The following is a 144,179-nucleotide window of genomic DNA, read 5'->3' on the forward strand; positions in this document are numbered from 1 at the left end:
CGGCAAGTGTCACTTACGATCATGTAAGCGATGTTATCGCATACAGTCACTGAATTAAAATGTATGTAATTTCGATCGAATGACAATATGGGGTCGACAAATCAGTTTGCGACGCTCGTATAATCACTCACAACAGCGAGCTGATTAAATCCCGTATTATTTAATCAAAATATAACTTTTCCGTGTGGCAGGGCTGCTTAACTTACTATTTACACTCAACTACTTCACTTCTCCCTTTGGGCTCGAGCTGCCTAAGAACAAATATAACCTATTTTGTATACAATAATACTATTACCTTAATACAGTTAAGATTCCAGTATAAATGCGGTAAAGGCAACAAAATAACATTAGTATAAATAAAAACATTAGCACAAACAACGCACTTTTAATAATCACACACACTTGTTATTTACTTTCCAGTAAAAACTAAAATATTACCACGCATATTTACAAATGTCGACGCAATAGCAAACGGTTAACGACGAAGAACAAATTCTATTCTATCACGAGATTAAAAAAAAAAGCGACTGCAGCACTCTATTTGCGTCTTACATGCCAAGAAATCCCGTAAATAAGTTGTTTCCAACCTGTTGATCGTATCCATACGTTCCACAAGAGCCATCACGAAAACATTTGAACACGAACTTCAAGAAGTCTCTCTTTGTCGAGAGAGAGGCCATCGACCAGCGTTATCATTGACTAGTTGTCACACACGTCACTCAAACCGTAGCAGGACTTGTTTCGCGAGTCCACGTAAATGGCGTAGTATGAAGCAAAAAAAAAAAAAAAATTATTTGAGATTGCGGTGACGACAAAAAAAACGACGGGTAGGAGGACCAAAAGAAACACACACACACACACACACACACACACGCACGCACACGCACGCACGCACACACACACACACACACACACACACACACACACACACACACACACACACACACACACACACACACACACACACACACGAGCAGCAGCATTGTGTGGGACGAGAGGCTTAACATTGTCGACCCATCTCTTGCTTGTGTGCGCTCCCTGCGGCGATGACTTGGTTTTTTTTTCGGTTCCTTTCCCTTCTGAAATGTCTCAGCGTTCCTTTTCAGACAGTCAGCAGCTCACACACAACGTAAATTTACCAGAATCGGAGCCCGTACGAGGGAAGAAGATGTCGCATTGGAAATAGGGAGCTGGTTCATTCGGAAAGTGTGGGGAGCTGAGGGACTGCGCGTAGTCCCGCGGCTCCCCCCTTTAATATACGTGCTTAAAAAGTATATTAATGTCGTCTAAACGCGCGCGAACACCACCGAGCCTCTCGAAAAGAAACTTTTTTTTTTGTTCACGTCGATATGCGTCGATAGCACAACTTTTTTCACGTAGTTGCACCATGGCCTTCCTTCCTCCGACATTGAGACGTAACCACTCGGAGCGCTACGGCCTTATTTCCATCAGGTGTTGCCCGTTCCCGGGCAGCTTAATTCTCTCCTCGGCCACACCTCCTTTCCCCGTCTTTCCTTTCCTCCCAACATTCCTCAGTAACCAGGGCAAGGGGAATCCTCCGGCGCGGGAAAGGGGGGGAAAGAGGACCAAGGACATTATGAAAAAGGTTATTTATTTTTTTTTTTTTTAATTTTAATATGCCTACAACTTTTAAATTAAAGTGAATTTCGAGGAAAAAAAATCACTAAGTTACTACTTTCAGTGCGCTCCGGTTCGTTTCAAATTAAGAAACAGTAAAAACTTCGTCGCACGGCCCCTTTTATAGTAAGAAATAGTTCATTTACGTATGTTTTATTATGCTCGTATTTCACCTTTTATTCTTAATTAGGGATCCACGTTTCCGGTAAATGCCGATAAGTCCGGAATTGAAGATAACTTTGAAAAATAAAAACACAAGCGTCCCCTTAAATATATTCTTGTCTAGAGTTTTAGTTTCCCTTGACTAAAAAAAAACATCCCGTACTGAGACTTGAACTAAGCTGTTCCGCCCCCCCCCCCCCACCCCCCTCCCCCTTGATTAGGTCTTTTTCCTGTACCGGGATGTTTTCCGAGAATTCCGGTCACGAGTGTGTACCCTGAAGGTTGGGGAATCCCACAACAGCGTCCTTTTTTGTTCAACATAATTCCCGACAAACTCCAACTTTTGTCACTATTTAAATAAAACAACACATCCAAAAGACAAAATTTTAGAGAAAACGTTTAGATATTTATGCTGGCAATCATTACAACTTGTACCACCTGCTTCCAATAACTAAATTGTCAAAGAAATAGCAAACGCTGGAGAGGAGGCCACATTCTCTCCATCGTTCGCTCTGCTAAGGTGAAAAGAAGTGGCAGAAGCCCGCCCCCCCCCCCCCCCCCCCCCAATAAATGTTGCCCCTGTAACCAGCTCTAAACTTTTCAAAAAGAAAAAAAAATATATTTGGAACCGTTATTTTGCGACTGTCACGATCCCTAGCAGCCAGAAATCTCAATCAACACTATGGGCTGTGGAAACCCGGCCAGCTCGACAATCCACCTGCCTTCTGTTCGGAGTTCGCCGGCCTTTCTTGAAAGTTTTACTTTATTTGGCTATTCAGGATGCTTACGCTTTTTTGTGTTATCTTCCTCTGTGAAAACCAGAGAATACCGAAGCTCGTAGCCTGCTTGGTCTCCGCGGGGAACGAACTAAAAAAGCCATTGTTGACTGGCCCGCCGTTCGTCGAGGCGAACGTCGTTCGTCGACGTTCGTCGAGGATATTTTCGCTGAGATAATTTCCCGGAAAGCCTTCGTGGTCTTCGCGAAAAATGGCTGATTGGGTGCGGGGTAGGAGCCAGAGCAGACTCGTCAGTTCATTTGCTTCAGTGTTGTGCAAAAAAACAAGCTCCCCCCAAACGTGCATTAAAACCAGTTTGAATTTCATCCGATCAAAGTGAAACGAATGTCGTCGCCAAAGTAGAGGGGACATGCTGTGTTACTTGAGTTCTTTCTCAAATAAACTCTGCTCGGATTATACTTTTCATAAAATTTCATTCGCCATAAACAAGAAGAAAAAAAAATAAAAAAGCCGCACTTTATACTTCACCAGTGTCCGGAAATTGCGCCTACACAGGCTGCCGTGGCCCACTGACGAGAAAACCTTAGCCCAGCGCAGTCGGGCAATGCTGACGTACACTTTGAAAACCAGGGACGCGCGCTATAAACCGCTTTGTTCGAGTTTGCCGCTAAAAAGGTCTATAAGTAAAGCATCTGACACATGCATCCTGGATGTTTTATCTGCTACCAGGACTTTTAGCAACAGTCAGTTTCAGTTGCTAGATAAAGGTGGTGTTTGGCACTAGGCTTTGCTGATTAGGTTAATATTCCTTACGAAGTTTTTGCGCTTGTAACTATCACTAGCAAGTGAATTACCGCTAACATTTCCTAAAATCCTTGTAGCACACAGTTAATTAACTGTGTGCTACAAGGATTTTTGTCGTGCACTTCTTCCTGCTATAGTTCTGAGCAAAAGCAAACAGTCACATTGTACGAAGTGTTTTTCTTAAGCTTTACAGATTCGTTTAAAAAGTAAAACATGAAAGCTACACCTGCGCGGTTTGATGAGGTATGTTATAAGGCCAGGGGATGTATTATTGGTGGGTAATCGTAAAGATCATTCTTCTGAATAAGTATAATTTGTTGATTAACTTTTTAATTTGTGAAAATAAACATATGGTTCCAAATAAAAACTTGTTAACCATGATCGAAGGCCACTAAATCAACTCGTTTAGGAACATATAAGACAAAGGCAGGATTTTACGGCTTTCTGAAAAAACGCTCAGTTTGGACGCGTTTCTATGTTTCGGTTTCTTACCGGAGCGCATCTGCCCCCGCGGTCCTGCAGCCTGGTGGTCGTGGCGCGAAGCCACCCCCTCGCCTCCCTCGTAGGATAGAGAGAAGTAGGGCGCTCATGTGTTTCGCGTCTCAGCCACTGGGAATAAGGACCCCGGGCACAGAGATGCGCACCGATAAGAGACCGAAACCTATATACGCGTCCAAATGAAGTGTTTTTACGGAACGCCCTAAGATGCTGCCCTTGCGTTATATGCCCCTAAAAAGAGTTGATTTAGTGGTCTTCGAGCGTGCTCAGCATGTTTCTAATTGGAACCATATGTCTATTTTCCAAAATTACAAAGTTAATTATCAAATTTTACTTAATTAGCTAACTGATCGTTACAAATAGCCCCTGATACTATGTCCCCCTGGTTGTATAACTCACCTGGACCAACCGCCTAGGTGTAGCTTTCACGGCCTTTTTTAAACAAATTTGTAAATTTTAAAACAATACCCTGTATAAAATAACCAATGCAGTATTGGAAAGGTATCATTTGCATTTATTGGGTTATTACAAGAGTCCAAACTTTAGAGCCGTAGAAAATTATTGCTACGGCTATACTTCCCCCGCATATGGCCAACAGTCTTTCAATTTCGTAAAAACCTTTGCTGGTGTTTTACAATAAACAGTGTAGATAAAAAAGCAGTAGCTATTGACGACTCCATTATTATAGCGACCACCTGTGAATAATTCGCACACTGTAAAGAAGAAGGAAAGAAGAATATGAGACAAGATTTTGTTTTGTTTCAAAACATGCAGATATGAATTTCACATTACGAATCTTTTTTTTTTCATATTTTTGTTGCAATCATGTTAGAAGAATATATTTTGTTGAATTATACTCTCGAGCTTGGTCCACCTTTCTATAATCAACATGCGATATTTGCCCAATGTCAAACGATGCAAATTTACGCTTCCAATTCACGTGGAAAGATGTGGTGAGTTGTAAATAGTTCATATTTAATTTCGTAGATATCGCGCTGCGTAGTGGATGTTTTTGTTTCTAGACTTCAGCTCAATGCTACACGGGAGATCGCAGGCCCATGACTTCACGCGAAGTTAACTGGTTATTCATTAAAAATTTAATTGCCTTAAATGGTATCCGTAAGCGCACTGCACGTGGCCAGTGAGTAGCTATATTAATCGCAGTTATCAAAGTGAAGTTCTTCAGTGGGGAACGGCTCATGTAGGATGCTGAGTGTGTAAGTTGAATTTAACGTTTGGCTCGAACTGACGGTGACGTTTGATTCCATGGTATGAAATTTTAAAACAAAAATCATAAATCTGCTACAAGTGCCCACACTCTACGAGTGTCATGCATCTGCAGACCAAAGACGCAGCACAGGGATTTGTTGCTGTGACCAAATTAAATTATCATTTTAAATGTAAAATAGCTTTCAAGTGAACTTCACCAGTGTGGCGTGTGTCTGAGAATCAAATCATTCGGGGTTTCGTTTTAAAAAGGCGGAGACCTTAAACTTAAGCTTAATGTGCCACTTTTTAAGATATTCAAAAGAGTAGAAAAGAAGCAAGAGCAAGGAAGAGGGCAGAGCAGTTTAGATAGAAACCACTCAGGAACACCTGGACGGGTCGAGACAAGCAGAATGTGCTTAAAGTAGAGGTGGAGAAAGTGAGTGATATTAAGCCATGGCTGGAAGGCTCCCAAGAGAAGCCGAAATCAGAAGCGGATGATGGGGCGTCGTGACAGCATCTTCCTCTATACGCGTTTTAAAGTGCCTATCTCCCATCCTCTACCCCCAAAAAAAAACGCATGTTTTTTTTTGGACAACTAACACCGGCCTGTTTAGTTGTCCAAAAAGGAGGGTAGCGGATCCTTGGAGAAACAGCCCCTTTATGAGAAAAAGAAAAACACAATAAATCACAAAAAATGGCACAAGAATAATCAGAACATACAGACGCGCCAAAAACGAGCCCAGTAGTACCGCCGCATTATTTAACGTTTTTCTGGTTCTCTGCATTTATGTATATAAATACGTCCAACCTTGACAAGGTCTTTACAAAGGCGCCAAAGAAGACATTGACAAGAAGGATACACTGGTGCGTGGCCACAGCTGGGTATGATGGCTGTGCTCCTGCTGAAGAGTACTAGGGTGGATTTAGTGCAGTTTTGGGGCGTTTTTTTATGATATCTTCTTAGGCGTGCAATCGTATGCTCAAAAGAAGCATATAAGGATTGCTGCGAATTCGCCGAGTGAATTTTGTTATTAGCTTTTGTCATAATTGCTGACATTGACAGGTATTAAAAAAAGTTTTGAGTATTTCAGAGAAGCGCACAGGAAGGAAACTGGTGCATACTTTTTTTCCTACCAAAAATCCCCGTTTTTGTGAATGGGCACCAAAGGTACCACATCCAAATTCTTTTAACGAAATGGAAGACTCCGGGTTGAAAGGAAGGTTTATAATATGCTCCCAAAACGCAAAAGAGGCAACTCGCCGCAGCGCTTAACCATGAAATTCGGTATGCTGTCAGCACAACTTGAAGGCTAGCTTTGACTTTAGTTCTCTAAGCGCGTTGAGGTTAGGGTCTGAAGTTCTGAACGTAGTGGCAATAAAACGTGTATTAAAAAAAGCCCCAGATTTTGTTTTGAATTACATGCAAAAAAATATGTATACAAAGCAGTCAGTCGCTTTTTAGTGAGGGAGGGAAAAAATGGAAATGGGGTATTTTATTTTAATTACAAAATATTTGTTCTATGAAAGCCGTGAAAGGTTCACTAGTACGGTTTGTGCAGGTGAAATATACGGACAGGGGCACACAATATAGGAAAATATCCGTCACGATTAGTCGGATAATTACAAAAAGATATATGTTAATAATCTTTTTTTTAATTATTTAAAACAAACATATGGTTCCGACTAGACACTTGTTCAGCGTCATCCAAAAACACTAGATCAGTCAATATTAGAATGACTGGGATCTTGTGGTTTGCGTGGGGGCGCGCTAAATTTTCCATTCGTGCGACAGGCGCGATGCTGGCGATCACAAAACACGGGTGAAGAGATTATCATACGAGTTTTTGGATGTTCCCCTGACCGTACAACTCACACTGACCACAGTAGTGTCCCTTTCAAGGCTTTTTTTAAAGAAATCTTAACAAATTAAAACCTTACACCCCGTATATGCATATATTAGTTCCAGCCCTCAGTGTACAGCATTTGGTATGACCCTGATGCGGTGTCCAATGACCCGCCATATCTTGCCTGTCGTGTCGAAGAAGTCATTCTTCACGCACACATGTCTTATTTTCGTCATTCTTGTCCAGCTCGCTTGCCCCTTTGCATTTAATTGCATTATAATTATAACATGTCTTATGTTTTACAACGATTGAGTTTCTATTAATAAATCGGGTGCGTGGGCTAAAAAACGGCATTTTATTTAATGGTCCTGGGACCCGAAGACGAGGTTAGCGCCTTAAAATAAACGAAGTTACAATACTCCTTGGTGCTTTTAAAGTTATTTCCTAGTCTTAAATATTAAGTTTCACTTCTTAGTAATTTTCCAAATGTTAGGTTCATATGCAGCTTATCAACTGCGTGCTAGGCTATTCAAATGAACATTCAGTACATCCATGAGCCCCAAAACTTTTATGCCGAGTTGATTGCATCTTTACTGATGAGCTTATTATGTCAAAAATAATGACGTGATGTTACAGTTAAAATTTGTATTTGTTTCAATTGAACTATAATGATGAAACTTTTTCGAAACTTAACGTTGATTCAAAAGAATATATTTGAGCATGCCAGTAATAAGATATAAAATGAGAAGCCATTAAGTTTTTTTTAAAAGGTGAGCGATATTAAAGTGTAATACACGCAAACTTACGGTTACTATATCCAGGAGTTCTTAGTATAGTGCACCGTTTCTGATCCGTGAAGATCATCCTTGTGCCATGAAACTCTATATTAAAATAAAAATAGTTGTAAATGCATAGAAATGTGTACTACGTGCATTAATCTTGAATTAGTTTTCCATACTGTCATTCCGATAAATCCTGGCTTCCGCTCTATACGTAGCATTGTGTCCAGTGGCAGTACGTGGTTCGAACGCTTGAGTAATGGCTCTGAAGAGGAAATTTTGCTTTGTTACTCTGCAACATCGCAGGTATGCGCTTGTTTGACAGAAACCGTTTATCTCACAATAAGACTAAGGTTCTTGGGGGGTCACAATTGTGAAAGTACGAACGCATGGCATGCCTAAAGTAACCTTAATATTAGGGACCATAGCACACTATAGCATTTCTTCTAACAATATTGATCGTCTAAAGGAGGCATGCTTGGGAGAAGAGCGTGTTGGTTTAAGTCATGAATGAAGAAAGAATAAAACAATTGAAACAGGGACAACACAACCACATATTTAAACTAGCAACAGACGAGTAAACTTTCAAACAGCGAGCAGCCGACTATACCCAGTAGGAGTAGGGGAGAGAAGGGGGAGAGAAGGAAAGAAAATTTTATCCGGTGGGCTGAACACAATTCAGCCCACCGGATAAAATCCATTGCCTCAAAGTTCGACACGAATGTTGTCTTCTCGTGCCGCACGTGTCTTAAACAACTATGTCAACAAGTAAACAACAACCGGATTCCGATTGGCTGCACCGTCAAACACGAAAAGAAATTCATTCAATGCAAAGAGAAGAAAGTCTACTCCATCCGCTTGAGCTGCGGCCATCAATACATAGGACAAACCGGCAGATGCACCAATCACAGACTCCGCGAACATCACAACGAAGTTTCTAAGGCCTCTCCAGATTCTTATCATCCCATAGTCATACATGCCCGTTCGTGTTCGCGTTGTCATCCCCTCTTTGATGACACAAAAATCCTGGGGGGGGGGGGGGGGGGGGGGGGCATGACAGCAGATTCGGCAGGGAAATCATAGAATCATTCGCGATGACCACAGCAAAAAACAACGTGTCTAACCCTTCCCTCCTGCTGACGAAAACTGAGGTTGAATTTTTAAAATCCGAGATAACCCTACCACCCTGACTTGAACTTCGCGTTTCTTTTCTTTCCTTCTCTCCCCCTTCTTTCCCTACTCCTACTGGGTATAGTCGGCTGCTCGCTGTTTGAAAGTTTACTCGTCTGTTGCTAGTTGAAAGATGGGGTTGTGTTGTCCCTGTTTTAATTGTTTTATTCTTTCTTCATCCATGACATAAAGGAGGTAATATCAAGAACCAGGAGATTGCTAAACGTGAGAAATTCGGACTCATTTTGGTTATGAAGCAAAGTCAAGTAGTCGCAATATAATTGATTCAATGTAAGAGCCATATCAAGGAATCGAATATGGCGTAGGATATACAAAAGAAAATTTACAGGTTTTTTTTCACCGCATCGCCGAACGCTCATTCTCCGCCCAAAGTGTAGCGCTAAAGATAACAACCAGATGCCAAAGTTTCAGTCCGATCTGATACCGTAATCAGAAGTTATAAGTGATTTTCTGAAAATTTCAATGGGAAAATGGCGGTCGACGGACTTTTCGAATACATGGGGCTCTATGGGCACCAGAAACCGACAACAGGTAAAAATGGGCTCCATTTTTGCATTGAAGTTTTCAGAAAATCACTTATAACTTTTGAATAAGGTATCAAATCGGGCTGAAACTTTGGCATCTGGTTGTAACCTCTAGCACTACCTTTGAATGGAGAATGAGCGTTCCGCGATACCTAGTTTTTTTTTTTTTTTTGCGGTGAAAAAAAACCCTGTAAATGTTCTTTTGTGACACCCTGTACATATATAGGTGCTGCCTTTCTACACTTTAGTGACTGTCAGAAATAAGCACAATGTCGTTTTCTAGGAATCGTCCGTTGGCTTCATCGCAACCTTGTAAATATTTAGACCTGAAAAATGCCAGGGAATGTTTTTCAGGAGAGTGGTAGACGATGAAAAGGCAAAATGTGAACATCAGGAGCTCCATCTTGTTACAAAGCAGCCGTCAAATCGCGCGAAAAACGGTGTGAAATGTTTTTTCTTTCACATTCAGTGAATACGTATGAGGATTGATTTTTGACGTTCTTAGCCTGCGAAGTACTCGTTAGTTTATCACTCCAAGCAATAACAATTGTTAAATAGATGAAAGAAGAACGAGTAGCAAAAACAAACGACCCCGTGCCAACAATATGCCGCCAATATTAGGCATTGCCACAGGCTGGGGTTTGCAAAGCGCAGGGCAAGTGCTCAGTTCAAGACATTGTTAGAGTTCAGTGCATGTTTCCGCTAATGCAGAAATCTCGGGGAGTCTACGCCGCCATACGTTCTCCGCAACAAGTTCTTTTTTTTTGGAGCAATGTAAATTCATCCGTTGCTATATTACTTTAAATTGTTAAAGTCTTGACATATATCCGAAGAAAATTGCAGCGCGATACTTGAAGAGAGCGATTTTTGCGTACCGTCTAAGGTGGGTTCGAGGGATTTTTTACACGCTGTACAACTTTTGTTACAATTAACGAAATTAAGTTGCTAAGCGTTATTTTTCAATAAAGTTAGGCTGTGTGCAGCTGGTGACACACTAAGAATGTAGCAACAAAGGGCCCTCAAAGGAATCCTTATTACTTCGCCAGACAAGCACTTTCACTAATCTTTCACGTCATTGGCTTCAATGCTTTACGAATAAACGTTTTTTTTCAATATGGCAGCACACACCTGCTTCTTGGAGTGATTTTCTCGTTGTTGACCTACCTGGGTTCATCAAGTAATGCCTCTTAGAAGATAAGGCCTGCGGTGTTTTCTGCAAACTTCATCACTAGTGCATGCACGCAGCGCTGCCTAGCTTGCGTTAGGCTGGCTGACTGCGTGTCGTGCAGCGGCTCACAAGTAGCGCAACGCTAGCACGCAGTGACGCCCGACGCACGCGGTTGACGCTTTTCACACTAGTCGAGTTCAAGCGTGTCTGTCACTCAAGTGTGTTGGGGAGTCACTAACGGTAATGTGATGCGCATGCCTTGTCTTTGGTGATATTGGTTAAAGTCACAAAGTCGTAATGGGATCAGTCTTTTTTTTCTGCCCTAGCCTTTGTGTGACGACATGAGAAATTAGAGGTTGTGTCTCTGTCAAAATGTTCAGTCTGCCATTTGGTCGAGGAAGTAGGTCTAGTGAAAGACGTGACTACGGTTGACACGCTTTGTCTGTGCCCATGGCTTTCCTTCGTTCGTTTCCTACCTGCCCCTGACAAAAGTTATGTCGCTACATTTTAGCGATATGAGCGCTTCTTCGCGGATGATTCTCCTAGGGTGTGGTCAAAACTCCTCTTGCACAACCATCAATGCGTGAGATTCTTGACTGACGACTCCGCCTTGGTGCCTCACCGGACTTCGTCAACTCTTCTGTTGACTTTATTAAATGAAGGACGCTCACTTAACGTTGTCTTTAAAGTAGAAATTATTCATCTGTGAAAAGTGGCGCCGTCGCAAGATTCTTCATTGCGTTCAGTTGCCTGGCAAGTCAGAAACGCAATGATTGGCTTGCCTCAGGGATGGACAGTATTTCAAATACAAGTATTTGAAATACGTATTTCAAATACTTTGTGTATTTTGCATTTGTATTTAATTACAAATTGGGTGATGTATTTCACGTGTCTATTTAAATACTAACACGTGGGTATTTCAAATACAATTGTAATTAAATACAATTTTGTGGGCGAAAATACATCCCTCAAATTTATTGTCACGACTCATTTTGCTCATCCCAAGACGTGTCCAAAGCTGCTCTTTCTTCATCTCAACGCCAACGTCAACAACAAACCAAGAAACTCTTCACCTCTTCATACACCAGTCCTGCGGTAGTTCGCATCTCGCTCACTGCGGGCGCCCGGGCACGCCGGGCGCCCGCGGCATTTCCCTCTATTACGTTGAATAAATGTTATTGCCAAAGTTACAATTCTTGTTTTTATGCATGGGGTTGTAAGACATAGTCTCCATCCTTTATTCGGTCATGGGGCTTTTTTTCTTTTTCTCCTCCGGCTTTATTTTAAAGGCACTGTCCAGAGCAGGAAAAAAATTACGTTCTGTACGGAATGCAGTGTCTCTCAACCAAGCACAAGCGTTTAGTGACTTTGTGATTACGATGCTAGTCCAGGGCAAGAATAGTGACGAAATCGACGTTCACAGGCAGACTGGCTAAATAAGTGCCTGTGACAACTTGCGATGCTTTCCAGCCTGATTTCCATCCATATTTTTTCCTGGAACATTCTAAATGCGAGGGTCGTCCAGATTTTCGTAACTGGTGCGAGTTGCAACAATAAAAAATTCTCTAGCTGGTGCTGCGCGTTTTGGTCGTCTCAGTTCTTTGTTGGTCTATATTAAAATGTAATTGACAAAAAAAGCTGCTTGAAGCTCTGTAGTTTTTCCACCTATTACGTCTAAGCTGATTGCATTTTTTGTGTGATTATATTTCTATTACGTAACTAGAGCCTCGCACACTAACTCCCGAGTGTGCGATGCAAAATTAAAATGAGATACCCAGAAACCCGTTGCAGGTGCCCTGAAGTCGCTGACGCAAATTTTGAGGAATGTATTTGGAGGAGACCAAATACATATGGTTGTATTTGTATCTTGTACTTAAATGCTTTTTTAGAAATGTAATTAGATTTGTAATTAAATTTTTGACGAAGTATTTTGTATTTGTATTTCGATACATATTTGCATGTATTTTGCCCATCCCTGGCTTGCCTATAACAGTGACATATGAGGGCCTCGTGCGACGGCTTGCGACAGTGATACAACTGTATTCCTCTGTAAACCTTTGACGACCTGAGGCAGAACATTTTCCCGGCACTCTTTTCAGTATCATGCGAAGTCATGCAGATACATTTGCCTCTTTGCGACAATGTCGTCCTGCTTGATCAGCAGCGAGCTTCAAACCATTTGCTGGTGCCTAAAACTAACGTTATCAATGTCGCCCTCTCGCGGTGCAGACGACGCCGTATTTTCGCAACAGTGGAGGTACTTGAAGGGGGCGTGTTACACCTGTTAACGGAGTACGCACCGCATTCTTAGCCTGTTCTTGACAATAGTATGCGCAGTAACAAAACTAGCGGGGAACGTGTCAAAAGCCGCTTTCCCCAGGAAACTGCCGAGCGTGGGACATCTTTTCTTAAACGACGTGGCTCTTCATTTATGCCACAATGCCAGATAGGCTTGCGATGATTCGCTTCCCGCGACTAAATTTTTTAGATAGGACATTCAGTGCTCTTTTGCTAAAATTGCAGCTTGGGCTAGTTGAATAAACATATTGCTGACTTCACAGCGCACAAATATAGCACACACACTGGTATTTTAGATAACTACACAACGCGGGATGTATATTGCCGCCCGCAGGGTCGATAAAGAAACGCTCGGTCACGGACTTCTAGAGGATTCGCGTTCATTCTCGCACCAGACGTAACTTTTCTCCTGCTTTCTTGTTCTCGAAAGTGTCAGTTCATCCTCGCCCCGAGCGCGCGACGCTCGAACTTTCTTTGCCGAACTTTCAAGATAGTGACGCACGGTAGATAAGCAGCTGCCCGCGACCTTGTCGAGTCAGTCTCCTTAGCGCTCTGTAGTGCCACCGAATCACCACCCGCTTTTCTGCTGCCTCGACGCTTTTTCGTCACTTATTGTTGTTTGGCACAAGTTCGCCAATGGACCTTTTCCGAGAAGCGTTCTGCGCACGCGCGAGCGCCCGATGCCAAGCGGCGGAAGTCGGAACGAAAAATCGAGGAAATTCGGAAGGAGGCTGTATATCAGCGAGCAGAACACGTAACTGAAGCATATATATAATTGTGTTACACAAAAAACGAACGTCGACGGAAAGGAAAACACGACGTTTTGGTGGACGCCATGGATGCTCCTCTTTAAAGTCGCGTTGGGCAGGCGCCGCTGCTCAGAGAGCGAAGAAACTGGTAGCGTAGCTCCCATTATCGATTGGTAGCACAGGTAGGTCACTTCCTCGATTTTTAGTTCGTGCAGCCACCGCCTGGTGCCGTCGGTATGTGAAAAAGGTCCATTACCTTTATCCTTCAGTTCACTGTTCGGCTTCTCGTCACCTCCATTCATGACAATATTGCGTGTTTCTCTAAAATACTAGTGTGTGTTATGTTTGTGCAATATGAAAACAGTAGTATGCAATTTCGCGTTCAGTTTCGGTATCTAAATGTTCACCTCGGCTTAAATTGAATAGAAAATAACGGGGAATGTGATTGAACTGTTTTGATTATTACAACATGCAACAGGTCCCGAAATGATATGTGCAAGCTCCAGGTTTATCTCCAAACAACAAAAAATGTGACGAATAACTTTTTAAAATATTTTTTGCGGATTTTTTTGGCGGAGTTCGCTCTGCGTGTTGCATCAAAACAGTGGCTTTTGCGCCGGTCGCAAAGTAACTGAGCAGCAGGACGAAATTTGTCGGTTGTTTGGCGAATGTGTGCTCCGTGGAGTCTATTCTTATATAGGCATATTTTTGTAGTCTACTTTTTTGATTATCACTCTGCACTTTTAACCTGACGTTCGCAGCTGTTGATAAAGTTATCATGAAAGATTAATTTTCATAGTCTAAGCGCTCATCATCAAACTTTTTACAGCCGTTGTTGTAACGCCATCTATATTAAATATTTTATCCCTTGTTTGCACCCCGGCCCATGGAACTGAATACATTAGGAACTACTACATATACAATCTTAAATTGCGAAATGTCGCAGGACCTTGCTTTTTTCACGTATTTATTATAATATATTGAGTAGAAGTAGTCGACAAACACGCAAACAGCAAAGACGCAGAACTGCAAAATTCCGTTAGATTTTTTTTTTGTGCGGATTTTTGCTTGGGAACTTTTGTTCTGTGGACATTTCGACCCAGACCATATTTACCTGGACTATTTTGACCGAGATACTTTTTCCCCGGAGCTGTTTTGTCGTGATCTCGCCTAATATATCTACAGCATTTGTAAACAAGTACGCAATTTCTGCGCAATTTGCTTATGCCTAAAGCCTGATCCAGATGGTGTGATTTCGCTTGAGATTTTACAGCTGCCACGTTGGACAGTGCAGCGTCCAAGACGCGTTACTTTGCCGCTGGAGTGGCGTCGAGTCTCGAAATTGCAAGCAAAATCGCACCACGTAAATCAGGCGTAATTTTGCGTTTTTCAGAACAAGTTCGATTCCACTCTGAAGTAAATGTTTAGCACTTATCCTAGTCTAGCATTGCTTGAACTCGGTCGTGGTGCGAGTAAACTCATTAAAGTAAACTTACAGAAACAGGTAATAACTTTTATGATAGCCTTTCCCTTGGATCTCACATCAGCAGGAGTACTGGGTCTTACATTATGGCGAATCCTATTTTCTGTAACAATTGTACGCGCAGTGTGCACACTGCCCCTGCTTCGTGGAATAGCACAGCGGCTGCACATACGAAAGAGAGAGCAGTTATAGCACTACGGTGTATAAGCGATCTACCTTAATTTGGCTGCTTTGTGGTTTTGAGCCTAAAATAACAAACTAACACATAACTGCGGTTAAGAACAACATATTTATGAAATTGGTGTTTATTAACGTTCTTTAATTGCTATAGACTCGGCCGTTTAATTTCTCAGAAAATAAAGAAGGCCGGTAAAACACACAGGGAATAAATAATATAATAAACTTGCTTTTTGGATCCTGTTTTGAGAATATTGAGCTGCCCGTCAGGTTTTGGGTCTCTGTTCGGATAGTATGTAATCATGCATAGTCGAGAACTGTCTTCTTCCAACGAGGAGTACACCAGTACAAGACTGCCGTACAGGAGGCCCTGAAAATGCGTCCCTAGTAATTACTTCACGAATTATAATGTATAATAGAATAAACGTTAAAAGGCAAATATTGAAAGGGACATCTTTGCTCTGATATCTTGGGCGTGCAAATTACGCATACAGTGTTTTGAACGGTTCCTATTTAACGGACTAAGTTACCTGAGGAAAATCTTGATACTTTTGAAGCAGTCGATGTCTTTCATGAAGTGGCACCTTAAAGATAACAAAAAAAAATACGTGAAGTTGTTATTAACGTTCATTTTTATAGAGACTACGGATTAGTTCCACCTAGCCGGACAACCGTATGTGCATCTATTTACCTCTACAGCGCTGCCCAAATATTAAGCAGAACAAACTGTGGTAAACACCCACGTTATTTACAATGTTTGTATTGTGAGACAAGATAATAGTTGCTTTAACCTCCTGAGACCAGAAAATACAACATTTGTCCAATATATGGAACAAAGAATCTAAACCCACAGACAGTCTTTTCGTTCTTGAAACCCAATGCTCAACATTGTAGACATCTGGTGGCGCCATCTGTGAAGGTGCGTGAAAATCAATTCACAGGCGGGAGCGGTAGGGGCTTCCAAACTAGCGGTTTTCACTTCGAGTGCGTACTGCGGTGGCGGCCGAAAAAGTATGTTTTTGTTACTGTTTTTTCGGTTTTGGTGCTTCTTCCCTTTGGATGTCATTGTTAACTAACTACTTAGGGCACACGCCGCTATACAATGTTGGTCTCCAGTTGTCTTTGTTTTACTCTGACATTCTTGAGATTGCGATTTCCACTAGACGGGATAATGGGACGCAGTGAGAAGTTTGCCTGCCTGACGTAACATTCTATTGCTCCCGTGCGAGCCGCAAAAAAAAAAAAAAAAAAAAAAAGACCAGCTTTTGCACGTTTTACGCTGGATGTTAATATTTTGGGTTCGTTTAGGAGATCGAACACGCATCAGTGAAGAAGCTGCTGACCAAATACTTGAGAAAAGTTTGCAATGACAGACGTCTGACATCGAGTTGTCAGACAGTGATGATGGCACCGTTGAATACGATCCTCTGTTGGTTCCTGCTGAAGATGAGCCGGTTTTGCAGAGGGCAGCAACAGTGACGAATATTAGCCACAGGCTACTTCTGCTACAAAAAAGAGACTATCTTTGTGTAAAGTCAGTCAGATGTGAAATTTATCTGCTATGAAGATACATATTAAGAAAATATACGTATGAAAATTTGCTTGTTCTACGTTGAGAGCTGTTTGCAACCTAATATTAAGGGCGAGATGGTTAAAACATTGCGCCCACCTCTAATTGGTGTTCAACTTTTTTTACGTATTGAGGAATGGTTTTGTTTTCTTTTTCTGACCGCTGTTTTTTTTTGCCATACTGCTAGCTTTGCCACACGTTGTTGCCTTTACAAGGTAATTTGCTGTGTGATCGAAAGGTTTGGTACATATTTCTAAGAGCTCTTAGAGTGTGGCTTTCAGTTCTCTTTTGTCTTGGGTACCGGATTTCCAAGCCGTTCCAAATGACGTGGGAGAGGGAACTGACTGGAGTACATATGAATATTTTCAGCAGTATTTCACTGACGAAATATATGCAATGATGTCAATGGCTATGAACACGAAATAAGTCGCTGAGACAGGAACGAGCCTTAACACCTCTGCTGATGAATTGAATGTTTTTTTCGGCATCTCAGCCGCTGTGGATTGTGTGGGTTATCTTCAGGTAAAAATTTATAGTATGAAAAGAATGAGGGTGCCACTCATCGCAAGTAGTGTGTAGCGCGACAGGTAATTTCAGCTCAGATCACCACTAAAAGTTGTGAACGACCTCAACATATCTGATGAAGAAAAATATCGGGACAGGCTTGGGAGGGTTCGGCCTCTAATTGCGGAGGTGCTGAAAGGTTGCCATAAACTCCCTCGTGAGGAACAGGCAAGCATAGACGAACAGATGATACAGTTTTGTGGCAGAACGCAACTAAGGCAGTTTCTACCAGGAAAGGAAAACCTTGAATGACTAAAAAACTTTGTTTTAGCAAGTCCGAGCGTTCTGATTCTTGATTCCAAGATTTATCAAGAGAAAAATCCCTTCCATGTCCGGGCAGTTCCGGGATTGCAAAATCGGCTGTCGTGAGGCATGCACAAAGTCTTGCACCTGGTACTAGGCTCTTCTTCGACCAGTACTTTACGTACCCAGCGCTTTTAGATAAACTCGTTGAAAAGGACATAGCGGGCACGGGTACTTTGATGGACAACCGCCTACCCAAGGGGGTGAAGCTATCGTCAGAAGGGCAGCTTAAAGCCAGAGGACGGGGGACCTCAAAGATGCTGGTTTGCAGTGGTGACCAACAGATTATCGTGCAATGGTATGACAACAAACCAGTGGCAATAATGCCACCCGTGCATGGGAAAGAACTCGAGGACATCTGCCCAAGTGGTCTGCGAAAGAAAAAAATATACACTAATGCTTCTAGGCCGCACATTATACAAGTCTACAACGTGAACATGGGGGTGTGGACATGACAAACAGGATGATCAGCTACTACCGAACAAAGGCACGAGTAAAAAAATTGACCATCAGAGTCATTTTTCGTATATGTTTGAAATGGCTCTTAGTAACGCGTAGATCCTCTATACGAAAGGCATGAAGACAATGCAAAACAGGTAAAAGGGCGTGTTGAAGTTCCTGGATTTTCGCGTTTTTGTTGGTGAAGTGCTTGTTACACAAGGTAGTCAGAAGGGCACCGACGAGGGCGATGCAGACTGGTGTCCACCAACAAAACAGGCACGCCTTTCCCCGGCCGAGAGCAGAGCCAAAACTCGGGGGCACATGCCGAGGTTTGCCGATGTTTCGAACGCTGCGCGTTGCATGCTAGAAGGGTGCAGTATAAAAACTATGTTCTTTCGCACGAAGTACTAGCCTTTATTTTGGATAACAAAAGAAAGGCGCTGTTTTGAGATGGCTCACTCGACCAAGTAGAACTTTCCTTGCTCTGAAGCGTTTTGTGAAAATATGTTTTTGTGACAAAAAGCTAATGAACATCTTTTTTGGGTATTTGTTATTTATATTACACATTTGATGCAATATATCATCAATATCTCGTTGTTAGACACTCAAGCGTGGGACGCTATATCAAGGCTCGTCCCCTGAAAATACCTCTAGCCATATGCATGTTAAGACCGAATGTTGAATTTATGGGACAATAATGTGCATCGGTTCTAATTACTATGTTGCAATGAAATAATTTCTATGTGTTTCTTATTACATATAAAGCTATCCCTGTAAATTTAATAAGAATCCGCAATAAAAAGTTTTCCAAGGTCTCAGGAGAAATTTACCGGAACCTGTAAAACGTGTCTTAAACGATAGGAACGGAGCTTACAAGCTGGAATGTTCCGTATTATGACTACGGTAGTTCACTAAATGTAATTTTCAAAGCAACCGACCAGGCAAATAACAATAATTAGAGAAGACCACTCACCTTATCATCAGAACTTTCTGGGTTAGGTTCTTCAGCTTCCGTTGGATTGTCGTCAGTAACCTTGAATGGTAGATTTGAAGAGTTAAGTTAAAGACAATAAGAAACCCTGTAAACTCGCACTCTTGAAGAATTGTGTCAAACAGAATAAAATGTGTATAAAAATACGGAGTAAACAAAACCAGAAACCATTAAACCTTGAATAAAATATATTTTATGTTAAGTAGCTTACTTAAAAAAATAAAACAGACAATTATTTTACATCTGAGGTACAGTGGGATTCACAACCAAATGGCGTTTTAAAACTTTAGAAATGTTTGATCTGTTCGATTTGAATCTCTCGCGGAGATTCGTAACGCTCGAAAAGGGCTCGCTCAAATTGGTTCGATGTCTGCCATTTGTTTGGCGATAAAAACGGCGATTAGTTAAACGCAGCTTTGAACCCCAAAGGGACGACCAAACTATTTTTGTTTTTTATTTGAAAGTTAAAATTTAATCAAAATAAAAGTTTGAAAGTCTAGTGTAGGGCCAATTTAGCCGTCGGACGAGATGTGAGGAAAAGGTGGTGGAATGCGATGCAGAGAGCCTAGATTTCAGAGTGGGTAAAATTCAAACCCTGAAGCGCGTTTCTAATATAATGGCGAAAACCTATCACTCATGGTCGCAACTGCGCGTGCGTTGAGTTGCCGCGGTGCTAGGAAGAAAGCGGGTGAAGAAGCGGAGATGCTTGCAGGCGATCAAAGCTTTTTGTCTCCTCGCAGCTCGTATCGCAAATGCGATACGTGACCCGATCGAGCAGTTGGAAACACAGTAATCTAGGCGCACTAATGCGACGTCACTTGTGCTGCTGCCATCTAGCGGGGGCTGTGCGAGACTCATAAGCGCAGCGGCACCAAGTTCAACTCTCCGCTTTACTACTGTTGTAGACATATGCGGTTATTGTGGCTATTATTATATATGGTTGTGAGCATATGCGGTGTGGCTCTGTAAAATAAAAAATGCGGCTGGTTTGGATAAATTTCTACCAAAACCTACCAAAACCGCGACTGGTTTGGAGAAATTTGTTCCAAGCGTTTGGTAATTTCGAAGACGATCATTTTACGACTAACAAAAGTGTGTTTTCAGATGAGTTCGGCCCATCATGTCCGGTGATCACTTTGAGTTTTGACGAAAAAGAAATCATTTGTCGACTCAGTGCCCAACAAAACAAACTTTTGTTTTGCAAAAGAAAAATCTTGTTTAGGCCCAAATAAATCTTAGCAGGCCCTCAGTCCGAAGTGCTCTGTGCGGATTTTGTGTTGTTGGCATTTTGCGCACCTCCCCCAAGACAACTGCTGTTCCTACGGGTCTAGAAATGTTTACTGACGAATTACGCGTAGGGAAGATGAACTCAAAGTATTTACCACAAAGTTACAACGTCGTTAGCTTGAGCAAAAAACAGAAAATGCAAACATGGACCTTTTGCACGATAGTGCTTAAATATTGATAATGTTTTTCTTCGTATTTATAAATGAGAGGACTTTTCAAACATTAGCAGAGTATTTCCCTACATTTTTTTCATATTTTCGCTTGATATTGTTGTCTGGCTAGTAGGACAAATTTACGGAGAAACTCATGGGACGATTTGACTAGCTACTGACTATTTTAAAGGTTAATTTAAAAAGACCAGCTTTGATTTTTTTCTCTTCAAAATTAACCTTAATGGTATGTACTAACAAAATCTACAAACAAATTGTTGCATTATTTGTGTGTCTTTGACATTATAACGCCGGAAATCTGGCCAAATTCAGGCTACCGCTGTGCGTCAATCGGACGTATACATACCCATAGCTGACAAACACACTATTCTTACTTATTGTAAAAAAAAAAATCACGGGAATGGTTACAAATAAACAAAGTGACAGCACAGTGCCGGACGATGGTTCTAAGGTCGAAATTCATAATGTCTTTTTGTTGAAAATAGTGTGCCGAAGCCGAAGCAATCGAGAAGCGCTATCATGCCGCATGCTTCGCAGGGCCTGTCTTCAATAGCCGGCGAGTAGCGTCTTCGGGCACACCATGTAAGGAAAGGGACCCTCCGCTTTCCACAAGTTCATCTTAGACCTTTGCAGGGCGGTACCGTTATTTGACTGGGCCGAACCCGCGGCGCCTACGCTTGGCGATGAAGCCGCCATTGGGACGGGTCTTAAAACACAAAAATGTTTGTTTCAGTGTACAGCTAGCGGAACGTAAAGAGCGTTCACTTTTAAGCTGATGGTCTGGAAGAACCTACGTGATTTTTGATATTTCTGTACATCGCCACGTGATCACGCTCCCGCTAATACCCACACAAAGCAAGCGGACTAGGTGATCAGAAAGAGAAGGCTGACAGTGCTGTACGAGTGTAGCTCATACCGCACTGTCAGCTAAAGGGACGTCGCAACGATATTCAGCTGGTATGTTTTCACTTTACATGACCTTACGATCTCTAGTGGGACCCAAGTATACTCGCACGCAACGCCCCTGAAAAATAAATTTCTATTTTGCGGTGTAATTGTAAGTATAAAAGCGAACATTTTCTTTCAATGTCTCCCTCTCAAAACGTGATAACGTAGCTCAGAGGTACCACTGTTGGCATAGTACCCCGAGGGTCGATATTGAAATGCAGATGATAGATTGAGCCCGAGCATTCCGTGAATATTCTGTTTGGGCTCGACAAACATTTGGGTAGTGGCTCCTGTCCAATCGCCGCAATGACGACAATACATGAACCCTAACATTGTCTGTAACTTGGCAAGAGTTCTTTGCATTGACAATTCCCACGCGTGGCTATGATGAACATTTGCGGAATATAATCGGCTTCAGATCACGTGACCGCTTGTTCTGGCTGTGAGTTGAGGGGTGAACGCTGCTTGTTTTTAATGCGAAAGGATTAGCTATCCCCAGGAGCGGAGCCGGCGGCATCTGTAACCACGAAAGAAACGCGAAAGAAGTGCACATTCTTCCATTGGCTGAACAAAACGGCTCCTAGGTAGCCATTGGCGGCTACTTCATGAGAGCGTGCGCTCGGCAGTAGTATAACCTCGGCAGTAGTATAACGTGGGTGTCCACGCCAGTACACCACAGACGAACTAAGAAAGGGGAAGAACGACATTCATGCTTTCGCGTTTACAACTTATAAGGAGTGCTAAGGTGTCCCCGGAATGTTTTGTTTTAATTGTTTCTGCGGCTACCTTTGCGTAGGAAGAAGAACTAGGATATAAATATCAGGGATTAATTTTTAAGCGGTATTTACACAAATAATAAATATTCTTGCACCGCCCCTTTAAGGGCGAATGGTGAATAGACGCATGCGGCACTCACGGACTACGATCACGATGATTCTGCCGGATGATCACCGAGAAAAAAAAATGAAAGCCGCTTACAACTCCCTGTAACGCCGAATTAGAGCGCAGCTCTTGAGGAGGAGGAGGGAAGGGCACGGGGGGGGGGTAAACTAACCAGGGGGGGGTCACGTGACCTTGGGGGTCACGTGACCCCCAATGCCGATGATGTCATCACTGACGTTACTGATGACGTCATCCGTGACGATGACGATGCGGGTACCGATGACGTCATTAGTGACGTCACTGATGGCTTCACCAGTGATGATGACGATGACGATGCGAATGTCGGTGACGTCATCAGTGACGTCGCTGATGACGTCATCAGTGATGATGACGATGACGATGCGGATGCCGGTGACGACATCAGTGACGTCACTGATGACGTCATCAGTGATGATGACGATGACGATGCGGATGCCGGTGACGTCGTCAGTGATGATGACGATGATGATGTGGATGCCAGTGACGTCATCAGTGATGATGACGATGACAATGTGGATGCCGGTGACGTCATCAGTGATGATGACGATGACGATGTGGATGCCGGTGACATCAGTGATGATGACGATGACGATGGCGATGCCGGTGACGTCATCAGTGATGATGACGATGACGATGCGGATGCCGGTGACGTCATCAGTGATGATGACGATGTGGATGCCGGTGACGTCATCAGTGATGATGACGATGACGATGTGGATGCCGGTGACGTCATCAGTGATGATGACGATGACGATGGGGATGCCGGTGACGTCATCAGTGATGATGACGATGACGATGTGGATGCCGGTGACGTCATCAGTAATGATGACGATGACGATGCGGAGGCCGGTGACGTCATCAGTGATGATGACGATGACGATGTGGATGCCGGTGACGTCATCAGTGATGATGACGATGACGATGTGGATGCTGGTGACGTCATCAGTGATGATGACGATGACGATGTGGATGCCGGTGACGTCATCAGTGACGATGACGTCATCGGGGGGTCACGCGACATCGGCGGGGGGTCACGTGACCTCGGGGGGTCACGTGACCTCGAGGAGGGGGTCACGTGACCTTGAGGAGGGGGTCACGTGACCTCAGGGGAGTCACGTGACCTCGGGGGGGGGGGGTCACGTGACCCCCCACGAGGTCACGTGACCCCGGTGGGGGGGCTCGCGCGGTGCATTATGGGACATTTCCCATGATGCACCGCGCGGTTACGCCGACGGCGACGGCGACGCCGACGGCGACGGCGACGGCGACGGCGACGCCGCTCAAGCCGGAAACGGGCCCCTAAGAGCTGCGCTCTAAAAAGCAGCTAAAGTGTTCGTTTTAGAGCGCAGCTCTTAGGGGCCCGTTCCCGGCTTGAGCGGCGTCGCCGTCGCCGTCGCCGTTGGCGTAACCAACGTCATCCCAAGGTCACTTGACCCCCAAGGTCTCCCCAAGGTCACGTGACCCCTCCCCAATGCTCACGTGACCCCAAAGGTCACGTGACCCCAAGGTCACGTGACTTCCCAAGGTCACCGCAAGGTCACGTGACACCCAGGGTCACGTGACCCCCAAGGTCACGTGACACCCAAAGTCACGTGACACCCAAAGTCACGTGACCCCCTATGACATCGTCGGTGACGTCACTGATGACGTCACCGGCATCCGCATCGTCATCGTCATCATCACTGATGACGTCACCGGCATCCGCATTGTCATCGTCATCATCACTGATGATGTCACCGGCATCCGCATCGTCATCGTCATCATCACTGATGACGTCACCGGCATCCGCATCGTCATTGTCATCATCACTGATGACGTCATCAGTGACGTCACTGATGACGTCACCGGTATCCGCATCGTCATCGTCATCATCACTGATGACGTCACCGGCATCCGCATCGTCATCGTCATCATCACTGATGACGTCACCGGCATCAGCATCGTCATCGTCATCATCACTGATGATGTCACCGGCATCCGCATCGTCATCGTCATCGTCGCTGATGACGTCATCAGGGACGTCACTGATGACGTCACCGGCATCCGCATCGTCGTTGTCATCATCACTGATGACGTCATCAGTGACGTCACTGATGACGTCATCGGTATCCGTATCGTCATCGTTACTGATGACGTCATCGGCATCGTCACGTGACCCCCACCCAAGGTCACTTGACCCCCCAGTACCCTTCCCTCCTCCTCCTCAAGAGCTGCGCTCTAATTCGGCGTTACAGGGAGTTGTAAACGGCTTTGACATTTTATGTCTGTTATCGTGTTAAAAATACAAAAAGTATTTTTTTTTTTATTAAATTTTTTTTTTATCTTGGAGTTTTGCAGCCCACCGTTACGGCGGCTTTATTTCCTAGCAGAGGCCTGCAAACTCCGGTGTTTTCTTTATAAAGACTGATGCTTTTGTAAATATAAAAAAAAACAAAGGATTGATATTTACTGATATTTACTAGTTAAAAATTAAGCTGCGGGAAAATTTTGCGTCCTGCTTGTCGCGTACTCCTCTGCTCTACGACGAGACTCCCGCGGGGGGAGCTGAGATGTCTATGCAACGCAGCAGGTGCCCTCGGGTGGTGTCGGATATCCCCGGCACGGGGCCGTTACTCCTCGGGTCACGAGTCCAATTCGAGAAGATATTGATGAAGAGGAGAAAAGAGCGTGCGGGGACTTCAGAGCGCCGAGCTCTGGTTGCAATGATTAGTGGGTAGACCTAAAGCTACCTGCCTTCGTCTTCACTGCACTGATTGAGCGCGTTAGAACGCGGAACGCCGGCGTCTGGCGTTTGCCTTCGCATTTGAACGCATTCGACAAGTGCAGTGGAGACAACGGCAGCTAGCTTTACATCTAACATAGCCTCCTCTAGAGGCCCGTAGCTCTCAAGTTTTCAGCAGCGCTCCGGGTGAACAAAATAGAATTTTTGGCTCGCGTTTCGAACATGCGTCAATACGCTTCCCCACTACAATTTTTTATACTCCGTTCCATTACAAGTGCCAGCCTAGCAGACGCTACAAGAGCGAGCTCCGAGCTTTCAGTGTCCCTGCCAAGCACCCGCGCTCGTGCAGTGCGAGCATCGTTCAGGGGAACATGCTTTAGGAAGTACAGCTTCGGCTTCGCTATCAAGTAAAGTGAAACATACGGGCTCACGGAAGCTATGAAAGAGAGCAATAAAATAATAAAGCTGAGAACGCTGAGACCGCGAGTTGCAGAATTCTTTTTTTATTTTATTTTTATTTTCATATGTTTTATTATTGCGCGTCCACAGAGGCTGACAGATTCTTGCATTCGAACGTAGCAGGTGCAAAATCGAACGCTACAGCGCCGCCTGGATGGTGCTACCTAGAGCACTATATAGCTCCTACGGAGCAGAGTAGCGCAATCCTTTGAACCCCGTGTTTTGCCGACAACATGGCCGACAGAGCGGCTCGGCGCGAGTCACGTGGTACTCAGGGTTCCAGGAGGCAGCCCGCCCTATGGGAGAATACATGGAGATCGACATAACACGGCTGATTAAACAACTAACGGCGAGTTCACATTTTTCAAAACTAGCCTGTCGTGAAGTTAGTAAAGCCCTAAACACTTTATCAAAGTTTTAATAATATCGGATCAGTGTGCAAATTTTGAGAAGGCAATTTCCAAGGCAATGGCGTTTGAAGCAGACGATTTTTGCTCGCAGCGGAGATGGGCTTTTCGGGTTGGCCGGAGCGGGTCACGTGAATGATGTGACGTCGCCGTGTCGTCTGCTGCATGATGCCGCTCAGGCAATTTTTTTAAAAAAAGTTACGTCCTTGTATGGCACAAAACTTATCGCATATTATTCTAAAATGTTTCATTATTATGTCAAAAATGATTTCCATTCCGCACATCCCCACAAAACTGAAGAAACAACGATTTTCTCACGTTCTCCATGCATTTCTGACCGCAGTTGGAACCTCCGGGCGTTCGCCGCTAGTCGCCGAGAGACGGCGTTCTAGATTGCGCTACTCTGCTCCGAAGGAGCTATATAGTGCTCTAGTGCTACCAGCATAACATGGTCGCGTCTTGCGGACGCGCTCGTTCCCTCTGCCCGAGAGCAACGGGTCTATACTCACAAAGCAGGGCAGTTCCACGACGGAGCCATAGAGTGCTCGGTCGCAGATTTGGGGCGCGAGGATCTGGTAGCACAGAGCACTTCCCGGGGAACTGGAGGTTAGCGGACAGCTTTTGCAGCGGCGAGGGCCCGAAACAGAAGCGGTAGCGGGAGGAACGCGAGGAGCACCAGAGGACGTTCCATCGCCCGCGGGAGAGGTGTGTTTCGGCGTCTCGCCGCAGAGGGGCGCCCGACACGTGGCTCTCTTCTCATCCGTCGTCTGCCGCTGCACCTTATCAATTTCGGCGGCCGCTTCATGTGGCGATCAGCCAGGCTTCGTCAGTGTGTAGGAGGCTATGTATCTACCTACTAATCAATCCAACAAGAGCTGGGTGTTCTGACATTCCCGCGCTTTCTAGTCTTTTGTTCTCTCAGTTTTTGCTCGCATAGACCGACATCAGTGAACATTCCACGCAGGCGTAACGCCTCTATAACTGAAGCTCATATAGGAGGCAGGCGCGAGCTCGCGAGACAGCTCCTGCCGCTTCATGCTCTGCTCGCGCAGACGCTGAGTGGGGTTATTCCTCGTGCAGAAGGACTGCAGTTACCACGATGCATGGCGGCACCGAATTCGTTATGAGACTGGCTGTGAGATCGGTCTATTTGTGTTTGGAGTCGTAGCAAGCCACAACACTTTTCTTCTGTGGCGTACACAGGGATACAGTAGAACGCTACAAGGCCGGATGTTGAAAACAAACCCTGCGAATAGTGCGATATGATAGCGCCTCTCAATCGCTCCGGCTCATGAGCATTTTCTACAACTGTAGTACATGAACAGAAATATACAGGGTGTCACAAGAAATTTAAAGGGTTCTTTTTACCGCAAAAATAAACTAGGCATCGCCGAACACTCATTCTCTGCCCAAAGGTAGCACTAGAGGTCACGACCAGATGCCAAAGTTTCAGCCCGATCCTATAGCTTATTCAAAAGTTATAAGTGATTTTCTGAAAATTTCTATGGGAAAATGGAGTCCATTTTTGCCCGTTTTCGGTTTCTGGTGCCATAGAGCCCCATGTATTCGAAACCTACGTCGGCCGCCATTTTCCCAATGAAATTTTCAGAAAACCACTTGTAACTTTTGATTAAGTTATCGGATCGGGCTGACATTTGCCATCTGGTTGTGACCTCTAGGGTTACATTTGGGCGGAGAGTGAGCGTTCGGCAATGCCTAGTTTATTTTTTTAGTAAAAAAAATGTGATTTTTTTTTTTTTTGACACTGTATTTCTTATTTTAAAACGCCGTCTGCCGCCGTATTGTCAGTTTGTTTCTTTCTGTCTATCCCCGAGCAATTTTACGCTCTGTAGAAATGAGGAACTTGTCAACAGTGGGTATTTACTGCAAAGATCTGCGCGTGCTCGGGCAAGCCCGAAAACCCTAACCCAACCCGACTATCGGGCCGTGCATTGGTCAATATATAAACGTCCAGTTCGGGCTCGGGCCGGGTTCAGGCTTATATGTTTCGATTTGCGTCGAGATCTGGTCGAGCCAAGACTAAGGTCTCGGGTCCCGACATCCGGAGTTTGCAAAATCTAAAAAATTGATTTTAGATTAAACATTTAAAAAGCAGAGGAAAGAGATTGCAGAGAAAATGCCGACACAGGTTGAAACTGATGGCGCGTAAATGCTACAATAGACCTCTATATCAAGTTTTATCCACTGCGATAAATTACGCTTGGTAGGCGATTGCTTGTCGCGAGGTGATTTTTGTTTTTTATTCAGCATAACTCCTGTTCTAGTTTTCTTTTCGCAAGAATTGCCAAAAGATACCAACCAAACGCTTCTATATTTACAAATCTCTCTTTTATTAAAATTCGCTTACACGTAAAATAAACTACAGTGTTGCATCATTTACTTGAATAGGTGGTTGAAGTGTCGTAAATTGTGCCTCTCTGATATTCACATGATCAGTACAGATAGAGCAAATAAAATATGGCTTCCGCTTTTACTAAGATGGTGTATGATTTTAATCGGATGGAAATTAGGTTTGCTGTGGATTGAAAATATGTAGATGACTGAACAGTACTGATCAAATGAAATAATCTTTACGAAGATGTAGAAAATCATTGTCAGTTTTTCGGCTCTGGGATTCAAACTACAGGGCCGGCTTGTTCGAAGCAGAGTCTCAGTTGAGACTGCTCAAAGAAAGCGCTGTCAAGGCTAGCGCTCGAGCTTAAGCCGAGTCTCAGACGGTCGCGCGCCCGAGCCTTGGCAGCGCTTTCTTTGAGCAGTCTCAACTGAGACACTTCTTCTAGCAAGCCGGCCCAGGTCTCCTAACTAGCAGGCAGGTGTGCAAGCCAGTGCACGCAAAAAAGGTTGTCGAGCGTGAGAAGGTTTCCCTCTATATCGCGGCTAAGAATGTACCTGCGTAGAATATGCTTTGTGTCTCCGCCGAGGACTAAATTACGGGACCGCCTTCGGCGGCGTGATTGCCAGTACTCTTCTATACACTCCGTGCGACGCGACTGGCGCACCGCCGCGCGGCCGGTACCGAAGGTAGGCAGCGAGAACTCCAGAGAAAACGAACTCGAAACCACGCCGCGCACATTGGTACGCATTGAAGTCGGAGCGGTGCGGTTGCGCTGGGTTCACGGCATGAAGTGCTGCCTGGTCTGCATTATTAAGTGCTTCAATAGTTATGCGTCGTATCTCGTGGAGACAAAGTTTCACAGTTTTTCATTTCGCCGATGTTTTGTGGGACAGCGACAACGATGGAGCCATGCCGTACGGCGCGAGAAATTTGGTCTCCCGACCATGTCTGCCACTGTGTCGGCACGCCTGACATATTCTACACTTCCGCTTTGCGCTCTGCGTTTGTTTTTGTACCAGTAACGCCTACATGTGTTAGCGCCGACGGGACGAACTGAAATGCCATTCCACACTCGCGGGTATGCAGTGCCAATTTCGTTGGAGGAATGCCCTCCAAAAAAGTTTCGTCCCCATCGTACGTGTCGATGATATTTCCAGACAAGTACGGCACGCAATCTGTACTTCATGAAGAAAGATTCGAACGGTGAAAACTCGGAATCACTGGAAAATCGAAGTTTTAGTATGGAAGTTTATGTGGTGTGCTTTCTTTCTTGATCAGCCTCCTTTTGGATCTGGAAACGCTGACACCCCGAGTTCTGTAGAAAACATTTTTTTTCTTCTCGGTTTTAGAGCCACCTATCGCAAAGTGGTTCGAACCGGAAGTACCGTCCACTGGCCCCTTCCTACCTGTAAAGTGTGCACCTCCGACGATGAGTGGTATTATCTTGACAGCCTTTGACGGTCAAAACCAGTTCCCATTTAGTTGCGCCGCCCATACTAAATTTCTGCCTGGTTTCGCTATGCCAACTCTTTTTGGTATACAAAGTATTGTGTCAAGTTACGGTCATGTCAAAGTACCTGTGTGCCGAAAATCAGCACCTCGCACAACAGGTTATTACACAACAGCTGACCGCAAAAGCCCTTGACGGCCAAACCGCGTGTTGGCCGACAACTTTGTTTTCTCGGATTTGGAACGACCTTTCGTAAAGTTGTTTCAATTGGAAGTACAGTCCCACTAGTCCCTTCCTACCTGTAAAGTCTCCACCTCCCACAACCAGTGGTATTCTCTTGACAACCATTTCATGGTCAAAAGCCGTTCCCATTGAGTTACGCCACCCAAAACAAATTTCCACCTGGTTTCCCTATGCCTCCTCTTTTTGGTATAACAAGTGCTGTGTCATGTTACTGTCAAGTCCAACACCTGTGTGCTCAAATCTGCACTTTGCACAGCCCGCTATAACACAACATTTTGGGTCTAATATTGGTTATCCCGTACAGCTTTATTTCTTTATTCGTTAGAAACATAAGTTTCACACCTGCTGTCTTAATGAAACTTGACACACTTCGTGCACAAACTTAATGAACATCTCACTCGCCTGCAAATATCATCGTTCCAGCAGTCCTACGTTTACAGCGACGAGCGAAATAAATTTCCGACTCAGAGCAAGTATGGTGGCGGCCGTCTTGCTTTTCGGAAAATTGCTCCAACTCATTTTTCGGCCGCAACTAGAGAAATTACCCCTAATAACGACTCAAACTTAATATATAAAAAGTGGAAAACAGCTAAATGCCCTTCTGCCCCAGCACCCATGCAACGTTATCCTCAACGTATCGGCTCAAAAAGCAAAAGTTTCGTCCGTGCGCGCTTCCGCCGCCACAGCTTCGCATGCGAAAAGGCGCCGCAGGCTGCTGAACGCGCATCACTGTCGAACGCCAGCTTCTCCGCTAGCGGCGCTGCGCGCGTTTTTCAAAGCGCCCGCTATAGTTCCCGCACGGAGCGTATACCACGATTAACTTGCAGTAAACTTACTATATTGCTTCCTTTTTGTTCCGCGTCAGATTCGCAACAAAAATGCAACGGGTTCGTTCTCCAACAAGCGCTTTCCTTGCTTTTGTTTCTCGTAATTTTTTTAATGACGATCACTTTCGCACCCAAGAACGAGGTAGTATTGGGTTTGAATGATATGCGAATCCTGCGTTTTCTAAAGATCTCTAAAAAGTGAAAAACAAAAGCACGAAAAATTGCGGGCTGGAGAGTTAGGGCGCTGCGAGGAATTATGTACACCACCCTCAGTCCTGTTTGAACCTCTCCCAACTCAACCCAAGCCTCGACTCTGCGCCGGTGCTGCGATGAGAGTTTCGTCACTGTTCGCGTTTCATTTAAACGCGAGAGTACATCGTTTTCAAAAAATGCTGGGAGCAGCCAGGACTAAAACACGCTCTGTTAAAAAAGGTGGTTTCGTCTCGGGCTCGGTTCGGGCTCGGTTGGGGTTCCGGCCGGAATACTTATCGGTCGGGTCGGGTTCGGGCCGGTGTCCACGAACCATAGTCGGGCTCGGGCCGAGTTCGGGCCATGGCATAATTGAGCCGGGTCGGGTCAGGCCTTAATATTCTGGCGCGATTTGATCTCTTATTTACGACACTCTGATAGCATCCATTTTGCTTCCTTTCTCGTTTTAGAGCATCAAAGACATAAAAATAACGCAACATGTCTTAGCAGATTCTGTTAGTACATATCATTGACCTTAAAATGGACAAATTTAAAATATAAAAATTCCATGTTTTTTTTAATAGATTCTAAAAATTTAGTAAAATGACAAAATGAACCGATTTGAGTGTTTCTTGCAAATTGGTTCCGATAATTAGAACAATAATTAGCGCAGACACCTACACAAGATAAGGCAGCACGCTGGTAAACTCTGAGGGCCGGTTGCACCAACGCCGCTTAGCGCAAAGCGGAGCTTAGCCGGGAAGTTAAACTAGGTTTTGGTTTCGTTCGGTTGCACCAAACTCGCTTATCGCTAAACCTAGCACTAAACTACGCTTAACTTAAGCGCTCAACATTGGGCGCTTAGTTTTTGGCAACGTTACTAAAACACTCAGTTGGGAAACTCGCCGTCGGAACCTGGGTCGCTGGCGTCCACCGAGACCGAGCTAAATGCGACAACAGCGCCACTCTTTATCATTTGTCGGTACTGTGGTCAGCTTGAGCTTTTTGAAAGCCTGTTTTTGCGTAAAAACAAATAAAAAAAGACTTTTTTTTTTGTATGAAATTTATTGGAGTTTAGTACAAAAAGGGGGGCGCGTTATGTTTTTAAAATCTTTAGTTTGCAGGGTTTTGCGGCACAATTAATATTGTTTTTATTCAACCATGCCTCAGCCGGCCTTTGAGGTAGCGCGTCCCGCGCTAGGTGCGTTTTGACTTCGGTAGTTGAACGCGGCGCGTCCGTCGGGGCGACGGGGGTGGCACCCCTGTAACCTCTACCGCTGTATCTGTTCTTAAAGCCAAAATGGATGTCACGTGCACTTCCTCGAGTGGCCGCTGCTGGAGAAATGGTGGCGTTGTGTTCGTTATTAGCTCGGTGCTCGGAGACAGATCAGGGCCACTTTTTCAAAGCTGTCTTGTCTCTATGGGAGTTTCCCAACTGAGTGTTTTAGTAACGTTGGTTTTTGGTTGTTTCTTAATCCTGGATTTAAAACATGGCTGCTGGTTACTGGCGGTCGACGCGGTGGACGAAATTGGTTGTACAAAGTGTTTTAGGCTACAACAGCGTGAGAGTTTCGACAGAATGACCTTCGATTGTGACGAGGATGCAAAATATCGTCGCGTGAAGTGTTTATCGACCCCTGTTTTCAAGTTGGCTCTCCACTTTCAGTGCGTGTTAGCCTTAACCGAGATACGTACGGAGCTGTGGGGCTCATGTCTGTCTTCGCGTTGGTTATTCTGTCCACGACCAACTCTATTGATTCTGTCAACGAGCTTATTCGTATGTACTTTCTGATTTTCGCATAACTGTAACGTATTGTTATTTACCACTTTGTTTATTTCTGCTTGCAACGCATATCCTTCAATCCGATCAGCGCGTTGAATAGTGGCAGTACATGCTCTCGGCGATCAGCTGATTGTCGACACCTCCGCCGGTTGCATGAGATTGCGGCGCTTTTAAATAATAAAATAGCAAAAATTCAATTTTTTTCGTTTTCTGAGTTTTGAGACAATCTTCAGTGAATTTTCCTTGTCTCGCGAGTAGAATCTTGGCTTCTGAACACTGTATCGATCCATAACCGTAACTTTTCTGGTGATCGCGCTTTTTAGGAATAATTTGGCGACGACAAACCGTAACGACTACAATGCGAGATTCGTTCAGCGCTGTATTGGGGCAGGCTGGGGCCGGTGATGCGAGGAGACGACCGTTCTCATCGGCATGATGTGATGTACTTGTGGGAGTTTTCGTACTTTGAAGCCTGCCGCCGTCTATTGGTATGAACTCCAGATCTGCCTATTATCACTCGCGAACGAGCTTCTGGTTCTCTATCAGCAGAAAATTAAAGAAAAAAAAACAGGTACTGGGTGACATTTGCGTGTTCAAAAATTGACAGTTTGTACGATCATCAAGGGATCTATCTACCAGTAGTATCATTTTGGTGTATTGGTAGTTATACATTCTTTCCCCTTCACTAAAACAAAATATACGTAGTTCCATTACCAAAGGGTTTGACACAATCAAGCCAATTAAAGGTGTCATTTCTGTGGTGACTGCACACCCCTTTCTATGCTGTCACCAACGGTAGAACATGTCGATCTCAGTTGCGGTAGGCGCACTGTGCATAAAAAGTTGGTCCACCAGCTGTTGATCGGAAGAATTCTGGTACAGTATCCAAATCACTGGATAGGAGCATGGTTTTTAACAAATGGGCTTTTAAGGCAGATGTTGAAAGGGATCAGGTTTGGTCTTTTCCTATAAGATGAAGGCTTCAGTTGCTTACACGACATCATGACACTAGTTGCAGCACCAGAGACGATTGCCTTAGAGAGGAAAGACAGGACTCATGTTTGCATCTTAATGTTGGTGGTTAAGACCCCCCTTGAACAGCTGCATGCTGTCACTATCACATGCATTAAAGTTTTGTTCAACTATGTGCTCCCATTTTGTATGCTTAAAATACTGTGTGCAGTGGCACAAGCAGGGGGGTAGTTTGAAAGGTCAAACCTGCCCCCCCCCAAACCCCCTCCCTGAAATCATCACTTTTTCTTTTTTTTGTTAGTAAAGCAAGACAAACATTGAAGGACTACCACCCGAAGGTTTGGGACGGCTGTGCCTGTATCCGTCAGTCGTAGAGTACATTAACTACTATACGCAAATATGAAAGAAAGCCCCCCCCCCCCCCCGAATATAATTCCTGCTACACCAGAGGCTGTGTGTATGCATAGGCATATCCACCTTATGGAAGGGCAGTAGGATGTACAGAAATGGCTGTTTCCCTGATTTCAAGTTCAGCCTGGCAACTGGACACTGCACTTTGCGGCATTGTGGCAACAGCAATTCTGCATAACATGGTGCTTGAACTGATCGAAGCAGTACTTCCTGTGGATCTAAAGCTGTAAGGCATTGGTGTGTTTTCCTAGTTATGCCAACCGAACAGTCGCCTTGCAGGCTCTGATAAGAGCAACACTAAGACCATTCTCGTCAACTGTGTGTTTACAAAAAGCCTAAGTGCTCCTAGGCATGTCTTCAAAATGCTGGATGGGCATCATGAGCAACACCATCCTTTGACAAGTTTTCTGGTCAACAAGTGGATGCTCTGTATTGTAGAGAATCATTTTTACCTTTAGTTTTTATTAATTTCACAACTAGCTTTTTTATAAGTATTACATTTTACTGTACTCATGTATACTGGGGCAGCTTCTGCAGTTGTATTCTCCTACAATTCATTTGTGCGAGTGGTCTGGTACATCATTTGCACTGGTGTTACTGTCCCTAATCTCATTTTGTAATTGATAAACCAGAAGTCCAAGTTGGGCTAGTCTCATATTTGCAAAAAGGAAGTGGTGGACTTAACACTTTGCCACCCTAGGCAGTCTAAAAGTGCCGCCTCCCCCTACACTCGCATAAACATACATGCGCACAGATTGTTTTACCTCAGTTCTAGGGTGTTCTTGATGGTGGTTACCAACAGCCCCTCTGTAACAACCTGTATGAGGTTGAAGTTACTATGGCCTACAATGCCGTCTAACGATGAGATGCGCAAAAGTTTGAACTTGGTTGTAGTAAAGTAATTTTTGATGCATTTCAAGCAAGATGAAAATTGTTTGTTGGTGCAGTACCCCACAGACAAGCAGAGCAGCACAAAACATATCAGTCTGGATGAAGTCGACAATTCTCTTTATGAAGGCGTCTACTCCTATCAATATCTTCTAGTAATCATTGGTCAGTGTCTCCTCCGTTCTCTGGTTTTTTCTTCTGGATCCGTGTTCCTTTGATTACATGGAGTTTCGTAAATCTGAATCACATACTTGTCTAGAGCCACTTTTCAAAACTTGGCACCCACCCGCTTCTACCTAAACTGCTGCCATAAGCAACTACTTACTTTGCATATTGAGAAGTTTTTCACTGGAGATAGGAACTTTAAAGAAAAACAAGAAGCAACTGGGATGGAGCACTAGATTGTCAACATTGTAAGTGCTTACTTCGGTTTTTCTTGGTGTTTCACCTATTGCTGGTGTTTTGCTTGTCTCTAGGCTATCAGTTGTTTGTCTCGGCCTCTTCCTGTAACTGTTAATAATTCCCTAACCATATAGTAAAAATAATGTTAGAAATACCATAGGTGTTTTCTTTGTATTTTCAACAGAGTAGTCAGCAACTGTTAGAGGAATCCATTAGTTTATTGGAACTAGGGAATATGCGAAAGCTGGGAAAGGGGAAATTGGGTTCGTACTGAGCTTAGAAGCACATGAGACATATTGTTATCAATAGGTGATGGCATGAGTGCCAAACTGCGTATACAAAGTTCAGTGTGGCAGAAACCAAACCAGTAGTCACAGTATTTTACTCATACCTACAAGCCTCTAGTAAAAGTGACGAGTGTGGAGAATATGCTAATGTAGGATACCGTCTTGAATGGCACAATAATGAATTCAGCATTCATATGTGTACCTAGAATTAGGATCATATTCACCCGTCGGTCAGTGTACTGTGCCACAGCATATATGCCATGGACCTCTCGGTACACATGTTACCACATGCTGTTCAGTACCGTAGAAGCTAACAATCGTTAGGTAATCAGGTCCTTCAATATATTCCATTTCATTATTAAAATTAAATATAATTTTCACCGGTGGAATGTGCTTTGTTGCAATGCACAAGTGTTGTGTGGTGAAGTAGGCATGATGAAAACACCCTACACTGGCCCACAACTTTTTTTTGGCAATGCAGTGGAGGGTACAGGCACGCGTTCCCTCTCCCATTTTGAGCGCTGAATAAAGCTGTGCGCGGGCTCTCCTCCTCTTCACTGCATTGCCAAGAAAAGTTGTCGCCGAGTATAGGGTGTTTTCATGATACCTACTTCACCACACAACACTTGCGCATTGCAACAAAGCATGCCCCAGAGATAAAAATTCGATTTAATATTTATAATGAAATGGAATATATTGAAGGACATGATTACCTAACCTAAGGAGCCGACCTAGTGTTTGTGAGAGGTGGCCCGCCCCGGGCCACCTCAAACTACCTCCCTCATATACCTGTAATAAAGTTTTTCAGACAGACAGCCAGAGTACTGTATTTTAGTATTTTGGCTGCAGTTCGCATTTCAATAGATATTTGTGCTTAAATTATTCTTGGCTAATAGCTCGGCAGTAGCCCAAGAGTCATGCCTTGCTTATTCAAACTTTTGATCGTCAAATTGCTTACGGAAGTGATTTGCATAATTAGCAAAAACACAAAATGTTCATGAAGGGTGATTTGGGCATCTTAATTATATATTTGGGAAAATAATTTACTGGGTAAGGGGTCGGCAACCTGTGGCCCACGGGCTAGCAGAACGATAATCACTCATCTAGTACACAGAAGATCGGAAGGTTAGGTTTGAAAGTTGCATGTAAAAACCCCAAGTTAGCTGTCGTGCTGCATATGGAAGGTTTGCCCTCTACAGCGGTGACAGAAACCATCTAATTTCATAGCTGAGTGACTCAACACTCTCTGAAGGTTAAACAACCCATTTTATTTTGACGTTTATGATCATAATAAAATCGAAGTAGATAAGTTTGAATCTATAGAAAGATATACATTGCATATGTAGTGGATTTCACCATACAAGGATGCCTTGGTATAAATTCTTAATGTATTAAGTTACCAAAATTGGCTCATGAAATAAAGAAATCGAGAAATATGTATGGTCGGAGCCAGAATATAGGCGCTAAAAAGGATTAATGTTATACGATACTGATTAAAAAATTATTAGCACTTCTGTTATCTTGAACCTAGAGTTGGTCACTCTGTTTTGTCAGCCCTTTTTATACAAGGTTGCTGTCTCTACGGTCACTGCTGTGCAGGCAGTTGTGACTGTGTGGTAGTTGTGGCAGTGGTGCAAGAAAGAATGGCTGCCCCGTCTGTAATTTGTGCGCGGCTCTCCTGAGCCGAAATAAATATCTATGTGTCTATCTACAAGTGGAGGAGTCATTGTTTCTGTGGTCTGAAGGGGTGTCTGGTGCCAATATCTATCAAAAACTTTGAGCACAGTATATCATGGAAATGTTTTGTTGCAAAGAAGTGTGTTTGAACGGGTACAGAAGTTATATGAAGGATCCACAAGTGTCAACCATAACGGAGCTTATGCCCGTGCATGTCGACGACTGATGACGACAATGAGCGTGCTTGTGAGCTCATTCTGCTGGATAGACGAGTGGCAGTAAACGATATGATAATTTGCAAATCAGCCAAGACTTTTTGCATGTCATAATTCATGGCAGGCCTGGGTTTTGAAACATTTTTATCTAAATAAAATCTACAGGCATGAATCATTCTTAATCACCCTTATATTTAAGATTTTTCCTCTTTTTTTCTTCAGTTTATTATTGACAGATTTACTGCTCCTTCCAGAGAGCATGGATGCTAGATTGTGCTTTGCCATTTCTGAATGGTGTTTTCTTTCAATGAGCCAGGTTTTTGTTTTAGGCCAGTGATTTTCGGAACCTGTAACCTCTTCCCTATAGATAGTTGCAACTGCCACAGTGAGAGAAAAGATCAGTATAGTCGTGTTAAGTGCCTCTAGAGGCTGGACATGCTTGAACCATTCTCGTAGCCTCGTTTTGGAAGGTGCTGAGACATATCCGCAGGGCATTGGTGACGTCCAGAGGGCACCGAAATGCTGAGGACTATCACGTGATCATCGTCGTCCCCAAATCATAGTCAATCATTGGTCTTTGACAATGCTGTTGCGACAAAGATTTCTATCTGGTGACCCAACGTCCCTCCAGACAGCACTGAAGTGATAAAAACTACCACTGGATGGTCGTTATCCTCAGCTTGCAGTCAATCATTGGTCTTAGATGGTGCTACTACAACAAAGTTTTCTATTTTGTGACCCAACTTGCCTCCAGATGGCACTGAAGTGCTGAGAACTACCACGGGATGATTGTCATGCTCCGATTGTAGTCAGTCACTGGTCTTAGACGGTACTTTTACAACAAAGTTTTCTATCTGGTGACCCAACTTGCCTCCAGACGGCACTGAAGTGCTGAGAATTACCACGGGATGGTCGTCATCCTCAGATTGTAGTCAGTCATTGGTCTTAGACGGTACTTTTACAACAAAGCTTTCTATCTAGTGACCCAAATTACCTCCAGACGGCACTGAAGCGCTGAGAATTACCACGGGATGGTCGTCATCCTCAGATTGTAGTCAGTCATTGGTCTTAGACGGTACTTTTACAACAAAGTTTTCTATCTGGTGACCCAACTTGCCTCCACGTGGCACTGAAGTGCTGAGAATTACCACGAGATGGTCGTCATCCTCAGATTGTAGTCAGTCATTGGTCTTAGACGGTACTTTTACAACAAAGTTTTCTATCTGGTGACCCAACTTGCCTCCAGACGGCACTGAAGTGCTGAGAATTACCACGGGATGGTCGTCATCCTCAGATTGTAGTCAGTCATTGGTCTTAGACGGTGCTTTTACAACAAAGTTTTCTATCTGGTGACCCAACTTGCCTCCACGCGGCACTGAAGTGCTGAGAATTACCACGGGATGGTCGTCATCCTCAGATTGTAGTCAGTCATTGGTCTTAGACGGTACTTTTACAACAAAGTTTTCTATCTGGTGACCCAACTTGCCTCCACGCGGCACTGAAGTGCTGAGAATTACCACGGGATGGTCGTCATCCTCAGATTGTAGTCAGTCATTGGTCTTAGACGGTACTTTTACAACAAAGTTTTCTATCTGGTGACCCAACTTGCCTCCACGTGGCACTGAAGTGCTGAGAATTACCACGGGATGGTCGTCATCCTCAGATTGTAGTCAGTCATTGGTCTTAGACGGTACTTTTACAACAAAGCTTTCTATCTGGTGACCCAACTTGCCTCCACGCGGCACTGAAGTGCTGAGAATTACCACGGGATGGTCGTCATCCTCAGATTGTAGTCAGTCATTGGTCTTAGACGGTACTTTTACAACAAAGTTTTCTATCTGGTGACCCAACTTGCCTCCACGCGGCACTGAAGTGCTGAGAATTACCACGGGATGGTCGTCATCCTCAGATTGTAGTCAGTCATTGGTCTTAGACGGTGCTTTTACAACAAAGTTTTCTATCTGGTGACCCAACTTGCTCCAGACGGCACTGAAGTGCTGAGAATTACCACGGGATGGTCGTCATCCTCAGATTGTAGTCAGTCATTGGTCTTAGACGGTGCTTTTACAACAAAGTTTTCTATCTGGTGACCCAACTTGCCTCCAGACGGCACTGAAGTGCTGAGAATTACCACGGGATGGTCGTCATCCTCAGATTGTAGTCAGTCATTGGTCTTAGACGGTGCTTTTACAACAAAGTTTTCTATGTGGTGACCCAACTTGCCTCCACGCGGCACTGAAGTGCTGAGAATTACCACGGGATGGTCGTCATCCTCAGATTGTAGTCGGTCATTGGTCTTAGACGGTGCTTTTACAACAAAGTTTTCTATCTGGTGACCCAACTTGCCTCCAGACGGCACTGAAGTGCTGAGAATTACCACGGGATGGTCGTCATCCTCAGATTGTAGTCAGTCATTGGTCTTAGACGGTGCTTTTACAACAAAGTTTTCTATCTGGTGACCCAACTTGCCTCCACGCGGCACTGAAGTGCTGAGAATTACCACGGGATGGTCGTCATCCTCAGATTGTAGTCAGTCATGGGTCTTAGACGGTACTTTTACAACAAAGTTTTCTATCTGGTGACCCAACTTGCCTCCAGACGGCACTGAAGTGCTGAGAATTACCACGGGATGGTCGTCATCCTCAGATTGTAGTCAGTCATTGGTCTTAGACGGTGCTTTTACAACAAAGTTTTCTATCTGGTGACCCAACTTGCCTCCAGACGGCACTGAAGTGCTGAGAATTACCACGGGATGGTCGTCATCCTCAGATTGTAGTCAGTCATTGGTCTTAGACGGTACTTTTACAACAAAGTTTTCTATCTGGTGACCCAACTTGCCTCCAGACGGCACTGAAGTGCTGAGAATTACCACGGGATGGTCGTCATCCTCAGATTGTAGTCAGTCATTGGTCTTAGACGGTGCTTTTACAACAAAGTTTTCTATCTGGTGACCCAACTTGCCTCCACGCGGCACTGAAGTGCTGAGAATTACCACGGGATGGTCGTCATCCTCAGATTGTAGTCAGTCATTGGTCTTAGACGGTACTTTTACAACAAAGTTTTCTATCTGGTGACCCAACTTGCCTCCACGCGGCACTGAAGTGCTGAGAATTACCACGGGATGGTCGTCATCCTCAGATTGTAGTCAGTCATTAGTCTTAGACGGTGCTTTTACAACAAAGTTTTCTATCTGGTGACCCAACTTGCCTCCAGATGGCACTGAAGTGCTGAGAATTACCACGGGATGGTCGTCATCCTCAGATTGTAGTCAGTCATTGGTCTTAGATGGTGCTTTTACAACAAAGTTTTCTATCTGGTGACCCAACTTGCCTCCACGTGGCACTGAAGTGCTGAGAATTACCACGGGATGGTCGTCATCCTCAGATTGTAGTCAGTCATTGGTCTTAGACGGTGCTTTTACAACAAAGTTTTCTATCTGGTGACCCAACTTGCCTCCAGACGGCACTGAAGTGCTGAGAATTACCATGGGATGGTCGTCATCCTCAGATTGTAGTCAGTCATTGGTCTTAGACGGTGCTTTTACAACAAAGTTTTCTATCTGGTGACCCAACTTGCCTCCAGACGGCACTGAAGTGCTGAGAATTACCACGGGATGGTCGTCATCCTCAGATTGTAGTCAGTCATTGGTTTTAGACGGTGCTTTTACAACAAAGTTTTCTATCTGGTGACCCAACTTGCCTCCACGCGGCACTGAAGTGCTGAGAATTACCACGGGATGGTCGTCATCCTCAGATTGTAGTCAGTCATTGGTCTTAGACGGTACTTTTACAACAAAGTTTTCTATCTGGTGACCCAACTTGCCTCCAGACGGCACTGAAGTGCTGAGAATTACCACGGGATGGTCGTCATCCTCAGATTGTAGTCAGTCATTGGTCTTAGGCGGTACTTTTACAACAAAGTTTTCTATCTGGTGACCCAACTTGCCTCCACGCGGCACTGAAGTGCTGAGAATTACCACGGGATGGTTGTCATCCTCAGATTGTAGTCAGTCATTGGTCTTAGACGGTGCTTTTACAACAAAGTTTTCTATCTGGTGACCCAACTTGCCTCCACGCGGCACTGAAGTGCTGAGAATTACCACGGGATGGTCGTCATCCTCAGATTGTAGTCAGTCATTGGTCTTAGACGGTACTTTTACAACAAAGTTTTCTATCTGGTGACCCAACTTGCCTCCACGCGGCACTGAAGTGCTGAGAATTACCACGGGATGGTCGTCATCCTCAGATTGTAGTCAGTCATTGGTCTTAGACGGTACTTTTACAACAAAGTTTTCTATCTGGTGACCCAACTTGCCTCCACGCGGCACTGAAGTGCTGAGAATTACCACGGGATGGTCGTCATCCTCAGATTGTAGTCAGTCATTGGTCTTAGACGGTACTTTTACAACAAAGTTTTCTATCTGGTGACCCAACTTGCCTCCACGCGGCACTGAAGTGCTGAGAATTACCACGGGATGGTCGTCATCCTCAGATTGTAGTCAGTCATTTGTCTTAGACGGTACTTTTACAACAAAGTTTTCTATCTGGTGACCCAACTTGCCTCCACGCGGCACTGAAGTGCTGAGAATTACCACGGGATGGTCGTCATCCTCAGATTGTAGTCAGTCATTGGTCTTAGACGGTACTTTTACAACAAAGTTTTCTATCTGGTGACCCAACTTGCCTCCACGCGGCACTGAAGTGCTGAGAATTACCACGGGATGGTCGTCATCCTCAGATTGTAGTCAGTCATTGGTCTTAGACGGTACTTTTACAACAAAGTTTTCTATCTGGTGACCCAACTTGCCTCCACGCGGCACTGAAGTGCTGAGAATTACCACGGGATGGTCGTCATCCTCAGATTGTAGTCAGTCATTTGTCTTAGACGGTACTTTTACAACAAAGTTTTCTATCTGGTGACCCAACTTGCCTCCACGCGGCACTGAAGTGCTGAGAATTACCACGGGATGGTCGTCATCCTCAGATTGTAGTCAGTCATTGGTCTTAGACGGTACTTTTACAACAAAGTTTTCTATCTGGTGACCCAACTTGCCTCCACGCGGCACTGAAGTGCTGAGAATTACCACGGGATGGTCGTCATCCTCAGATTGTAGTCAGTCATTGGTCTTAGACGGTACTTTTACAACAAAGTTTTCTATCTGGTGACCCAACTTGCCTCCAGACGGCACTGAAGTGCTGAGAATTACCACGGGATGGTCGTCATCCTCAGATTGTAGTCAGTCATTGGTCTTAGACGGTACTTTTACAACAAAGTTTTCTATCTGGTGATCCAACTTGCCTCCACGCGGCACTGAAGTGCTGAGAATTACCACGGGATGGTCGTCATCCTCAGATTGTAGTCAGTCATTGGTCTTAGACGGTACTTTTACAACAAAGTTTTCTATCTGGTGACCCAACTTGCCTCCACGCGGCACTGAAGTGCTGAGAATTACCACGGGATGGTCGTCATCCTCAGATTGTAGTCAGTCATTGGTCTTAGACGGTACTTTTACAACAAAGTTTTCTATCTGGTGACCCAACTTGCCTCCAGACGGCACTGAAGTGCTGAGAATTACCACGGGATGGTCGTCATCCTCAGATTGTAGTCAGTCATTGGTCTTAGACGGTACTTTTACAACAAAGTTTTCTATCTGGTGACCCAACTTGCCTCCAGATGGCACTGAAGTGCTGAGAATTACCACGGGATGGTCGTCATCCTCAGATTGTAGTCAGTCATTGGTCTTAGACGGTACTTTTACAACAAAGTTTTCTATCTGGTGACCCAACTTGCCTCCAGACGGCACTGAAGTGCTGAGAATTACCACGGGATGGTCGTCATCCTCAGATTGTAGTCAGTCATTGGTCTTAGACGGTGCTTTTACAACAAAGTTTTCTATCTGGTGACCCAACTTGCCTCCAGACTGCACTGAAGTGCTGAGAACCATTATGTTATGGTCAGACCACAGATTGTATATTCATTTTTGAAATAAAAAGTGTGAACGCTTAAAATTATTCAAAATTATTAACACATGAAAATGTAATCCTAACATGGTGCAAACATATAGATGCTTACGGAACTAGATCATGTAAAATTTACTGAAAAGACAGAGATTACTTCAATTCATATTACGGATGCAACACTGACATTAAGCACATTAAAATTCCCTAGGTAATATCTCACTGTGCTTAGGTGTTTCTGATATTTGGTGGCTTAGCCTGAATTGCCCTTTCCCGTAATGAAACTATACTGAATTTGTACGAGCTGCATTCTGTGCAAGACTTGTCACGGTAAAAATCAAGTGAACAAAGCTTAGAGGCCGCTAACCTGGGCCATGGAAAAATAAATTCATGAAGCTATTCAACGATAGCTGTTAAACAAAAACTGTGTTGAAGAAAGTGTTGGGGGGGGGGGGTTGTTAGCTTATATTTCAATCTATTGGGTGACTATGACTGACCAAGCAATATGTTGTAAGCGAGACCTTCAGTGTTATCTAGAAAATAGCCTGATAAGTAGAATTTCAATTATGTAGTTCGTATAACTCACTTCAAGAGTGTGCAATAAGACAAACCATCAAAGGAAGCTCAAATAATTGTTTATATAAGTGTCTGTAACTTTTATGGACAATCAAATCTCTTTAATTACGTATACACTAGACATGTACATATTTCCATAGTTCAACAAATGTGTTTTTTATGAAATGCTAACTTGAGTGAGTTGGTAATTCACAAATAAGGACAACAGTGAGAAAGACAACTATTAAAATAAAAAAAACACTACATGAAGTTTTCAATAAAGGGCGATCCTTTATGTATAAAGCCATAAGAATAAGCAACAACAAGAACTTTATTCCGACTAGTTCAAGCCACCTTTTGACATGACATACAATGGAGAGTTTCAAGTTCATAATCTAAGTGTTTCAGTGACCGAGAAAGCTCAAAATTTTCCCGATTGTGAATGTTTTAGCTTGTTTCGTGTACGCCAACAGCCTAGCTACCGCCTCTCACCCTTTTGCAATTTGCAGTAAATGCAGTCAAGGTCACAAAGAAGGTACAGGGAAAGTCTTGTGTAATTTGTCTTGTGCATTCTTCGATTATACCCTAACCAAACGACTCGGGTTTGAGTTATTGGTTTGGGGATCCCAAGGCTGCTCAAACCGCTCGCCGTGGTTGCCGTTTTCAGGATATTGGCGTACTGAGGCATTTATGAAGTTGGCAAGTATAATCTGTGCCTGCGGCGGGACACATCGAGTAAAAAATTCACTTTTTGTTTTTTTGTGAACTCAACAGTGAAACTGAAGTCTGTTTGAGGCTGCAGCGGATGTTCAACGACGGTACAGTGCCGTTCTGTCACCTTTCTGATAGAAACGAGTACGGTCGATGCAAGGACCTCGCGACGATCTCTTGAGGACTTCTATTCGACGAGTTCTAGGCATTTTCGCAGCTGCCGTGGCGAGTTCGTCACTGTTTTGAACTTCATCGGTCTCAGGCATGACTTGATTTTAGTAGTCATCTTACTTGCCAACTTATTCTCGACGATGTTTTGTCTTCAGCGATGTAGCGAGTGGAGCGTCCTTCTCGCGTTCAGTGAGATTTGGGGCCCCCGATCAAAATGTGAGCACGAAAACTACTCTTACTGTCAAGATATTCCGTTATTAATCGATAATAAACACACAATCACAGATGTAAAGAGCATACGTGTTTATTTAAAGCTCTGATTCCTGTTTTTGAAAGTTAAGCGTGAAAATGATTAAATTTGGAGACCTTAAATTCGTTACTCACCGAAGAAATACAGCGAAAAGCAGACGCCTCCGACACCTACAGCAGCAGTTTTGTTGTTTACATCACGTGATTCCTCTCCGCCAATCGTATTCGTCCCTCTGAGCGTTCCCTAGTTCGCTCTGTTTGTCCCTACATTCCCTAGGCAAATCCAGCGTTTAGCTACGGGCGCGTCTGTAAAGCCGGCTTAACGTTGGTGCAACCGGAATTTAAACCCGCGCTTACCTGAGCTCGGTTTAGGGCGCTAAGCCGGCTTAGGAAAGCGCCGCTTTGGGTTAAGGTAAGCAACGTTGGTGCAACCGGCCCTGAATGTAATAGCGTTCATAGATGTGAATAACAAAACATAAAATTGATGTAAAGACAAAAATTTAGCGCGCTATGTAGCGTGCTTACGATTTTTACTTGCAAACTAACGCCTTCGTTACTCCGTGGTAAAAACGTTCGATCAATTTCCCCATTGCCAATTTCGTGAACAAATACTTTTAGACCAGTAGAAGCAACAGCTGTTATGGGAAAGGTCCCCAAAATACAAACTTCGGGCAACCCACAGAAAGCGCATTAGACAGAAAGCGTGATTGTAATATTATTCCACAAACTTTCTTACGAAAAAGAAAAAAAAAAAGTCGATTTAGTTTTGCTGGGCATTCAGTCAACACCAGATTTTTTTTTTTGTGTGTTCGCCAACATTAGAAATGGTCACCGGACATGGTCGGCCGAACTTATCTGGAAATAAAATTTTGTACAACTACATCAAGTGGTGAAAAGAGCTGATAACAGCAATCGCCCAAATAGACACCTTGACCTTCATGGTGAATTTGAGAATCGCTATCGTACATGTATGGCGGCTTGGAAGCGTCCCGCATGGTCGCCGTTGTATACTAGTAGGTCTACCCGTGCAGCTGCTGCAGTCCGTTATGATTTTAGGGAACCTTATGTTTTTCATTCCCCCCATGTTTTGTCTTGCTGTGGCTTTTAGAGGTTCAAATTTAGACGCATCGTTCCCCTGATACAATCGTAATTGCCGGATCGCGTGTTAATGACAATCAGAGCGCCGGCTCTTTTGATTCCGACTTTGAACGCTTTTTATAACCAAGTTAAGACAATGTTAGCTTATAATCTGGTAGAGAAGAACTGGGAACTGGACGACAGACGCGCCACAAATGAATCCGAATAGAAGAAAGGCGACAACCCTTCACCCTGAATGTTCTGATTCGATTCTTCTCAAACTTGAAAGCTTGTCACCACTGAATTCTCGCCTTTAAATACATTGGGGAAACAAAACCATGCACCTACGCCCCGGGCCTTCGAAAAGCAGGGAACACATGAGCGATGAAAATGGGCGCCGCGCGGCAGCATCTATAGCAGCCAGCGCAGGCGTCTCTACGTCACTATGACGTACGTTCCTCGCAGTGCGACGGTTCTCGGATTCGGTTGGTCTAGACTCTAGAGTAACTGTATAAACCGTTTTATCATGGGTAGCGCCATTTTAATGACGAGAGAGAAGAGGAGAAAGAGCTACCGGCGCTTGCCCACTTGCTGGTGCATCAGAGAGAGTGAAAGTCCCGGATGAGAGACTTCGCCGGTGTTGGGTGTATGCATTACCCGAACTTCGTTCCCGCTTTCTTCCTTGTTTTAAACTCCCAAACATGATTAGAGCCGCAGGTTTGGATGGGGACAGTACCCCGGTCATCTGGACACCACTGCTCGGTTATAGGGTGCACGAATAACGACAGAAAGCGTCGAATAGTGTCCGAAGACCTACGTAGCCTGCACGAAATCCGGCAAGTGCGACTGCGATTTCTTTAAGCTCCATCGCTTTCCTGATGACGCCGATCTCTGGCGGCAGTGGTTTGCGTCCGTAAACCAAAAAGACTTTTCCCCAACGCCATCCTCTCGACTGTGCTCGGAACATTTTGTTAATGGAGCGCGCACCGAATGCTGTTCCGCCGATAAACATGGGACACTTCGCAAGGTGCGTGCACGCTTTCTCGTGGTAATTGCTGTCTCAGCTTGTAATTTTGTTACTGAATTTATCTTAATATTGTTATTTTGAAGTGGTAACACTGACTCGATTTTATTATCTACAACACTTAGTTGAAGGCTCATTTCCGCCTCCGGGTGTGGCTGGAAATTGTCGAAAAGTTAGTTCTATCGGTTTTCCTAAATCACGTTCTCTTGCGCGATGACAGAGCCGTGGACCTATGTTGGCCGTCACAGCGCGACTAGATCCTTCTTATTTTCTAAATTATTACAAAATGTAACTAAAAAGAAACCTTCAATTTCTTTTGCTGAAAGTTGAAACATTCTCATGCACAGAGGTCGGCATTTTAGGTCGCCCTCACTCACCCTCACCCTCGCGGCCACACTCACCTAAGCCCCTCACTCACCCTCACCCTCAGAGCTACACTCTCCTTCAGCCCCTCACTCACCCTCATCCTCACAGTCACACTCCCCTTCAGCACTTCACTCACCCTCACTGAACCTCACGGCCCTCACGCCGCTCACGCACTCATGGCCCTCACGCCCCTCACGCACTCATGGCCCTCACGCACTCAAACCCTCACGGCCCTCACGCACTCATGGCCCTCACGCACTCAAACCCTCACGGCCCTCACGCACTCATACCCCTCACGCACCTCACGCACTCATGGCCCTCACGCCACTCACCGCCCTCACGCCCCTCACGCCCCTCACTCACTCATTGCCCTCACGCCCCTCACGCACTCACCGCCCGCACGGCCCTCACACACTCATAGCCCTCACACCCCTCACGCACTCACCACCCTCACGGCCCTCACGCAGTCATACCCCTCACACCCCTCACGCGCTCATGGCCCTCACGCCACTCAGGCCCGCTTCAGATGGGGCTGCCCAGAAACTTGATGTCGCAACACCAGCAATACGGGCCGCCCGCGTTCACACGCAGTAACCAATTGCTGCAATGTGTCATCATCATCATAAAGTTTTATTTTTCTTGCACTATTTAGACACACAATTACGCGCTGTAAACATCTTTTTATGCATTTAAATCTCGTTGAGATACTAATGCGTCTTTCTGAAACAGTTTATTTCCAAAAACGATCAAATTCAAACCAGAACCAAGTCTCTTGTTGTCTTTGCTTACTGATTACCAGCTGAACGTTCGGAAAAGCGACGAAGAGAGAAAGAAACACATGGATAACCAACCGGCTCAGCTACAGGCCATCTCTTGTTGTCAACAACACCGGCACGAGGTATCACGTGAAAATATCGCGTCCTTGATTGGATGCAGCCGCTTCAAACGTCTTCGAATTGTTCCGAGTCGCTCGCTTGTTTCGAGCCAGACCCGATCTCAGCAATTCGTTTCGATCTATTGAAAAATAATAATTGGGTTGTGTGTATGTTTATACAGCCTAGAACTTGGTCTGCCTCGACGGGCGACGAGTCTCCCAGCTGTAGATGAGCAATTTAGCCAGTGCAGTACAACCGCTAGCCTGGGGTCTTTAACGTGCATCACGCAGTAGTGATACACGACCGCACGCCGGTACGATGCTCATCCAGATCGAAACGGGCAGGGGTGGGGATTGAACCCAGGATCCCTGGGTTCTGCAGCGCGAGCTTTCGCTCCACGTGCTCCGAGCTGGTGTGCGCTAGCCCACTCGGCCACCGATCCCCGATCTATTGAAAGGTAGGGAACAACCTGCCAGCAACACCAAAATTGCTGAGAAAGTTGCTCCGTCTGAAGGGGGCCTCATGCACTCACCGCCCTCACGCCCCTCACGCACTCGTGGCCCTCATAGCCCTGACGCACTCACCGTCCTCACGACCCTCACACCTCTCAAGCCTCTCACGCACTCATGCCACTCACACACTCACCGCCCTCACGCCTCTCACGCACTCATGGCCCTCACACCCCTCACGCACTCATCGCCCTTACGGCCCTCATACCCCTCATGCACTCATGGCCCTCACGACACTCACCGCCCTCACGCCCCTCACGCACTCAAGGCCCTCACACCCCTCACGCACTCACCGCCCTTACGGCCCTACGCGCTCCCGGTCCTCACAGCCCTCACGGCCCTCACTCACCCTCACAAATTTTTCTGGTTCAGAAACTCACTCACTCTTACCTCACTTGTGAAGATAAGGGTGAGTGAGGGCCCTCATGAGTGAGGTTTGCCGAGGTATGCTTATGCATCGATTTCGAACCGTTGAATCATCGATCGGTTCGCTCCGGCAATATGCCCCTCTTGACTTTGCTGTTTTCAGTTCTCGACTAAAGACACACTCGCCGACACAGGATCCTCTAATAAAACATCTATTAACACCTCGTTGTAAATTCGTTTTATGACATTATTTTGCCATTTAAGGCTGCGGTCCCACGGCAGCCATCTTGAACAAGGCGTTAGTTCAACCAATAGATGGCGACACGCACCCGTGGGGTGTAGAGTGCCTTCATACACACGCACGCGCGCTTTTGCTTGAGTGGTGACATCTCAGCCATTTTTCCGCCCAATCGTTTTTTTATGCGTTTTGAAGCGCGCGCAATCTGATGTCACTCAGCTCGAGCGCGTAGCTTTGGTTAATGCATAGACGCCATTTTACCGACCTAGTCACGCACCGAGTGCGCGAGAGCGTCACGCGCTGGCACATTCAGGGCAACAATGAATGTCTTCACCCTTGTGGGGTGGCCGAAACATTGGTTCACAGTGGGATGGCTCGAGCACCATCACGTTCCCCTCGTGGCCTTGCTCGCGCCGCTCCCAGCTGTGCTCAGCTACCTCAAGTAGCGTGGCCCAGCAAACGGATGTATGCGAGAATGTCAGGCTGGGTATAAATTGTTGTCTGATATAGGGAGATGCGGTCGGCGGTTGTAACGTGCTTTCGCAATAAATCTTACCAAGAAGGAATCAAATGTTGATTGACGTGTCAATATTCTATCAATGAAAATTTCCTCTGCAGGAATGCACGCTCAGTAGACTCAACCAGTGGAAGCGGACGTCGAGTAAACTGCTTCGCGATTTACGGTACTTACCTCACCATTTTAATGACGACTAAAATAACGTCACGAAATATTGTGTTTCACGGGGTCCGGAAGATGTTGTAAAGGTTGTTACATTATAGTTCCCGGAAAACAAACGCCGTTGCAATATTTTCGGAAGTACCGACACACATTATGTGGTAAGTACAGCTTAGGGAAACCATCAGAAGAAATAGGGAGACGTTTATTTGCAATGAAGACGCTAGGAATGAACGTCGTTTAGCGACGGCAAGTTATGAGCGTTCGGGAATTTATAAGTTGACGTGATTGCTAACCATGGACATGCGGACAATGAAGACCAGTTTTGTCGGGAGATGGTGTTGTGGTGATGACCGGATATCGGACGACTCATGGCAGACGAACAAGCAAGTTTCTTCTCGGCGATTGATAAGTGCCCAGTTTCAAGCACAACACGTGACTACCGACGTTGTCGACGTTTCGAACACTTATCGCTTTCGACAAAAGTCCTGGCACCTGGGCTAACTTTGTGGAAAGACTCGAACAGTAACTGAAAACGATCCACTATTCAGTCGGTGGGTGGCGAAACGTATCCACATCTGCGGAGTCATGTACGATGCGTACTCTAAGTGGCTGGAAGTTTACACGATGTCTGCCACGACGTCCAAACACGTCATTGACGTTCTACGGTCCCTTTTACCTACTTTTGCCCTACCGAAAATACTTTTCTCTGATAACGCGCCAAATCTTGCTTCAAATAAAATAAACAAGTTTTTGAAAAAAAAAAAAAAAAAAAAAAAACCGGCATCAGGCATCACATTAGTGCACCATACCATCCTGCAACTAACGGGCGGGTCCATATCACATGAGCGAATGACATTTTAGCGAACAGCGACATTTGAGCGAATGGTCGTTTTAGCGAATAACGGGGGCGCGCGTTAACCCATCCGCCGCGGCGACAGTCTGCGGCGGCTCATTACAAAAATGTGAACCCATTTGGCCCACCCGAAAACGCCGCTTCGCGGCGTCCGACTATTCGCTAAAGTGTCATTCGGTCAAACGTGGGCGTTCGCTAAAACGTCATTCGATCAAGTGAGTGCCTCCCCTAACGGGCAAGCAGAACAGATGGTGTGCGAAACGAAAAAAAAAATCCCTTTTGAAGCTTACGGAGGAAGCAGTTCAGTGAAGAATCGCCAGGTTCTTGTTCCGGCAGCACGCGTCGGTCTCATCTTACACGGAAAAAAACCCGCCGAAGCAATATTCGGCGGAAGAATAGCCACACCCCTCCATCTCATGATACTATCGCTTACGAACAAAGATCGAGAGATACCCACATCGGGAGTAATGGCAGTTTATTCGGTCGGACAACTCGTCTACGTGAGGAATTTCAGCGGAAGTCTGGCCTTCCATGTAAAACTTGAGTAGAAAAGGCTCTATGTTGGTTGACCAGGAGGTGTCATCTCTCTGAATAGGTTGGGCATCAATGCCCTTAAGTGTAAATATAACTAAATCACAAACCTTTCTTTGTGCATTGTGTAACTGCCCTTGTACTTGATAGTAGAAGCTACGGTGGTGATCTGGACCTCTCACACCAGACTCCTTTTTCTTATTTTTCGCCTCATACTCCTTTGCGGTTTAAGTATGCTTCAAGAATCTTTTGAAACGGGGACACTTTACGTCAACGAGGCCATTTGTTCCAAGTAGTCAATCAGGGAATGCTGCTAGAAATCCGTCCCTCATATTAACAAATAAGCCGCGCTTCTGCACAGTGCAGTTTTCCTGTTCCACGTACAGTTGTAAAGCAACATCCTCATTGATTCTACCATATTCTGTTGCGGGTGAAGAAAGTCTTTGGGTACACGATACTTGAAACAAGTCTGGCATTGTACGTTGTGGTTCAACACCTATTAATGTCGTCGTCCTTATAGAACCTCATCATTTAATCATTACCTCGTCACCTCATATTGCTCTTCATCAACAGTAAGTACAATAGGCTACCGCCACATTACAATCCAAGAATTGAAAAATTAAGTCGTTCAGTCCTTCAACCAGTTTATAATTTATATAATGTTATTACGTTACATTACCTCGAGACGATCGACGCCCATTGTCGATCTTCAAATACTTATACCTGTATATAAATTAGACGCACAAGGGGGGGTTGGTTGCCGAGTGCATGGTCTAGCGCACACCAGCTCGGAGCACTGGGAGCGAAAGCTCGCGCTGCAGAACCCACCCCGCCCCTGCCCGTTTCGATCTGGAAGAGCATCGTGCCGGCGTGCGGTCGTGCATCACTACTGCGTGGCGCACGTTGAAGACCCCAGGTTTTCGGTTGTACCGCACTAGCTAAATTGCTTATCTACAGCTGAGACACCAGACGCCCACTAAGGCAGACTAACTTCCGGCTGAATAAACATACACACAACAATTTGCAATTAGACGCATAATAACAAAGAACACAGTGTGCCGCCTCTTTTCTTTGGATGCCTTTTTTTTCTAAACCAGCGCAAGCTCGTGCGTTCTCTCTTTTGAGACGGTTAGAACGGTCGCGTATAAAACCCGCGTTTCTCCTACCCGCCCGCTTCCTCCTCTCATTATGTGTATTTGGTTATAACTAAATAAGCTATAATAATGGTGTATCATTCATATTTATTTTCAGTTTCAGTCAGGGAAAAGGAGCTTCGCGGCAACTAGAGCCAATAAATGAGCTGCGCTGAGAGTATCGGCACTCTCTTCCCCGACAGTGTTGTGAACGCCGCCATTTTGGTGCTTGTGCAGAGCAGGCGCAACTGCAGATCGTCATGATTCAAAAGTGCGACATCGTCAGCATTAGATTCGGTGTTAGGAAGCTCATGTAATGTTGCTTTGCTTTGTCGCAAACTGTTTAAAGTGGGGACGGAAAAGCGTTTCTTGTGCTTTCAGATAAAGCTTCAAATAACTGGCAACCATAATTTTAAGCCATACTAAGGCCAAGCGTGGCTACTCTGAAGCGTAGCTTATTTAATAACACTATTCATGCTCTTGTTCAAGAGGCTTGTAATACCTAGAGCACTATATAGCTCCTTCGGAGCAGAGCAGCGCAATCTAGAACGCCGTCTCTCGGCGACTAGCGGCGAACGCCCGGAGGTTCCAACTGCGTCCAGAAATGCATGGAGAACGTGAGAAAATCGTTGTTTCTTCAGTTTTGTGGGGATGTGCGGAATGGAAATCATTTTTGACATAATAATGAAACATTTTAGAATAATATGCGATAAGTTTTGTGCCATACAAGGACGTAACTTTTTAAAAAAAAAATTGCCTGAGTGGCATCATGCAGCAGACGACACGGCGACGTCACACCATTCACGTGACCCGCTCCGGCCAACCCGAAAAGCCCATCTCCGCTGCGAGCAAAAGTCGTCTGCTTCAAACGCCATTGCCTTGGAAATTGCCTTCTCAAAATTTGCACACGCATCCGATATTATTAAAACTTTGATAAAGTGTTTAGCGCTTTACTAACGTCACGGCCGGCTAGTTTTAAAAAATGTGAACTCGCCGTTAGTTTTTTAATCAGCCGTGTTATGTCGATCTCCATGTATTCTCCCATAGGGCGGGCCGCCTCCTGGAACCCTGAGTACAACGTGACTCGCGCCGAGCCGCTCTGTCGGCCATGTTGTCGGCAAAACACGGGGTTCAAAGGATTGCGCTACTCTGCTCCGTAGGAGCTATATAGTGCTCTAGTAATACCTAGGGTGCCTCAATGCCCTTCTGTTTAGGGTGATGCCACCCTCCGTAGTACCCGATGCCGACAGCACGCGCTCACGGGGAAAATACAAAGAAATCGACGAAAACAAAATGTCGCCATAGCACAATCAGCGCCACGAGCGCGTGCAGGGACACGCTCTTTCACGCGCTTCTGAACAAAAAATAAAAATAAAAGAGGGGGACAAAATGGCCAGATGTCGTGCTCCACCCTAAGCAAAGGGCACATGAAGTGCTCCACCCAGTAATACCTGGAGGGGCCATATCGTAAGCCCCGTGGATTCCACAAGCCACTACCTTTTGACACCTGCCTCTTCTTCATTGTTCCCTCTTGTGCCAGTAAATTAGCCACGATTCAGAGTAACGACACTTGGCCATATTGTGGCTAAAATCATGGTTGCCAGTTGTATGAAGCTTTATCTAAAATCACAGGAAACGCTTTTCCCTCCCTCCCAAATGTTTAAACAACCCGCGACAGAGCATTGCAATATTGCATCAGCTTCCTAGCACCGCATCTAATGCTGAGGAAGTCGTACTTTTAGATCACGATGATCGGCAGTTGCGTTTGCTCTGAGCAAGACTCAAAATGGCGGCGCCCAAAACAATTTTGGGGAACGGAGTGCCGATACTTTAAAGCTCATTTAGTGACTCTAGGCATAAAGTGAACTCGGGTGTATTCTTTTCCTCTTCGTCTTCATTGTTTATTGATTTCAATCATATCGAATAATGAACACATTATATCACGCTACGCTTGTGTAAATATTGGTCTTAGATTTATTAGCCTGACCCAGTACTTAAACCATTCAGTTATCGATAGTAAATCTTCCAATATATTTTTTAAATGCGAGGGTAAAAAGACACGGAGATTGATGATGATACAGACGCCAACGCCGCCCTCGGAAATTTTTTGAACATTAGAAATCAGCAGTTTGTCTGCCATCCGCCAGGTAGCGCAACAAAACACCCAAACAGTTTTTAATTGTTTTTAAAATTAGCTAAGCTCTACACCTATTAAAAAACCAAAGCAATATCATTGTGAAAATTTAATACATCGCAATGTATATCTATTCCAAACTATAAATGTTATTAAATGCCAATAAATCTGTTTGATGTCCAAAACAGATATGCGTCAAAAACAGGTAAGCTTGAAGGGCTCCTGGAAATTATGACTTTGAAAATGAAAAAAAGCCATCGTCCACCTCTTGGGCAACCATTGTAGCTCTAAATATTATAAAAGATTTTATCATAGTTTAATTATTTCTTCAGCGGCATTTGAACTACCATGACACGAAGCACAAAAAAGTGCTACGTTTTATATAAAATATCTAAACAAAAAAAAAATTACACAACATTACATTTTTTTCTGCATATTACCAATTATAAGCACTACATCTGTAGCTAATTTCATTTCCCTAGCTCTTGTCATTAAAAACATATTTGTGCGGAAAAATGTCAATTTTAGGGCAATATTTGGAGGGATGAAAAAAACAAAATAGTGCAAATATCAAAAAAGTGGATCGTTAGATTCTGCTCCGACATCATCTTAACAAAACTGCTGTATTAGAACCGTGCTATCTTTAATGGATCGTTCATAAAACATGAACTAGCGGAGCAAGTGAGGGTCCGCGCCATCATATTCGCAACGCTACAAATGCGCATGAACAGTAAAAATTAACACATACATAATATCAAATGAAAGAGGATTGCATTGCCTTTCAAATGACATCAATCCCACAAAACAGTATTTAAAAGGAGATGAGTAATGGCCTGCCGAAAAGTACCTAAACTGCCACATTCAGTGGGACCGTGGCCTTAAGCTGTTTAAATTTTTTTTTGCATGTGTCCTTTAAGCGATTAATGTGACTTATAAATCGGTTAAAAATTCCCAGTCTGTGCATGCACAGTCCTAGACAATATGATTAAATAATTTCTTAAGGAAGCAAAACTTTAACAATTTAGACGCGGAAAGTATTTTTGTGTTCCCATTTTACTCGTACCACGACACTTTAAAAAGTTTTGTGGTAATTTTATGTTACTTATTATTGGTGAGATAATTTACATTAGGACGCATTCACTCATCCTACAAGTGGAAAGTACTTCTAATAATCGCTACGCAGGCGTCATGCTTGTTGATACTGGGCCAACACAGATCAGATTTTGCTACTCCACCCCTCCTCCTCCCCCTCCTCTTCCTCCCTTCCCCCCGCCCGCCCCACTTCAAGCCCCCCACCCTTGGAAAAAATCCCGACCGCCCTCGGCGATTGGCGGTAAAGCAAATATGGCGACAGTTCGTTATGGTACGTTTTCACTTGCGGATCCGCCAGCGAATCCGCCCAGCTTTTGCCGCTAGGGCGAAACGCGGTGCGGCAAACGCGGCGGTTGCCGCCGAACGAGGCGTTTCGCTGACCGGAAGTGACATTCTTGCGCAGCGCGACGCTGCCTACGTCATGAGCAGGCGTTCTTCCCGGAGCTGCAACCATACTGCAACGCCCGGGATAGCCCGGGAGAGACAGTCAAGGTGCGAACCCTCGCGCCTTCTCGTCATAATTGACGGGATGTTACGAGAATAGCTGCCGCAGCCGGCGCCGCCGCCGCCGCTCGATGGAAATAGATGTAAACGCAACCCGCTCGTCACCGCCGCCGCCGGGAGCGGATCCGCTCCCGGGGCAGCGGATTTCTTCTCAGGTGTAAACGTACCAATTAGGTCTGTTCGGTTTGGCTTCTGTGCTGTGCGCGGCTCAAACGCTGTCGTGAGAGTGTTCTAATTGACTGCGAAGATATTCGAAGACCCACGTGTGACACTGAGGGTGTTGTGAAATCACCATCTTATCTAGCAACTGGCGGGTATCTGCGGTGCCGAGAAGTGGCGGTATGACGCCAAGCGAGATTCGATGGGTTGTTTGAGTTCAAGGTAGGGAATCTGTTTGCCGGAACATTACTGCCACAGCCAATGAAGGAGTTAACACAAGGGGTGTGGAAAGAATGCCGAGACGGTGCACCTTGTACCGGAGAGGTCTTTGGCGTCTTCAGGTTGGTCGAGCCACCCGTTCGGTGCTGCCGGGAGACGAAGAAACGTGTTGTGTGGTTCGGAATTTCTCCGCTGGGTTAGTATTTTTGGCTACGTTGGCATGTATTTACTCCCATGCATATTATTTTTATGATGCTCGGGGGTAACGCTTTGTCACTACTCATTTCAATGGGACGGTCAGGACACATTATAATTATTGCATTCGGTGTGGCTTCCTAGGCATAAAACCAACAGCACATGCATCTCTGTGCACTTTCGAACGAAAGCGCCAAATGTCTCATGAAAACTGGTCGCGCGACTCGCGTCTTATGCAAGCGATTTGCGCTAGGCTTTTCTGTTCAATCTTGGCCTCTATATCTAAAACTTTGTATTTTCTTCCGGACTGACACGCTGTGCGCCTCCAGTTGCCTCTACGAAGTTGGACACGTTGCATTTGAATATTTTAAGGAATGTTTATACAGTCTACACTGTTATTAATGAAGAAGATTTTGATATTTTTTATTTATTTTTTTTATTTTAGCTTGATCGGGTAGAAAAGAAAAGCAAACACAGCGTTGCTAGTGGGGTGAACATACGTTTTGCAGTTATGTTTCCTTCGACATTTTTCATTTAATATTAATATAATGGTAGCACAAGTACGTATGCGCCGGTTTTTTTTATTTGAAAATTTTAATTTACGTTTTGGGCATAAAGTGTATTTTAAAGCGAACTACTGCCAGTCGCTCTATGTTTGTTTCCAATGGTGGCCCAGCAGCTATGTGCGTCGCACGACGGGCTTTTGCGTCCATGTGTTTTAGATAGAAAATATTGCCGCGTATCGCCTGCTGGCACGTCACGCGGATCGCCGCGCGGCGCCTAGTTTCACCGCTCATATATTCCCTGCCTAAAGGTACCCTGAGGAAGTTCCTGAAATCGGCTAAATATGGAAATAACTCACTCTGCGCGCTCTAACAAGCCCGGATATTTATAAATCATGACGATGTGCGGCCGATTTGCCTATTAAAAATCAATCAATAATCGACCATATTGAGCTATTTAGCGCACAAAGTAGAAAGAACAGGACAAAAAAAGAGCACCACTCACAACTATGTTTACTGTCAAAAAAAGAGAGAAAAAAAAAAGATGGAGGTACACATAAACACTTCTTATGAGTGCGAAAGCATGTACAACATGCAGTATGTTGTGGATGTGGAAGCATGTGCATGTATCTTGCTGTAGACGGTTGAGCGTGTTGGTTTCTAATTTATGATAAGAAAAGAGGGACATTGAAGACAGACAGACAAGACATGCTTTCGACTTTCGCTGTTGGCGCGCTGACTGGCGCTGACTAGGGGGATCGGTGGCCGAGTGGTCTAGCGCACACCAGCTCGGAGCACGTGGAGCGAAAGCTCGCGCTGCAGAACCCAGGGATCCTGGGTTCGAGCCCCACCCCTGCCCGTTTCGATCTGGATGAGCATCGTACCGGCGTGCGGTCGTGTATCACTACTGCGTGGTGCACGTTAAAGACCCCAGGCTAGCGGCTGTATCGCACTGGCTAAATTTCTCATCTACAGCTGGGAGACTCGTCGCCCCTGTGAGGCAGACCAAGCTCTAGGCTGTATAAACACACACACAACCCAATTTTTTTTTTTTTGGCGCTGACTAGAGTTTTTGTATAGGCTCCCTACGGCAGCCAGAGTTGCGCATTTGTTTTCCCCGCGCCGCCACGCCGCTATTCGCCGAGATCCATCACGTGAGGAGCAAAGCATCCGGTGGCGTGCAAGAAAGCCACCTTTACGGTCGCTCCGCCGACGTTTCTTTTGCCCCGGCGTATGTTTCCCTGCTGTCCGCCTCCTTTTCCTCCTCTCCTGTTTCCCATGCGCGGCGGCGCGCGCGGCGCCGCTATTCGCTAAATTTAGTCACGTGAGGAGCAAACCATCCAGCTCATGCGGGAAAGCCGGCGCTACGGCCACGCGCCGAGGCTGAATGCGCAACTCTGCTACCGTAGGTAGCTATACAGGAACTCTAGCGCTGACGGACACGCAGCGCCATGGGGTGGCCGGTCGTTAAAACTGACGTGTAGCGTCAGTTTCAACGACCGGCCACCCCATGACGCTGCGTGTCCGGCAAGTGAGTGCCTGGTTGTCGCGGGCAAGCCAATGGGATCGCAGCGATGTAAAAGGTGCCGTTGGCTGTGAACACGCGCTAGCCGATGGAATCAAAGCGGTGTAAAAGAGCCGTTTGGATCTTTCGTTCCATGAGACAGTTATTTTCGCATTAAAAAGAAACGAATGATCCACCGCGGACTTGTGCATGTACCACCAGCCCTGTGAATGATTGTGGCTCGTTCATCCAGGCTCGCGTGGGCCCTTCATTGTCTCTTGAAGGAATTCTTTTTTCTTGTTTGACGGTGTTGCGGATTCTACACTGATGCAGTTCCTGTCCTCAAAGAGGGCGTGGAAGGTCTTCAGCACTATGCGGGTCAATTTGCCCTTGTTCTTCCCCAAGATGTTGGTCTCTCCGAATAATGGTCGGCAGGAGCACTCCCTACAATGGATTGGAATATTTCCGCTCGCTGTAGTTTTCAAGGAGTAATCATGCTCGCTGAGCCGGATTAGTGTCGTGATGTAGGCGAGTTGGTTCATGGTAACGGAAATAAACAGCGCGCAAAAAATACACAAGGACGAAAGGAAGGTGCGAACGACACAAGGCTGCAGCGGTTCTGTCGTTCGGACCTTCCTTTCGTCCTTGTGTATTTTTTGCGCGCTGTTTATTTCCGTCGCGGAGCCGATCATTCAGGCATCTGCCCGTTTGGCCTCTGTAGCTCTTGCCACACGAAAGTGGTATCTTATATACGACGACCCAAGCGCACGGAAGGTGCGCTTCGGTCGAGGGTACCACAAACACATCTGTACCAAGAAGAATGCAAAGCAATTCATTTTATGCGTCGTATATAAGATACCAGTTTATTGTTTATTGATCATTCGGGTTTTTCTTTATCCTTCTTTTCTTGTCAGTAAACATGGTTGTGAGTGGCGCCCTTTTCTGTCCTGTTCTCTCAGCTTTGTGCGCTAAATACCTCAATGTGTTGGACAACCAACAAGCCCGAATGTAAACTTTACTTCATTCAACGATCGAACTCGCCGAGGTCATATCTCCGGCAATGGAAGGAGCATCTGCCGACAGCCAGGACGAAATGTGACCAATGAAAACGCGACATTTCTTTGAAATGGCAAATGCTGTTATTACAAGATGTGTATGGTTTTGTAGATGATAAAAGAAAATAAGAGTAGTCAAAAAATGCTTTTCGCGGAGGGGGAACATAATACTGCAATAATCGTCTCCAAAACAACGCACTATGTTTTTATTTATTAATTATTTTTGCGGGAGTGATGTGTTTCATCGTTAGCCACGTTAGCTCTCGAGCGTGCGCTCGCTCAGTTGAATCATCGCTCTTGTTTGTTTTTTTTCGCACCATGTTCCTTTGCCCGTACCTTCTGCAGCATACATTTCGAACCATCGAATTTGTTCTCTCGGCAGGGCTTGCCAGGAAGAACAGATTCGATGATGCCTAATGTATGCTGAAGAAGGTATATGGTTCGGAGCAATAGCGACTGATGTGAGGTTAATGCAGGCCATGTATTCCCGTCGTAATGACGGGCGTATCCCCTACCACTCTTTGTTTCCAAGCCGCATTATTCTGTCGTCGGGTGCGTCTGCTGCCTCGGGTGGACTGGCTCGTTCGCGGGGTGCTTGGCGCGGCGTTGCGGTCGAGTTTACGACGTCGTGCAACGGTGCTGCATCCTAAAAGATGGACCTTAGGTCGACTTTTCATTGAAGCATCTCTTCCTCGAGAGGCGTCAGGTTGGCAAAAGCCATGGCACGGTGAAGCGACGGCACGATGGCACCCGATTCATTTTGTGCGCCACGTGGCGCTACGACAGTAAGGCTACAGCGGCATAGAATGGGGTAGTGAGTTCATTGCCCTCTCTTGCTCGTGCTTCGTGGCTTGGCGGTCTATATCCGTTGTCTCAAGGGCGGAGGGGGTGCTGCTGTCGACTCCTACTGTCACCACCCAAACCAAAGGGAATAGCCGCCATCCATCCATTCATTCATCCATCCATCCATCCTGAAGCGGGCTGCATCCGCCGGGCCGCGTGTGTTTACGTTCGGCTTCGGTGTTGGCGTTGAATGGGTGACTGCAGTTCGCGTGTTTTCGTCTGTGTGCCTTTGTCGTGAGGTTACGGTGATTGCTCTTCTCTTGCGGCTTTGCTCTTCGTTTGAGATGTAAGAATGCCTATTTGCCGGCAAAACTACCGGTTTGCAACTGGCTGTAGGACAGGATGCGCTCGCGTGAAGGACGCGCCAAAGATGTCTTTATTAGGTTTCCCCAAAGACTGGCAGCGCCGAAAACTTTGGAATAAAAACACATGCACCGAGCGGACAAGATGTTAGATTATACCTCTGCTGTGTGCGAATTACATTTTGAACTACAGTACGTAATTAGAAATTACGTGCACGTTATCAACGGTGAAGAGGTACGTGTTCAGCATGGGAAACCAATGCTTTCGAACGACGCAGTTCCTACGATTCTTCCGGATATCTCCACCTATTTGACGAAGCAAACACCGACGCTCACATGCGCTAATTCGCACGCGATCGCAGAAGTGCTCGGGAAAGCTTCAGGAGCGGGCAGGTTGACTAGGCCACTGTAGTACGACTCTCGATGAAGGTCTGAGCTGTATTCGCCGTGAGAAACTCACTACGGGCGCTTCTGTTTTCCTCACTAGTGTAATGCGCGTGCTAACCACAGAATTATGTTAATTTTCGTCGTCCATAGAAGCTTGTAATTCCATGTGCCAGCAGAGGAAGTTGAAATATGAGCACTCTGGGTTGGGAAAATATTGTGCCAGGCGGGGACACCCAAATTTCTCACCACGAATGGGCAACGAGTCACGCGCATTCGAGGTATCACCCCGCGATTCCACCGGTCGGAGGATTGAGGATATTTTGCTCGCTATTGGATGGCAGTGGTCCTGGTTGCCGGTACGATCCCATCGCCGGAGAGGACCATGGAGTGCTCGATGTTTGATAAATTTTTAATAGGAAAATCGGCCGCGCATCGTTATGATTAGACTTTTAGGGTGCTTAGAGCCCGTAGATTGAGTTATCGCTATGTTTAGGCTGCTCAAAACCATACCTAGATAATCTTTAAAGATGCTCTTGAGGAGATTTCTGAGATCGCTTAAATATCGCGATAACTCACTCCGCGGATACTAAGCACTTTAGAAATGTATAGATCATAACGATACGCGGCCGATTTCCCTATTAAAAAGCAATCAAAGATCGATCACGCTGAGATCATCTCCGGCGAGACGGGGAATATTGTTTTGACAGCCAGGACGACATGTGACCAATGAGAACGCGACCTTTCGTTGAAATTGCAAACGCTGTAATTACAAAATGTGTACGCTTTTGTCAAAAAAAAATATATATATGGGTAGTGAGTTCACCGCCCTGAATATATATATGTTTATTTATTTTGTTTTCTTTTGATTACTTTGCGGCGGGTGCGATATGTTTCGTCATCAGCTGTCGAGCGCGCGCTCGCTGGATTGAGTTGTAGTCCGGGCTGTATAGGCAACGAGCCTCGCGCATTCGAGGTATCACTCCGCGGTTCCAGCGGTCGAAGGCGCGAGGAGCCTTCGCTTGCTATTGGCTGACAGTGGTCCTGTGTTCGGAACATGCTCCTCCCATCGCCGCAGATGACCTCGGTGTGTTGCGATCTTTGATTGCTTTTTTACTAAGAAAATCAGTCGCGTATTGTCATGACTTGGGATTTCTAGGGTGCTTAGAGCCAGTACAGTGAGTTATCGCCATATTTAGGCGATCTCAGAAATCTCCTCAGGGCACATTTTAGAGGCGTGCGAGTCAACAATATCGCGTCACTGCAAACGTGCGAAAGGACTCGTTCTCTATTACGTAGGAGGGAAATTGGACGTAACAAGAGAACGAACAAAGCGAGAGGGCACTTCGGGAACCGCGCCGCAGCCTCACGAAACCAGTCCATTCAAGTCCCGGCCAAACTACGACCGTCCAAGCGAAAGACGGCTGCAAGTACCAGAACAATAAATGCTGACACATTTAAAATATTAATTGAAATAACTAAAGGCCCCCAACACATTAAAAAATGGCGCCTATTCTCTGGCTGCTGACGCAGGATATGTAATGAACTGGCATTGACTATATTTGACCCTCTTAAGACGTCCATTGAGCTCGGCAATCTCGGTTTGCTTCGACCTGGCGCCAGTTTGCGCGCAAATTCTGCCTTATTTTAATTATTGTGTAGTTTAATTCAAGTTTCTTTTCTAAAGTTTAGCGGCCAAACGCTTTCCTCCTAGATCTAGCCGGGAGAGTGAGTTGGTGAACAAATATATAGCAAATCAAGTTTTCCTTATAACTTATAAGCTGGTGAAAATGTGACTGTCGGACGCACAAGATTTGTCGGTTTGGTTAATCTTGAGATACTATCTTTTAATTTCCGTACATTGTCCCTTCAGGGCCCGAAAGTATTACAAAAAGGGAGAGCAGAAAAACATTTACAATGACAATATAAAAATTACAGGTTAGGCACAATTACCAAGGATATCATTACTAATGGCGGTTGTAAAAGTTCGGAGTCCTTGATGGCCCCGGGAATGTTCCGCAGTGGAAGTCCATCGAATTTAAAAAAAAAAAAGCCGTAAATGCACTTTCCCTTAGAAGAAGAGAGCCAATTAAGAACGAACTATGGAAGTATCGCAGCAAATTAAAAAAAAAAAAAAAACTCATAATACAGTTAAATCTGAAAAGCGATGTCCGCAGGGACAATGAGCGAGAATATCTATTTTTTATATATATATTTTTGGCTACCTTCATCTATACTATCGTTTCTTATCTTTTTTTGTCCTTCTTTCACAGCGCAGCAAGCAGGCACAAATCGCTGGCTTACCACCTCTTCCTTTTCAATAAATGCTAATTATCTCTGAAACGTCGTGCTCGCTATTATTGTTCCTGCGAGCGTCACTTTTTTGGTCTATCGATACTTTCAGCTTCGGCATTTCTTAGGATAGTTTTATTCTTTGCCCTGATTGGCTGTCTCGATATTCTTAGGGAAAATGCATTCACACACTATCGATAAACTGTACCTAATAACTAGGATTCAGTACGGATTTCATTGTTTGGCGAAAATTCGGAGTTTACGGAGTTTATTTTCGTCTGATTCCCAATTCTCACAAATTCCGAGTTTAATTTCGCAGTGTTTTCTATTACCCATATACAAGTAAAAATTATCCGGGTCTAAACCTGCGCTAGATAAAAAAAATAAATAAGACGCGCTTCTATCAATTAAAATTAGTTCAGCTGGATTTGGCATTGGTGACATTGGCATTGGCAATAGTAATTTGTCCCACGACAAATGTGGCACACAAGTGTGGCTTCGATAAATGACGGCACCTTAAAATAAATTTACTCCTGAAGGTAGTCGCTGGGAAGCTCGTACCTATTCATCCCATCCTCTTCCATCAACACTACTCCGCGGCAGCGCGAGGTGGGGTGGTAAAGGATGGAATTGAGTAGCTTAAATTGTCCCTCTTTCCAATTTTATGCAATCTTTATGGACCTCAGAAAACAGTGGCTTTGTCGTGACCCAAAAGTACAAATATCTGTACTCCCGAATGAATCTTGACAAGATAAGCGGTAAGACCCCTTTTGACATTTGTATACGATTAAAAAGATAATTGTGGTGGCATTTTCCCAGTACCATTGGCCTTGTGTGCTGATCAAACTTAATTTTACCGGTGGTTGTTTTTCGGAATTTTCTCGGATTTATCTGAAAGCCCGAAACACTACTGCTAGCACGTAAAATATTTCGTTTGTACGGTTTCTTACTCAACATTGTCTTCACTAACGTTGCTGAGGTTCTCATACACATAATAAATTCTGCCATTTATGCCTAGTAATTATACTGGAGAGAGCAATCTAAATAGTTAAGCAGATATAATTGTAATCCTATTACCTCTTCGTATTCGAGGCATGGAACTGATTCGGAAAGCTTGTAGGTTTCATATTGGCATGTCTGCATTCCCCTTGGCACACAGTCGTATGGCGTAGAGGCACCGCTGCTAGTGAGTAGAGCTATAATAAAACACTCTGAAAATAAACACATTGGTTGATTGTTTCGTCATGTAAAATATGCCATCTCTTAAAAGTGTAAATTTTAGGTTCTAGAACTGGTTTTCAAATGCGATGGGTTTTAAACGAGCACATGTTTCAATAAAACTATATTCATATGTGAACACGAGTCATTATGGAAGTGGTTTTTTATGTCGTGCGCAACAGTCTGATAAATGAACTATTGACAAAGTTACAAGAATTTTGACCATGTGCGCTTTTACCGTCAAACTATCTTGCGAGTCATGTTGGCTCAAAGATTTCATTCTCATTTTGCAAAACGTGAAGAAAGAATACAGCCCCAAAAGGCAGGTAAATTAGCGCGCAATCAGTTTTCGCTTACTAACATCCCGCATACGAGAATGACACTTTACTCTGTGAGTATTTAGGAAGTCCAGAAAGCTAGCCTTCGTAAAATTAACAGCAATTTATTAATCAACGGCTTTGTTTCCTATTACGAATTCAAATTACCATGCTGAAAATGCACGCTCTAACTTAAAATGATCATAACGCAATTTCATTTTGTAAACAAAAAAGTGCACTAAACAATCTGGCCGTTAAATGCCAAGAACCAGAAATTAATATACTCTGGTGCGCTAGAGTTTACAAAAAACATTGCAACAAGTCCCTTGTTCTGGAATATCTTAGGATAGGGAGCATGTCACGATGTTTCTACGTGTTTTTATTAGTAATAAACTTATGCAGTTATAAATTTGTGTTTTTGGAGTGCACGCAGATTGGATTAACCCCACGAAAGGATCATCTTAAAATCAACTTCAGGGCCCCTTTCAGTTTTTGTTCATCAGAATCTTAAATAGGTTTTTTTTTTGTTGCTTTGACTTAGATATGTCGCAAAGCAATAGCAATATACATGCTATTCTGGGAGCTGATTGCCTCAGTTTTTACCAACTCGCCGACGACATCTATTCACGGCGCCTCACCGACTCACAGACACGCCTCTCCGTGAACGGTGTGCTCTCCACACCTATACGGCAACTGGACTGCGAGCGGTTTCGGCTTCATTCGCTTATGAGAAAATTATTGCGAGTTTTCCAAACATTACAAGGCAACACACCAGAATATCACGGGTGAAGCATACCGTCACGCGCACCATTAGCACCCCGACCCCCTCCCCACCACACTGCTTTCGATCGTCCACGTCGACTGTACGTGCACAGAACGCCTAGGTATTGCTCGTCGCGATTGCGGGCACATGCTCGAACTAGGCACCGTTCGATCATCTTCGAGCAACTTGGCGTCTCCACTGTACATGGTCCCCAGGGAAGACCCCGGCGACTGGAAATCGTGCGGCGATGATTGTGCCCTGAACGCCAACACCCCACATGACCGCTACCCACTTACTCACATACAGGACTTTGCCATAAATATGGCGGGACGCCAGGTACTCTCCAAGACCGACTTAGTCAAGGCATACCGACAGATTCTGGTGGAGTCTGCCGACATTCCAAAGGCCGCCATCACCACACCATTTGACCTCCTTGAATATGCGAGGATGCCATTAGGTTTGCGGAATGCCACGCACACATTTCAACGTAACATCGCTGAAGTCTCTCGAGATTTAGACTTCGTCTTTACTTACTTCGACGATTTCTTGGTCCACAATTCGTCACAGACCAAGCTCGAGGAGCAGCTGCGCGCTCCTTTCGCTCGATTAGATGAATACGGCTTGGTCATAAACAAAAACAAATGCGTACTTGGCGTAAGAACCATCGAATTCCTGGGCAATCTCGTAACCCCGCAAGGCATCAGGCCATTAGACGGAAAATTTACGGCCATTGAAGGCTTTCCGCAACTCACGTCTCTAAAGAAAGTGCGTGACTTCCTGGGGTTAGTCAATTTCCATCGTCGACTATTACCGAGGTGTGCCGAACTGATCAAGTCACTGACTGGTCTGCTTACCACCAAGGAACAACCATCTGCGTCTCCTAAGCGGAGCGAAGATGAACAATTCAACCATTGACATCTATGGTCAGCGGTCACTTACGATCAATCCTGGACTGCGCCGCACTTTTTCTTTAGAAAAAAGGCACTTGCTGACACGGCAATGCTGGCTCATTCCATTCCAGACGCAGAGCTATGACTTGTCACCGACGAATCAAGTGTCGCTGTTGGCGCAGTTCTTCAGCAGAACTTCTCTTGCTGGCGACCACTCCGATTCTTTTCTTACAAACTTAAGCATGGGGAACAAAAGTACAGTACCTTCACTCGCGAACGTCTGACGGTGTATTCCTCCATCAAGCACTTTAGTCACTTCCTTATGGCCGAGACATCCATGTTCTCACCGATCACAGCCCTTGAAGTCCACCTTCAATTGAAACCACCGTGACTACACCACGCGTAAGAACTGGCGCCCCTGGTTCATATCGGAGTTTACCGCCGATCTCCGTCATGTCAGCTGCTCAAACAACACAGCTGCTGACGCGCTATCTCGGGTTGATACTATTTCCTCATAAGAACAGACAGACGACATGGAGGCTCTAGCAACCGCCCAAGACAATGATCTCGAGCTGCAGCGCTTTCGCATCTCTTCTGGATCACTGTTCGCCGACGTTCCCCTGCCTATCTCGCCAGTAACAGTGACTTGCGGGATGTTTACTGCTGTGTGTTTCAACCGCTCGTGCCACCAGTGTTTCATTGTGCCCTGTTCCGCCACCTGAACAACAACAGTCATCCAGGCATCTGAGGGCCCAAGAAACCGACCACCGCTCGTTTCTTCTGGCCTAGCATGTGCATGGCTGGGCTCGAACGTGCCTCAAATGACAAAGCGATAGGATCGCGCGACATTCCAACATCCCCATCTAACCCTTTCGTCCAGCAGATTCAAGGTTCGCCCACGGACACGTGAACCCAGTAGGACCTCTCCCGTTATCTTGAGGAGCTTTCTATATGCTAACATGTATGGATTGGTTCACACAATGGCCCGAGGCAATTTCTGTCCCCGACATGGCGGCAGAGACAATCGCCGCAACTTTTATCGACGGCTGGGTGTCCCGTTTCGGCTGTCCTGCAGTGGTCATGACCGACAAGGGTTGGCAGTTTCAGTCCGTCCGACTTGTTCGTCACTCTCGTCGCCATCCTCGGCGTCCGGCACACTCAGATCACCGCCTATCATCCCTCAGCCAACGGCATGGTGGAACGGCTGCACCGCCAGCTGGAGGCAGCCCTTATCGCCCACGAGCCGTGGGTACGCTGGGCCAACCATCTTCCCCTGGTCCTCCTCGGCCTCGTTCTCTAGCTAAACTCGTCTAAGTAGCCCTATCGCACGTCCCAGGTGAATTCTCATCACCTTCGCTCGAGTCTCAGGAGGACCCTAGCGGCTACGTTGCTGACCTGCAACACACCCTTCGGCAGCTCCGTCTAGTTACTCAAGCTCAGAAGTGTCCTCACGTTATTTTTGCTAGACAAGACCCCGACTCGTGCTCCTATGTTTTCGTACGGCGTGATTGGATACGTCGATTTCTGACACCGGAATAGGACGAACCTTTCAAAACGCTAGATCGCAAAGAGAAGACTTTACCTTAGAGATCAACGGCCGTCGTGACGTCGTCACCATTGACCGCGTCAAATCAGCATACCTGGCCATTCCCCTGAACATATCCCCCGTGGAACATCTACCGTTGCCATCACCGACGTGCACATCCAACTCTAACCATGTCACTTGGGTCGCTCCACTGACTAGCTCTCTACAGACGCGAGCATCTCTAGCGACCCTCATGGCCAGCTCAGGCCGGTAACTAAATAAAAGGAAAAAAGCGGCAATGGCTCAGCACCGCGAGCAAATCAAGAAGAGTTCGAATATGCCGCTGTCAAGCGGGTCGTCTTCGTCTCCAGCTCCTACAAGTGATAGGAGAGGGTTGTATAGTGATGTAAAAACGTGAGAATATAGTTACGGAATTGAATTTGCTAAGTGTTGTCCCATGGCCAGATTAAAACAGATAGTCAGTCGCAGTTTTGTGGATGGGGCACCCCCATTTCGTTTCAATTCCACTCCGGGGAATTAGAGTGTTCGATAATTCAATTCCCTTCAACTCCTAGGAATGGGGACACTGGGCCCATTCCCACTCCTGGAATGGCTGAATCGTTCCATTCCATTCCTTTAATATGTTGAACGTAAAAATTGGCACTTGACAGCTGCATTGTGTTCAATGTGTTGCCGGCATAAGCAGCATAAAGTCGCTATTATCAAGCGCATGGATCATTGCAAAAAAAAAAAAAAGAAGCTAAATGGCCTAAAAAAGCACGGATTTTACTAAGCTCACGGTTCTGGATTGCCTGGAGTGACTTGTAGCGTCCGCAGCGGTCCATCGCAAGGTGAAACGAAGTATGCAGAGACTAAAGTCAAAGGAAATGAGCGGGAATCCGCTAGCTTTTCGTAACCCTAACCCACTTGAATTTAAAACATATAACACAGAAAACAAGCATCGGAACAAACACCAAGTAAAAGGCGGACTTACACGTAAAAGTGCAGTATAAAAAACAACCGTCGGAGCAAAGCATAAGAGGAGAACAGAAGTGAATCTCACTTTGTTTTAATGCCGAAGCAAACCCATATTTCGCACTCCAAAGGAGTGCACGCGAATGAACGTGGAAGGCAGCAGGGGTGACCACCTGCTAGACAACGCTCCTCGAACTATAAAAAAGCAAAACAATAACTGATCATCTTTCGGCAGCGCGCGAGTCAACGAGTTATCAGAGCCACGGCCACTCGACCCCCTACAGTCCTAATCGAGTGGCCGTGTCAGAGCACTGCGAGTTATGAGTCGCCACCCGCTCCCTCAATCTGTGCGCGCGCGTGCATTCTCCATGCGGTAGCAAAGAAAAAAAGCGAGACAAGAAGGACCATGTTGAATATACCTGAGACTGGGGTAGAAAAACATAAAAGTCGAAGAAACAGAACGGGACAGGACGACGTCTCAAACTCAGCTGAGTTTGAGACGTCGTCCTGTCCCGTTCTGTTTCTTCGACTTTTATGTTTTTCTACCCCAGTCTCAGGTATATTCAACATGGTTAACATCCACCAGCTCGCCTGCACCCTTACTATTGTATCTCTGAACAAGAAGGACGATGAGAAGCCGTGCATGCGTGTTTCTTGCTTTGCCGCTCCCTTCGTTCTTTTTGCTTGGTGCTTGGTTTCTTGTTTCGCTCTCGTGTAACACCAGTGAAGCCCGTCGCCTGCGGCCTGCGCGTCCGTAAAAAACGCCCCCCCCCCCCTCCCCCCTCTGGTCTTTGCTTTGAGGCTTGTTTTTTGTAATGCATTTTTTTTTTGCGTATAAGTCTGTTAGGGCTACACGCGGGCTAGCAGTTTCCCGCTCATTTTATTTTGAGCAACTGACTCGCTGACCGGCTTGATTTAGCTGTACGTAACCCTCCCCCCCCCCCCCCCCCGCCCCCCGCCCACAAAAAAAAATATAAAGAACCTGGCCCATTCTATTTCTATTCCGGGAAAAAGGCATCTAATTCCATTCCCATTCCATTCCCATTCCATTCCCCTCAACGTTGCCGCCATGCCATTCCCATTCCATTCCGAATTCCCGAAAATGCGGAATGATTCCGGAATCTTTCCAACTCCGGAGTGGCAACTCCGCAACACTGAACTCAGTCGGCCCCGTGCCATCTGCGCGCGCATCTGACTGAGAACGACAACGATGTTCGCAGACGTCACGGGGCCGACTGGCAGTCTGTTCTATTCTTAAAGATGGATCACACCTAGCAACTTAAACTCCATAACACTACAAAACGTCAAGAGTTTACATACGATTCCCTAATGATGCCTTCAAGCTGTAACAAGAACTGTGGCGGCGAACTTGAAATTCAGCTCCTTTAAAGGTGTGACCTGCGCAGATGCATGCATTTAATCAGTCATTTATCACGTAAGACAGAGCAACCGATACAAACCCAGCTTGAAAAACCGTAGCTCTGTTGATCAGTTTAAACCGTGCCTCGCGCTGTTCAGATATTATTTTTACCTCACAATCTTAGTCTTAGTTATCGTTAGTTTATCGTACAAAGAAAGTTTTTTTTTTTTTGTTCAGGGGTACAAAACAACACTACGAGAATTTATTATTCTAGTCTTTTATTACATAAGCAAGGTACCCGAGTCAAATGTACCGCTTGTCTTATTCAGGAGCTAACCTTCGATTCCTGTCCATCACAAAATGTGAATCTTCACCATAGGATGTACTTACCTCAACGCAATCAACGATCCATGTTAAACAATGCAGCATTCGACGCCAGCTATGTGACTTTGCGCTTGGCGCGTTGTTCCGCCCAATTGGAATATTACCTGACATCTTCCCAGCTCCGGATTGGCTTCGGTGGATCATAGAATAAGGATCACAGTATACGGCACAATACAGACAGGAACTTCGGCTGTTTTCGGTAGCAGTGCAAAAACAAGAAGCACGTATCAAGATCAAGATGGCGCGGGTGGAGGACGTGTGCGCCGCCTGCTCCGGAAATAATCTTTCGCAGGCAGCAATATCTAGGATTTTTCGGCGACTGTGACCAGCGGTTTCATTGTAAATGTATCAATGTAGTCGCGGAAGATTACGACGTGCTGATGGCAAGCGGACGGAGCGAATATAAATGCAAAACTTGCACTGGGCGACGAAATGTGGTAAGCGACAGGCCCCCCTGACGAAAATAATCCCTGGAGAAGGGGAAAAAGAGGGACAAAGGACAAACACAAATCTCCAAACACAGCTAAGTGACTGGTGCGCGACCGCCAGCTCGCTTGCACCTTTGCATTTAATTGCATTATAATAATTACGCTCCCCTCTTCCACATAAGCTGGTGCCAAGATAATAACGGCACCGGCAGTGGCTTACAAGGCGAATACTGAAGACAAGCTTCTCGGCCTTGTGGAATTCCTGCTCGCAAGCGTAGACAAGCTCTCAGCTGTGGTTTCATTTCAAAAGGAAATGATAGCTGTGCTCCGTGACCAAAACGGCGAGCTACGAGCCAAGGCGAATATGACGTTGGACGCCGTGAACGAACTTTATGCTGCTTTCGTGACCCCCCCCACCGTGCACCCCACCAGGAAAACAACAAACTACGTTCACCGGCACTTTGCAGAAACCTGCAGAACTGGGCAAGTTGGCCGGCACTGTCCAATGTTCCGTGGCGCAGGGGAGCGGTGCGACGACAGCTTTCCATCCTGGTGCCAGTGCTACATCCCACGTCACAAAAGGCCGATGGATCGACGCCAACGACGCTACGACAAGTGGAGACAACGGTGGTTACCACGAAGTTAGACGGAAGAAGAGCGCCATGAGGGCCGTCAAAGGCAAGTCGTCCGCCATCTCAAGCGCCAAATGCTCACGAAGGGCTCTGTTTGTCACCCACGTTCACCCGAATAAATCCTCTAAAAATGATTGTGAACTGTTGACGTCGGTTGCAGACGTTACCTGTTTCGTGTGAACCGTATTGCGAAGCAAGTTCGACACTTATTCTTCCTTCCACATTGCTATAGATGATGACAAGCTGGACGCCATCAGCGACGCTGAACTGAGGCCTGACGGTTGTCTATTCCGGCCGTTTTACGGTCCCCTAAAGGACAACATGCGTTTTGAACAAACAAGGAACCAACCCATGAACGCCGATGGATAATGCACTCACACTGTCATTGTATTACCAGAATTACCAGAACATTGTATTACCAGAATTACCAGAACGCATACGCGGAACAGCTACAAAGTTCATGGAAGATCGTATCGCTTCAAACTACGACAGATACTGTATTACTGAGACATGGTAACAGGAGAATATTTCTAGTACCAAATATTTTCCATTCCAGCGTCTAGTCCAGGGGTGGCCAAGCTGCGTCTCGCGAGCCGCATGCGACTCTTCGCGTGTTAAAGTGCGGCTCGCGGCTCCCTCCCATAGCACCCCCCCCCCCCCCCCCCCACACACACACACACCCGTCTCCCTCCCGGTCACATGAGCACTTCCCCAAAAAGAAAAATGGAACGCATTTTAAATTGAGAGAGGTTGCGGTTTGGTGGTCGTATTCTACTGCTAGTTTACGTACAACTGGACTGCTTTTGACTCGGATAGGTTGCAAGTAGTTCGAGTTTCGTTTATTGCTCTGAACAAAAGTTTTTTTTCTTTTTTGATAGATAAAAGTTTGCCCCCCCCCCCTCCCCTCCCCCCCCCCCCCCCCCCCCCCCCACGGCTCTTGGTAGTTTCGGGGGTTTGTTTCCGGCTCTTAAGCCGGGTCAGCCTGGCCACCCCTGGTCTAGTCTATCGCGCAGGCAGAAATTATGAAAGTTGTAACCAAATTCCCGGGGGTGGTGCTCTGATAGCAGTTCGAAGCGATATTGAATTATATCGCAGAACTGATATGAAAACGTAGAGGGAATCCGTGTGGGTCGAAATGCTTCTTCAAGAACAACCGAACATTCTTCTGGGAAATTATTATTTCCCTCCGCAATGCGCCTTTTGCACCTTTAATCCTTGATCACACTTTGAGCATCATGAACTCCGCAAAGTACCGTGTTTTTATTACGGGCGATTTGAACTTGCCTGGTGTGAAAAGGGACACTGGTATTATAAACTCGTGCGACTCAGAGGTGCAAAAGAAGGCGAATGTTTTATCTCAGCTCACGAACTACTAGGAACTATACAAAAAAAAAATGTTTCTACTTAGCCACAAAGGCAACGTGTTGGATTTGTTCTTTCCAAATGATGACGAATGTATACTACGAAAGGCTAGCACCCCGCTTGTCCTTTTTGACCCCTGGCATGTCCGGTTTGGAGTCGATTTCAATATAGCTAATAGCCAAGGTACAGCATATCTGCGTGCGACAGCTTTTTTGTGTTCAAATGGAAATTACCTAAAGCTTTATGAGTTTTTAGCTAGCACAGATTGGTCAGTCGTTACGTCATCGAAATATGACATAGATAAACAAGTATTAGTGCTAACAGACAAAGTGACAACAGCTATGAAGATGCTCATTCCGGTTTACAGACATAGTATCACAAATCACTACCCTCCTTGGTTTTCACACGAATCGAAACACGCAATGAGGAAACAGCTACGCTATCACAGACATTACACGCAGACGGATAATCTGTTGTGGTACAAAAAGTTCAAGTCGGAGAGTGCTTTGGCCAAGCGTCTTTATCATCGTAACCACAACAAACCATATTCAAGTGTTGCATAAATCCCCCCCCCCCCCCAAAAAAAAAAAAAAATCCTCAAAGTTTTTGAAAAAATACAAAAGATTTTCAAATAAAAAGAAAACGGAACAGAAAATAACACTATCTAGCGGTTCAGAACAGGTCTGTAGTCCGAGTGACGTCTGTCAAGCGTTTGCAGATTTCTTTTCTACTGTTTTTGATTCCGCGGGAAGTACGTTTCAAACCTGCACGGTGCCGGACCAGGAAAACCTATACTTATCAATTCCCGAGCTCAGCAATAACGACGTTTCTGCGGCGATTCAAGGCGATGCCACTTAAGAAATCGGTGAAGCCAACGGAATTCTTCCGTTTAGACTTAAAGGGCAACCCCGCTCAATTCCGAAAAATGTAGGCTTACATGTGATTCCATTTCGCAAAGCACTACTAAACAGCTCTACGTCCTCGGATTCGCGAAATCTGGAATATTATTTCTGTAATCTTAATTTAAACATCAGCTGATACCGAAACCGAAACTTTGTTTGCGTCAGGCAACATTGGTCTCGTGCCGTCAGAGTCATGGCCACGTCACGTCGAACCACGTGGTCTTGCGACGTTCGTGGGGGCGACGGACAGGACAGGCGACGCGGGCAGGTCGCTTCGCATGGCGTGGACGGTGATGGCCCGGGGGAGGGGGGGAGCGGAGAAACAGACCGATAAGAGCGCAGGGCAGCGCAAACTAGCGCATCCGCGTTACGGTGATCACGTGGACGCCGTTCAGCCAACGCCGGGAGGAGAAACTCATGACGTCACCGTTCAATTTCGCTCTGAGAAGTAAAAACAAACAAAACGCGAGGATGACGTAGCCATGCCTTTGACGTAATGGTTCAACGTTGGCCGCTCCAACTCCGTCGCATTGACTGCGCTGACGATTGCGCCTCCCGTCGCACGCTGGAGTTGGCAGATTTCGGCGACTTGGCTCACTTGAAGGTTTGCTGGCCAGTTTATTAAATATATAGACGGAATTAGATTCTAATATTTGACATGGGGTCTTCCTATATGATACTGAAGAGGGCTACATAGTTTTCTAAATATGAAAAATGAAGCGGAGTTGCCCTTTAATGGGTTCGGAGACGTGTAACCTCCAATTTTAATTTTATTTTAGATTAGTCGCTGAAAGATAGGCTTTTTCCAACTGCATGAGAGTTTTCATTAGTTGTGCCAATACTCAAAGATGGGTCAGCAGTATCTGTCAGTAATGATCGTCCAAATACACTGATCTGTTCATTTGCCAAGGTGTTCGAAAAGGCCATGCATTGCCATATGCGCTTTTTTTCCAGGCGTATAAATGTGCAACAACATAGTTTTATGCCAAATCGTTCTGTGGAAACAAATTCGATTGCGTTTACAGAATTTGTGGGTGCCAAAACAGAGTCGAAGCAGCAGGTTGACGCAATTTATTTTCATTTTAAAAATGCTTTTGACATGGTTAACCATTCATTGTATAATTAAAACGTGCGCCCTATGGTCTCTCCTTACCACTTTGCGAATGGATTCAGAATTATCTACATGACCGATACAATTCTGTTGCGTACGGAGGTGAATGATCGACCGCGTTCCTCTATTCGTAAACGATATCTGTTCATGCAGAAATCACTCGGAAATATTACAGCTCGCCGATGACGGTAAGCTTTTTCTAGCTATTGTTGACATATCTGAATGCGATAAACTAAAGCGAGATTTTATAGCACTGGCAGATTGATGCACAGTTAACGGCTTGCTTCTCAACCGCGCTAAAACAAGTTTTATATTTTTCTAGAAAACATTCCTGCAACATCTTTGACAACACTTTGAACAAGTGCTTGATTGAGCGCGTTTCAGTTGTACGTGATCTAGGAGTCTTCTTGAACAGTGAATTGAAATTCGCTGATCTCGTGGCATTTTGAGCAATGCGTGTTACCGTACTCTGGGTGCGCATACTAGAATGACGCGAGATATCAGGGGATATTCTTGTTTTTTGTATCTGTATCGATTCCTCATCCTGTCTAAACTGGATTTCTCCAGCGTTGTTTGGAATAGTCTAATCCAGACAAACTAAAATAAACTTGAAAATAAACAAAAGAAATTCGTTCACCTGCTTTACAATCGATATTTTAACACACTAATTTATTTCAGCCATAAGCAGTTGTTAAAGATTTTAAACCTCCACTGCCTCTCCAAAAGGAGGCAGGCACGGGACAATTTATTTGTGCACAAAGGTCTTCGCGGTTTAATCGATCGCCCGAACTAACCTTATGCGTTTCCATTGCTGTACCTGGCATCTCTTCGCTCCCTTTGTGTTTTTTGTTCTTTTGAGCAAAAAAGCTTTAGACCTATCGAACATATATAGCTTGTAGCTATATATATATAGCATATAGCATATAGCATATAGCATATACACATATAGCATATAGAATAGAACATTATAACTTGCCAACTGTGATGGACATGCCCGATGTAAATATCTTTTTGCGGGAGTGTTTTTATATGCAGTCTCTGCTAATTCTTTTATAGGGTGTGTTTTCTCGTATGTCGTTTAGTGAAAAGTGTTATCTCTAAGTTCATGCACGTTTCCTCTTTTACATTTATATGTTACGTTTTGATTTTCTTCATAATATGCATGCGTTTTTGTGTACCTGCCCTTTATGCACCACTGCATGTATGTGTAAACGGTGTACCCTTATGTAGGCCCCCGGGCTGTTTAGGGGGCACCGGAAAAGTACAAATAAATAAATAAATAAAATAGAATAAGGTGCGGTTTATTGCAAAGTAATAAAACAGAATAGTACAGTGAAAAGCTTTGGTACAGACTGTCCCTGTTATCAACAGGAATGGGATCACAAAACGTGTGCATAAGTTCTATTTTGAACAATATAAGAAAAAGGAAAGTCAAGTCGACGCCTAGAAAATATATTTGCCCAAGAAAAATGCCTAAGTTGAGCGGCTGGAAAAACAAGACATGTTAGACTATTGTCGAGTACTTCTGGTACGGGTAAAGAAAACAGATACTGTATCTTGAAACAAACAGGAACAAAAGTGGAAATAACAAAGAATGTGAAAGGAATCGCAATAATCTGTCTCAGAATTCCGGGAAAAAAAGAAAAAGACCAACCGAGTCTTTACACTGGCACCACCAATTTGGAATATTTCAAATGAATTTGGATATGCAATATTTTTAATGGTGAGTATGCGGTTTGATTTTATCGGACGCATTCGAAAACACAAAATAATATATTTAAACTGCAATCTAAGTGCTCACATAACTCTTTCTCTCTTTCTCGCTCTCTCTATATCTCTTTTAAAAGAAACACTAATCTTTTTTAAGTTAATTATCGAATGCGATATATACATAGACATAACTGTGAGCCCATCCGCATGCTTAAAATGAACTTTCCTCCATACCATTTTGGCTTGATTCCGAAAACTTGAAACGGAAAGTGTTTCCCAGTCCGCTTTCATACGCCGCTGTAAACGTGAGCCCTATTGTGTCAATGTACCTGAAAATTTTAAAAGGATGGGTTCGGAGGGTGTTATTTTATATGCTTATGTTAGACAAACATTAAGCTTACCTTTTTCCGTCGAGTTTTTTATAATATACCCAGAGTTCACCAAAACTGTTTGTTTCTTCTTCAGAATATAATAACTGGATTGCTGTGCAGGTTGCAGGAGTACCAGCAAATATTGTTATAGGTACCGTATTTTGAGAAAGGCTCATGTACTTATGGTCAAACATTTTCCCGTGCAACGCACCGAGCATCTGGAAATCATACAAAAATATAGAAGGTTGTTTTGAAAATTGTTTCCGACTCTTAAATTAGTCTCTAACAAACTTAAGTTTTATTTCTTTCAATATTCTTCATCAGCCATTTTGCAGATATATTTTGAGTATTATAGCAACGCCATAATATTATGGTATTCTGTAGTATAGAAAAGACCGAAAGCACATGAATACATATTTATAATTGTTCAGTTTAAAATGCTTAACAAATCGTTTGCGTAATATCCAATTTGGCGAGTTCCGCTTAATGCCTTAAAAAAAAAAAAAAAGACACTGTTTTTTTTTAAAGGCATTTTGTAACGTTTGGGTGTTTCGACCACAACTTACTGTAATCTGACCTGCCCACAGAAGACTGTGCCAGCGCGCGCCTAGTGGTACAGGCTGCGGCCGCTGCGTTTCGACACGCTATATCGTTGCGCGACGCTATGCAAGGGACTTTTTGTTGCCTACGGTGTCCGGGAATCCATCGAAGGCGCTCAAGGCGCGGCGGCGTTATTTGGTCTTGACCTGGTCTCCTCACGGCCCTCGTGGGATTTCGTCGTTGAACGTGTGGCGGATTCGTCACCGGAGGTTCCGGCTGCCAGCGCAGGGGCTATGTGTAGGTGATCAGAGGACGCGCCTCATTCCATGATGTTATAGTGTCAATAGCTATTCTGGCACGAGAGAAATCGGAGCTAAAATATGCCCTTGGGCTTCCGTTCCTTGGAAATGCGCTCTTTCGATCCAAGCAAACCTGAGAGCGATGCGTCCTGCCACGTCCGGCTGCAGGCTGCTCGCATCATGCTACCGCAGGTGTTTCGCATGAAAGAGCAATCAGACATCACCAGCCGCGCGCCGTTCGGAGCTTGCGCTCCGTGTGCTAGGCAGGCTGTCAACTACCTCTGGGTCGCAGAAAAACTAGAAAAGTCCTTGCCAAGCGCCCCCCACGGTAATAGCGGGACTTCACAATCTCTCTCATAGACATCCATTTTGTTGGGCTGTCAGGATTATAGTAAGTCGTGGTTTGAACCATATAGTTATTATAACATACGCTAGAGGTTCAACTGGCGCTAGAGTCTATGGGAGATAGGGTTTGAAATTGAAGGAGATAGCAACCAGTTCACTTTTGCGGTGCTCGTGTACATTACTATAGGAAAACGCGCTTGCGTTTTGGTCTCTTCGCCAAAGAATAAGAGAAATTACTTTTGTTACTGGGTCGTAGAGAATAGTAGGCTGCTTTATTAACAATATAAAAGTTTACTTGCTTTAGATACATTATTTTTCCTGACAGTGAGCGATGTTTAACTTCCCAGTATTCCGGGTCCAGTACTATGTTCCATAGGAAGTGTGTAAAGACAAGCAGTGGATCTAATCAAGAATAACAGTCGAAAAGAACGTAATACTTGTTCAAGGAGCACCAATATACAAATGACGCTAATAGTGATAATCTGCGAGATATATGGTACTTAAATCACCCTCATTTACAAACGGTCAAAACGAGGGGAGTGTGAATATTTGAAATTTGGAATACGAATCGAATATTTTCGTTATGCGAAGCGTATTTGCATATTCGAAAGTTCCTGAATATTGGGTTGCGGCCAAATATTTGGTAAAAACGGCGAATATTCTCACAAACTGCTAATACTCGAGCAAGTAACTATAAACCTGCCTGCCACGCAATCCCTATGAATATGTTTGTTCACTGAGAAATACCTATGATGCGTGTGTTAACGGTCTGCTCCGTTTCTGTCTGTCCGATAGCGGCAAGACAGGATCAGTTTGGATTTCGTTTTCACCAAGCCCCTTTTTGGTGGCACTTTTATAGCAATGCCTGATGCAATCCCGCGTTCTATAAATTCATACAATAAAATAAACCTCGAGAGTGAAATATGAATATAAATTCAATCTCGAGAGTGTTATTTAATATAAATGTTTGAAAATTAAGAACAGAAAAATCTAGGTAACAGCAGATCTCGTGCATCGCCATCGCCATCAAGAACAACTCCTGCTACTCCCGCGCAGCCAAAACGTAAACCACGCCAGCTGCGCCGCTGCGCAACTCTCTCGGTGCTGATACCGAAGTGGCTGATACCGTCCTCGCTTGAGCGTATCGTCCGAGAATGGCATTAACTGCGGATGATGAGCCACCGAGCAAGCAGGAAAAGAAAGCCGGAAAAAGTATTCCATGACGGTACTGTCCGGTGTCGTCATCGACAGCTCTGTGCAAGTCGTGCGAACGCGTTCTTCAAACGCCGACGAGAAAAACCACAACTCTTCAGAATTACATGAAACAGCATCCTTTGTTGATGGAAAAGTAGAAAATAGATACTGCGGACACGCTGTTGAAAAGTCAACTGACTCTGGATGATATATTTCGAAGAATGGATAGTTGGGGGAGTTGGTGGGAATTCATCTTGGGACACAGCACGAACAACAGACATGGACGAAGAAAAGCGTTTTAGACCAAATAGCAAGGCTCCGAGAAGCAGGTTTTCCAGATCTGGTGATTACCGCAGCCTGCGAAAAAGTAAAGAAGAGTTTCAGGGACAATGCAGCAACAAACTGTGCTGAGCGGGAAGGGAATAACAAAAAGAAAATGGCTTCCATTCCTTACGTACACCGCGTTTCGCAGGGGTGGAAGGGGATCGCAGCAAGATACGGTGTGAGTGTCCTTTTTTCGGCCAAAAATAAGCTGAGCCAGATTTGCCCCGCCATAGAAAGGCGTGTTAGTAAGCGGAAAAATCCGAGTAGTTATGGTTGCACTGTAAAGCATGGCACACAGTTCGTATCATGACCGTTGGAGCAGTGTATCGGTTACCTTTTTCACGTGGGCGGGTGTATATTGGCCAAACGGGGCGCTGTTTGAACATTTGTTTAAGAGAGCACCATAGTTCGTTGAAGGGGTGTGCATACTCTCATCTTGCAATGCATTGTCGCGATTGTAACTGTGAGCCGAGATTCAGTGACACTAAAGTTTTGTTCAAGCACAGGGACCAAGTGTCTAGAGAAATAGTAGAAGCGTACCAAATAAAAAGGGCGGGAACCTCGTGTGTCAGCCAACCGTCTTTGGCACTGATGGACAGTGAGGTGGCGTTTTTGAATTTGGGATAGCAACACGTGCCATCACGCTGCTATGAAAGTGTCTCGTAATACGCAAACGGGGGGTGAACTGCAAAAGATGAATGGTCGTTTTCATCTGTTTTCCTATTAAAATATTTCAGTTGATAGTCAGCGCTCGTCCCGTGTGTTTCTTCTTCGTCCACGTCTGTTGTTCGCGCTGTGTCCCAAGATGATATATTTCAACAGAGAAAGCAGCTCCCTTCACAGAAGAAAGAAAACGCACCTTCTCAGAAAGTGGCAGAGATGGTCGCCTTAGATCTCCAGCTTTACAGCTTTGCTGAAGACCGGGAGTTCAAGACACTCATGAAAGAAGCGGTACTTGGCTACAGTATGCAAACTCCAACAAATCTGTCGCGCGTGCTCGACCCGCGCCTGTACGACGACACAAGCGCAAAGGTACGGTTTGAGCTGCGAAAGACACTTGATGACCGGAACAAGCACTCTCTCTTTTCCGAGCGATATCTGCACATCGCGTGCCAATGATGGTTTTTTTAAGCCTTACGTGTCATTTTCTTACCGTGAAATTTGAGATAAAAAGGTTCACTTTGAACACGCGACATATGCCGGAGAGCCGCATGGCAGTGAACATTGCTGCTTCATTGAAACAGCTATGCGCCCTCTGGCCCAGGGAGATACGAACCGACTGCGTGAAGTACATTGTGACGGAAAACGGCCGCAATATCCGAGCGGCTGCCAAGTGGCTCCCATGGTTCAAGCGAGGTTGTTTCGTGCACGTGGTGCAGTTGGTGATCAGCGATGCGTGGACGTGTACACCGCCGATCAACAAACTGCGCAACAAGGCGAGATCGATTTTAGGACGCAGAAACGACTGGACGATCTGCAGACGCAGTGGAGACAGACGTCTTCCATGTTGCCCAGGATGTTGACACAAGATGGAATAGTCAGTACATCATGCTGTCAAGGCTCCTCGAACTCAAAGAAGTAATCACTTTTGAGCTTGCCCTTCAGACACTGCCATAGATGGCTTTGAATCTGCCGACTGGAGAGGTGCAGTGGAGTTTGTAGAGGCACTTAAGCTCTTGTTTGATGCAACTGTGATCACGATTGCTGAAACGTACCCCTCATTGTCATGTCCAATTCCAAATATTTTTGGAATGCTGCATTTCTTATGGTTGCAGAACTAACTAGGGGTTTGCTGACAATCTAAAAAAAGGTGTATCAAGACTCGCTTTGCGGAGTTTGACTTTGATGAAGTGGCCAGCCTGGCCATGTTTATTGAGCATCGTTTCAAAGCCATAGTTCATCAGGCGTCTGGCCATATGATCTGGCTAAAATACCTTGTGACAAGGAAGGTCCAGACAGCTGACGTGGAACCAAGTAGGGACACTGCCTTGCAGTGTCGTCTTCGTGTTCACTGGTGGCATCCAGTGTATGGAACGCTTTTGACCATCTAGTAATGAACAAAGAGAGAACTCAGTTGGCATCTGCCCCAGAAAGGGAAGTTACAGATTAAGTCCAAAAAGCCTCTTCTGGACAGGGTAAAGGATCCTTTCGAGTGATGGCAATGCATTGGCCGCGGCAAGTATACGCTTTTAAACAAACTCGCTCAGAAGTACTTAACCATCTCGGCTACATCAGTTCCGAGTGAAAGGGTATTTTCTACTGGCGGAAATGTTGTCACGGCGCATAGGGAGCGCTCACTTTCTGAACATGTTGAGTGGTTAATTTTCCTACCTGATAATTTGTAATGAGTGCATTACTTGAGTATGTCTCGCTGCTGCAGCCCAGTAAAATGCAGTTTCATTAATTTATTTTAAAAGGGTAATAAAAGCTGCTGTTACCCCTTGTTGTTCATTTTTTATTACTGGACAGATATTCGACGTTCACTTCGATATTCGAAGTCAGTTTTTTGCCTTATTCGTATCCGATTCGTATTCGAAACTTCCAGTATTCGCACACCCCTAGTTATAACGCGTAAAACATTAAAAGTAGGGGCACCATAAAAGATATTTCCCTTTTTATATTCTCTTGAATTTATCGGGCAATCAGAGTTTCCTGGCTGTTCCTCAAATTAAATTTTTGCGAGCATTTAGATATGAGTCTTGGAAGCTTAAACAAGTTTCCCTTTTTGCCCATACATGAACAGCAAAATGAATAAATTAAATGTTATTTATTGTAAATGGCACTTATTACTTGTCTTTATTTTGATCGTCTACGTTCACAAGTAGGGACTGACCCATCTGTTTGAGCGTACTGCCTCACATCTCTTTATTTTCGAGGTGCTCTTCATTGCTTTGGCTCGTAAACCTCCCTGCAGAAAATCGCCGATGCAGTCTTGGCACTAACAGTGGCGGACTGTACATAAATACATCTACGAAGCCATCTTAGCACCGGTTTTAATGTCAGAAATTTGAAAGAAAAACGCAGCAACTGGCCAGTGTTTTCGCATAATGATTTTGAAAAGACCCAAGCTATCTATTACGTAAAAATTATTTGGGATATTTGCTCTTATAATCAAGTGCAGGGAGAAAATGCACTCACCTTCCTCATAAAAAATGAAATATCACAAGTCACTTTCAGGCTCTGCTTCAATTCGAAAAAGCACACTAGCGCTAGTTGGACCTCTAGCGTACACTACAACTCTATGGTTTGAACTTTTGCCGAAAGGTAAGTCTTGCAGCATGCACTGGGTAGTGTACAGACAAGGTCTGCTTGTCTATCACCTTCATGGCCAGGTGATTGTTGTAAAAACGCATTGGCTTGGAAGGGGGAACGGGGAAATCAGGTTTTTACTGTTTTTAGGCAAGGTGGAGCGAGCTACCTCTCGTTATAAAGGGTATAGCTGTATTGCGCTGAAATTCCAAGTTTCGATGGATTAAAAAAAAAAAAAATACATTGTGGATATGCCTCCAATTTCTTTTTTTTTTTTTTTTTTTACCGGGGTCTGTGAACCAAAGCGGAACCAGATACAACACGACTTTCGGCGGACGGACAAACCGTCGATGAACCACGACAAAAAATCGGAACGAGTTGAGCGACGCCTCGCCGGCGGTCATGGTGGGCCCAATGGCGGTGGCAGCGACTAAAGTGACTGGATCGTAAAAAAGTAGCACCAAGCTCCCTGTAAGGTCACCATTTTCGCTCATGAAATAAGCAATTTCTACTTGACATCTCCATTCTTGGTGAGCCGATCTAAATTCGCTGGTCGCGGGTAGCTTTATAAATACGTTTTTTCTATACCGAAATTTTGCTGTCCGAAAATAAGCGAAGCAAGCGTACGTTGTCGTATCACCACTACATCCGGTGCCGGCGCTTGGAGGCATTAAAAATAATTTTCTTGTCTTTAAATACGCAAGAAGACACAATTGTAAGAGATCTGTGGAGATTGGCATGATTGATAAGTTGATTGCATCACAGTGCCAAAGACGCTTGTATTGGCGAGAAACGCTTTGGGCGAAGATGTTGAATGGGAATTTTGATGCGACTAGATTGGAACAACCCCCTCGAAGCTTCGAGGGGGCCCAAAATGGCGATTGCCACTGCGACGGAGACCGATTAGGCAATCGCCTTGCGAGGTTTTGGTAGTCTGTATGTTACTATTTATTTGTGTTCGGGTGGCAGGCGAGGAAGGCAATTATGCGTCAGTGGTTTTAGCAGCTACCAGTGTTGTGGGATGATCACACACATTCCATCCCAACTCTATTTCCAGGAATTAGTTTTCGATAATACTATTCCTTTCAGCTCCTGGGAATAAAAACACCGGGCCGATTATCACTCCTGGAGTTGCTGAACCGTTTAGTTCGACTCCTCTAATTCCATGCACATATCACGCGACGCCTTCAGTAAACGGAAAAAAATTCGCCGCCGAAAATAACGAAAAAATTTCCCCGCTAAATTTAACGGGAAAACTTAGCCGCTAAATTTAGCATAAAATTTTCCCGCTAAACTTAGCGGGAAAACTTTCCGCCAAATTTAGCGTAAAATGCTTTCCGCTAACTCTCCTCTAAATTTGGCGGAAAATTTTCCTCTAGACGGGAGGCGCGCAAGAGAGGAGGAGGGGCATACGCTCGTCCCCGTACCTTCCCTCCTCCTACTCAAGAGCTGCGCTCTAATTCGGCATTACAGGGGATTGTAAACGTCTTTCGTTTTTTTTTCTTGCTTTTATATGTTTCGTGTTGCATCGCGGCGATGCTCTTCTTAAAAGAGGGGAGTACTTCGAAGCGCGTCGCCTAGCGAGAGTGTACGTGGCCGAATGCTTCCCGTGGTTGGCTTTCGCGCATCGGCCCCAGGTTTTATTCCTGGGAACTGCTGCTTTTTTTATACATACTTTAAATTTAGCGTTCTCGTAAGTTCGAGAAACTTGTCGTCTGATTGAGGTAAGAATGCTCTACGCGCCAAACGTTCCACGTGGGAGGTTCCGGATACCCCCCCCCCCCCCCCCCCCCCCGCGTAGAAATTGTTCTACGTGTGGCGGTCCAAGGCCAGTCTCGACCCAGTGCTCGGTCCTGCTGTTTCGCCAACTTCGATGATTGCGACTCTACCCTTCTTTTATGTTGTTTTGGGCCCGAGTTCGCCCCACTAAACGTTTAGTTTCTTCAGGTAATAGCCGCCTCATCATTTCTCATTCGTAACAATATCACACTCATTGTGGAATCGACCGAACAAAGTATTTAGTTCCGCCTCACTTTATCTCAGCGACTTGATCACACCGAAACTTAGACCCTTTGCAAATAGAACTAACATATTTCACTATTAATTTTTCCCCATGCTCTATACTTAACTGGAATAAGTTACCTGAAGAGCTAGTTTCAGAAGAATTAAGCTCCCACACTCTAAGAAAAAATGGAGGAAACAAGTAGCAACGGCGCGTCTTCCTCCCTTCTACTGACGCGCCCCCAAGCGGACACGAGAAAAGGGGAGGAACGAAGCGTTATTCTTCTTCTCCAGGCAGACGGGAGAAAGCCTTTCGGCCCTCCCTACTCATCTTCTTTCGGTTTCATTTTTCGAGCAGGTCGCGCACGTTGTTTAATAAATAGCTTTTGAGTTGATTGAGCTTCAGCAGCAGCGAAGGCTGCCTGAAATTCCGTCTTCTAGTCTAAACGTGCAGAACATTTCGGTTGCATTGACGTTTTTATCACTATTTTTATCAAACGAGCAAACGTAGCCGCTATAAACAGCGAAGTTTCGGAGCAGTGCCAGCAACGCCACGTACACTGGTTAAGATTAGACCACTATATGGCTCCTACAGAGCAGAGTATCGCAATCCTTATCCGCGTGTTTCGCCGACAACATGGCGGACGCAGCAGCTCGGCGCGAGTCACGTAATATCCCAGGGTTCCGAGAGGCGGTCCGCTCTATGGGAGAATACATGGAGATCGACTCAACACGGCTGAATAACAAATAAACGCCGAGTTCACACTTTTCGAAACTTGTCTGGCGTGAAGTTGGTGAAGCCCTAAACACTTTATCAAAGTTTTAATAATATTGGATGCCTGTGAAAATTGTGAGACGGCAATTTCCAAGGCATTGGCGTTTGAAGCAGACGATTGTTTTGCACAGCGGAGATGGAGTTTATGGATTGGCCGGAGCGGGTCACGTGAACGGTGTGACGTCGCCGCGTCGTCTGCTGCATAATGCCGCTCAAGCATTTTGCAAAACAAATTACGTTATTACATGGCACACAACTTAGCGCAAATTATTGTAAACTGTTGCTGTATTATGTCAAAAACTATTGTCGTTCCGTATATCCCTAAAATATTCAAGAAACTGCGATTTCCTCACGATCCCCATGCATTTGTGACCGGAGTTGGAACCCTCGGGCGTTCGCCGCTAGTCGCCGAGAGATGGCGTTCTCGATTGCGCTATTCCGCTCCGAAGGAGCTATATAGGGCTCTTTGTTAAGATGGCCGTCTCCGGATTGCGAAACTCACGCGGCACGAAACTACAGTAGCAAAACCACGCGGAACATGTCGACGTTTTCGACGTTATGGTAATCGCAGGAACTGCGTCCAAGACTGCCGGCTGCCTGGGTGCCTTCCGTGCTGAGTTCGGTTCTGTTTTCCGATGCCGAGTGCAACCGGCGTTCAACGTGGTTCTGTATTGCTTCGTGTCAGCAACATAGCAGCAACATCGTGATGGCTGCAGTGTTGTAGGTTGTGAACAGAAGACTGGAATTATCGCCGATATGACCGTGTGTTCGCGTATCAGTGGCATTAGCCCACGCTTTAGTTACATCTCGAGTTTTTATACACACGGCTCTAAGGTTCACTCACGAATAACTTAACTTCATATAGTAAGCAGAATTTAATATTCCATTCCACTTACGTCTTTTGACAACAAACAAGTACATATTTTAGAAATTGATTTCATCGTTCGCAAGCAGAAAATATTTTATTGTTTTAATTTCAGTAATACACATCGCATAGCTCATGATTATCCTGAACACGTATTGTTAACTTATTGCTATGCCACGCACTCTTGAGATGACTTCCTCTTCTTTTTATTTACAAAGCACATTCTTAAATATGCAGAACCTTGACAAGTTAACAAGTTCCCTAATAGAAAACCCGGAAGTAGCTTGTTAGTCAATTGGTTTTTTGTCAATAATGAATCATTTCTAGAGTTATTAATACAATGTTCTATCCTTAGTAATTAAACAGGAGTGTGACCTTTAAATTTGATTTATCTGGATAATAAACATGTTTCTTTCTATATACGGGGAATATATATTGTATATTTAGTGTTCATCTAAACTATTATAAGAATTTCAAACTATTTCAGTATACGTTGTGGTAACTACTGAATCAGTTTTTATTTTTATGGAATGACGAATAAAGCCATACGTCTAGCAGTTCCGTACACAGTTGACCTTATCAAAATATTCTTCTAGGATGAACATAAATCCAAGGGTGAACTACCTTTAATACATCTACCGGAGTTCCTTCCTCCTGGTCCCTTGCTGCAGCTGCCGCGTTGGCCAGATAGAAACCAAGGCAACTCAACAGAATTGGACAGGCTACGCACTGCAGACGCAGGGGCATTATTCTTGTTTTCACAGCGAGGCTTGACTGTGCCAGCGTCTCATATCTGTACCACATAAGTAGAAAAAAATCTTAGATTGTTGCTCGGGTTTTGTTATACTCTCAATACTCTCAATTTGTAGAGACCAGCATTAGAAATAGATAACTCACACTCCAGATGCTCCAATAACTTCTTCAGCAAAGAGGTACAAGGTTCTCGTTGTAAAAATTGATTTAAGTTATCTAAAATATTGATTTTAAACAAATTTTGACCAAATACTACACTCTAAATTTGTCCCCAAGGAAGTGTCTTGCTTAAGTGATATTTTTCTCGAAAAGCACAGTTCATTATGGTAAAGTTCAAAATTCTTAAAACTTTAAAAAGTCCATCGCGAGGCTATATTATGCAGTAGCGACACGTTTTAAGAAACAATAATAAACTTGAGAGCATAGAACATTCTGAGCCAGTCGCAATAATAACATGTGTCCTTATCTAATAGGCTTTAACAATGCAGTGCAAAGACATGAGCTTGATATGTGTACATACCACTATAATACGTCTATATATCAAAAGCTTCCGAAATGTACCATAAAGATATAGACTTTTATCATATTGCATTGTGCGGCCATTGTTTTTTCGCTGTAGCACCACGCGCCATATCGAACGCACTTCATAGTATTCTGCTAATTTAACATTGTGTTACGACATGCAATATTTTTGTTTTATATATATGGCGTCATTATTTACGAAACTACTCTGAAGTTTTATGATTTGGAAAAGAAAGCCTCCTTTCGCTTTATTTTTATTTCTTTTTCAAAATTTTTGACTGTTGCGTTTATGTGCAAGTAGTTTTATGGAACCTATTATTTTAAAATAAATTGCAAATTATTATTATTTTTTAGTTCTGTAGGGTGTTTATTTTCAAATGTCTATAAGAAATAATATATTTTTTATTATTTTCGATGCACTATTTAGGCATTTGGCTTCCGCCTTATAATAGTGATCATGACTAAGTTTTGACATGTGTTTCTTAATTTTCGACGATTGGGGAATTTTATGGCATGTTTTAATTGAGTTTCATCCTGTACTATTTTGTTCCTTGCATATTTGCATACCTCGATGCTGAATGTTTCTTGTCTCGTTCATTATTGTCATTTAAATAGTGCTGTATATACGTATCGAAATGGCTTGCTGGGCGAGATCGTGAGACATATTGACTTAAACAGCGCAAACAAGGTAAGGGAGGAAGAGACAACAGAAAGGAAAGAGCGCTGACTCACAACTGAGGTTTTAATGAAGAAGTAGTAAAAAAGGGTGCGCACCAGTGTTTGCTGAGACAAAGGTGCTTAAACATTTTAAGGAACAAAAGACTATACTCCGTTTCACCTTATGATGTACCGCAGTAAAGGCTACAACGCGAGCTCCATGCTCCAGTGCACATCTCGGCGGCACAAGCTCTGGTGCATTAAGGGCAGCTGCCAACGCTATGAGCTTGCCCTTCTAGCCTTGATTGCGAATAAGGGCTTGGACTTTATAAGTACGCCTTCAATTGCTCTGACGGAGAAGGAGGTCGAATTTTTGAATTTTAGTTCCTAAATTATTGTTATATTTCTTCTTTTCTCCTTCTTGCGAAAGCACTTTGGGTCACCTCCAACTTTGTCGTTCTTTTTTCCTGCTTCTGACTGCCTGTACCCTTTGGGTGACCGTCAACTTCGCAGTTCACATGTGTATAATTGTACGTAGATATATTCACTTGGGTTTGGTTAATAACGTAAATTGTCATTCCTTTAATATGGCTCTTACAGAGAGGTTAATTTTTGTCACTTACTTCCTCTCCCTTTCTTACCTTATTAATATTACCGCACTTGAAATTTTTCTTCTTTTTTACTACCTCTTAATTAAAGCCTCAGTTGTGAGTCAGAGCTCTTTCCTTCCTATTGTATTTTCTTTCCTTAACTTGACTGCGCTGTTTAAGTCAATCTATATATACGAGTTGTACTATATCAGACCTATTGGTTATGGGCCCCGTCAGGCGGCCACGGGTTTTGGATGTATCTTTGAAATAAAAAAGAAACAGTAGAAAAACAGGCAGAATCTAGATATAATTAAACCCAATAATGACTTCCCCCAGGACACATTTTTTGATCGATTACATGTTCTAAAGTTTAACCATAACGGGTTTGCTGCGGGAGTATTCTTTTTGTCGCTCTGAAACTTGACATCAATAATTCATTTTTTAGAGAGACTTCTGCCCGCGTAGCATGCTTTAGAAAAATGCCTGACTTCGCACAAGCTTAGAAATGCTAAATACCTAACTTGATCCTAATACGGCTTTGCTGCAAATACTTGGTTTGTACCAAAGTACTTTCTTTTGCGTTTTTATGGATTTTCTCTGGCTCGTCATATGATTTTAAAAGTGTCACACTTGAGCCCAAAATGTCATGTAGAAGCCGAAGAAGCAGCTGTGAAGCCTAAATGTGACACTAGTCTGGCAATGGAGTCCAAACGTTGCCGCTTGACAACCTAAAAACCTCAAGTGGAGCCTAACTCTGGCACTTGTTTGGTGATTTAGGCCCATAATGCAGGTCACAGCCAAAGTAAAAGCCTAACTTTAGCCCTTGTCTGGCGAATTGGGGCCAATACACCCAGAGTCAGGACAAAGAAGGTCAAGTCAAGCCCTACCTCGGCTTCTTTAAAACGTCCTGCACTTGCATCACTAGAGCTCTGAGAACCAAACCGATTGTAATCCCGACATGTCTAACGTTATGTTTATAATTGCGCAATACTTTACTAACTGCATCAACCTCAACATTAAACAAATTAACCAATGAATTTTTCGATAATGTTCAATGGACGCAACCTCTTCTTAATACCAAACGTGAATTCTTCGAGAAGGCTTTACATAACTCGGCGCCATTCGACGCGCGAATGGCGCCGAGTACGAATCAGTGCAGTTGCTGCTCCGCCCCGTTTTACGGCAGACAGCAATATTTGCGCTGCTCATCATGCTCTCGCCGCTTCCACTGTAAGTGCCTCAATGTGCTGGCCGAGGAATACGATGTCTTCATGCAATCCGGAAAAAGCAGCTACAAATGCAGCGATTGTTCAAGGCGCCGCGATCCTTCGTCGACAAGGCTTATCAGCGAAAATGCTGATGACAGCGGAGCGACGCCCACCGATGGCGAGACGGGATTCAGCATCAACGGAGGGGACAGCGCTGACACTTCACAGGCTGCAGTTTCGTCAGAAGTTTATGGCCTGCTGCTGAGGCTAACGTCTCGGCTGGATATTTTGACGGCCGAGATCAAGCTTCTACGTGCGGACAACAGTGCGCTTCGGGTGGAAGTCGCTCAACTTCGCCAAGCGGTTGTGAGCCAGACAGCTGCGCAACAAGCAATCGCGGTTTCCCCCGAGGACGCGGCACCCGCCGGCTCGCCGCCGGCGAAACCATCCTATGCGTCTGTGGCGTTGGCTCCCCGGCCCCTAGCCCCACCTTGGGGACTATCCCGCGATAATCCTGGGAATGTCGGAGCTCAGAGGGCACCGTTCTCGTCGGCACCTCCAGGCAACGGTGAGTCTACCAGCATGGCCCACAACGCGGGTTTCCCGCGAGCTAACCAGGAGCGCCGTCCAAGGCCTCAGGCCTCATTTGGTCAAGCCAAGAATTGCACCGTCAAAGCGGTGCCTCGCCCACCACCTTCCAAAGGCTTGTTTGTGTCCCGTCTGGACCCATCCACTAGCGTCACTGACGTCGAATTTATAGCATCAACTGTTATCGGGGACAAGCCAGTGATTTACACGCAACTTAAAACAAAATACCCCACGTATAACTCGTTCCATCTTGCCGTTGACGAGGAGTCGTTGCAAGTGTTAAATAACTCAGACGTCTGGCCAGATGGCTCTCTTTTTCGCCCTTTTTTGGGGAGGTTACCTAATTCCCGGCATTACGTGGTTGCAGCGGAAAGTTTAACCCAAGGTACTCATGGCTCAAAATCTTAACGTTTACTATCAAAATGTCCGCGGCCTTAGAACAAAATTGGATGAATTTATGTCCAATCTGCTAGGTACCGATTACGATATTGTCATATTGTCAGAAACATGGCTTCATGACGGCATTGCGAATAGTGAATATTTTACACCTGCCTTTACTGTGTTTCGTAGAGATCGTGATTATACTTCCGGGATAAAATATGGAGGTGGTGTATTGATAGCTTGCAAACAATCACTGAATGCACATAGGCGAAATGATTTGGAAACCTATCAAGAATCCGTCTGGGTCGAGATACCGTCTGGTGACGGGTTCAACTTTCTAATTGGAGCATATTATTTCCCTCCCGCTTCAGATGCGGCTCTCTTTGTAAGCCACTTTAATTTTCTTGAAAATGAAATAGACGTCACTAAATATCGCGTGCAACTATACGGGGATTTTAATCTACCGAAAGTTGACTGGATTAATGGTCGTATTAACAGTGAAAGCTCCTGCACACGTCAAAAAGCGTCTTGTTTGTTTAACTTCATAGATTTTAATGATTTTACACAACACAACCTGTTCGTGAACTGTTCCGGTAACATTCTTGATCTGGTTTTATCTAACATTCCTACTTCGAAAGTGGCTCGTGTAGACGATCCGCTGGTCACCCCTGATGCTTATCATCCTCCCCTTACGGTTTCGTTTTCTATGTTTCTAAGGTCAAGAGTTTCGTCTGGTGCACTACGATACGCGTACAGCGCTGGCGATTACTTTAGTTTATACAAATATTTTGAACAATATGATTGGACTGATGTCTTACAATGCTCTGACGTAGATTCGATGGTGGATAGTTTCACAGCGGTAGTCAATGATGCCATGAACTTGTTTGTTCCCCAGCGCACCAACCGCCCAGAGAAGTACCCTAAGTGGTTTTCCAAAGATTTGCGATATTACTTGAGATTAAAATTACGTTACCACAGATTATATAAAAAAACGAGGCTCGGCTTATGGTATGAAAAATTTAGCATCTGTCGTGAATTAGCAAAAAAGCTTCTTGCTAACGACCAATATCACTACCGCAGGCAGATGGAGCGTAACCTGAACAAGCGACCAGAAGAATTCTGGCGCTATGTGAAAAAGCATACCACGAAGAACTTTAACGATATAACGCTGAGCAACGGGTCAGTTATTGAAATGTCCCCAAAATCTGTTTGTGAGTTGTTTTCGCATCATTTCAGTTCATGCTTTTCCAATGTCAACACCCCTTTACCCATGGCATGTAATACTACTCTTGATGACTATTTACCTTTTACTAGATGTACTGTTCACGAAGTGCTTTTAGCTATTGGAAAGCTGAATTCTAAACTGTCCACAGGTTCAGATGGTATTCCCAACTTCGTTCTAAAAGGATGTGCCGAATGTTTTGCTCCTGTTCTTGAAAAAGTGTTTAACTTGTCTACACAGAGTGGTGTCTTTCCAGAAAAATGGAAATATTCAATAGTAGTCCCGATTTTCAAGTCAGGTAATTCTTGTGATGTTAGTAACTATCGTCCTGTTTCCCTTCTCAATGCATTTTCAAAGGTTTTTGAGAAGCTGGTGTACAATCGTTTGTATAATTATTTTAAAAGAAAGTTTGTTCTTGTACAGCACGGTTTCGTCAAAGGCAGATCCGTCGAGACAAATCTGTGCACATTTTTAAATTTTGCTTGTCCAATTATTCAGTCTCGGGGCCAAGTAGACGCAATATATCTGGATATGTCCAAAGCCTTCGATAAGGTCAATCATGAGCTTTTATTGCTGAAACTTAGGGACTATGGCCTGAGTCCTGAGTACAATACCTCGTTTAGGAGTTATCTTCATAAAAGGCAGAACTGTGTAAGGGTATCTGGCTTCTTGTCTCGTCCATTCATTTCTATATCAGGAGTGCCCCAAGGCTCAAACCTTGGACCTTTGTTGTTTCTTATTTTTATAAATGATTTGGTGTCGTCCGTAAAACACTCTCAATTACTTATGTTCGCAGATGACGTGAAGTTGTTTCGGGAGGTCACCTCAGTCACTGACTGTACTTTGCTGCAGGACGATCTTCGTTCAGTGGTAGAATGGTGCAGTTCTAACTATCTTTTCTTAAATCCGCGCAAAACAAGTCATGTCGCTGTCAAGAAAGCGTCACAATTTATCCTATGCATATGTTCTGGAAAATGAAACGATCTGTCGGACCACGCAGATACGAGACCTAGGTGTTCTTGTGGACGACCATCTTTTTTTCCTTTCTCATGTAAACTCCATTATCAGCCAGTCATTGCGCACGCTAGGAATAATGTCTCGCTTAACTAGACCATTTATCACTCATCACTGTCTCTTGAAATTATATAGTACCCATGTACGTTCGAAACTAGAATTTGCATCTGTAGTCTGGAACTGCATATCTATAACAGCAAGTGAAAGTATAGAACATGTACAAAAGCGATTTGTGCGCATCATTTACGACCGATATTTTGGAAGAAAGTGTTTTTATGAATATAATTCGATTTTAGCAAAATTAACATTGGGCACCTTAGGTAAAAGAAGGTCCATTCGGGATGTTCAGTTTTTACATAGGCTAATTCATAATGCAATAGACAGCCCTACTCTCCTCACCTGTGTTCACTTTCGTATACCACTTAGAACGAACTCTAGAAATCCTAGAGTCTTTTACCCAGACCTCATTCGAAACGCATCACCGGTTTCGCGTATCCAACATGTTTTAAACACGCAATTTACTGACGTCGATATTTTTAGTACAAACCTGTCTTTTAGAGAACGATCATTTTGATGCATGTGTTTTTAATTGCATATATACACGTTTGTGTGCTTGCATGTTTTTTTTGTTTTTTTTTCACAACTGTTTTTTTTTTGTTTACTCTGTATTTTGGGTGTATTTCAATTGTGTGTGCTTAACCCAGTAGGCTTTCGAGCTGTTGGTTAGCACAAGAGAAAAAATAAACATTGATTGATTGATTGATAAGGATAACCTCTGTTGCTTTTTGTTCACTTGCATGTTTTTTAATTGTTTTTATCTTAGAGTGGTGCACTGATGTCGCACCACTGTAGATGTACGATTTTTTTTACATAAGCATTTGACACGGCACGCCAAAACTTGAAGAAGATGTTCCAACACTTATGGCGTGATCTAATTTGTGGTTGATAAATATCCAGCGCACAAACAAAAATATAATATAATCATTGTTGTGGTTTAACAGATGAAAGTCAAGCACCAGTGACTTCAAAAAATGCGTTTGAGTATGTTTTTGTTGTTATTGTTTCAAATATTCACAAGAGTTAAAAAAAATAAATGATGTCACTTTGCACGAGTCTAATTATTTGTGGGGTTGATCTTACATCTCGGAAGAATTCTTAAAGACATGGCAAAGTGAAGCTATAGGTTATCTTAATAATCTATGCAAGCTATTTGCAATTTTAAAGTAAGGTTGTAACATACCGCATCCCGGAAACTTCGCAAGTTTGCGACTGTCACATAAATCATTAATTTTTATTGAAAACGTAGAAAATAGGTGCTCGTTGTGAATTTGTACAGATTGGAATTGTTTTTCAGTTTTTTGTAAACATTCCGAATATAAACCGTCTTTACTTAAAGGGGCGGTGCAACGATTTTATGATTAAAAGATTTTGCATCTCGTCATTTTTACGTTGTTTATCGTGTTCCGGAGGATAGAGAAAACACCTTCTTCATTAAAAATGTCGCGATTCCGCTGCATAATCGCAAAGCAAAAGTCGCGCTTTTTCCCCCACCTGCAGCCCCAAGTGGCAGCCGAAGGAACTATGACGAAAAGATAACGTGACCTCGCTCGGCTCTAAGCTGCAGCATAACGCCTGCTAATGTCAGCAGAGAGAGAGAGGGAGAGGTAGCGTCCTCCGAGATAGCACACGGGAACCTACACGGCACTCCGAATGACGTCACTAGGAGGGAGACCAGGTGTGACCCTGAAGGCTGGGAGTGAGTTGAGGGGTGCCCGAAATGCCAATATTTATCTTTTTTTTTTACGCAACAACTTGGACACGCAGGCGAAATCGGTTTTCTGTTCTTTACTCTAGAAGTGTCAGAGGGCAACTTTCAGATATCTTTGACCGATTCCGGAAATCGTTGCACCCCCCCTTTAATGTCTATCGGGCTCGGCGGGTACTAACGAGGGGTTGGGAGATATGCATCATGATAACTAGTCTAATTAAATATTATGGTTTACCTCTTTAATTACTATACTAACCAGGAAGAAGGCAGCAGGTTTTGGGATATTTCTCGATTAGTTCGCATTTCTTCATGTAAGTGGAGGTAGTTTTGGTGTTATTGTACAGCTGGATTATTTTTGATCACGTTCGCCCTCGCAGAAAGAACATACAATGGTCACAATACTTCTTTAAAAAGCTTTCGTGTCTTATCTAATAGGATCATTATCCCGGAGGCTGTCGAAAAATTGCGTTATGACGTAGCCCTCAGTGGAGCAGTCCGAGCAGGAAAGGCCGCTTGCTCTAGGCCGAAATCGTGGCTGGGTAGGGAACGACGCAGTTGTATTTCTGTCCGGGCAATATACGATTCTTATTACCTCCTCGCGCTACGGTATATATGTGGTGGTCAAAATAGCTAGGTATAGGATGGTTAATTACGGATATTGTTGATATGGCAAGGGGTTCCAAAAAGCAAATTACGAAAGTGTAACTGAGGTGCAAAACAAAAATATGACTCGCAATTTCCCGGGTACATAAAATGAAAACATGCAACGTGTGTTTGATTATTGAAAGATTCAAGTATTTTGGACTTCAAATGTAGAGTGGTACCATTTTAAATTGAGGTTTACACAGCTATTTTTTTAGTAAAACGAAGGAGCACTTACTTTTCAATATGAATTTTCTACTCGTTTTCTCAGCCCGAGATGAACCAGTGAAAAATGGCGCGCACAAACTGTCGTGCGAAATCTCGCAATCCTGCTCTGGACAAAGAATAATTGCCGACCAGGCTGTGCTCCCTTTTAGCGCATCCCAGAATGGCGGAGCTGCCGCAAAACGCTGCACAGGGAAAAAAGAAATAGCATTAAAAACAAACCCGGCTCTTAAATGATTTATGAAGAGGATTCAAGTGAAAGGGCGCAAGAGAACAAGCAGTCAGATATTTTCTATATACTATATGGCCATGAGCTCGGTTATTCCCCAGTGAACGGCGTTGACTGCTGACACCTTGGGGGTTGAAGACTTCGCAAGGCGTCAATCTTAAAGAAGAAATTACTTTTCTGTCTATTTTCTGGGAGCAATATTTGGAAATCCCGCCTTTTTCTTCCATTCTTTGTTGCGGCATAAGTTGAGTTGAGAAGAAAGGTGTAATGACTCCTGTTGACGGGCAATAAAATACAGTTGGCGTTTGAGGCTCTGGATTGGGTTTGTCAGTTTTTTGTTTGTTTTACTAATCGCAATCTATCACGTATGATCTTTCCAAACCGGCTGGCAGGCTTTTACACTCTTATGGTTTCCTTACTCTTACGTACTCTAGAGCTTATGAAATCTGATATTCATATAATTTAGATCTATTTAAGAATGGTTAATTAGTCCCCAGGCACATCTCAGGTAGTAAGTTGAGAGCGAAAATCACTTAAACATCCCCGGTAATAGTCGTGCCAGAATGCGACACTTCGGGTATAAACGGATTTCGCGTGACGTCATTTGTGAGTCATCATGCCATTGGTGGAAGCGAGCGACGTGTTGTTTTGGATTTTTTAGTGAACTCGTGTTGTTTCAAAAGTTTTGAGTTTTGAAGTTGAGAAAGAATGGCAAAAGCAGAAATCCCAAGCTGAAGTCGGAGCGTGCGCTGAATTATGTGACTGTTACAAACTCTATTTATAATTATTTACGACGATATAATGTACACAATTGAGATCTTGTGATCGCTTCAAGAACGGATGCACTTTTTTTTCTATTGCACTGTTCGGTCAGTGTCAGGTCGTTCAAGGGCACCTCAAACACGTTCACAAGCGCGGCGTTCGTTCATCTCCCGTTGCATGTTGACGATGCCGACAAATATTACGGCCGCCTACAGAGAGTGCCGCACTGCTAAGCGAGTAAATAGAAAGTTGATTTTGTTTTCGCCGGTTTATTTGAAGGCACATTAAAAACTGACATAGTTCTAAAAAAACAAAAGCAGTTGAACGAGGTTTTAGTATTTAAAGGCGTCGTAAGAGACATAAAAAAGTTTAAACACGTATTGTTTGCTTAGTTCACCAGCACCTTCGGACTATATACGTTCGGTCGCTGCCCAAAACCAGCTGTTCGATTCGTTCTTATTAATTCATTTCGTTTAACTTTCAGAACATAAAAAAACCGTGTTGAAAGTACGAACTTCTAACATTAGTTCAATATAAAATATCACGCGTAATTAAATTTCAATAAAAAAGTCGGGCGACCGATCAGCCTTTTCTTTTTTGCCAGTGTGACCCGGGCTTTATCAAATGCAGCAGCTAGGTGCTTGGGAAACAAAGTTGACCCATACTAAACAAGCTCTCTACATAGCTTGAAGGGAGCTTGAGCTTGCACTGGAAAAATGACACAGGTTTAAGTCAAACGCTAGTAGAATATTTTCCATCGAGTGTTTCAAGGATAGCCCAGAAGATCTGCAGTTTTCTACTGGGCTTTTAAACTAGTCTTTGGACCTTTTTTGCACCTGGGGAAGACGGGGAGAATGTAAGAGTGTGGTCTAGGACCTATAGCAACAATGCCACAAGTGCTGGCAGGCCTCCTATTTTGTCTTCAGCAGAGGAGCTATTTCTGGTTCTGGTTCGCCTTTGGCTTGATCTTTTCGAAAAGGATCTCGCATATAGGTTGAAAGTCTCTACTGCAACAGTTTCAAAAATATCTATAATTTGGGTTAGTTATATCTGCACTCACATTGGTCAGTTACCACTGTGGTTGCGTAGGAGGCAGTGAATGATGCCATGCCGCCAGCACGGGTCATACTTGCCGCTACTGAAGTTAAGTGCGAAGACTCCAACCCACTTGCCCTACATTTGGGAACGTTTTAAACTTACAAGTTAACCAACAAATGTGAAGGGAAGATTGGAATCTCCCCTGAGGGCACCGTGACCTTAATGTCTGATTTATTTAATGCGTCCATATCTGACAAAGAATATGTCGGGAAAGAAGGCTTTTTTCAAGTTGGTTTTTAATGATGGCCACTCAATCATGAACGACAAGGGGTTTAAAATTGACAACCTACTGAACAGCAACAATTTATAGCTGAACGCACCTCCCTTATTCCGAAAAGTTCATTATATGAGCGAGGAAGTAAAAGAAACTGAAGAAATAGCATCGCTTCGGATTCATGTAGAGAGACGGAACCAGGTGATCAAAACTTCACTTTTTGACATGCCTATGCCAATTTTAATAGGTCTCGTTGTGAACGAGATGTGGACTATGTGTGTTATTTTTAGCAATTTAGAAAGTGCCTTGACCAAACCCTGTGAACAGTGAATGTATGCCGACGTCTTTGTCACAGTTGCGTAACCATGCGGTGCATTATGTTAAACGTCCCACAATGCAACGCGCGGTTATGCCAAAACGTCACATAATGCACCGCGCGGTTACGCCGAAACGTACCATAACGCAACGCGCAGGTCTCACTTATGACCCGCGCGTTGCATTAAGGGACGTTTCCCGTAATGCAACGCGAAAGGGACCCTCGTGACGTCTTGTGACCACTGGGACGTCATTATTGGACGTTTCCTATAATGCACCACGCGGTTATGACGAAACGTCCCATAATGCAACGCGTGGCTACGCCGAAACGCCCCATAATGCACCGCGCGGTGCATTATGGGTGGTTTTGGCGTCACCGCGGGGTGCACCATGGGAAATGTCCCATAATACATCGCGTGGGTCTCACTCGTGACCCACGCGTTGCATGATGGGACGTTTCCAATATTGACATCACACGTGACGTCCGGTGTGACGTCAGAAATGTCACGAGGGTCCCGCGCATGTCTCCGTAACGACGTCACACGTGACGTCACGAGTGACGTCACTAGGCTCCCACGCGTTGCATTATGAGAAACATCCCGTGATGCAACGCGCGGGTCTCACTCGTGACCCGCGCGTTCCCCCCGTAACCTTCCCTGCGTTCCCTCCCCTCCTCCTCCTCAAAAGAGCTGTGTTCTAAAGAGCGGTTCAAACAGGCCCGCAATACAATTACGGGTGCCGGAACCCATAGTGACGTCAGCGCTCCCTCCGTACGGGCAATAACGTAATTACGATTTCGGGCACCCGTAGTCAAGAGTTGAAACATCTTTCAACTTTCTCCTTTCCGTGTTGTGACGTAAGTTTCCGTATTTTCTCCGCGGCCAATCAGCGCGGCGCGCTTGCCTTCTCCGCCCTCGTTGCCACCGGCGTTCACGCGGGTGGCAAGGAGGGCGGAGGAGGGAAGCGCGCCGCGTGACCACGGAGTCTCGTGGCCGCGCGCCTTTTAAACCAATAAACCAATTTGTGAAGACTTGGATCCGTAATGGGGGCCGGAAGTGATTACGTCAGTACGGGTTCCGGCTCCCGGATTCCGTATTCCGAGTCTGTTTGGAGCGCGCTTAATTCAGCATTACAGGGAGTTGTATAGGACTTCAATATTTTTTCTAAAGGAGCCAAATGCATGAACTAGACCAAAACAACATTTTAGAGCGCAGCTCTTAGGGGTCCGTTTCCGGCTTGAGCGGCGTCGGCGTCGCCGTCGCCGTCGGCGTAACCAAGGTCACGGGACCCCCAAGGTCACCCCAAGGTTACGTGACCTCTCGAGATCACGTGACCCCCAAGGTCACGTGACCCCTCCTAAGGTCACCTCAAGGTCACGTGACCCCCAAGGTGACCCCCACGTGACCCCCTGAAGGTCACGTGACCCTCAGGTCACGAGACCCCTCCAAGGTCACGTGACCCCGAGGTCAGGTGGCCCGTCCCCCGCGGTCACGTGACCCCCCGCGGTCACGTGACCCCTCCCAAGGTCACCCCAAGGTCACGTGACCTGGAGGGGTCACGTGACCCCTCCAAGGTCACGTGACCCCGAGGTCACGTGGCCAGCTTTTCAAGGTCACGTGACCCCCCGAGGTCACGTGACCCCTCCCAAGGTCACGTGACCCCCACGTGACCCCCAAGGCCACCCCAGGTCACGTGACCCCAAGGTCACGTGACCCCTAGATCACGCCTCCCCGAGGTCACGTGACCCCCCCTCCCCGAAGTCACGTGACACCCCCCCCCGGAGCATATTAAAGAATGAGGGGAGGAGGAGGAGGAGGGGTCTACCCTCCCCTCAGTACCCTTCCCTCCTCCTCCTCAAGAGCTGCGCTCCAATTCGGCGTTACAGTGATTTGTAAACGGCTTTCAATTTTTTTTTTTATAAAACGACAGGTATATGGGGCGTGCATAGTTTCAATCAGTTACTGCAAACGACTTAATTTTCGCGAGGATTTAATTTTCGCGAAATTCGCGAATCGCCTACAATTCGCGAAATATAGGTCCCGCGAACAATTACGGTAAAATGTAAACACATTGGAATCTGTATGGAGATCCCACCGCGTCGCGAAAATTAGAACCCGCGAATTATTTAAAAACTTCACCTTTGACCTAAAACGTAAAATATTGAGCCCGCGAAAAATAAGTCATTTACAGTATTTAAATATTTTTTTTGCGATACACACCAATGTACTGGTTGCCACATTGCAGGGCTCAAAACGGATATGATTAAGCAAACGTTTGCATTTTCTTAGTCTCCCTTGAGTTAGATTCGGCTCATTTAGAAAAAAAAAACGAACTCCTGAAATGTCACAAATAAAAAATTGGTTAAAAATACAAACTAAATTGTGTATTGCTGTATTTAACTACTACACTTCATCGGCAGTTTTAAATGCGTTTGCATTGCTTAAGACTGCATCGATTAATGTTTTTCACGTTTTTAATTGAACAAGCTCATGACAGCCTTGGTACAACATTGCTTTATTTACACACAAAGAGATGCTAAGTTGTAAGGCGGGTCAAGAGCAGGTTATTTGTATTTTTATAGATTTGGCCCAGTGATTAGCGTCACACATGATAATTTCCTAAAGCTTCTATAATTTATATAATGATGTGTTGTCTAAATTAACGACACATGTCCAAAGAGACATAAAAAACTATCACATGGTTACAGAACCACATTAAGTTTGTTGATATTTTGGTGAATATACATAAACTATATAGCTTATAGCTTTGTTTTCTGCAATATGTAAGGTAACCTATTTAATGGAGAAATGCAAACCTCGCTCCTTCCCTTGAAAGGACACTGACAGGGTACTTATGCTCGCCTAGGTTTTTAGTTGTACGTGACATATGAGAGCCCAACTACCCAGAACAAAATTTGCTGCTCACAATTCGGTTTCTCTGCACCCGAAAACCGCCAATCAAGAACTGACCGGTTTCAGTCGCGCTCACTTCCTTTCTTTTTTTCTTCTTTTGTGGTCACGGGCCGTTTTTTACCATTTAGACACAACCGCCAAATTTAATAAAGTTGATGGTCGTTGAAGGCATACACTCCATATTTAAAAAAAAAAAAAAATACGAAACCCATTTTTGAGGCTTCTAAAAAGCTGCAAAAAGGTTGACTGAAAAAAAAAAAAGTTGCACAGAGAAGGGAAAGCATTCATCGCGGTCGTTGCGTAATTCTCAACTTGGGGTCGTTTCGCGAATCGTGGGACTCGCGGGAACGGCGATGGCAGCGGACGACGGGCGTGGGACCTCTACTTCAGAACTGCCGTTCGCAGTACCGGCGCATTCTGTCTCCCTTTGAAAGAGAAAGTTTGGACCGATCACAAGAATTGGTACGACACGCCCGACCACCCCAAGCCGATTCGCACGAAGACGTCGCCGAGCCGTCGCTCCCTTCTCGTGGATGAAGACATCGTTCGCGCAAACGTCAAGCACGAAGTGTGTGTGAATGTGGCCAATGCGTGGTGCTTCAACTTGAACCCGGGAGCGCTTTTACTGGAGGAAAATCGGCACCAAACTTTCCAACCTACGGTTGACCGGCTGCGTTGTTACTGTGGAGAGTGTTTGCCCAGCAGTTCAGTGGAAAGACGACCGCTTCACACGCGGCGGACGCGGGTTCGCGGTCGTGTAAGCCTACGTTTTTTTAGAGCGCAGCTCTTAGGCGCCCGTTCCCGGCTTGAGCGTTGTCGGCGTCGCCGTCGGCGTAACCGCAACCCTCGTAACCCTCGTGAGGGTTACGAGGGTTACGAGGGTTAATCTCATGAGGGTTACCCTCACGAGGATCACGAGGGCCACGAGTGTTATTTACCCTCGTAACCCTCACGAGGGTTACGAGGGTTAGTTACCCTCAAAAAGGTTACCTTCACGAGGGTTACCCTCATGGGGGTTACTTACCCTCGTAACCCTCACGAGGGTTACGAGGGTTAGTTACACTCAAAAGGGTTACCTTCACGAGGGTTACCCTTACGAGGGTCACGAGAGTTACCCTCACGAGGGTCACGAGAGTTGCCCTCACAAGGGTTACTAGGGTTACCCTCACGAGGGTCACGATGGTTACCCAGGTCACGTGACCCCCCCCCCCCGGGGTCACGTGACCTGTTGATACCCCCGAGGTCACGTGACCTCCCGTTGACGTCATCGCCACTGATGACGTCATCAGTGACGTCACTGATGATGTCACCGGCATCCGCATCGTCATCGTCATCATCACTGATGACGTCATCAGTGACGTCACTGATGACGTCACCGGCATCCGCATCATCATCATCACTGATGGCGTCATCAGTGACGTCACTGATGACGTTATCGGCATCGTCACGTGGCCCCAGGTCACGTCACCCCCCGACGTCACGTGACGCCCCAAGGTCACGTGACTCCCACAAGGTCACGTGACCCCCAAGGTCACGTGACCCCCCCCGCCCCCCGAGGTCACTTGACCCACCCCCCCAGTACCCTTCCCTCCTCCTCGTCAAGAGCTGCGCTCTAATTCGGCGTTACAGGGACTTGTAAACGGCTTTCATTTTTGTTGTTGTTTTTTTGTTTTTTAAGCATTTTGCGATATTTACATTTCTTTTTTTACAATTATCACTGAAAAAAAAATCTTGTGGACGAAACGTCCCTGAACTAAAAATGGCATGGGATTTCCTTTTTGACGCCTGCGAACTCAATGTAATCACTTTACACGATATGCAAGGAGCATATAAATCGGGTAGCGTCCGCTTTCCGGATGCTCGTAAATGTTCTACAGGAATTGCAGCCCGCCATTGGTCCCGATCCCGTTGATCTTTCGGAAATATGTGCAGACTCCCGCACAATGCCACTTTTTTTTTTCGCAGGCAGGACATGAGGCAGCTTTTCACGCAGCATCTTAGGGGTATTATTTTCGGAGCCGGTCACGGGAATTCACCACGGGCACTCACCACTCGTCTCCAACTCTTGAATATACGAAACAACTCATGTTGAAGCGCAGAGCAGCGAGCGGAACAAACAAAACTGGAAAGGAATCGCACGGCGAACGATTTCCGCAACGCACTTCGTCTGCTGCGGGCGGGAAAAAAATGAAATAAAAAAAGAAGCGCACGGTTGGGTGTAGCCACGTGACTTCCGCCACTCACTCTCTCTTCTCCACTCCTCCGACCTGCTTGCGCGGGCTTCAGTTCCGGTTTCGAGCCACTGCGTCTTTTTGGCTTTATTAATAAATATTCGTGACTCGGTTGCAAAGTATTAATTTTGTAGTCTTCTGATGCCATAATAAATCACCTGAGAAAAATGAAAAAAAAAATTGAGGGTGTCAGTGTTTCTTGAAGTGAACGATTTTGTCACACAATGAATCAACAAAGATGTTATTTTCAAAGTACCAGAACATTGACACACAAACTCCAAATAAAAAGTAACAAAAATTTCACCAAGAAAGCAAGCTGAAATGTTACTCGTAAACACTTATCATTGTTTTGCCCAGAAAGCAATACACCATGCTACTCAAACAGTTTTCACTGCTCAACCACTTGGGGAGAAACTTCCAAAGTTTAGTTCACACTTCCGTCTGATTTCGTTGTTGCACAGTGTAAGGAAGCAACGTATCAAAATAACGCAGCACTTGTTTGCACTGAATCCAGTCGGATTAGCAGAATGGAGTTCTCTCGACAATAAAAAAGTATTTAAAGTATACAGTGAAATCTCCCGCGAGAGAGCCAGAAAATGCCATCTTTCGCAGAAACTGAGAGTAATAGTAATCGTCGCGGCTCAGTCTTTAGACCCCTGCATCGTACTTCAGCATGTAGAAGCTTTTTTAGTCTAGCTTTGGACACTCCCACACTCTGTACGGGCATTTGACATCAACGACCCCATGAGGAACAGCATCAGTGGGGTCAAACACCAGCGTGTCGGGGGAGGTCACAGGAAGATTTCTCGATGTCGTGCCCAAAACAATGTAGTGCCCGCCTATACTGCTGCTCCGCCTGTGACTCGTGCTTGAAGCTATGCCTACGAAAAGTATACACAGATACACTGTCACTTTCAAATGCAGGATAGGCATTCACCTAAAGTCCATATGTATGAAACTGTATTACGTCAAAGGCTACAGTAGGCACAGAATAAAGTGTGAACAGCGAACGCATGGTTTTCGACACATACTGCATCACCTAGAGTTGCAAGGCAGAAGTTTGAGATGCACCGATCATCTTGCGATAACCGTGTACCTACTGCTTGCATAACGCAAAGAAAAGAAGAAAAATAATTGGTCGAGCTTTCCAGCAAACAATGCCTCATTGTGCTTCCGTCAGAACGGGTATAGACTCTATAGAGTGCATGGAGCCATCAGCGCAATCCTGTTCATAATGGGTAGCTTAACCAGAAATTGCATGCATGATTAGGCCTACCCCTGTGCTGATGTCTCCGGATTTCTTATCGGCACTCGGGTGCCGAGCTTATATCATGAAAATAGAACTAAGGGTTTTAATACAATGTTCGGAGTGTTTGTTGCTTTCGCACACTAAATACACCAAACGCCGCATGAAAGGCACATGGTGTCGAAAAGGGTAACACAACAGACATGCTGTATTCAACGATTTTCGGTCTTCCTGTCACATTTTGTTTTACTCACTTTGGAGATAATGACCAAAAGAAGCGAAATAATTGCTACACAATACTAGTGTTAGCGAGCTAACGTAATAGGCTGAAATGGATGTAGGCTGTCCTGGTATATGCCCAAAAGACAGCCTTGCAATCTATAGCCGTGTTTACATGAATGTGACTTAGTCACAACGAATCCAGTTGTCGCATTCAATTCGGTCATGTAAACGTCATAATGCTCTAGAAAAGCGCATAGTATTCAAGTCGCCAGACGGAGGTGGATCGCGACGGCAACTGCGAATTAGTTCAGCCCATGTCAATGGAGGTAGTATCGCATTTTGGAACGGGGAAGATAGAGGAAGGCGCTATACTTCGTTTCATGATAACTTGGCCAACTCTGGAGGCTCAATACCCAAAATCGAATAAGAGCATCGGAGCGAGGCGCGTGACACCACGTTAGAAGGGCGATCGTGTCACCGCGACAAATGCGATGCCCGAGGAACCGGCTGTCGTCTGCTGCGAAACCAACCAACTTCGGATAAATGTCGACCGCCGTAACACAGCCATCCGGTAGAGCAGCGAGCTCTTCGGAGCCAGTTCATGAGACAACCATACGCTCAATTTACCCGGAAATCTGCGGTGGGTACTAATCCCCGGACGATATTTTGAGCGGAAGCGGTCGATTACATGGCAGGGCTCATCCAAACATCGTTCAAAAGCCACGTTGTTCTCGGTAAAGTGTCCATCCGTATGAAGTAGTTTGAAAAGTCTGTCTACATTTTTCTTCCATGTCGTGGATTGCTGCGGTCAAAAGAGTCTGACCACAACACTACTAGAAATATAAACCTAGAACTATTTTTCGCTGCGGACGGCGCTGTTGTGGCGGTAACGATGCCTCGAACATGGACTGTTGTCACATGCCTTGCTCCGACGCTCTTATTGGGTCGCTGGGACCGCAGCCTCTACTGTTCGCCAAGTTATCGTGATACGGAGTATAGATGCGGGAGCAAGTGAACAGCTGAGAACATGTCGGCGGCCAACCTCGTCGGCGGCGGCGGAGAGTAATGCCGTGTGGTCGCCCGATGTGTTCTCCCGAAAAGAAACGCAAGCTTTTTTTGTCAAGTGAGGAAAATATAAGTGAGGTAATTGCTGAGGGCGGCTTCCATCCAGTCCTTGCGAAATACGACTTGCGCGTCCGAGAAAGGTCCTAGAGGCTTCGGAACAAGCATGAAAGATGCCGAGAGCTCAGAGCACTGCTTGGTACAACGTAACGAGCAGCTCCTACCTCGGTGCCGTTCCTGCGTGCGCCGGAGCTTTTTGCCCACAAGGTCTGGTCATGCTTGGCGAAGTTTTGCGAGGCAAAGCGCAGTGGGTGTCCTCAGAGTGGTTGGAAACGATCTCGCTCGCCAGTGCAAGCGCACAAACGCCGCCTGTGTTCCAGACTTCTGGATGGCCCGGCGGCCCGGCCCGGCCCGGAACCCAAGCATCGAGACAGCGGACTCAATGTTTACGCTTTGTCGAAAACATCAAAATGGCCTGCACGCGCAAAGCACCGGAAGAAGTGGTCACGAGGCGCAACGGGTGTCAGAAAAGCAGCTTAACTTTGAGATTTCACACGGCGTGGCGCCATCTTCGCGTGGGACCTTATACGGAACCATGTAAACGTTAAAGTCAGATTTGAAGGTTTTACGTGCCAAACCTACGACGGGCATCTGGCACGCCCCAGCGGAGGACTGAGGATTAATTTCGACCACCTGGGGATCTTTTGACGTGCAACCGAAAGCTCGGTTACACGGCTCCTTCTCCGCAATAAGCCTCCGTCAGATTGCGGGCACTTCGGCCGGGATTCGAACCCGCCACATGGGGATTCGTAGGCCAGCGCTCTCGCCTCGGAGCCACCGAGGCGGCTATGTAAACGTTGGCGCGTCGACTTCTTTGAAAGGACGATTGGAGTCAATGCGCTGAAGTCGCATCCATGTAAACAGCACTTAAGCATCTTGGCAAACTGTGTTAGCTATGGTGGGGCTAAATAGTACTGAAACATAAGTTAAAAGACATGCATCTGTTCCCAGTGCAGTAAGGCTTTGAGCTCTGTGATAGCTTGTGGTACAAAAATGGGCAAGGCAATAAAACAAATATGACAGCGCACGTCTGCAATGAGCCAAGAGAAGCCGGGCAGTAGATGCAACGTCAGTAACGTTTACGAAATATTTTTGATAAAGGAAAAAAATAAAAATAAACCACGCGAGGTGAGCTGCTTTCTAAATCAAAAACTTGTTGGGACTTCTCTTTAGCGCGGATGACACTTTGCACTGTGTTAGCAATAACGCGCTGTGGTCTCTGCCACTTTCAAAGTTATGGTAAAGCGGAGCAAAGGAATTAGTGTGTCAATTTCTACAACTGAATATGGTTTGATCGCCTGCTGAGCTGCATCGTTTAACGGCCTTGATTTAAGGTAGAATCGGAGATGGTGATGGGAGGCTCGCCCAATGTGCGGCATTCGGGTACTCGAACTAGTACGTGAGTGGATTGCCAGGTCGTATCAGGTTAATTGGCTTCCCTTCGGCAAGCCGGAATGCCAAAAGGTTCAAGGTTAAAGACAAGAAGTTTTTATGATGCCCGACTGAAACACATGTGGGAGCTAAGCGAACATGTTTGGTTTAGCGGCGTCCATTTAGTCTGATATAAACAAAATTCGAAGTTCTCTGCTGTATCTTTCAAATACAAAAAATACAAAACGAGCCCACATACCAACCAAACAACAGGATTGCTAGATGAGACTTGCATGGCCTTATCCAGCACTCATGCCGTTTTATTCAGTTTGCAGCAGTTGATTGGGTGAAAGTAAACACATTAGCCACCATATCTAGGTACTGTTCACCATGCGATGGTTTGCAAAAAAAGTATCTTTGTCAGTTTCGTCGTGCATTGGCAGCAGAGTGCTGAGAAACTGTATTTAGACGAAAAATAAGGATTCTACCTAAAAGTTTCATAAACAGTAACCCGATGTTTCGAGCCTAGTTCTGTCTCTTGCTCACGGGTGAGGGACGGGAAGAACACGCGTCGCTTAAATGCACACACAAAAGTATGGGTTTGCTGACGTCACGCTGTCCCGAGACATTGCTGCTGGGCAGAGAGCCCGAAGAATGATTTGTGTTCCCCTTTGTGCGTTAGAAAACCAAGACACAGCAAAAAGACACCATCTCCAATTCTTCTACAAGGCCGGCATGGTGCTGTTTTCAATATTTTCTGTGTGGCCGATTGCTTTTGCGTGTTCCGCGAGGGCACTTGTGTCCACATTTTTCTTCCGCACATCGTACCTGTGTCGCGCAACGCGCGAGACATATGCGCGTCAAAACTCTGCGATCCGACGTGCGAAGTGTCAGAACGATGGTTGGAGACGAGAGTTTTCGTCGCTCAGGGGCTCTAAACTCGTCAAACACAAAGTTGGGGCCGAAGTTCACGCAGAGCGCCGATTGGACTATCACGACAATGACTTCGCGCTTTTGTCACCAGCGTCTGATCGGCGCGCTCCTCGAACTTTCGACTCCAACTTTGTGTTTGACGAGTTTATGGCCCCAGGAGTTTCGGACGGGAGCTCCGTTTGGCTCCGGCACGGGACCAACTTGCTAGATGCTCACCGCACCGCCGTACGACTGTCGGAGGGCCGCAGCCAATGCCAGTATGGATGGCGCGAACGTCATGCTGTCACGTGAAGATAGCCCCGATCGGGAGAGGAGGACCGGGTAAGCGGATGCAATTGGTGCATCACGCGAGCCGTCCTCGTGAATTGAAGGCAACGGACACCATGGGGGAGTCTTCCGGCGCGCACAAAACGAGCTGCTGATTTTGCGCGTCCATAGAAAGCCGGCCTTCTGGGACTTTTCGAGAGCATCGAGACCCGAATATACTCCGTTTCACCTTACGATGGCCAGCAGCGTACGTCTCGAGCCATTCCAATGCCGTGCGAGTGTCACGTGAACTTCGGGAGAGGCGCAACAATGCAGCAATGCGCGGGGTGCCTACCCCCTTAGCTGGGATGGTCCCTAACGTCTGCTATGGTCTATCGTGGTTATCTGACTTCAAACAAAAAAGTAACCTCACGTAAAATATTCAGACATGTGCACTTTATTGAAATATAATAAAAATATTTTGTGTGTTTCTATGTCAGAAAAACCACGAAGGACAAGGGGAATTGTTTAGGTTTCTAGGCTACGTAATGCAAGCTACCGCCCGTCATAAATACAGCCATTGGCATCGACCCGTTCTCCCGGTGCAGGGATATCCGAAACTGGGCTGAACTGAACGGAACTTGTGCGCGGCGAGTCGAAGCAGCCATCTTTCCTACAGTTCGCACGAGGGATCGGATAGCTTTGCCGCACATGTGTGTCGCGCTTAAACGTTTCTGTCAAGTCTTTACTTTCGCCGATGTGTGAGGCCGGGCAATCTCTACGTGGTGTGCGCTAGACTAAACCTTGGGCCTTTTCTTTAAAGGGGGGGGGGGGGGGGCGAATAACGATTGTAGACACAGGCTTACGAGTCACCGCAAACCCGTGGGACCGAGAAGAAAGAGCCTCGCTGGTGTGGCTGATATTGACTGTTTCTCCACGTGAACGAGGTACCGAACTGGTTTCGAAGCGTCGCGTTACAACGAAACGTCGGGAATATGGCGCACACAAACATTGCTTGGTGCGATCAGTCTGCTCAGTACTTCAATAGTCATTTAGTAAATGCTAAGAGTTGATATTTATGAGCCTCTTCCTGGGCTGAAAATTAAAGAAAAAAGAAAACGCAGTTTGTTCTAACACAGCATGTCCAATCTCCAGAAAAAAGGCAATAAAGAAGGTGCAACATGATGGTCATGCAAGTAAACAATATATTTAGTCTAAACACATTTGGAACTTCCATGTGGCCTTGATGGACCACGAACTTGCACCAGGTCCCTCAGCCCAATGGCGGTTCACGACTTCCTCGTCAGGACGACCCCGAAGGACGATGCAGTGAGTCGGTCCTTCCATGTATCCCTCCACGTTGCGCTGTTGTTCGGCTGGCGACCAGATTTTTCTAGTCGATGTGCGCCAGCTGGTGTAAGAGCAAGTTCTTAGACAGGCAACATAAAGTATGATGTGCAGTTGATCAGGTTTTAAGTGATTTAGGATAAACACATTTATTTAAATACTTTAACAACCCCTTCGGAATATTGCATAAGAGGTGGCTAACAACACAAAACGGGTAGCAGGTCTAAGAAACGTGTCCACTGTAGCGTCCCATCAATTCATGGAAGCCCACATCCCCGGCCGGGGTGCCAAGAGTTCGCCAAACGATTTTGACGTCGTGAAGTGGTCGCGTTGTTTGACCCCATGGCGGATAGACGTACGCCGTTGGTCCTAGCGGCACCAATATGGCCCCGAAATTAGGCAGAAGAGACCGGGAGAGGGTCGTGTATTCCAGATGTTGACCAACAAGAAAGCAAGTTTTCGGGGTCGGGATCAATTAAAGGCGACCACAAGGCTTTAGATCCAGTTTCTCTGTATAAAAGTGTAAAAAGTAAGGAACGGAAATGTTCGCACAAATTTTGAGATGAGGTGCATACGAAATAACAAAAATCTAAGCACGTATCGCATAATGCTAAACTAATTCAATGTTGTTGTTGCTGTTTGTTTTTTTTTCTTTTTTACACAAGCTTGATGCAGGCCTCTGAAGGCAGATACTTATAGTTTCCGACAAGTAAGAAAAGTTTAGACAGGAAGAGGCCAATTTAAGTTTACGCTTAAAAAAACGTGGAGAATGATTCAGCAGCAATTCTTGAAAAATACCTACTTATACGAATTGTTCCCTGGCAGAAGAACGTTGTAAATGGTGAAACAATCTAAGCTTTAGAAGGACGAGTAAGAAATACGAGCCTGTACTTCTGAATGTTGCTACTTCGCAAACCTTGGTTTAATACGAACGAGGTTTCCTTGAAGCAGCAAGTGATTTATCTAATGAGTGATTCACTTGACGAGAAATGGCAATCATCAACAATAAGATGAACATGAAATGCGAATGATAACACTAAGGCACTAAAGCTCCGTTTAACTAATTACGTGCGGTGTAAGTAAAGACAACGCAGGGCTAGGGTAAAAAGGCGAGCACTAAAAAAGCGGGAGGGACGACGGGAGAGAGGAGAAATGGCGAGCACTATGATGGGATGGAGAACAGTGGAGGCTTCTCTTTTTCCCAGCTTTGCAAGTGCTTGCCCTTTCTCTCCTTGTCCAGTGTTGCCTTCGCCTACATTGCTCACAACTAGTGAGATGAAGAGTAGCTCCAGAAATATGCAGAACAAGGATCCCGAGTAGTAACAATACCCTAAGAAGGGATGTCACAGCATCACTCAGGTTTTATTTCGTGCAAAGTGCAATGCTCGGGCATATGTGAGTCGCAAAGCCGTGGGGTCTTGTGGGTTGTTGATAGGAGAGAGGGTTGCCCTCAGGTACTGTGGAATTCTTAAAAATCTATAAGTGAGACGGTGGACATTAGCATAAAAAGGTCTATGCGACCGTTTGGTTTTAAGGGTAAAAGAACAACACACTCAACTTCCTCTTCTTAAAGTCTCGATCAGTACTTCAATCCCTCGTGCTTTCTTCGTTCTTCTCTTCGACTTCCTCAACATCCTCCCAAGCAAGCATTGCTGGATGGATTTCAAGTTGATGCTGCTTTTAAGCTGGTCTTACATATACGTTTCCATTTTTGTCTCTGACGTGACATGCTCCTGCGCACCCACCTGTTCTTTTGTAACTCGGGCGAGGTTCCAAAAATAGTCTGGACATTTTTTTGTCCACTAACAGGACTACGTCATTAACCTTCAACGAACAGCCTTTGCGTTTGGGTACTGATGAGCCGATCGCAGTATCACAATATACTCTTTACTCCACCGATTCCAAAAAGTGGTCCATAGCCAGTTCTCTATACCTCAGCCTCCGAGTGGATTCCCTGTGAGTCATGGACATGGGAAGTTGAGAGTCTGAACCGACTTCCGGAAGAACAATGACGCTTTGTCCAATCAGAAAATGAGCTGGACTGACAGGTGTCGGCTCCTTGAGGTCGGAGTAAACGTATGTTAATGGTCGGGAATTAATGATGGCTTCTGCTTCCAAAGTCACAGTTGCTAGCTCTTCAGACTTCAGACTGCTTCTTCCCAAAACTTTCCTTAAAACTATCTTTACTGAGCGAACTAACCTCTCCCACCATCTTCCCCACCAGAGACCGCTTTCAACAATAAATCCCAATTCTGACACCATGTTATGTTGCTAATTAAGCTCAGGAGAATGGTTTAAGCAAGCTGTTTAATAAGTAGCATACGGGATCAAAGCCGCAGCTATGGCGATTGCTCGTCAGTTCCAAACGCAACAGCGCGTGCCACCCCCTGCGAGCGTGCTTACTGGATGTCCTCTTCTTCTAAGATCAGGGAGCCTGATCACATCATAACATGCCCCCTTCTTCTTTTTTTTGAAGATAGCTCAGTGCGAGTGTGGCACTTGTCAGTCCCTGTATCGTAGCGGCTTCACCACGACGCGTCCACTTCTTGTTGTTTTTGGCCATTCTGTTCACCTTGTAGACGTGGAAATGTTTTCAAGTGATTCGTCGTTTGGGACTGTAGGGACATAGTCTTCAGCAGCTTCGCTTGAGGCTGTAGGGAAATAGTTTTCAGCAGCTGTATTCGTTTGTGCTGTTCTATGTGCTTCTTTGATGTGGTAGCGGTTGCGCCTGTAAGTCCTCGATGTGTTTCAGCTGCTTTGTCTCCTCGTTCCACTTGCTCTCCTCGGCTCAAGGCTGCTCCACCAGGGACTCATACCGCCGGGAGAGTTCCGCTATCGCGACTCGGCTTGCTGGTGCCTCCGAAGTTCTCGCTGTACCACCAGTGTCCTCGGTGACATGTTCCATCGAGGCTCCCTGTTTTTGGTTTGGCGCCTGTACCAACCGTTCTTCAGCCTTGAGATGCTTGTCCTTGAGGCAGCGAAAGCGCTCTTGCAACTGCTGGTTTGCTTGCCACAGCTCTTGCAGCTCCTGCCGGGCCTTTTGTCCCACTGCGCCCTGCTCCTCCTCGAAGACTGCGAGAGCTCGTCTGGCTGTTGCCCACTCTTCTGTGAGCTGTGCGCACCTGCCCTCCAAACTGTTTCTCTTGGGCTGCCGCGTGAAACCCTTCCTACAGGTTCCTGCGTCTGTATACAATGTTGGTATACTTGTCCAACAGCTGGGAGTCTTCAGCGCTGACAGTGCTGCCTCACACTTGGCCGCTACGTCCAGCGCAGTGCTGCGCTCGTTCTCCATCTCCTTGGTGGCCTTGACGTGCTGCTTGCACAGAGTCTTCAGCTCCTCCTCGAGGCAATGTCGTGTCTGTTTTAAGTTCTCTGCTAGCTGTTGAAAATGTTTGTTGTCGCTGACGAGCATCTCGCCTTGCTCCTCCAGGCTGGAAAGTTCTGACCGCAAAACGTCGGCTTCAATTTCTAGCTTTCCGTTGCGTTTTAGGAGGCTGCTGACTTTCTCGTCCATTCTGTCGCACTCTGTTTCTGCCTTCTCGGTAATGGAGCTTCCGTCTGCTTCTGTTTGCGACGAATTGTGACACTTAACAACATTCTCTCTCTCTCTCTCTCAAAGTCTCGGCCACCTTTTCGTGTCTCGGCTGCCAGAGGCGGCTTTCATTAGACACACATCTAATTTTTTCACTCGCATCTTCACAAAATGAATCCACAGCTGACTTTCTTGAGCGAGGGGCTTGTTCCTAACTGTCAAGGATTTGACCCGTTCCTGAAGCACTGCCAACAGACAGTTCAAGTCTTCCAGCTGATTTGCTTCAAGAGACACTGCAGCTTCTGGCGACTGGTTGGTGTGCTCGATGATCCTCTGGACAAATGCCCCGATGATGCTGCGGACAAATGCCCCGAGATCATGTAACGGCCACTGGTACCGGTCCTCTAAGTACTGATAGTTTTGCTGAAGTAGATTGAACTGCTCTTCTTTTTTAGCAAGCTGGTTTTCCAGGGCCTCTCTTTTGCGTTTTGCGATGTCCAGCAGCTTCTTGAGGTATTGAAAGGCACTGAACTCTCGTTGTTCGGAATCATTCTCAACTACCGGCAAGTCCTCGCCATATTCTTGAAGAAGGACATCCTGCAAGATGCAATACTCGGCACAAAACCTTCCGAGTTCAAGCTGAGGTGCTTCAAACTTCTCCTTCAGGGTGTCCGCTTCCTCCACCTTGGCATCTACAAGCTCCAGCTGCTTTGCCAAATCCCCACTTAGAGAAACCAGCTGGACTTTCAATGCTTCGGACTCCTAATACTTGGCATGAGAAAATTCTGCTTGCTGCGCTTGCATCTTCCCCAGGAGAGCCGAAACTGCCTCTGCGGCCAAAGCTCGCTTCGATATTTCTCTCGTGCTCCAAAGACCTTCGCTGCATTTCTGCCGTTGCCAACACTAACTCTGAAATCAGGCCTTGTCCCTCTTCGGTGCGAGATGCCAGCCTGCCCTTTTTTTTCTTTAATCACCTCTCCAGCTCTATCCCAGTTTGCGCAAGCTTGGTTGCATTGGTTGATGGAAGAGGCCCAATTGTTATGCCTCCCAAATGGATCGTTTCATTGGGGTCATTTTTCATGGCTGAGTTGGACGTTTCTTCTACTGCAGAAACACGTCGATATCAGTAGGTTTTCTGCTGTGTCTGGTTGCACATTCGGGGAAAGTGTCAAAAATCCCACAGGGAAGGCAGTGCTTTCCGTAAGCTGGGCAGTTTCGGGGTTGATGAGAAGTACCACTTCTCGAACATGAACTTTGCTGTCGGTTGCTGGATTGGTCTTTTTGTGGCTCAGATGGTTGGTACCTTCGTTGCGCTGCTCTGAAGTTAGATGGCTGACGATAGAGTCCATCAAGTCTAACTTCGTCTTTAGTTTTCTGAATATCATTCACGTTTTTTTTTAGATTTCAGCTGCTTTACAGGTTGAAATGATTTTGTCTAGTGTTAGATTCGGTTGACGAAACAATCGTTCGCGCAAAGCCACGTCTCGTATCCCAATAATGATACGATCACCAATGAGCCTGTTTTCTTGAGCTCCGTAGTCGGATTTTTGAGCCTGCAGTTTTAGCTCAGTTACGAATTCGTCGATGGTTTGTTCTGGCTTTTAGCTTATTGTGTTAAAAATGGCTGTCGCTTGTGTGACACTTTTGTAAGGTTCATACAGTTTATCAAATTCGTGCAGTATGTAATCTACTGCGTTTTCTCTTTGCACGCTTTAACCATCTCCCGTTGGTTGCAGAGGAATTGTTTGCATAATCCGTCTTGCCTGAGGTCCAAGGCAGTGGAGCAGAAACGCTTTCCGAGTTGCGATAGGCTTGGATGCAAATTCACAGGCTGCCTCGAAGATAAGGTAAGATGATTTCCACTCCTCCCATGCTCTTGCTGGGTCGTCACCAGGCTGGAACGTCAGCAAGACGTCGGGAGGCAGGCCGTAGGATGCCATGGTATGGTGACCAACGAGGCTGTCCAAGGAGACCTCGGGTAATCATCCTTCGAAGCCGGAGAAGCGACGAGCAAGATTGGTTACAACGGGCGGCTGCGATTCATGGACCGAAATCGGTGGGCAAAGCGACTCTTCGTATACATCCACCTTATAAGTATACACACAAGATGGAGGAAGCGGCTATATCAACTGCAAAAAAATTTGGTTTCTTCACAGTGCCCGTGAGTGCCAATACAGACGCAAAGTGGAAAACGGAGGTGCGGAAGACAGTGCGTGAGGAGGAGGCCCTTCAGTGGGCAAAGGTGGCCAAGAGCAAGTCAACGCTACGGGTGTACAACCTCAGCAAAAGTACAATATCAGCGGAGGCTCAGTCATACGATAACAGCCTGGGCAGCCGCTTGCTTTTTGAGGCACGTGCAGGAGGGCTGAAAACACTAGTGTACCAACAGAAATATAATCGGATGGTGGAAACAACAACATGCCGGGCTTGTGGAGAAGCGGATGAAACCATCGAACACATCGTCTTCTCATGCACAAGCCTGCAATCAAGCCATCCGGTGCAATGGTATTACGCTCCTGAAAACGTACAGACACCTGGCCAGCCCCTTCCACCAGCCCAATTGCTGGCGGAAGCACTCGGCTTGCAATCACCTGCGATGGGGTCAGCGCTGAACACGTTTCTAGAGAGAGATGCTACTGCTATTCCTCGAAGTGAGGTTGAAACGCGCGCCGCAGCGTCCACGAAGCCGATTGGACGGAGCTGGAAAGTAATCGGAAGAACGAAAAGCAGACTGGAGGACTGGTGGCGAAGGACAAAAGCAAATTGAACGCGAAGGAAAAGGAGAAAGAGAAAGAAATAAGTGTTTTTTTTTTTTGTTTAAAATATTTTTTTTTGGCAAGGTACGAACGTGGTTCGGAACCGCCCGATACAAAGGGAACAGCTGCAAGATCATAATCATCATCAACATTATTTCATATAATCTTCCGTTGACCGAGGTATTACGATAAGTCCGGAAGACTCGGAGAATTCCAAATTACCCTTAGGTCAGCGACGCCCTTTTGAATGAAGCAGCATAGTCAGAGTATATTGTACTTGGTATTCCTCTTCGGGAAATGAGCCTTCGAAATGCGAGAAGAAACGCTTCCGTGGAGAGGTCGCTCGTGAGCTTCAGATCGACAGCTCTTGTTGTCGCGCACGTAAACAAGACAATATAAGCCTTAGAGCTGTTAGTTCCTGCCCTCGCTTCCTTCATATATGAAGCTCCTGCGTAGTCAATGCATGAGGTCTCAAACGGCTTTGTAACATTCACTCGTTCCACTGGACAGGGGGCGAACGGCACAAGTGTAGGCTTCGTGGAAAACCTCGAACATAGAATACAGTTTCAGATAATCTTCTTAATTACCTTTCGTGCTCGAGGTATCCAAAATCGCTGTCGGAGAGGGGCCACGGTGCTAGATACTCCTTCATGGCCGACTTGATAATGAGCATCCGTAATAATCAGCTCAGTCAGGCGATGATCGTTCGGTAATATCATCGTCTGTGTCACGGAGCAAGGGGCGTGGATTTGTTGCAGCCGTCCTGTTACCATGAGTGCATTATCGTGGTACAGAAATGGGTGCATATCTGAAAGAGGAGATGCCGGCTCAATGTCCTGATTGCTAGAAGCAACTGAATCTCCCTTCAGAAGGCTTGTCCTTGAGCCTGCTTTATCCAATATCGTTCTGCTGCAGCATATTCTACGGCTTCCAATTCGCCGACTTCTCTATTTCCTTTATAACTGCTGTTAGGCGCAAACCTCATCACCCGGGTTGTTATTGTACGTACCTTCTGATACCCGTTGTACTTCTTTAAATCAAAAAGTGCAGCCGTTTCTTGACCTTCTGTTTGCAAGCTCACCTGGGTACGTTTCAACTCACTTCTTTCGAGCTCATTGAGTTCCCCTAATTTATGCGGGGTTTCCGGCCAGTCATCTTCTCTAGAAATGAGCCATTTCGGCACTTCCCACCACAGACAGCTATCGCGAAGAATCGATGGAGATTCTCCTCTTGTCAGTGGGTCCGCTGGGTTAGTCTCTCCCGGGTTGTGTCTCCATTTCTCTGGCACGATCTGGGTTTGAATTTCTAGGACGCGGTGTTTGACAAATGGCTTCCTCCTGGTCAACGGAACTCTTATCCAACTTATCACAACTGTCGAGTCAGTCCACATGGTGTATGTCTTTTAGCCTCCGTGTACGCACAACCAAGGTATTCCAGCCACCTTGTTCTCATTGCGGCTCCCATGAGCTCCAATCGTGGCAAAGACAATACCTTATAAGACGCGCCACTCTTGTCTTTGCGGTAACTAAGGTAGTTTCAACGTGACCACTGTTATCTTCGATTCTGAGATAGGCGCATGCTTCATATACCTGCGAGCTGGCGTCCAAGAATATGTGCAACTGACTTCTTTAAACGGTTTCGTTAGTCCGTTCTTAATGCGCCTTGGCACATGCACAGTGCGCCGCAATATGAAAGACCCACTGGGAGCGCGTGGCCGAGGCGGTGGCTGGCGGGGGCGCTGGGAGCGCTCTGGGCAATTCCATTCTGCTTCGAGGGGAGGACGCTCACTCGGGGCTCAGCACAAACTGATAAGCGCGTTGCGCTTTAGCTGAGGCCCGGGGGGGGGGGCATCGTCCAAGCGTCCATTGTCATCCCGAAATGCTGCAATAATCCTTTGGACGGCTTTGACGGGCCTTCCAACTCTGCGCGACATTCACGCTGTGAGAGTCCTTCCTGAGCAAGGACAACGATCTGGACGCGTTCATCCCTTGGAAATCGAGGCGGCATTTCTGCTGAAGCGTTCGAAGACGAACAGTGAACTGAAAAATGAAGGTTTAATACGCAAACTTGCGCCAAACAAAATAAGTAAAGAAACAGCGTTGAGGCAGCAGAGAAGCAGGCGGCGATTTGGCGGCGTAACAGAGAGCGAGAGCGAGACTTACTCGACAAGGTCGCAGGCAGCTGCTTATTTACAGTGCGTCACTATCTCCAAAGTTCGGCAAAGAAAGTTCGAGCATCACGCGCTCAGGGCGAGGATGACCTGGCACTTCCGAGAACAAGAAAGCTCGGGGAAAGTTGCGTCTGGTGCGAGAATGAACGCGAATCTTCTAGGAGCCCGTGACTGAGCGTTGATTGCTCGGCCCTGCGGGCGGCAATATTTGTTACTCATTCACAGCCAATTCCACATTCGTTGCCGTTATTAGCGATCGCTCATGAATGAAGAAAGCGGTTGAGCCACGTATAAACCATGCCAAACAACGTCCGCTCTAGCTCACGTGCAATGTGCAAATCATTTGCCGGCAATGACGTGGGCACGGTGACCACAAGAAGCGATGCTGAAATCAAAACCCACTTCCACGCTTTCAGCAGGGAGTAGCAGCAGAGCTGAGAACAGCGCTCGATCCAGGCACTAACTCTCGGTGAAGCGCGCGATAAGAAAGCGAGCCGCCACGGCAGCCGCATCATGGCGCTGATAGCACGAACCGGTCGACGGTTCGGCGTTAACCTTCATACCGGCTGCGGGTGTACTGCGTACATTTTAGTAATGTCTCTGCACCAGTTGGACCATTCTACATACAGTTCCTCTGGTAGTTTTTCAACCCAGTTCACTCCCATTTTCCATAGTTTCTGAAAGAGAAGCTTGGCTCGTATAGTGAAAGGGGCAATGAATTTCATGTGATCAAATATTCTTGACGCAGCTTGCAGAATGAAACGCTTGGTGTCCACTTTTGTCTGAAGGAACGATGTACGAGAGTCCATCGAAAACCTTAAACTGTCACGGTTTTTGTGCCAAATCATTCCCAGCACCTTGGAAACTCTGGACAGCTTCAGGTTCCTGTCTGCCGGTACTGCATCTGCTTCCGATTCGTTCATTATGCGCTGCACGTGCTTGTCGTTTGAGGCCCATTTTCTCAAGCTCATGCCCGCATCATTCATGATAGAGTTAGACATCCCGTATAGCGTAATCGCTTCTTCAACCGTGTCGGCACCCATCCAAATGTCATTGACATAAGAAGAGCTCCTGATATTTTCAGCAGTGTTCTTGGTAGCAGCCACAGCTTTGAGGTGGTGTTGAATTGTCCCACTCAATAGAAAAGGACTGGAGGATATCCTGAAAGGGACTCTGGTCATTCGCCATTCCTGTAAGATTCCTAAACCAAATGACCCGGTAGGCTCTTTGGCAAACCACAGGAATTTGACCGTATCACGGTCTTTTTGTCTGAGTTTTATCTGAAGGACAGTTTTTTTCAATATCAGCTGTCAAGGCGATCGCATACCATCTGGAAAGAAAGAAGGATTTGGAGGATGTCTGGATGCCTTTAGTCAGTCCACGGTGAGTTTGGTCCCTTTTCCGGGCAGCCGTTGAGACACTTGCATCATTTAGCATGTGATGAAGCCTCGAAGACTACCCGTAGCTTTGCGGTTGTAGACTCTTCACGGACAACTTCTTCATGTGGCATGTAATAGATGCGTTTCTTGCGCACCAAGCTGCGTCAAGTGTTCTTGAATAAATGATTGCTGACTGCCTCCGTCGAGAATTCCCCTCATATATCGGCCGGTGTCCTTGTTGATGACCCATGCTTTAAATGTCTGTAGGTGAACTCGATTTCCAATTGTCCCTTGGCAAGAGTCATCTCTCTTTTCATACGGCTTAGACAAAGACAAACAGGCGACTGCTCCTTCTTTTGTTCGTGTGTATGATGGGTCACGCATAGTGACGGCATGTCGACCACCGCATGATGAACAGATCAATATTTTTCGGCAATACCCTTTTGTAGTACACCGGAAGCTCCCCCATCCCTTCCTAACATCTTCTTTTTGATGTATAGCGTCTTTTGAGCATCGCAAAATTATGTCTCGTGCTTCTTCGAGTGACAAAAAAGGCATTCCCCTGGCACTGCAAGTGCCGAGCTATGGAGCGCTAATGCCCCTGGCTGGGACTGTTCCTTCGTTTCGTCGGTTCACTCCTTGCCTCGAGCTTCGGAGTGGCCGCTTCGCTCTCTGCTTTCTACTTCGATGCGGAGGAAACAGAATCTCATTGAGGTTCGAAGCGGCAGTAGATGTCTCTGATGCGGAACCGTCGCCCTGCATCAATTATGCGTTGCTTGAGAGCTTGTAGCTGAGTTGCCGATGATATTGCACGACGATGTCATGTCATATGGCATTGTCTTTATCAAAATGTCGCTGAGCATTGCCGCAAAACGTGGAGTTGGAACATCTAGGGCGTTCAGCAACGTATGTTCAGCTGCGTTGAATCATAAAGCTTGCGAAGACGTCGGATGTCAACCGAAGATCGAATCTCAGAAAGCTTTTAATCTACTGATAGGTGCTCCTGCTCAATTTTTTTTTAGTCTTCGAAGCGCTGTTTCAGGAGTTCAATAGCACCTGCGTAGCACCGCTCGGTCGTCGGTAATCCGGCAATTGCTGATGCTGCATCGTCTGCGAGGTAGCGTCGTAAGTAGTGGAACTTGTCAGTTGTAGACGATGCCCGACTTAAGTGGATTGTTCCATCAAATTACTGCAAGAAAGTGCGCCAGCGGCTAATGCCGCCTTTAAAAATGGTTATGTCTAGTTTCAGCCATCTTGGACCACTCACTCGGGTGATACTTTCATAAGCGCGCTGTAGTGGGGCCGTTGTAGGAGGAACAGGGTTACGTCTAGCGATCTCCAGGTGTTCGATCTCGTATCGCAGCTCTGCGAGAACCCTGATGTCGTGGTCTTAGTATTCGGCTACCGAAACGTACTCATTTTACAGCTCCGTCGTTGGCAATAGTGGCTCCAGCTCCTCGTTAATGCGGTCTAGCTCGATGTTGCTGGCAGTCAGCCGATCCTTGACCGCGTGGAGCCTGCCTAAGTATGTCTGTAAATTGGTCAGGATCGTGTCGGCGTCGTTAATCAGCCGCGTGTTGTGGGCTCGTCGGGCTGAGCGCTTGGCTTTCAACCGGTTCATGGATATTTGTGAGGTCAGTGGTCAGCTAACGCCGTTTCTAACCTTGTAAATCTCTAAGCCGAAGAGTTTATCTTCGCGTTACTTCTCCCGGTGGTAATGCTTCCGTCGCTTGGCTCTCTGCGTTTAGGCACACCCGCAGATGGATGCCTAAACGCTGCCGTTTCCCGAAAATGTCGCCATGATACCATATGGTCTGCCGGACTTCTTTTGGCTCCGGTAGCAGAGGCCGTGCATCGCGAGAAACGTAGCTGGTCAGCACACACAACATGCAGGCTTTGAGAATAATGAAGACAGATTGCTTGGCAGGCCGTAATCGTTAATGAGGAATCAACCGTTATCCACAAAGAAAAGTCGCCTTTTGCTGCGAGAACCCCTCCACGTCACTCTCTGTTACGAACTTTTGACTCCGCCATTTTTTTCGGTCGCTTGTCTGGCGTGCGGAGTAGTAGCTGTCTACATTTTCGACCGTTAACGAACTAGGAATAATCACTAAACTTTTACTCCACGATAAGGAATCAAGACGACCAGCACCACTGGAGCTAGTAGCTACAGCGGGTTACATCACAATGTCGCCGCCTCGCCCGACCCCAGTGGCCAGCTGTACTTTCAAATACCGTCAAGGCAGCGTGTCATTCTTGCAAAGGGCAATTTCGGAAGGGGTATATTCCTTGCTGCAAAAGCACTCCCCAGACTCGTAGTGGGCAGCACCACGCAATGGCCACATTAGCACCTTGTAGTAAAGAAATCATACGCATGCATCAGGGTTCTCTCCACGGTGGGCGGCAATGGCTTTGCCGCTCACCGCTCTGACTAGCCGCCCACCACTCCAACTGACCGCCCACCGCTCATATTTGTTTTTATGTAGCGGGAGGACAGTGCGATTTTGCCTGTGCACATGGCTGCAGACTGTGGCCGTCGTACTCAGCAGGTCCGCGCACCGTCACGCTATCGTTCGCTATCGCATCGCTGACTGCCGCCACTGCCACACTGCTTCAATCAAAGGGCGCAAGGCGCCGCGTTTTCTTTTTCTTTCTTTTGTCTTTCTTTATCGCGCCGGCGGCAGTGCCCCGGGGGGGGGGGGGGGGGGGGGGGGGTGTTAGCGGCGATAAAATGGCGCGACAAACCACCCCTCCAAAAAAAAAAAAAAAACGAACGCCCTTCCCCCCCCCCCCGTAATGTCCACCCCTCAGAAATTCCTGGGGAGAACACTGGCATGCATATTCAAGACCAAGTATGCACTTCCTGATTGACGTTTGTACGGGTTTCAAGATCTTACAAATTAATGTTCTTAAAACGAGCGATGCCTTCAGTCAAGAGAACGGGCGACGACTCGGCGACTTCGTGCGAATCAGTTCGGCGGTCGTTCGTTTCTTAGGGAATAAATTTGAATAGTTTTGATAGGTGAGACATCTCTTTTTCGAAGCTAGACAAATTCGCGGGTACCGAGAACGAATGTTTTGAAGTAGAGGTTCCACGCCCGTCGTTCGATGTCATCGCTTAGTCCACTTTGTCCAGCCGGCCGTCCAGCCCTCAACTCCCGAACTGTTCCCGCGATAACGCGATACAGCGCCATGTTGATCTTTACTCAGTGCATGTGCTTCCGGCACTCTGCACCTTTTTTTTCACGCAACGTTTGCAGTTTATTAGAATCCACAAACATGCATTTTTTACTTTACCCTATTTTTAATATTGAGTGTGCGGATTTGATAACCCACGGCTTTGATCATATTGTCACAAAGAAAACCATAAACTTGATTAATAAAATTTAAAATGAACGTTTAATGCGGCGAACTTGTGCCGAGAAACAAAGTAACAAAGACCGTACATGCTTTGACGGCGACGGAAGGACTTCTGACTTAAGCAGTCATGCTAAGCACTTTCTCTGAGCGCGTGGGTATCGAGGCATTTTCGAGTTCGAACAAACAACAAGATTCTCGAGTCATCTGGAACATTCCAGTCATGCAAACAAAATAAAGACAAAAAGACCGAGCGCTGGCGGGGATCAAACCCCAGCCAGCGGCACAGGAGTCGAGCATGCTTGTGACTCAGCTATTCGCACGCGGTATTACTTCCCGTCTTGAGAAAAACAAATCCTATCGTCCCGATGCAACATAAAATGAAATTGACGACTCAAAACCAGAGAAGGGCAAACTACAGAGCCACCTAAAAGAGGTTTCTACAGTCTTGTTGATTATAGTTCAGTTCGAGTCGGTCGACGTGAATAACCATCCGGTCGCAGAGGGTGGCGTGGCAATGTTCATGTTCCTTCGGGCAACGCATTGCAATTTATCTCCCTAAGGTAGCGAATAACCTTGCGGCCGTATCAACAGTTCCTCGCTGCGACGATTAATCGGTGTTCAGACCCACACTTGGTAGCCGGGATGGAACTGGGCGTGTTTTCCGCAAAAGATTGTACCGGCCATCGTCAGCAAATTGTGCGGCTTGGGTCAAAATGCGGGCGAGGTGGCGACCATAGAGTTATTACAATAAACGCTAGAGGCTCAGCTGGCGCTAGTGTGCTGTTGCATTTTGAAGCAGACAGCAAGCAGTCGGAAATTAACTTCCGGTAATGCATTCCTATGGGAAAAAGCGAGTGCATTTTCTCTCTGCGCTCGAATATAAGAGCAAATATCACGAATAATTTGTACGTACTAGGCACATTGTAACATTTCTCAGTCACGCAGACGAAATAATTGGTCAGTTACCGCATTTTTATTTGAAATTCATGGCATGAAAAACGGTGTTAAAACCGCGTCATACATGCATTTATGTGCACCGTCGGATACTGTTAGCGCGAACACGGCGTCAGCGCTTTCCAGCATGGGGGATATACGTGCCAAACGATCGAAGGACATGTGGAAAACCGAGAGAGACGGCAAGAACTGCGCAGTAACACCGTAACACTGGATAAGTAACTCCTTGTGCACGCAAACGATCAAAATAAATTGAAAGCCACGTAATATAGTCAGATTTGCAATAAATAAGTACTGCGTTATTCTTTCTGCGAATATGCTTGTTCTGGGTTTAAATCATCACCCGCACGCTCCAAATCTTTGCTAATAGGGGGAGGCAGCAGGTGCATGATAAAAACTGCCCGACATAAAAAAATAATAAAAAGACACACCTTTCGTAGCTCCCGTGCTTTATTTTTTGCGTTCGAATGTTTCTTTAAGCGATCGCAAAGGTGCACGACGGAGTCATTTTCACAGGACGGGCATATTAGAAATATATAAGCACCACCGAAGTGCTAGCAAACATTGAACACACTCTACATTCCTTTCGATCGTTAGTTTGCTTAATATCGACGTTCGATTTCACATACGTTCCTTGAAACGGAGGTTTGGGCCTGAAATAGAGCGAAGTTTAACATCGTTCAGTGATAAATAAAAATGCTGTAACTAAAACAATTACACTCTCACAATACCAATAAATGTGCATACTATCCGGTACAACCGAAATGACAAAAGTTATTCATGTTATTTTCCGCCAAAGAGAAAAAATTCACGCGCGTTTTCCCATAGCAATTCACAGGGAGGCTAGAAATGTAGACTGCATGCTGTCTGCTTCAATTTGCAACCGGAAGTCCCGAAGACACTAGCGCCAGCTGAGCCTCTAGCGTTTATTGTAATAACTCTATGGTGTCGACTCTGCTCATTGAGTGACGAACCGAGCGCCGTCATCCTGTTCGTCTTCGTGGTCGACATCACACTCGTCGTCGGTATCGTCATCGGGTTCCTCCTCAAGGTCTTCGACAAGGTTGTAATCATGGGCTTTGTTGAGTTCATAGTCCGGGTCGTTTTCAAGACGATAGTTGAGGTCGTCGTTGATATCACAGTTGGAGTCATTCTGGGATGATTTCGGAGACGTCAACTTCACGGTAGTCGTACTTGGAGTTATTCTGTTCACAGGTGGTACGCATCGTAGGTAGAAACTGCGTTACCCCACACCTCAGCTCGCACCGAATAAAAACTTGATTAATTAAGCTTCGAATGAACGTTTCATGCGGCGAACTTGTGACAAGAATCATAAAGAAACAAAGACCGCACATGCTTTGACGGCAACGGGAGGACGACCGACTCAAGCAGTCATACGAAGGTCTGTTTCTAAGCGCGGGGGTATCTAGGCGTTTCCTAGCTCGAACAAACAACAAGAGTCTCGAGTCATCTGGAACATTTTAGTGAAGCAAACGAAAGATGGATAGAAAGGACAAGTGCTGGCGGGGATCAAACCCCAGCCAGTGGCATGGGAGTCGAGCACGCTGGTGACTCAGCTATTCGCACGCAGGAATATTTGGTGGTTCTGTCTAAACTGCACGTGATCACAAAGAAGAATGTGAGCGCGACTCAAACCGGCCAGTTCTTAATCCGCGGTTTTCGGGAGGAAAAAGAAACGAATTTTGAGCAGCAAATTGTATTTTGGGCTCTCTTATGTCATGTACAAATAAAAACCTTGGAGCACGTAAATAGCCCCTCTGTGTTCCTTTAGCGGTAATTGAACTCGAGCGATTGCACCTTTATCGGACGGCAATGTTCCGGCGGTGGACGTACTTCCGAAATGTGTTGGTCTCTCAGCAGGCAACTTTTCGACCAGCAGACGAGAGCCGGTCACTCCGTGCACTGCACTTCCACAGTGACACAAACGCTGCCATGACGTTGTGTTACGCGCCCCACGGCAACTCACTTATTGGGCAGCTGCGGCCGAAGCCTCCACAGCTGGCCAAGTTATCGTGAAACAGATTATAACTGCCTACGGATCGTCCAGAATCGTAAATGACCTTGTACCGCTGGTTCAAGCCTGTGATTTGGGAATTTTGTTTCACAACCTCAGTCTTCCGTGAACCCTTCTGACCAAGAAGATTACGCAGCCGCCAACAGCTTTGTTGAGGACTGTTTTCAACAAAACGCAAATGCAACCAAACAAAGAAAAGCCCATGGGACGTACGACGAGACAACGCGAGTTAAGATCGCCCGTCTTGCAATAAAGCAAGAAAACACATCAGCCGAAACGAAGATGACAGGGGTCCCGGGTTCCCTGCTATAGAAAACACCGTCTCTTTGAAATTGAAAAAAATAAAAATTATATATTAAAAAAGTGAGACGTTTACAATTCTCTCTAATGGCGAATTAGAGCGCAGCTTTTGAGGAGGAGGAGGTAAGGGTATAGAGGAGGAGGAGGGGCATACCCTCCTCTCCTGCTCCACTGCCATGTAGCGGGAAATTTTCAGTATGTTTCCCGCTCTTGAGGAGGAGGGGTGGAGAATACGGGGAGGAGGGTATGCCTCTCCTCCTCCTACGTACCCTCCCCTCCCCCACGAGGGTCACAAAACGTCACATGACGTCACTCGTGACCATCGTGATGTCACGTGACATTATGTGACCCTCGCGAGTCACTCGTGGCCCATGTGACGTCAAACGCGACCCTCATGACGCCACTCGTAACCCTACCAGCCCTCGTAATGTCACTCGTGACCCTTGTGACGTCACGTGCGACGTCATCATGGGAAACGTTACATAACGCAACACGCGGGTCACGAGTGACGTTACTCATAGCTTTCGTGACGTCACTCAGCACTCCCGTGATGTCACACGTGACGTCACTTGTGACCCGTGCGTTGCGTTTTGGGACGTTTCCGATAATGATGTCACTCGTAATCCTCTTGACGTCATTACGGAAAACGTCCTATAATGCAACGTGCGGGTCACGTGTGACGTTTTTATGGGAAACGTCCCATAATGCAGCGCGCGAGTCACGAGTGACGGCACTCGAAGCCCTCGTGACATCACTTCTTTCCTACGCGCTGCATTATGGGACGTTTCCTATAATAACGTCAGTATTGACCCTTGTCATGCCACTAGTAACCCTCACGACCCTCGCCACGTCACACGTGACCCTCGTGATGTCACATTTGACGTCACATGTGACGTCAATATGTGAAACGTCCCATAATGCAAGGCGAGGGTCACTAGGGACGTCACTCGCAACCCTCGTGAAGTCACTCGGGACCATCGTGACTTCTCACGTGATGTCATGTGTGACGTCATTATAGAAAACGTCCCATAATACAACGCGCGGTTACGCCGACGGTGACGCCGACGCCGCTCAAGCCGGAAACGGGGCCTAAGAGCTGCGCTCTAAAAGTTTTTTTGACGGCCCAAGAAGTCTGAGCTCTCTGTCGCAAACTACACTATTGCCCCATGGCGCCTAGGGGGTTTCGCCTTTAAACTCTTGCACCCTGGCGCACAAGAAAGGCAACTGCTCGAAGAAGTGCTCTTTCCTGTAAAAAGTTTATTCACGTTTGCGCCTCTCTGTAAAGTGATATGAGGCCGCAGCTCTTGAGGTCTCTTGATTTTCCGACAGACCGTGGTATAGAAAGAGTAGGCCACAGTTTGTCAAATACAGTTTGCCCACTGTAGAATAAGCCTGTGGTAATCGCGAAACATGCTGTTGAGAGTAATATTGCAGGCAGCGCTCCTCCCCAGAGATCGCAGACTAAACCTCTTTTTATGCTTCGGTTTGATGTTTTCTTTAGAGATGGCGGCCCCATAGTATTTTGGTTCCCTTGCTCCTCGCGTTCTCGCTTTGCATATCGCTTTAATTTAGAAAGCCCGTAACAGGACACCATTTCCAGGTGATAACATTTAGACAAGAAAGCATGTTTCAGGTAAGGGATTGTTTATTGGAACTCTGCATGGTATAAATCAGTAAAAAAATTAAAGCCGTTTACAATTCCCTATAACGCCGGATTACAGCGCAGCTCTTGAGGAGGATAATGGAAGGGTACTGGTGACTCCTTGAGGGGAGGTCACATATCCCTCGGTATACCCGAGGTCACGTGACCTTGGGGGGTCACGTGACCTCAGGTATACTGAGGCAACGCCGACGCCGACGCCGATGCCGCTCAAGCCGGAAGTGGGGCCCTAAGAGCTGCGCTCTAAAAAGACACAAACGTAGCACATGATACAGCCATGCAACAAATTTTGCACGGAAGCCGGTCGATTTACAAGCAAGCAGCGAGGTCGGCGAGCCTTTTTTTTGGAGTACTTGCATGTTATAACAGGACTATTGGGGATGGCAGCTTTTAGAACACGTGTGAAACGCGATGATCAAACACACAGCGTAGCGCAACACATTTTGGCAGGTCACAAGGACATCAAGAGGTATGAAAAATAGAGCACGTCAAATCATATACGCACTGCAAAAGCAAACAATACAAACTCATAATTGCATGCACACAGCATTATCTACAGCAATTAAGACATTCTACAGAATTTAAAGCATCTGACTGTTCTCCGTGCCATAACTTATGTTGCTTAGATAAAGCACAGGCTTTCCGGCGTGCTCGAAGCTCTTTTATTGATGAATGGCATGGCGTATATGGCGAGTCGTACAAGGTTTTTTAAATGATAAATCTTTCTCTCTTATCTTTGTGCGGACTCATACCATGAACAGAACATGCGAGAGAGTTTGAGCACCAACATCCCTATGTTCCGGGCAGCAAACTGTACAAAGCATTTTTAGGTATAGGTATCTACAAAACTTACTGTGCAAACCCGCCTCATGCAAGTGTCTAGCAATTGCAGTTTTAAAAATTTCTGCACCCTGCTCCACAAAAGCAACCACAGTTTCATGTGGCCATTTTAGACATTGAGCCATCAATGTAGGATCATATTCCTTGAAATTGAGGAGCATCAATTGGGGACTCAGAAGCTTCTGTATGTTCATCAAACTGGCGCACTGCGAGCACTGTCTAGCTTTGGTTACTGCGCTATTTACACAGTAGCTGATAGGTAGGCTGCGGCATTAAAAAAAAAACCCCATACCTTCAGCAGCATCTACAGGGTCATCGAACTGGCTCTGTTCTGGACCCACACCTGCGCTCTCCCCGATAATCACCTCTTATGGCAAGTTGCACGACGAGAAACAACTGGACAAGGAACCCCTAAGAGTTTTTCAATGACCAGACTCTTTTTAGAATTCAGAGATTCATATCTACGTAAAATAAGACTCAGCATATCATCCCTTGAAGTGCTGCCACATGTAACCTGCGGAAGTAAACTAAAGTTGTACAATTCGGATCGTGACCTGCAAGATTACATTCGGAAGCTTGGAGAGAAGGGAGAAATTGTTAATTGGATGATATTCATTGCCGCTGTTTGGTGAATCATAAAGATGAAGAGCCAAGAAGGCTTCCTGATATGGTGAGTGGTTGACACTTCTTGACACCTTGACATCTCGTTTATATGGAGGCAACGCGGACATCCAGGAAAGCATCAACGGATCTTGAAGACATCAAATGCGAGTTTCTTGCAAGGAACGCGAATGTGTTGCGTGAAAATAAAATTCCGGATGACATGAACGTTAACTGTGACCAAACTAACTCCATGCTAGAGCCGGTCCGCGACTGGACTTTTGAACAACGGGGATCTCAGCAGATCGCTATGGTGGGGCTTGACGACATGATAGAAATTACTGTTCTCATAGCACTTTCCCTGGCAGGAGCCATCCTGCAGTTTACATGCAAAAAAAAAAAAAAATCTATGCCATCCGGCGATAAATTTTTCAAACCCCTGGGACTTGTGGCATTTCCCAAACCAATCGAGCATGACCGACCTAATGCCGTGGTACATCGACACCATAATCATAACCTCTATGGACCAGCAACGAAATGCTCTTGAACTAATCCCTGATCCCAGGGCTCTGTGTATGTTCGACGTGTTTGCTGCTCACTGAACGGAGAATGCTCTGCAAAAGCTTCGAAAAGATAACATTCTTTACGTGTTCACACCTGTCAGATGCACAAGGTACCTACAACCCCTCGGTGTGACTTAATTTGCATATTGAAGTCGGAGATAGAAAGTTACGTTTTTTATATGTTAATACCATCGTTAGTCAGCTGAAAAAATAGAAAAATGCCTAGGTGAGCTTGACGACTTCACCGATGAAGTCACCGCATGCCGTGTGGCTGAGTGAGGTGTGGTGTTTGCTTCGTGGTAAGCCTGATAACGCCCGCAGTGCATTTGAGAAAAGCAGTATTGCACAGTTTTGTGCTGTAGTGTAGTTAAAATGCACACACTTTTGAACATAAAATGCACAGCAAATTACGAAAATAGAGTTCATGATTGGAGAATAATTTTTATAGTGTCATTTCTCGGCCAAAACGCTTGCGTGCCCTTTGTGCTCGCATTTTTTTTTTGTCATTTCGCTCAATTCGCGAACGTTGGGGGGTCCCGAATATTAGGAACTTTTAGAAAACCGTTGCAGTGTTTTACGTATTTACGCGCCGCTCTACTCGAGCTCTTGAAGCATGCTTTTAGGCGGGCACGCCACGGTCATGGTAGTGGTGGGTGCGCGCTTAAAAGGATGCTTCAAGGGCTCCAGGAGTGCACAGTACGCGGAACACGGTAACTGTTTGCTAAAAGTCCTTATTAAGTTTTCTAGAGAATCTTTAGATCACCTGCACCTCGTGCCCAGTCCGAAACCGGTGCATAGTCCGCGCTTGGCGCCTAGTTTGAAACAGAAATATATACACAGCAAACGTTGACGAACTCTGGCTTTATTAGCTCATAAACTGGCTTGATTTACACATACAGAATAATCAACATATTTTGCATTTGGCCAGGATTAATTATATTTTGTCAAATTAAGCGATATTGAAAAACAAATTCTGAAAAAGTCTGCGTTTATTAATCCAGAAAAGACGGTACACTTCAGTGCTCATATGTGAGGAAAAGTCATTATTTTTATTTATTTCAACAGTAATGTAAAGCGCACTGAACGCTTTACGTGGGCTCTGAACTTTTCACTCCCATAACCCTTCAATAAAAATGTTATTTTTAAGCAGAAAAATAAAATAAAACATCTGTTAGCTGCATTACAGATTTTTACCCAGGGTTGTACACTCGAGCGAAACAATGCGCAGATAAACTAAGGGAGCGCAGGAGACGAGAGTGGGCGGGGTCGTCAGAACGGCGAGCTCATGGCAGAATGACTAGTGGGTAGACGTAAAGCTAAATGCCTTTGTCTCTACTTTTCTACTCTCTACGGCACTTGGAAAGCGAAAGTCTGAGTAGCGACAAATGCAGCTAGCGTTGGGTGCACCCACAAATAATTTGATCCAGGAATGGGCGCTCTGACGTCCACGCGCCTCGCTTGTCTTCTCCTCTCCCTGAGTTTACCTGCGCATAGGCCCGTTGCTCTCGGGCAAAGGGTGAGAGCGCGTCTGCAAAACGCGATCACGTGTAATGCTGGCTGCAAAATCCACGCGATTCGACCCTGAAAGCGGCGCTGCAACGTCCGATTATGCACGACCCAGGCTCGAATACAAGCGTCGGGCAGAGTCTTCCCATGCGGGGTAACAAAGCGCCTAAAAAATTGAAATAAAAAAAAATAATTTGCCGTTTGTGGCATCAGTGCCCATCAAACATACATTTCAGCATTATTCATTCAATCAATCAATCAATCAATCAATCAATCAGTTTATTTTTTCTTTCAAGGGGTACACACTCCTCGAAATGGTACCTTGGTGCAAAAGGCGATCGTGTCGCCTGACTGGGCACCAAGGTCCAATGGGGGGGGGGGGGGGGGGGGGGGGCGGGGGGGGGGGGGAAAGGGGGGCAAAATCCAGCAGCAACAGCAATTAAGGTTAAACTTCGACAAGAGAAAAAAATACTTATACAAGATATAATGGATACACACATACATACACTCAAGAGAAAATGGATGCATACATAACATTGTAAAGAATGAATACTAGCACACATTGATGTTGTTTAACATTGTCATAAAAACAAAGATTAAAAAGTAATACAAGACATCAAGCAAAAACGAAATAAATAAAAGTAAGAAAAACACTTCGGTATAAACCATAAAAGTGAAGAAGCTAGAATACATTCCTAAATTCCCGGCACATATAAAAATAGCAATCTGGCATTGTCCACACAATAAAATTAAAATATAAACGTGATCACAAGGTATACAAGATTTTTAATAAAAGCAGATGCACAAAAATTGCGGGTTAAAATTAAAAAAAAAATGTATTTCAACATATCTATAGAATTATCAACTCAGTGGCAGTCAAAAAGGAGCGTAGACTTTTTTTAAATGTAGTTCGGTTTGTAGTAATTATGAAATTATTACCAACAGCATTTAGAAGCTGGGAAACCTGAAAATTGATCATTTGTTTTCCGTAGTTAGTCCTAATAGATGGTAGTCTGTATGTCCTTGTTGTCCTTAAGTTATATTCAGACAAATTTGCAGGAATGAGGTCAAAGCCGCTTATTCCGTTTCTATGAATAAGCTGCCCAAGCTTATAATGGTAAAGTTTAGAAAGTGGAAGGATATTTAATCTGTCAAATAGGCTTTCGGCTTCACTACAGTGATTCGAGTTGGTCATTATTCTTAACATACGTTTTTGTAAACTTACAAGTCCATTATAATTTGTTTTAACCGTGGTGCCCCAAACTAGTGAACAGTAGTAAAGTTTTTGATAAAAGAGGGTGTAGTATATCTGTACCTTCAACCATGTCGGTAGGAGGTCTTTTGTCTTATAAATTATTCCTATTGTTCTAGAGAGGTCACTTTTTATATGCTCAGTTTGCGTTGTCCAGGATAGTTTGTCATTAAACCATACCCCTAAGAATTTGCAATCAGTTATAAAGTCTATAATGCAATTGTTTATTGTCAAACATGGCGGTTTATTGATCTTTTTATTTTTTGGCGTAAATAACATATACTTTGTTTTTGAAGCATTTAATTGCATTTTATTATTGTCGAGCCACCTGTTTAAATCGCATAGGTAGTTATTAGCTTCTTGTTCTATTTCATCTACGGAAGTACCAGAAAAAAAGAGACTAGTATCATCAGCATACATGACTAAGTTTGGAGAAACTGAGATGTTTACAATGTCGTCTAAATAGATTATAAAAAGCAGAGGTCCTAATACTGATCCCTGAGGGACCCCATATTTAACAGTCTTAAGATCAGAATGGATGTCATTGATTTGTACGAACTGCTCGCGATTTTGTAGGAAACTCTTTATTAAATCCAATGCTTTACCCCTAATGCCATAGCGGGGAAGTTTTTGTAGTAGGATGTCATGATTGATGCTGTCGAATGCTTTTCGAAAATCCAAGTATATGCCAAGAGTAAGAAGTTTATTTTCAATGTTATTTAAAATTTTATCTTTTATATGCAACAAGGCATCTTCTGTTGATTTACCCTTTTGAAATCCGAACTGAGCTGTGGATAGAACTGAGAATTTTATTAAGAAAGCTTGAATTCGACTGTTTATTAATTTTTCAAAAACCTTCGATAGTACGGGGAGCACCGAGATTGGACGGTAGTTACTGATATCCTTTTTATCGCCATTTTTATAAATGATAGTTACTCTCGCAGTTTTTAAGGCATGTGGGAAACTACCGGTTTCAAATATAAGATTCATGATATGTTGCAAGGGCTCACTTATAATGTTAGACACGTATTTGATCGGTTCGGCTTTTATGTTACCATCCCCGCAAGCGCTTTTATTTTTTAGTGATTTCATAACAGCCTCAACCTCAAAAGAAGTGACAGGATTCAGCATAATAGTATGTTCTAGGTGGGCTCGTGAAAAAATGCTCGATGACGTGGTATTCGAGCGATTGTATGCACCAACGTTTATAAAATAATCATTGATCGCATCTGCCATGTCACGTCCACTGAAAACGTCTGACCCAATCTGCGGTTCATTAAGGGGCGTATGGTTAGAATTGGGCTTGATGATAGAGTTCAAAGCGTTCCAGGTACGCTTAGGATCATATTGAATGTTATTAAACTTGCTTACGTGGTAATGTGGTTTAGCTTTTTTTATGTCACGGTTCAGTGCATTTTGAAATTGCTTATATTCTAGTAGTACGCAGTTATCCCTACATTTTTGGAATTTTTCCAACAGTCTGTTTTTCTTGTTGATACGTTGTAACAATTCTCTTGATATCCATGGTTTTCGACACTTATATCGCCGTGTTCTAAATTTTTGTAGAGGAAACGCTGCGTCATAGCATTTCGTAAGAGCTGTCAAGAAAGCGGAATAGGATTCATCAACATCGCGACTAGCCATCACACTGTCCCAGTTAGTATCAGACACCATTTTGTGAAAGGCCTCTAGACTATGTTGATTGATCTTTTGAAAAAATTTAGTTTCTGGGTGAGGCAAATTATGAATATTTCTAAATTGTGATAGAAAGCAAAATAAGGGGAAATGATCGCTCATGTCGGCAAGGAATACTCCAGGCACAGCGTGCGATTGGTTAATATTTGTGATGCAAACATCAATAAGCGTGCTGCTCTGTAACGTTACCCTTGTTGGGACACTTATCAAGTTCTTGCACCCATAGGACTCTATTATATTGTTAAGTTGACGTTGATTGCTAGTGTCAGAGAGTAAATCAATATTGATGTCTCCCATTATTATTATTTTGGTGTTTTGATGCAAAAGATATGATAGCATGCTTTCAAGATTAGAACAGACTTTCGCGAACTTTCCGGTGGGGGGGCGATATACCACTACGAAGCATGTGTCACGGTGTTGCGCAGCAAGACACTCAATATCAGCAGTAGATACAGAGCATTCATCAATTTCGGTCATTTGTAGCGCTGACTTGTGATAGATAGCAACACCGCCACCGGGCTTGTTATCTCGATCGATATGTAGGCATGTATAGCTGGGGAATTGCACTGGTAATGCTTTCGCTGAGTACCATGTTTCTGTAAACGTTAGTACATCGAACTGAATTTTGAGGGACGTCAAAAATATCTCGATACCGTCTTTTTTATTTTGCAAGCTTCTTGCATTCATATGAAAAGTGAAAATGCCAATTTTATCAGCAATTTATATTGCTGTTTTTCGTAGCCTATGTGAGCACGTACGTTTCACTCCACGTGATAACAAAGCCCGAACTACTTTCAAAAGCATGTTTTCCTGAGCGATGCCCGCACTACACGATCGCGCTTGCTTGCCAGGGACACTGAAAGCTCGGAGCTCGCTCTTGTGGCCTTTGCTAAGCTGGCGCTTATAATGGAACGGCGAATAAAACAAATGTAGTGGGGAAGCCTAGTAACGGATGTTCAAAACGCGAGAAATATTATATTTGTCTCGACTGGAGCGCTGCTCAAACCTTTAGAGCTACGGGTCTATGGGCGTGCCAAAGGATTGTAAAAATACCAGAGGACGGAGTGGGAACAACTCTCCGCCAACGACAAACCGACACTAGGGCTCCTGTGCTGAAGCTTGGATCAAACTGTGGCGCAGTCATTTTGGATAGCGCAAGCTCACCTAACTGAGCATTGCACTAGTTATAGCACCTTCGTTGAGTGTTTCTTTTTTCTGTGTGGAGCTGAATAACGTAAAAACCTTTCGACGTCCGAAATCGGCTAGATTAAACGCCGTAAGAGCTTGAACTTGGAGCTCGATTCATGGCACCACCGTTAGAGTACGTGTCTTTTATCTCTTGGGGATGAGGTCAGAAAACCTGGCGTCGCGACATTTTTCTTTTTCCTTTTCTATTTCTTTTCTACTTTGGAGCACCTGAAACGCGGCGTCTCTTGGCTCAAGCTCTTAGCGTCTTAGCTTCGACCTGTTCTTCGACAACGTTCGGATTTTTGTTGTTTGTTTGCACGCTGCTCGTGATCTCGCGTTCCGCCTGGAGCCGGCCCGCTTCTACAGGCATGACACTTTAAGACGTTCAAGTTTGTACTACCCAAAACAAGTCCTAAAAAGTCACTTTTTGCAGGGCCCCTTGGGCAACGTAGGAGGCCTATACTTGAAGCTTGGACCCACCCAAAGGTAAAGAAGCACACCGAGAGGTGTGCTTCTTTACCGTTGCCTCGTCGCTCAATTCACAGGGTATTTACTCAACCTTCTTTCGATTTCTCGACAATTTGCATGCAGCATTTTAAGATAGGACTCGCATTTAAAAGTTATTAATAGTACGCTATACTTCGTTTCAGCTTCGGTCCGAGCGCGCCCGATGTTATGAGCCGAATAGCCAATCAAACATCGAAAGAGGCCCAACGTCCGTAGCGTGGTTTCTGCAGCTGATGGGACCAGCCGGTATTTGCAGTCTCTCTATGTGTGCTCCTCCGCCGGATATCCTATCAAGCGCAGAGAGCACGCCATGACCCAGCGCTTTTTGCGCTGTTTGATTGGCCCTTCGGCTCATAACATCGGCCGCGCTCGGACCGAAGATGAAACAAAGTATAGCAGCATAAGCCTGAGATTGAATGTACAGTGCGCCTCAAACCTCCCACCATGACGGCATTTGCCGTTTTCTGAGCCACCTCGGTGGCTCCGAGGCGAGACCGCCGGCCTACGGATTCCCATGTGGCGGGTTCGAATCCCGGCCGAGGTGTCCGCAATCTGACGGAGGCTTGTTGCGGAGGAGGCGCCGTGTAACCGAGCTTTCGGTTGCACGTCGAAAGATTCCCAGTTGGACCAAATTAATCCTCAGTCCTCCGCTGGGGGCGTGCCAGATGCCCGTCGTAGGTTTGGCACGTAAAACCCCCAAATATTTTGTTTGCCGTTTCTGATAGTCCCTGCGGCGGCGCAGTGAACTATCTCAAGAATATTTGGGTTGCCGATTTCTATCCTATCCTGAGAAGGCATCTCGAACGTTTTGGTGACAAATTTAACAGTAAGTAGCCGACACGAGCTCAATGCTTGGGAACCCAGTGGCGGCGTTCAGTTTGGGACGCACTCTATTTCCTGCTGTTTGCTTTTGCTGTGGGACCTGATTTGTACGGTACTTATTACAAGTAGATAAATTGCTTGCATTTGATCACTTTTAGTCTAGAATTGCAATCTAACTAAGCCCAAATCTGATTTTGAGTGTAGCGTGGAAAGGTCACGTCAACCTATGACGTCACGAGACGTCATGTTATTACGTGACACTGTGACGTTACGCGACAGCATAGAGTCATGTAACACCATGACCTCATGTGTCGTCGTCATGTAATGCGGCGTCACGGTGCCAAGCGCCGGGATGTCACGTGGTCACGTCCTGTCCTTCTTGCGGGTGAGAAGTAGGTTCGAATAGGAAATAATAGAATGGATTTGTTGATTTCAGACATACATGTTCCGGGGGGGCTGCAGCAAAAGAAAGCAGAATGCCCTCTGACGTGGCCCCCACATAGCGGTGGACAGAGGCAGCGTACAATATTGAAGTAACAAAATCAAAATAAACAGACATCTGTGAACCATTCAGATCAAAATCATCCATGAATGAAAGGAAAACTCTAACCATAAAATAATACGGACCCCGACGTTTCAAGGCCAGTTCGGCCCCTTGTTCACGGGTGACTGTTTTCGATCTTGTCGTCGCCTTGCAAATTGCTCTTTGTTGTTGGCTTCTTTACGGCGGCGGACCCACGGCCCGAACCATAATACCGGCAGCAGCTGTGCTAACTCTCCTGCTTGCGGTGGAAATGTTGTGTCTGTGCGCGTGCCACGTAATTCGTTCTTTCTGCAAATAACTTGCCAATTCATCATAACTCTTTTAGTCTAGAATGTGATGTGCATTTTTCGAAACTTAACATACAATAACAACATAAAAAGTGCAAATATGACGTTTTATGGTTCTTAGCGCCTCACGTAACGCACCGCAAACCGGACAGGTAAGCGCTTGGAAGTGTCCCAGCTGACCGGTTGACGTTTTTTTCGGTGTTCTGAATGTACCAGGACTTTAATAAAAGGCGTCTTCGCCAGTTTCTTTCCGTGCAAAGAATATAGCAATTGTTGAATCCGATCGGGTGACCCCCCCTTCTGGACGTGTTCTCACGGATGGCGCGAACGTCATGCTGTGACGTAAAGATAGCCCCGATCGGGAGAGGAGGACCGGGCAAGCGGATGGAAGCATTGCGTCACGCGAGTCGTCCTCGCGAAGTAAAGGCAACGGACGCCGTGGAGTCTTCCGTCGTGCACAAAACGACCTGCTTCTTTTGCGCGTCCTTAGCAAGTCGGCCTTCTAGGACTCATCGAGAGCGTCAAGACCCGAATATACTCCGTTTCACCTTCCGATTGCCAGCAGCGTACGTCTCGAGCCATTCCAATGCCGTGTGAGTGTCACGTGAACTTCGGGAGAGGCGCAACAATGCAGCAATGCGCGGGGTGCGTACACCCTCAGCTGGGATGGCTCCTAACGTCCGCTATGGTCTATCGGGGTTAAGTCATTTTGAACAAAACAGTATTCTCACCTAAAATCTTGAGACATGCACACTATATGAAATAAATAAAGATATTTTGTGTGCTTCAAAGTCAGAGAAACCACGAAGGGCCAGGGGAATAGTTTAGGATTCTTGGCTACGTAGCGCAAGCTACAGCCCGTTATAAATACTGTCATTAGCATCGATCCATTCATTCGGTACAGGGATATCCGATACTGGGCGGAGCTGAACGGAACTCGTGCGCGGCAAATCGAAGCAGCCATCTTTCCTGCAGTTTGGACGTCGGACCCGATAGCTTTGCCGCGCATATGTGTCGCGCTTAAACGTCTCTGTGAAGTTCTACTTTCGCCAATGTGTGAGGCCGGGCAATCTATACATGGTGTGCGCTAGACTAAACCTTGGGCCTTTTCTTCAAGGGGGGTGGGGGGGAGGGGGGGGGGGGGGGCGAAGCCGAGTGTTAGCACAGGCTTGCGAGTCGCCGCAAAACCGTGGGACCAAAAGGAAAGACCCTCGGTGGAGTGGCTGATATTGACTGTTTCTCCACGTGAACGAGGTACCGAACTGGTTTCGAAGCATCGGGTTACAATGGAACGTCGGGAATATGGTGCACACACACATTGCTTGGTGCGATCAGTCTGCTAAGTGCTGCATAGTTATTTAGTAAGTACTAAGAGTTGATGTTTATGAGCCTCTTTTATCAAAGGTTAACCTGGGCTGAAATCAAAAACGCAGTTTGTTCTAACACAGCCTGTCCAATCTCCAGAAAAAAAAATCAATAAAGTAAGTCCAACATGTTGGCCATGCAAGTAAACAATATATTTAGTCTAAAAACATTTGGACCTTACCTCTGACCCGTGATAGATCACGAACTTGCTCCAGATTGCTAAGCCCAATGGCGGTCCATGACTCCCTCGTCAGGACGACCCGGAAGGACGATGCAGTGAGGCGGTCCTTTCATGCATCCCTCTACGTTGAGGTGATGGTCTGCTGGCGACCGGTTTTTTCTAGTCGATGTGCGCCAGCTGGTGTAAGAGCAAGTTCTTAGACAGACAACATTATGATGTGCTGTTGATCATGTTTTAAATTATTTATAATAAACACATTTATTTAAATACTTAAACGACCCCTTCGGAACATTGCATAAGAGGTGGCTAACAACAAAACGGGTAGGAGGTCTAAGAAACGTGTCCATTGTAGCGTCCCATCAATTCATGGAAGCCCACATCCCCGGCCGGGGTGCCAAGAGGTCGCCAAACGGTTTTGACGTCGTGAAGTGGTCGCGTTGTTTGACCCCATGGCGGATAGACGTACGCCGTTGGCCTAAGCGGCACCAATATGGCCCCGAAATTGAGGCAGAAGGGACCGAGAAAGGGTCTTGCATCCCAGATGTTGACCAACAAGAAAGCAAGTTGCCGGGGTCGGGATGAATTAGGGCCGACCACAAGGCTTTAGGCCCAGTTTCTGTGTATAAAAGTGTAAAAAGTAAGAACGGAAATGTTTGCACAAATTTTGAGATGAGATGCGTACGAAATAACAAAAATCTAAGCACGTATCGCATATGGCTGAATTGAGTCGATGTTGTTTTTTTTACACAAGCTTTATGCTGGCCTCTGAAGGCAGACACTTCTAGTTTCCGACAAATAAGAAAAGTTTAGACGGGAAGGGGCCAATTTAAATTTATGCTTAAAAAAACATGAATAATGGTTTTCAGCAGCAATTCGTGAACAATACCAATTTATACGAATTGTTCCCTGTCAGAAGAACGTTCTAAATGGTGAAACAATCTAAGCTTTGCAGGGACGAGTAAAAAATACGAGCCTGTACTTCTGAATTTTGCCACTTCGCAAACCTTGGTTTAAAACGAACAATGTTACCTTGAAGCAGCAAGTGATTTATCTGATGAGTGATTCACTTGACGAGAAATGACAATCATCAATGATAAGACGAATATGCAATGCGAATGATAACAGTAAGGCACAAGTAACTAAAGCTCCGGCTAACTAATTGCGTGCGGTGTAGGTAAAGACAACGCCGGGCTAGGGTAAAATGGCGAGCACTAAAAAAGCGGCAGGGACGACGGGAGAGAGGAGAAATGATGAGCACTATGATGGTTGGAGAACAGTGGAGGTTTCGCTTTTTCCCAGCCTTGCAAGTCCTTGCCCTTCCTCTCCTTGCCCAGTGTTGCCTTCGCCTACATTGCTCACAACTAGTGAGATGAAGAGTAGGTCAAAAGATATGCAGAACAAGGATCTCGAGTAGTAACAATACCCGAAGAAGGGATGCCACAGCACCACTCCCGTTTTATTTCATGCAAAGTGCAATGCTCAGGCTCATGTGCGTCGCAAAGCCGTGGGGTCTCGTGGGTCTTTGATAGGAGAGAGGGTTGCCCACAAGTACTGTTGAATTCTTAAAAATCTATCAGTGAGACGGTGGACTTTAGCATCAAAATGTCTATGCGACCGTTGGGTTTAATGGTAAAAGAACAACACCCTCAACTTCCTCGTCCTAAAGTCTCGATCAGTACTTCAATCCCTCGTGCTTTCTTCATTCTTCTGTTCGACTTCCTCAACATCCTCCCGAGCAAGCATTGCTCTATGGATTTCAAATTGATGCAGCTTTTGAACTGGTCTTCTATATACGTTTCCATTTCTGTCTCTGACGTGACATGGTCTTACGCACCCATGTGTTCCAGCGTAGACTTCTGTAACTCGGGCGAAGTTCCAAAAATAGTCTGGACATTTTTTGTTCAATAACAGGACTACATCATTAGCCTTCAACGAAGCAGCCTTGGCGTTTGGGTACTGATGAGCCGATCGCAGTATCACGATGTACTCTTTACTCCACCGATTCCAAAAAGTGATCCATAATCAGTTCTCTATACCTCAGCCTCCGAGTGGATTCCTTATGAGTCATGGACCTGGTAAGTTGAGAGTCTGAACCGACTTCAGGTAGAGCAATGAGGCCTTGTCCAATCGGAAAATGAGCTGGACTAACAGGTGTCGGCTCCTTGAGCTCGGAGTCAACACATGTTAATGGCCGGGAATTAATGATGGCCTCTACTTCCAAAATCACAGTTACTAGCTTTTCAAACTTGAAACTGCTTCTTCCCAGAACTTTCCTTAAAACTACCTTTACTGAGCGAACTAACCTATTCCACCATCCTCCCCACCAGGGAGCGCTTTCAACAATACATTTCCATCTAATACTCCGTTGAGCGAGGTATGACGATAAGTCCGCAAGACTCAGAGAATTCCAAATTATTTTAGGTCAGCGACGCCCTCTTAAATGAAGTAGCATTGTCAGAGTATATTGTACTTGGTATTCCTCTTCGGGAAATGAGCCTTCGAAATGTGAGAAGAAACGCTTCCTTGGAGAGGTTGCTTGTGAGCTCCAGATGGACAGCTCTTGTTGTTACGCAAGTAAACAATACAATATACGCCTTAGAGTTGTTAGTTCCTGCGCTCGCTTCCTTCATATATAAAGCTCCTGCGTAGTCAATGCATGAGATCTCAAACGGCTTTGTAACATTCACTCGTTCCACTGGAAGAGGAGCGAAAGGCACAAGTGTAGGCTTCGTGCGAAACCTCGAACATAGAAGACAGTTTCGGATAGTCTTCTTAATTACCTCTCGTGCTCGAGGTATCCAAAATTGCTGTCGGAGAGGGGCCACGGTGCTAGATACTCCTTCATGGCCGACTTGATAATGAGCATCCGTAATAATCAGCTCAGTCAGGCGATGATCGTTCGGTAATATGATCGGCTGTGTCACGGAGCAAGGGGCGTTGATTTGTTGCAGCCGTCCTGTTACCTTGAGTGTATTATGTTTGTATAGAAATGGGTGCTGATCTGAAAGAGGAGATGCCGGCTCAATGTCCTGATTGCTAGAAAGCAACTGAATCTCCCTTAAGAAGGTTCTCTTTGAGCCTGCTTTATTCAATATCGTTCT

At 45.4% G+C, this 144,179-nt stretch overlaps 1 protein-coding gene across 1 annotated transcript; it reads right to left on the reverse strand.

Annotated features, from left to right (window-relative positions):
- Positions 1–4,409: 4,409 nt before the first annotated feature.
- LOC120841076 lies at positions 4,410–115,096 on the reverse strand. Its single transcript, XM_040211902.1, has 12 exons — positions 114,525–115,096; positions 88,389–88,557; positions 78,203–78,390; positions 78,036–78,130; positions 71,233–71,310; positions 65,302–65,435; positions 19,113–19,172; positions 15,792–15,845; positions 15,492–15,631; positions 7,851–7,936; positions 7,699–7,773; positions 4,410–4,552 (listed from the first exon to the last, which is right to left on the reverse strand). Exons 1-12 carry the CDS (start codon positions 115,094–115,096, stop codon positions 4,410–4,412), a joined length of 1,794 nt encoding a protein of 597 aa, XP_040067836.1.
- Between the last annotated feature and the right edge of the window lie 29,083 nt (positions 115,097–144,179).

Source organism: Ixodes scapularis, unplaced genomic scaffold (genome assembly GCF_016920785.2).
Source record: "Ixodes scapularis isolate PalLabHiFi unplaced genomic scaffold, ASM1692078v2 PGA_scaffold5__190_contigs__length_132052651, whole genome shotgun sequence".
Lineage (NCBI taxonomy): Eukaryota > Metazoa > Arthropoda > Arachnida > Ixodida > Ixodidae > Ixodes > Ixodes scapularis.

Coding starts and splice junctions, on each gene's coding strand:
- LOC120841076 (XM_040211902.1), bottom strand. CDS start 115,096: ATGGACGAGAAAGTCAGCAGCCTCCTAAAACGCAACGGAAAGCTAGAA. Junction 88,558..114,524: donor CATCTCAAGGCTGAAGAACG/GTTGGTACAGGC, acceptor TATGTGGTACAG/ATATGAGACGCTGGCACAGT. Junction 78,131..78,202: donor AAAAAACTCGACGGAAAAAG/GTAAGCTTAATG, acceptor TAAAATTTTCAG/GTACATTGACACAATAGGGC.